Source organism: Phacochoerus africanus, chromosome 7 (genome assembly GCF_016906955.1).
Source record: "Phacochoerus africanus isolate WHEZ1 chromosome 7, ROS_Pafr_v1, whole genome shotgun sequence".
Classification (NCBI taxonomy): domain Eukaryota; kingdom Metazoa; phylum Chordata; class Mammalia; order Artiodactyla; family Suidae; genus Phacochoerus; species Phacochoerus africanus.
The window spans coordinates 20300306-20419865 of record NC_062550.1 but is presented as its reverse complement, the minus strand read 5'-3'; the positions used below and the strand labels follow the sequence as shown (position 1 = coordinate 20419865).

At 47.4% G+C, this 119560-nt stretch overlaps 5 protein-coding genes across 7 annotated transcripts; all 5 read left to right on the top strand.

Moving 5' to 3' along the window:
- Positions 1 to 9512: 9512 nt before the first annotated feature.
- Positions 9513 to 15485, top strand: LOC125130853 (keratin, type II cytoskeletal 1-like). Its single transcript, XM_047786699.1, has 9 exons — positions 9513 to 10161; positions 11512 to 11726; positions 12032 to 12092; positions 12530 to 12625; positions 12795 to 12959; positions 13091 to 13216; positions 13817 to 14037; positions 14528 to 14562; positions 14652 to 15485. Exons 1-9 carry the CDS (start codon positions 9580 to 9582, stop codon positions 15011 to 15013), a joined length of 1863 nt encoding a protein of 620 aa, XP_047642655.1. The 5' UTR covers positions 9513 to 9579; the 3' UTR covers positions 15014 to 15485.
- A 20280-nt stretch (positions 15486 to 35765) lies between these two features.
- Positions 35766 to 43849, top strand: KRT2 (keratin 2). Its single transcript, XM_047788442.1, has 9 exons — positions 35766 to 36418; positions 37698 to 37912; positions 38263 to 38323; positions 38985 to 39080; positions 39960 to 40124; positions 40415 to 40540; positions 41262 to 41482; positions 42863 to 42897; positions 42995 to 43849. The coding sequence occupies exons 1-9, from the start codon at positions 35816 to 35818 to the stop codon at positions 43396 to 43398; spliced, it is 1926 nt and encodes a 641-aa protein (XP_047644398.1). The 5' UTR covers positions 35766 to 35815; the 3' UTR covers positions 43399 to 43849.
- A 16574-nt stretch (positions 43850 to 60423) lies between these two features.
- Positions 60424 to 71632, top strand: LOC125131665 (keratin, type II cytoskeletal 73-like). Of its 2 annotated transcripts, none has more exons than XM_047788441.1 (9): positions 60424 to 60924; positions 62410 to 62624; positions 63472 to 63532; positions 64173 to 64268; positions 65005 to 65169; positions 67969 to 68094; positions 68457 to 68677; positions 69930 to 69964; positions 70752 to 71632. In XM_047788441.1, exons 1-9 carry the CDS (start codon positions 60478 to 60480, stop codon positions 71003 to 71005), a joined length of 1620 nt encoding a protein of 539 aa, XP_047644397.1. In that variant the 5' UTR covers positions 60424 to 60477; the 3' UTR covers positions 71006 to 71632. The 2 variants fall into 2 exon arrangements, with proteins under 2 accessions (XP_047644397.1, XP_047644396.1); XM_047788440.1 differs by having other exon boundaries at positions 60447 to 60924; positions 70749 to 71005.
- Positions 71633 to 78516: 6884 nt separating this feature from the next.
- LOC125131664 (keratin, type II cytoskeletal 72-like) lies at positions 78517 to 90732 on the top strand. Of its 2 annotated transcripts, XM_047788438.1 has the most exons (9): positions 78517 to 78980; positions 80744 to 80958; positions 83889 to 83949; positions 84305 to 84400; positions 85155 to 85319; positions 85868 to 85993; positions 88876 to 89096; positions 89719 to 89753; positions 90506 to 90732. In XM_047788438.1, exons 1-9 carry the CDS (start codon positions 78522 to 78524, stop codon positions 90694 to 90696), a joined length of 1569 nt encoding a protein of 522 aa, XP_047644394.1. In that variant the 5' UTR covers positions 78517 to 78521; the 3' UTR covers positions 90697 to 90732. The 2 variants fall into 2 exon arrangements, with proteins under 2 accessions (XP_047644394.1, XP_047644395.1); XM_047788439.1 differs by lacking the exon at positions 85868 to 85993 and having other exon boundaries at positions 78522 to 78980.
- A 12727-nt stretch (positions 90733 to 103459) lies between these two features.
- LOC125131662 (keratin, type II cytoskeletal 74-like) lies at positions 103460 to 112556 on the top strand. Its single transcript, XM_047788437.1, has 9 exons — positions 103460 to 103990; positions 104602 to 104816; positions 105259 to 105319; positions 106051 to 106146; positions 106626 to 106790; positions 108310 to 108435; positions 110119 to 110339; positions 110800 to 110834; positions 111361 to 112556. Exons 1-9 carry the CDS (start codon positions 103520 to 103522, stop codon positions 111564 to 111566), a joined length of 1596 nt encoding a protein of 531 aa, XP_047644393.1. The 5' UTR covers positions 103460 to 103519; the 3' UTR covers positions 111567 to 112556.
- Positions 112557 to 119560: the final 7004 nt, after the last annotated feature.

Here is a 119560-nt window from a genome sequence, read left to right as displayed (position 1 = left end):
GGTTTGGGATTGGCATAGGCACCCTGAGGTATGTGGAACGACTGGCCAGTGGGAACCTGCTGTATTGCATGGGGAACTCTACCCAATATTCTGTGATCATCTATGTGGGAAAAGAATCTGAAAGAGAATGGGTGTGAACTATGTCCATGTATAACTGAATCACTTTGTTGTACAGCAGAAATTATTACAAACTTATAAGTCAACCATACTTCAATAAACCTTTAAAAAATGAGATAAACTTTGCACACATAATCATACTTGCATACATAATATAATACTTAAAGTGGCTGATCATTCAAAATTCAGTTACACATTTGTTCAGGGAGAATTTATTTTCCTCCAGACTCTGGGAGCGTGATGCCAAATGAACACATTTCTGAATTTGAAGGCACTCACAACCCAAATGATATGTCATGGGCAGGGGGAAAGTTCAGAGGCACAGAAAATCAGAGTGGGGGGCCCCCAGGGACCTCCCAGCTGGATGGAAACAAGGCTATTTCAAGGCTACAGGCAGACCCACTGAGAAGGAGTAGCAGGGCCTCAGGAGGTGTAAATGCTAGGGCAGGAAAATTTGGTTCCAATGGGTTCTGGAAGGGCTGGGAAGTGGAGCAAGCTGGGGCAGGTGTGGGCAAGGAATCAGGGAAGGGCCCTCTAGGTAGGGGAACTCAAGCTCAGAGACTCAAAGATAAGAGCGGGTGGATGTGTGTGAATGAGAAGGGGCAGCCACACAGGAGCAACTGAGCTGGGGAGACAAGAGGCTGAGGTCCTTCACCCAGTGGGGTTCAGAGGCAAGGGTGTTTTAATTGATGCCCCTGAGGGTGGCAGAGATGCAGGAATTCAAGGATGGGGCACTTTAAGCCATCGCCTCATCCCATGTGATATTTTTGAGTCTGTGTAAAGGAATCACGTAAAAGATATGACCTACTTTCTCATTCCCTCAAGGAATACAGATGGAATTTGGATGTGGGGTTCATTCAAGCAGGACTGCAACTCATAATGATAAGATGTTCTGTTCCCACGCACAGCCCTGCCTTCTCTCTGAAAGGCGGCAGACCTGTGGGGGGACCAGCTGGGAAAGCAGACGGTGGGCAGAGGGGCCGCCTGCAAGAGGAGGAGAGAGGGAGCAGATCGATGCAATTTCTGCTCTTAAAATCAAAGACCAAGAGCACGAGGACCGGAACGGGAAGACAGAGCTCAACATCAGAGGGTATAAACACGATTTAAAATATTCATTCGTTCAATACCAGAGGGAATAGGGCGCAGTGGCCCCTGGGACAGGCAGGGGGACCAGCAAGAGTGTAGTGTGTAGAGCCTGCTTTGGCTCTTCGGTAGCCAGACCACGCCGAGGTTATTACTGAATAGGAGCCTATTCAGAGCACAGCGGCCAGGACTTGGTGGTGAGTCAGAAGCCCGGCCACTTGAGGAGTTATGGGAGGCTCTGGAGGAGAGAAGACCTTGGGGGAGACGTGAGAGCTAACTGCAAAGATGTGAAGAGCTTCTCCAGCAAACAGGGGTTTGCGCTGATCCAGATGGACCGGTGGGAATGCAGCAGATCTGGCTCAATAGAAGAGGCATCTTTCTATTGATCCTGATGTGGGAGAGGCTGCATGGAGATGGCACATTTTAAGCAGAGGTTGGCTAATCATCTGGCAGGAGGTTGAAAGAGGGAGTGAAAGATGGGTGGGGTTGTGTATATGGCAACATTTCATGTCTTTGCTGCCCTAAGAGTTCATGTGATGCAGCATGAGAAAACAGGAACTCTGCACTCCCCCCTCTTTTTTTTTGGTCTTTTTAGGGCCCCGCTTGTGGCATATGGAGGTTCCCAGGCTAGGGGTCCAATTGGAACTGTGGCCTCCGTCCTATACCACAGCCACAGCAACACCAGATCCTTAACCCACTGAGCAAAGCCAGGGATTGGACCCGCAACCTCATGGTTCCTAGTTGGATTCATTTCCGATGCGCCACGATGGGAACTCCCTGTACTCTCTTTTATATTTGGGAAAATTGAGGTCAGATGCCAAGGGAACATCACGTCATGGAGCGGCCAAGGGCCGACCCAAGTTTTCCGGCACTGCCAGACTATTCCAGGGTGTGAAACTGATTATCCCTGGGGTCATGCAGGTGCGTATGATGCTCTGAGGGAATCCAGACTGGCTCTGGGGAAGAAAAAAAAAAGACAAGGGCAAGGTCAGTCAGAGACCACCTTTCCCATCCTTCTTCTGGGCAGGAACTTGTATAGAAAACATGACCCTACCTTTTCTCTTCAGAAGCCTTGACCATCTTAATCACGGAAGCCTGGGGGACCAAGGGAGGGAACCGTGTGCCCGAATCCTAGGATGATGGGAACAGAGATTCCACAATGCAAGAGCATGAGAAATGAAGGCTAAGGGAAAAGGAGTGAGTGAAGGGGGGATCTTAGAGAATTTGCAATGTGATGTTCTGGGGCTGAGCCCTAAAAGACCCTGGAGGAGGTTTCCTGGTATAAATAACATTCCTGTTAGAGGCAATGAAAGATTCCATCAGGAGCAAATGCTGCTCATCCCTGTAAAAAAAAGTGGGGGGAGTGGTAAGATCCATAGCCCTTTACTACGTACAAAATCTCAGATGATCTCACTGGCTCTGGGAGAGGGCTGGGGAGACCATATGTGGTCCCTGGAAAGGACACTCCATCCCTGCTTCTGGTCCATGCTATTCTCGCAAGGCAGATACTTACAGGGAGAGCCCACCCACTAATTAGCAGAGGGATGGCCAGGAGGGAGCTGGGCGCTCAGGGCAGTGAGACTCCCAAGGAAAGTTTGCCAGCTGCCCCTCCCTCAGAGAGGCTGTGGCAGGGCGGGGAACACTTGGAATCTAAATTTAATCCCACTAGCTTCTCATCTCCATAGATTTTGATCTTGAGACATGGTGAACAGGAGGAGCAACCATGGCTCAATACAATTCTAACTCTGTCTGACCTTGGACAAGGTGTACCTTTCTGGGCTGGGAAGGTCTTGGGTGTAAGGAAGTCTCTCAAGAAGGTTGCCTCACCCTCAATTACCGGCCCTTTGGTCTAGGATGCTCTGCAAGTTATGAGCCAGCTACTCTGATGGTTTCTCCTTAAGCTCAGTGTAAACTCCCACCCATTTTTTGAATATGCTGCCCTGGTTTTATCAGCTTTCCGATTAGTCCAGGAAATTGCCTGTCTTCATATTGATCAAGGCTGTGTTGCAAGGCTGACCTGAGAACTTGGGATGTTGGGAGGTTCCCGAGCTTGAACTATTGGTCTTCAACATCCCAGTGAAGCACCTGTAAGCCTTCTTGTTGGGTGGGGGGCAGGGGGGCCCTCTGATTTCGAGGCCTGCCTTCCACGTCTGTCTCTGGGGATCACTTCCACCCTGCAGAGCAGGCACCCCAGAGTGGGAATAATTCCAAGACTAGTCAAATTGCCTTCAGCTCAGGGGCATTCAGCATTCCTTTCTGTAGTGATGGGCTTCCAATTACAGATGGATGGACCCCACCACTCCCTAAGGCTTCCTCTCAGAAGATGGCCTCATTTCAAGAACTTAAACTTCCTTTCCAAGTCTTTTCACTGTTTCCAGTGAAACAGGGGCCTGTTACAAAGCTTTTCTTGATTGTTATATCATCTTCTGGGTCCTTCCAAGTGCAAAGGTGAAAGAGAATCCCTCCTGCCCGTCTCCATCATTTACTACACTTCAGTTTCCCAAAAGGTAAATAGAGTCCCTATTTCAAAGACGAGGAAGTCAGACTCAGAGAGGGTAAGTGACCTGTCTAGGGTCACACAGCTAGAAATTTGCAGTCAGGAGTGGGACTCAGTTTGGCTGACTCCATGCCTCTAAGTAAGAACCTCCAGCACCTCTCTTCTCTCTCCCTCTCTCTCTCTTTTTTTTCTTTTAGGGCTGTACTTGCAGCATATAGAAATTCCCAGGCTAGGGGTCGAATTGGAGTTGCAGCTGCTGGTCTACACCACGACCACATAGGATTTGAGCTGCATCTGGGACCTACACCGCTCACAGCAATGCCATATCCTTAACCCACTGAGTGAGGCCAGGGATCAAACCTCTGTCTTCTTGGATACTAGTTGGGTTCGTTACAGCTGAGCCACAATGGGCACTCTCACCTCCCTTCTTTTATGTGCTCATCTTTGGCTTCCTCCTTCCTGGCCTCTACTCTGCTCCAGCATTGCTGATGAGTGACCCTGGGGCCTCCTTTGCTGCCTGTCTGGGAACAGGCTACCCCTAGCTCTGCATCTCTTCCTCCTGTATAAGAAGCCTCAGCCCCTCCTCTGCCAGCTGCCAGCTTTCGACATCGCACCCCGCCTCCCCATTGTCTGTGCTTCTCCTTTACACCTCCCAGGCTTCAGCTCTCTCCACTGTCCTGAAATTTGCTTCTCTCCCATGTCCCTGGTGGAGTCCCGCAGGGCTGGGTGGCTTGTCATTGCATGTCTCTCTTTGACTCTTTTCTCAGTCCCATCCCTCAAAAACCTCTCAAAATAACACCACACCTGCCCCTGCCTCTCCCCATAGTCTGCCTATGGCTGCCTCACCTCGGTGACCAGTTCTGGTGTGTATGTGAGGATCCTCAGCATTGGAGGTGTTGGGGCTCTCTGTTATCTGGCACTGATGGGGTCTCCCAGGGGCAGGAAACCCTGTGGGAGGCTGGGGAAAGAGGGAACCTGGGAGGGCACCGAAGGACAGAGGATTTAGTCTTACTTTCAGAAGGCTTACAGAGCAATTGAGAGACCAGCAAACACACACACACACACACACACACACACACACACACACACACACCTGCATGCACATGCACACACACAAGTGAGCCAATCAGTACATCAATATGCTCTTGAATCTGGAAGCAACTGAGCTTAGGAAAGACAACCAATGGAGCGGCTGATGGGATTAATCAAAGAGCACCTCCTGGAGGAGTGGGCCTGTCCACTGTCTGTTAGAGCAGAAGAGATGCAAGTATTTGCCTTCAGGGCCAAATGTTCAAGAATTGAGATCTTACATGCTTCAGAGCTTGACTATAAGTAGGAATGTAAAGAGAGTTGCCAGGGCAACTGGAAGGCCTTTCAGAGAAGAGTAGAAGCGGGCTTGGAAGATGGAGTGGAACAGAGAGAAATGGAAGAAGAGGATTTGATGGCCTGGGCAAAGTGTGCAAGTGGAAAGGTCAAGGTTGAGGCTTCAGGGGAAGGTGATCAGGAAAGCTGCAGGTGCCGCAGGTGGAGGAGCCCGACCTGCACCAAGGCAAGCATGTCCTTGAGTTTGATGAGCTGAGCTTGTCCGTTGCTACCTGGGGGACCTTGGGAATATATTTACAAGCCTCAGTTGTCTTTCCTTTAAAATGGGGCTGATGGCTACCCCCATGTGGGCTTTCTGTGATGTTGAAATGAACTGTAGCTCCTAACATGTGGTTGGTCCCTGCTGATGTTAGTGCCTCCTCCTGCTTTCATTTTGTCTTTATTTTCATGAATGCAGGGAACACAAATAAGCCAGGAATGATGGTGTGTGGCTAACATCTTTCTCCCACATTTGCTTTTTAATATCACCACACACCCACTACAGTCCTGGGGGCATCATAGGATGTGACAAACTTGCTTAGCAGGCAGCATTGCAGTTTCCAGTCCTGTCAGGTCTCAAAAGGAAGCAGTAGGAGTTCCCGTCGTGGCGCAGTGGTTAACGAATCCGACTGGGAACCATGAGGTTGCGGGTTCGGTCCCTGCCCTTGCTCAGTGGGTTAACGATCCGGCGTTGCCGTGAGCTGTGGTGTAGGTTGCAGACACGGCTCGGATCCTGCGTTGCTGTGGCTCTGGTGTAGGCTGGTGGCTACAGCTCCGATTCAACCCCTAGCCTGGGAACCTCCATATGCCGTGGGAGCGGCCCAAGAAATAGGAGAAAAAAAAAACAAAAAACAAAAAACAAAAGACAAAAAAAGTAAAATTAAAAAAAAAAGGAAGCAGTAGAAAGAGAATGGGAATGAGATTCAGAAATTGGAGGATTCCCAGGAACCCGACTGTATGTCTTGGAGAAATTTTTTGGCTTCTCTGGGTCTGCCTTCTCACTTCTTTGATAGGCAGGTTAGGAGGTGGCATCTTGGAGTCCATGTGGATGGGAAAATCCTGTGATTCTCTACCCACTTGTTTATAGGAACCAGTTCCACTTGCCCGTCTTTGAGCTTCTTTTCTAGTTTCAGGGGAAGAACCCTTCAAAACAAAATCAGGAATCCCAACTTCTGTTCCTAGATGTGTCTTTTCTGAGCTGGGGTGTCTAAGAAGGTTGCATAATCTCTCTGAACTTCAGTTTCCTATTTCATAAAGTGGGGTGAAAACAGTGTGACTGCCTAGTTCTGGGGGTCCTTGCGGGAATAGATTTTATGTCTGTGGTGAAATGTGCAAATATAAGCTGTTAGAGATCTTACGCCTTCTTGTTCCTTATAGTTTCTGTGTCTCTCTCTCTCCATGGTAGTTGCTAGAGTAAGTTTTGCAGCTCTGTAAATTGTCTGTTGATTGCCTGATCATGCATCTCTTTGATTTTTCTCTGTGTCCATTTTTCAGTTTGAGGAAGGAAGCACAGATCACTCCAGAGATTGGTTGTGGGCTGGCAGAAGTCAGAATGAACACACACACACACACACACACACACACACACACACACACACACACATGCATACCCCTCCAAACTGCTAGAAGGAATCAATTGTGCAGAGTGATGTGTCTCAAGAGAGAGTTTGCTGAACTGAAAGAATTTTGATTGCCTGTCAGAAGAGGCAATTAGGCAACAGTGATTACCATGCCAAGACCATCCCTGGTCCCATTGTTCCCAGTGAGGATTGAGATCTGCGTTACTCATTCCCTGAAAGATGGTTGGTTTAGCAGCCCAAGGATGTTAGTGTTAGAGTCCCAGACAACAGTGCCATGGAGATGAGGGGAGGGGAATCAGTGGAGAGGTGAGGGGCACTTTCTGGAGGAGACTGTAGGGCAAAAATTATGGGAGAAGAGGAGGGACAAGGCACAGTGGTGAGGAGCCATCTGGAGAGAATGTCCTGGTTCAGGACCACAGGGTGATGGGACCAGATGATCTTTATAAACGCCCTTCTCCTGCATAGCTTTTACTCCCCAGGGGAGCCCTCCCATGCAGGTCTATTACCACTCAGAGTAGCGTAGAGCCAGCCGAAGTCTGCACCTGTATTTCTGTATTTACACACAAGTGTTGAGGGGCACTCCAGGCTTCTGAGAAGTCCCAGAAGAAAATTCTGTGTGGGTTCAGGGTTTTCCAGATGCCAATGCCACTACTATTCAGTAGGGTGAAGTGCTGCTCTCCAAGAAGGCCCCTGGGGTTTCCTGGCCCATTGCAATGCATGCCAGGTCCCCTTAAGCCTGGACAGCAGCAAAATCTCCCTACTGAATTCTGTGCCTTGAGGTCTCCCACCTCCTTTTTTTTTTTTTTTGTCTTTTTGCCATTTCTCGGGCTGCTACCGTCTTATATGGAGGTTCCCAGGCTAGGGGTCGAATCGGAGCTGTAGCCACCAGCCTATGCCAGAGCCATAGCAACGTGAGATCCGAGCTGCATTTGCAGCCTACACCACAGCTCACGGCAACGCTGGATCCTTAACCCACTGAATGAGGCCAGGGATCGAACCCGCAACCTCATGGTTCCTAGTCGGACTTGTTAACCACTGAGCCACAATGGGAACTCTGAGGTCTCCCCTTCTCAGAGTGAATTGAAGAAATATTTTCCAAGCACTTGTATGTGCCTGGAGCCGTGAATTCAAAGGGGGTAAAATGGGCCTCCTGCCCTTGGAAGTCTCTGCAGGGGAACACTTCCCATGCTGCCTGGTTTTACCAAGCACGGGCGGTGCATCCCGAATTCAGGGGCTGGGCTGTCATGCAAACATCTTGTACACTACATCTCAGCATCCTCCATTCAAATCCCAGCCATGCCGCTTAGTACCTATGCAAATTCAGGCAGGCTGTCCAAACTCTGTGCCTCAGTTTCCTCATTTCAATTATTTATTTATGCCGTGCCTGCAGCGTGTGAAAGTTCCCAGGCCAGGGATCAAACCCGTGTCACAGCAGCGACTCGAGCCATTGCAGAGACAACACCAGATCCTTAATCGGCTGAGCCACAGGGAAACTCCTCCCCCCCCTCAGTTTCCTCATTGTAAAAATGGACAGCATAGTAGCATTTATCTCAAAATTTTTGTGAAAGTTCATACATATGAAATATGTAGACCAGTCCTTGGTACATGGTCAGGTTTTGTTACATTATTATTACCTCTTCTTATTTTAGTTTGCCATTATTATTATTTCTATTGCCATTACTATTGTCCAGAAACAACTTTAAATTCTCAGAGTGGCTTTCTAGACTCTCATCATTGTCCTCCCTTCCAAATCCACATCCATCTCTCCACATAGTCTAGTGTGAGGCTTGAATCACCTGTCAAGGGTCACTGCTGACCCTTTGCTTTACAAAAACATATGAAATAGCATGTGTCTGTTCATCTAACTGCTCCATGTACTTTTTTGATTGGTATTTGCCTACCATCCATTTGCACCAGTTTTCCATTGCTGGTGTTGCTTTCTCCTGCCCTGGTCAGTCTTTGAGGAGAAGGAAAACTCAGAAAACTTAGAGAAGAACAGGCTTCTCCCTTCTGGTTCTTCCAGAGCATCTACCCATCCATCATATTTGATGACAGCTTCATCTCTGAAATTAATGCAGCCCATTTATAAAGCTTACCTTTAATAAAAATAACTTCTTTTCATTTTTCACTTATTTTTTTTTGGTCTTTTTGCCATTTCTTGGGCCATTCCTGCGGCATATGGAGGTTCCCAGGCTAGGGGTCTAATCGGAGCTGTAGCCACCGGCCTATGCCAGAGCCTTAGCAACGCGAGATCCGAGCCGCATCTGTAACATACACCACAGCTCACGGCAACCCTGGATCCCTAACCCACTGCGCAAAGCCAGGAATCGAACTTGCAACCTCATGGTTCCTAGTCAGATTCACTAACCACTGAGCCACGATGGGAACTCCTCATTTTCACTTATTAAGGGTACAACTTGGTGAGCTCTGGAATTTGGAGGGCAGGGCCTAGAAATGGGCCAGAGAGCTCCTTCTGAGACTCAGGTGTGGGAAATTGCACCTGCTGGTTCTGAGAGTGTGTTTAGCAGCTTACAAAGGCAAGGCAGGAATGGGAACTTACATATCTTTGTGACAGGAGGTTATGAAATCCTACCAAGAAGCACCCGATGGCAGATGCGGGGTCCTGGTTTCCCAAGTCGCAAGCACTCCAAGAGAGATTTTTGTCTGATAACATGATTACCATACAAGCGATCTTGCACACGCAGCGATTTCAAGAGCCATCCTGGGAGCTAGGTGTGTAGTGTTTATTGTATTGTTGAGGCTCGTAAAAATCTTGTATGGCTGCAGGCAAGCCAAACCCCGGAGAGGCACTGCATCCCGCTGACTCGAGGACCAAGCCCAGCTGGCTACCTGTATATAAGGGGAAGCCTCTGTGCTCGGGTTAGAGGAGTGTTAGCTCCTTTCCTTTCTCGACATTGCTCCTTCTCTCTCTAAGTCAACATGAGTCGACACTTTAGCTCCAGGTCTGGGTACCGCTGTGGAGGAGGAGGAGGAAGAGGGGGCTTCAGCTCTGGCTCTGCTGGGCTGGTCAGCTACCAGCGCAGGTCGACCAGCAGCTCCATTCGCCGCAGTGGGGGAGGTGGTGGGAGGTTTACTAGTGGAGTATGTGGAGGGGGAGCTGGTGGTGGTTTTGGAAGTCGGAGTCTCATTAACCTTGGTGGCAGTAAAAGCATTTCCATAAGTGTGGCCGGAGGAGGTGGACGTGGTGGTTTTGGTAGTGGTTATGGCAGTATTTTTGGTGGTGGTGGCTTTGGGGGCGGTGGTTTTGGAGGTGGTGGCTTTGGGGGTGGTCTTGGTGGTGGCTTTGGCAGTGGTGGTTTTGGTGGAGGTGGTTTTGGCAGAGGTGGTTTTGGTGGAAATTTTGGGCCTGGATACCCTGGTGGCATACACGAAGTCATCGTCAACCAGAGCCTTCTGCAACCTCTCAATGTGGAAGTCGACCCTGAGATTCAAAAAATAAAGTCTCAAGAAAGGGAGCAAATCAAGTCCCTCAACAACCAATTCGCATCCTTCATCGACAAGGTGAGTCTATGTGCTCAGCACACTGGGAGAGCATCTTCTGGTCCATGTGGGACTGATGTTGCTAAGATGTGTTCGGGTTTGAGCCTCAAGTTTCTGTGTCTGGATGACTGAAAGGGGTAGTTTGTGGAACCGTCCTCTAGGAGATAGGTTAGAAGTATGCTTGTGAATGATGCTAACAAATAAACTCCCTCTTGGACAGAGAGGTCCGTAGTCTACAGAAATGTAGGTCTATTTGACATCAATTTGAAGGTTTTTTTTTTTTTATTTTCCCACTGTACAGCAAGGGGGTCAGGTTATCCTTACATGTATACATTACAATTACATTTTTCCCCCCAGCCTTTCTTCTGTTGCAACATGAGTATCTAGACAAAGTTCTCAATGCTATTCAGCAGGATCTCCTTGTAAATCTATTCTAAGTTGTGTCTGATAAGCCCAAGCTCCCGATCCCTCCCACTCCCTCCCCCTCCCATCAGGCAGCCACAAGTCTCTTCTCCAAGTCCATGATTTTCTTTTCTGAGGAGATGTTCTTAAATTCAGCTCCTGAGCAGAATTGGGCCTCATGTTGAATGAAGAAAATAGGAATGGGGCTAACTCAACCTTGAGGGTGCAAATAAGAACCTTGACAAGGTCTTCCTAACTATAACTAGGGAATTGAGTATAAAGAGAGAGCACGGTGGTACTGTAGCAAAAAGTATATAGGAAGTCCGTACCAAGCATCTTCTGGGGTCAGAAGGAGAACACTGAAGCCTGAGAATTTTACATTGGTCCTGGATCAGAGTGGAGAAATTTTTGTGCTGATATTTCCAAGTATCTGCTCTAGAAAAACACATAAACCATTAAAAAAATTTTTTTTGCCTAATGGTCAGTAATGTCAACACAATAGATTTGGAATTCAACTTTGGATTTTCCCCAACATGCTTTGAACTATGTATATGCTCAGGAAAAGCAAACAAAATTTTTTTATGGTAATCTACCTAAAAAAATAAAAGAAAGGCTGCTCTCTTAGGTATTGTGTATCTATTTCAAAGTGTAATTGCAGTTTTTCTCTATGTGCTTGACTATTTTGTATTTGGGTAGCTACTCCCTTCTACATTTCCAACTGAAACAGTACTGTAATAGCCATTCTCAGGGAAATTAAGGCTTCTCTGAATTCATAGTGAATTGGGTTTTGTTTTTAAGATGATGCTAGCTTGGTCATCTTTCTAGTTCTCTGTTTGTCATGGCCAGGAAAACAGGCATTGAAGTTCTTCTCCAAATGAGGCAGGGCCCTGCTGCATGGTAGCCCTTGGTACTCAGTGGCCATAGAACTCCATTTCTGTACCAGTGGGTAATGGGGTCTTGTGTTCTTAGGTGAGGTTCCTGGAGCAGCAGAACCAGGTGCTGCAAACAAAATGGGAGCTGCTGCAGCAGATAAACACCACCACTAGGACCCAAAACTTAGAACCCTACTTTGAGGCCTACATCAGCAGTCTTAGAGCAAGAGTGGACCAACTGAAGAGCGAACAATCTCAGATGGATTCAGAACTGAAGAACGTGCAAGACCTGGTGGAGGATTATCGGAAAAAGTAAGGAGGACTGGTTGGGTAACTCTTGATTTTCATCCCCAAATGGCAAGCTAAGACTATGAACTGGACGTAACAGTGTCTTTTCTTTGGGTAAAGGCAATTCAATTTGGCTTTTTCAGAAATCTTCATTTTCCCAGAAGCTGAGAAATAGTTGGGTGGTTTTATTGCCCAGAAGAAAGGGGTGGCAGAGGTGTCCTAGGCTGGTAATGACAGGCGATGACTGGCCATGCCAATTTTAGTCTAGAAAGCTAAACTTTAGACTTCCCATCCTCTGAATCTCCTCATCACTTCTGATTTCCTTGCAGGTATGAGGATGAGATCAACAAGCGGACCAATGCAGAGAATGAGTTTGTGAACATCAAGAAGGTGAGCAAGTTCCGTAGGATAGATATCACATCTGAAATAAACACTAGAAGAGGGTCTCCAATAAGCAGGCAGATATGGCATGGTGTTGGGAACCAGGGACTGGACCTGGGGAAAAGAGGAAGGATAGAGGAAGGAAGAGAGGAAGCCTCCCCCCATATTATCAGACCTAGACTCATCCAGACATTTGGTTTCTCCAGATCTCTCAACACCTCATGTGGTAATAGAGGAGGCAGTTCTTAGCAAGTTAAACAAGGTTGATTGTGATTATAATACAGAGGGGTGGGGCAACCACCACCGGGATATGCCTGGGGTATAAAGTGTGGTGGAGACATCCCTCACCCCCAAACATATCTTCTACTTGGAAAATCCCCTCATGGCTGGTGAGCGGGTCTTGTTCTGGAAAGAATACAACTTCTTGATGTCCGCTATTCCTCTAGGATGTGGATGCAGCTTATATCACCAAGGTGAATCTTCAGGCTACAGTGGACAACTTGCGTCAGGAAGTTGAATTCCTCACTGCACTCTACCAAGCAGTAAGTTCCCTAATTTAAACCAAGTTTGCCCCAGCAGAGAGACTTTAAGCCCAAACCCACTATCGCCCAGAAGAATAGAGATATATCTTCCATCTCCTGAAATCTCCCCCTCCTCCACATTATTTTTGTTTTAATGCTGTAAGAGTCACTGAACTACTATGCCTTGCAGGAGCTGGCTCAGATGCAGACTCATATCAGCGAAACCAATGTCATCCTCTCCATGGACAACAACCGCCACCTGGACCTGAACAGCATCATCGACGAAGTCAAAGCCCAATATGAAGAGATTGCCCAGAGGAGCAAGGCTGAGGCTGAGACCCTGTATCAGTCCAAGGTGAATAGGCTGGAGGCCTAGCCAGTTTTCCTGAAATGTATTGCCTTGCTATCTTGATTTTCTCTTACATGTGTGTGCATGAACCCTGGTGCACTCTGCCACATTTAATTTACTTGATCCATCATCTTTAGTATGAAGAGCTCCAGATCACTGCTGGCCAACATGGAGACAACTTGAAGAATTCAAAGATTGAGATTTCTGAGCTGAATCGGGTGATCCAAAGACTTAGATCTGATATCGACAATGTCAAGAAGCAGGTGCTTGTTTCTTCCTTCTATTGCTCAGCTCTACAGAAGTGTGTGTGTGTGTGTGTGTGTGTGTGTGTGTGTGTGCTCTGCTAATTGGAGCACTTGTTCCTAATTTTAAATCTTTCCATCCATACTAGGGTTATATATCATCCCTGGTTCCTTTTATGACTAAGTTGTTTTCTAGAATCTGGCCATCATGCTGGGTTCTCCAGAGAGAAATTTGTGAAAATGACCTAGTAGAGAAACAGATGTGATGGTCATGAGTGATCTAGCCCATGGCCAGCTCAAAGTGAGACTCAAGAGGTGGTGAGTGAAAGGAAAGGTAGCCAGGAGGTTTCAGAGTAGACATCTGGAAGAATCTCAAGTCTGTAAGGGGTGAAGGAGAATCAACTAGGGTTGAAATGTTGCTGCATCACCTTTATTTATGGAAGTTGACACAGTGATGTGCTACCCAGAGGCTAGTGAATGCATGAGATGATGTAAACCCTTGTGGTTCTGTTGGGCCCAGAACACTGGTCTCACTGGGGTAGAGAGATCAACCTGAGATGAAAAGGCCAAGGAGGGATTAGGTCATTAGAGAGTATCATGTGCTGGATTCTTCTCTCTCAGATCTCTGCAGTGCAGCAGTCTATCAGTGATGCAGAGCAGCGTGGTGAGAATGCCCTCAAAGACGCCCAGAACAAGCTGAATGAGCTGGAGGAGGCCCTGCAGAGGGCCAAGGAGGACCTGGCCCGCCTGCTGCGTGACTACCAGGAACTGATGAACACCAAACTGGCCCTGGACGTGGAGATTGCAACCTATAGGACCCTCCTGGAAGGAGAAGAAAGCAGGTGAGGAAGGAACTGTGGGCAGTTTGACCACTTTCTATATGCTTCCTCCCTTGGATGCTGACTGCACTTGAAACTGTAGTGGCGTGATTGCAACTTGTCCTGGGTACCCAGAAAGCAAAGGTACACCGTGCAGGAGGAAAGCCAGAGTTCCAAGCCTTTCTTTTTTGAGGGCTGAAGCATCCCTATGAAGCTTTTTGAGATAGAACAATTTATTCTTCTTCTGGGCTAGCTCAGAGTCATATGGATTAAAGTCAAGGACTTTGGAAGTGACCAGCATTAGTTGGAAGACTCTTATCTACTTTATATGGACAGTATACCCATGCTGAGAAAAATGACTGAGTTTGGGGGGCCAGAAAGGACTGGGTCAGATTTCAGATCAAGAGGATTGAAGGAGCCCCAGATGGGGAGACTCTTTGAGATGGCTGAGAGGGCCTGGGGAAGCAGTTTGTGAAGCTGGAGTCATGAGGATTTGCTTTTCTTTCTCCCACAGGATGTCTGGAGAGTGTGCCCCGAACGTGAGTGTGTGTAAGTACCAGCCAATTTCTCGGGGGCACTCGGGCTTGCTGGGCTGGAAAGGGAATTGGGGTTGATGATAACTGAGTCTTACCTTGCAGCTGTGAGCACCAGCCATACCAGTATCAGTGGAGGTAGTATCCGAGGAGGTGGTGGCTCTGGAGGCGGCAGCTACATCTCTGGAGGCGGCAGCTACAGCTCTGGAGGTGGCGGCGGCGGTGGCAGCTATAGCTCCAGAGGCGGCGGTGGCAGCTACAGCTCCGGAGGAGGCGGCGGCGGCGGCGGCGGCAGCAGCGGTGGCTATGGCTCCCGAGGCAGCAGTGGGGGCCATAGAGGAGGCTCTGGAAGCAGCTTCACGTCCTCTGGAGGCCGGGGATCCAGCTCTGGGGGCACCAAGACCTCTGGTGGCAGTTCCAGCATTAAGTTTGTTTCCACCAGCTATTCCCAAGGGGGGACCAGATAAAGAGATCCCCTCTCTCCCATTAGCTCTCCCTCTCCATCACTACCAAATATGCTTCTGATTGCCCCAGGCTTATTGGAGAAAAGAGCTCTGGTTAGTTACACTGGCCCATCCTTGTTCCCCAGCTCTTTCTTTTCTGCTCTGCTTCCCAAAGAAATTTTTAGGTCAGTGGCAATCTCAGTCTCCCATCTCTGACCCTGCTTTGTGCTTTGCCTGAGAAACAGCTCACCAATCATGGCCACACACATCACATTTCAAAGCACCTCCTTAAGTCAGCCAGAGGAGGGCTGGTCAGACCCACGGCTTCTTTGCCACGCATAGAGCATCAGCTATGGATAGCTTCTTATCCTAACCCTGACAACAAGCTCTGTGCTGCTTTGGTTTTGTACATAAGGCATAAGCCAGTTGTCTTTTGTGGAGAGGTCTTCAACTCCCTGTTTCCTTGTGTTGCTGCAATAAACTGCATTTGAAACTCTCTCTGATTCCTAATCTCCTTTGTTCACGGCACTGTCTACCTGGAGGGGTGCTCTGTGGGGGGAAGAAGAACTGGGAGCCCCATGGTGTGTGGGGGAGTTGGACACCTGCACATGAGCAAGGTGGGAGGAAGGTCAGGCAACATTTAACTTTAAACATCTAACTTTTAACTAGAACAAGCTCTTTCTATGGTGGAAGTGTCATGGAGAAATGGAAGAGACTGGGGTAAAAGGTTTTACTCAACTAAGAAGTCTTTCTTGGAAAGGACAGTGAACAAGCAGGTTGGGAAGGAGTCTGGCATTGAGAAGAGGGGAAAATATTACATGGAAAAGTAATTGTTCATGTGGAACAGCCAGTGATGAGAGGGGTGTGGGTAACATGGGGTCAGCAGCTATGACAGCCAGAATACAGGCATTGGCTTGGGGAGGTCAAGAACCAAGAGTGGTAACAGAGAGCTGGATATTCCTCTCCTCTCTTTTTCAGGCCACTATCCAAAGCTCTGCTAAATTTAAGAAGTTGTCTGTGGACATATAGCCCATATTTCTGAAGTGGTACAAAGGGATAGCATAGTGCCCAGAAACATGGATGTTTGGAATCAGATATTCTTGGTTTGGACCACTGCCATGTACTAGCTCTGTGATAATGTGAAGTTATAGATCTCTCTACATCTCACTTTTATTCTCCCTGAAATAGGGGTAATAATGCCTTCTTTGTGGAAATTATTGTGAGGACTGAATGAGATGATGAAGGAACATGGCTTGGCACACAATACGCCCTCAGTGAATGCCAGTTTTAAGGATAATGGTGGTGATAGTGATTACAATGATCGGGCTGTTGTAACATTGATTGCTCGTGTTCAGACGGCTCAGTAGCTGCTCGCTCTAAGGAACAACTGAACGTTAGTTTCCCAGAGATGCTATGACCCTGAAAAAGTCAGTCAGCTTCTATGAGCATAAGTTTTCTTAGCTTCCAATTAGGAAAAAATATTGTTAGCTCCAGTGAATGTCAGAGCTGAGGAGAGCAGAAAGGGCATAGATGTACACGAGTATCATTTCAGCACTCATCACTGAACTCTCTCTCTCTCCTCCCCAGACACCCCCTGACCAGAGCTGCTTTGTGTCTGACAGGTGTGGGGGTCTGGATGTCATTATGGTGGATAGAAAGAACAAGGGACTTAGATTCAGAAAACCTGGGCTTCATCCATTGTAGTATTTATGGGGCAGACAAAGGAAGATAATCCACAGCTCGTGGCTGTGTGGATCCTTGGACAAGTCACTTGACCATTCTGGGCCTGAGCTATCTTGCAGGTGAAATGGGGATAAGGACATTGGCCTCCAGACATGGAGAGGATGAAATATATAATGTGAAAGTGCTTTGTGAACTGTGAATGTGTTAAATAGAATTGAGATGAAATTAAAAGGGAGTCGCAGATGAGTAGAAGAAGGTGGCTGGCTGTCAGGGCTAGCAAGGAGGGAAGTAACTAGACATGGTCACTGTGGCTGAGTGACAGCTCTGTAGAGACAGAAAATTGATTTTGTTAGTGAACCCAAGTTGAATCTACTTCTGAGGCCTGATACTTACAGGTCAAACATATAAGAGATGGATATGTGAACTAGAATGTCTATGTATTAGCTTGTGGGAACCTACATTTTTAGTGACATCTTCTTATAAAGATATCTGGGAAACTGAATTAGTCACAGTGAGTAGGTTAGTGCTTCTGGATTTAGAACAATGGGGGTTGGATGGCCTTGAGAGAGATGCTTTACCTTCTTCCATGGGAGCGAAGACCTCTGAGGTCACCAGATACCATGCTGGGGACAGTGTTGAATGAACTGTGATATATTCTAAGACTCTGACACACATTTTCCAATATCTTTCTAGGTTACAAGTTTCTTTAGTTACATTTCAGGATTAGGAATACCCTTGTTCATCTTTTTGGACTTGGGTTTTCTTGATAAAGTCAGACATGAAACAGAGTCCTCTATAATTTATAATGACACTTCTCATAACTTGTCTTGTCACAGGACTATATGAAAACCCTGTGTTAGTATATAATGAAGAGCTAAAATAAGTATGATCAAGTGCCCAAATGCATTAGTACTAGAAAGACAGCAAAGGAAAATCTGAATTTTGTCGGTTCAACAGAAAGGTCTTGCACACATGCCACGTGTCAGCGACAAGACCAAACACTGGGGACACGCTGATGAATAAGACATGTGTCTTGCCCTCAAAGACTTGGGAGATGGGGAGTATGCTAACGTGTTATAATAATGCACATGACCGATGCAATGATAGAAACACGTGCAATTTATAGAAAGGGTACTTATGGAAGTAAGAGTGAGAAAAAGTGATGCCTGTAGGGTTTTAGAGGATAAATAGGAGTTTTTCAGGCAGACAAGGAAATTCAAGACAGACAAGAACATTTAAAGACATTTACGGCAGAAGGAATAATATGAGCAAAGAAATAGAAGGATGAAATTGCTTGAAGTAACCAATAATCTGAAGGAGCATGAAGTTAGTGACAAGAAATGAGGTGATGAGTTAGATCTAATAAAGGAGGGCCTTGTACTGATTCAGCAGAGTCTAGATTCTAGTTGGTGGGTCAGAAGTTCTCAGATGGGGTCATGGGACCAACTGACGTATTACAACCTACTATGTACTTGGCCGGTGGGTGGGAAAGGAGTTGCCTTACTATTAGTGAAATAAGAACTGAGCACAAGTCACCGTTTTTATTGTACTTTACTTGTGAATCTCCTAAGAAATCTAGTCTGTCTATGGGAGATCTGCTCATAACTGTAATTTTAAAATGGAATTTTATGGTTGAAATAGCTGCAACAGATGAGGAGGAATCAGTGAAATTTTTATGGGAGAGTTACATGATTGGATTGGTGTTTTAGAGAGATCATTCAGGCCAGATTGGAGGCACCCATATGGGAGGTAGAAAGTCTTTTTTTTTTTTTGCCTTTTCTATGGCCGCACCTGCGGCCTACGGAGATTCCCAGACCAGGGGTTCAATTGGAGCCGCAGCTGCTGGCCAGTGCCAGAGCCATAGCAACGTGGGATCCGAGCTTCATCTGTGACCCACACCACAGCCCACAGCAATGCCGAATCCTTAACCCACTTAGGGAGGCCAGGGATCGAACCCTCAACCTCATTTGTTAACCACTGAGCCGCGACAGGAACTCCAGAAAGTCTTGTTAGAAGATTATTACAAAGGTGCAAGCAAAAGTCAATTAAGTCTTGCACCCAGGTTCAAGTTCTTAGAGGTGGTAGAGTGGCCAGAAATGAGGATGAGGCTCAGCATTCCAGAGGAGTTAAGAGTCAGATCACTGGGACTTGGTGATGGATTGGATGTGGGCTGGGGAAGTGGGTGAGGCAAAGAGAGGCATGGAGGGTGGCTCCACATTCCTGGCTTGGGTAATAACAGAGAACATAGCAAGAAGACTGGTGGTCAGAAATGATGAGTCAGTCCTTTTGAGGTGCCTTCATTTTATCCATGTAATTATGGGGCCAGGGGTATAAACTGGAGTCATCAAAAATTGAAAGTTAGAGTAAACAAGCAGATAACTCAGGAAAGAGTAGAGAGAATTGCAGAGAACTCCCCATAGGGAAGTCAGAACTATACGGGGAAAATGTGCTTTAATGCAGAAAACTTGAAAGCCATGAGACTAGTCATAATTCTCCAGGGGCCAAGATACTGAGGTTCCCCAGATCTAATGATAACTTCTCAAAAATCTTAGACTTCAGCATTGCATCCTTGGGTAGGTCCAGTGTGGACTGGATGCTTGGTGCTTAGCCAGGTAGTAATAATCAGAAGGAGGGAAAACAACAGGTACAACTAAGTGATAAGAACTCTCCTATCTCGCATTACCAAGTTCACTTTCTCTGTCGAGACTGTAGATTCTCAGGTATCCTTCCAAAGGTATCTGTGCAAGATGCAAGCAAAAATGTACAGATGTGTTTATCCTCCTTTCTCAGATGTCCTGTGTTTCTTCAGCAAGATGAGCCTTTTGGAATCTGGCTGTGAGTTCTGTCCATATGCCACATCCTATGACCCAGTTTCAGCCCAGTTTTGCCCTTGCCTTAAGCTATCTGTGCACACCTCCTCTTCCAGGATCTGGATCCATGTGTCTTACTCCCAGTGTTTTAGCTAGAAGGATGGAATCCTTCCCTCTGCCCATGGGCTGATGGAGCCTTGGGACTCCCCTGGGTGTTCTTCCTTCATGAATGGTCACAATGTTGCAACTTTCAGTGCCAGTCCTGACTGGCCAAAACTTCTTTCTACAGTGGTGTGGCTCTTACACAGCGACCTCTCTGACAGACTCCTGAGATTCACCTAACTCTAGAGAAGAATGAACTTTCTGCCTTCTCTCCTCCTCACATACCAACTTTCTCCTCTCCCACAATCTCCTAAGGCAACCAACCAGCCCTCCTGGGAAAACAGCAGAATCCAGTCAACTCTTTCTGCAATCCTTGTTTCTCAGATCCTACTTCAGCTTAGCTCACTTCTGCCCTCCCTACTCCTTCCCTTGGGAGGAGGGTCTTCACTAGCTGTTCACTAGCCCTTGGAAGAGAGAATTCCAAAAAAATTTGACTTTGAACCAGAGCCCATGGTTTTGCAAGAAATTTTAGGAACCATACCTTCTCAGACCCATCTTCATTGCAATGGGGATCTGTTGATCTCTTAGAGGAACCATGAAGAAGTCTTATAGTTCCATGCCCTGTGGAAATCTTAACAGGAGCTTTATAGACATGGCTAAAATTTGTTTTGAAAAAGAACATTCTTTATTTTTCTTTTTAGGGAAGCACCATGGCATATGGAAGTTCCCAAGCTAGGGGTCAAATCAGAACCATGGCCTATGCCACAGCCACAGCCAAGACTAGATTTGGGCCGCATTTGCAACCTATGCCACAGTTTGTGGCAACGCTAGATCCTTAACCCACTGAGTGAGGCCTGGGATTAAACCTGCATCCTTATGGATACTAGTTGGGTTCTTAACCCCCTGAGCCACAATGGGAACTCCCAAGAATATTCTTTTTTTTATGCCAGTTATTCAAAATGTATCAGTCTCATTGCCCTCTGTCTTATAACAAAAATAAAGTAACCCCCTTTTATTGTCAGGGAAAGAAAAACATAGATGATATTTTTTAGAATCATGTACAAATTAAAACAAATCAACACAGTGCCTTAGTTGCAATATAAAGGAGACACAAAATGAAAAAACCTGGTAATAATATCTATTTCACTTGGCATATCTCAGGCAGAACTCTATTCGAAAACATAAGGAAGCATCAGATGTTTGCACCAAGAGGTAGAATCACCCTGTGTTCAACCAGCTAAAAGTTCGGGCTGTGGCGGGTGTGCTATATTGACAACATACACACCATGAGCAACTTTGCCTTTGACAACACAATTTTCCAAAAGGGTAAAAACTCCCATGCCCTTCCTAATGAGAGGAAAATACAGCCTTCTCTTCATGTACACACTAGTAGCTTTCCTCAAGAACTCAGTATATCTGCAAACTGAGCAAAGCTATTTTGCTTGTGTATGTCATATGTGATGGGTTCTGGGCTGAACCATTATACATGGTAGGGCAATCAAAAGTTGATCAGGAGTGCTGGCATAATCTGGGCTGTGCTCACTGAATGTCGTTAACAAATCTCCTAAATCACAGTGACAAGTAAACATTGTCTCCACAGATTTCCTAATGATCTCTAGGGCAGCACTGCTGCTTTAGGACATTTTTGTGGCTGGGGACATTTTTAGATATCCAGGGAAGAATATGAAGAACATTATTTTCAACTGTACAATTTTCCTTCTGTGTGTGTGTGTGGGCAAGCATTGGGGGAGGGGTTGTGGAAAGTCCCTATCTCCATCTCAGATTATATTATATGGACTACCGAACAGTGAACAGGTTTTGTTAATTTCTGCTTCATTTGACACTAAGGAAATTTTTTCTCTTGAGAGAGAGAGAGAGAGAGAGAAAGAGAGAGAGGAATCAAGAACAGACAAGCACATTTCAAGAGGCAGCCAGGAAGAAGAGTCAAGTGTGAGCAGAATGTCCACAAATTGAGGAGCTACTAGTTGAGAAGAGCCAGACATATGGTCAAGGTTTGGGCAGGCGGAAGGATGAGGAGGACACTACAGCCTCTTCCCTTGTGTAGAGGGCATGGCTAACAGGCTGACGATAGTTGGAGTCCAAAGAAGTTGCTTCCTGGAACTGCATTTAGCTGAAGGCTTGTGCCAGAGGAAAGATGCTCACGAGATGTTTGGTGGTGCCAGAAACTTTGGTTGTTCCTTGGGAGGCTGGGTACCTACACTGCCCTGGGAGGCTCTGTGTCACTGTGTTCGCCCCTCCCATGTCTGCTGCAGGGAAGGTGGCACTCCCCGTCAAGCCATTATCAGAAAAATGGCGCCGTCTTAGTCAACTTGTGACCTTCCCAGGTTTACCTCGGGTGATCCCACCCCTCCTTGGTGCCCACGCCCCGTTTCCAATCTGTCAATAGAATCTGTTAGTTCTTTCAGTGTCGAGTGTCCTCTGCTGGTACAAAGACTCCTTTACACATAGTGATGGGACCTGTACTGGTTACTGCAAGGCAGCAATTCCCAGAGGCAGTGAAAGCAAAGAGTATGTAATTTAAAAAATTTTTTTTTATTATAGTTGGTTTACAGTGTTCTGTCAATTTTGTACTGTACAGCATGTTGACCCGGTTACACATACATGTATAGATTCATCAGAAGTGATTAGACATCCAACTCAAGAGCAAAAAGGCCAACAACCCAATTGAAAAATGAGTATGTAATTTGAATAATTCAGAAAACTTCTTAGGAATAATATGAGAACAAAAAGAAAAGAAAAAGGATTTTTCTTGATTCTGTTCTGTTGGTTATAAAGACTAAGGAAAGAGCTGAATCCTTTTTGGTAGGGAGCTCTCTGGTAGTGGGAGAAAGGTCTCCCCATGGGTGTTGAGTTCAGTCCTGAGCATCTGGAAAGTTCAAAAAAGCTAGTGTGAACTCAGGAGCAAGAACAGGGGCAGAGAAGATACTTGAAAGGAGGTAAAATGTGACTGAGGGTGTGTATGAATGTCAGTTTCACTGAAGATGGACCACACCATTCTTGTAAAGAACAATGGAAGGGGCTGCCCTGTGAGCAGATGAGTTAGTCTCCTTTGCAGATACTTGAGGAGACTGGCCTTTCCTGAGGCACGGGTGCTTCAGAGTCAAACCCTGGATGGAACCACTTCCCGTCTTGAGAACCCATGGCTTCTTTCCCCATCATCTTCCCAAAGTCTCCATATTCCTCCTCTCTTTTCATTCCTCACATTTCATATTCAACTTTCAAAATATTTCGATCAATTTTTTTTTTCTTTTCGGGGCTGCACCTGTGGCATATGGAAGTTCCCAGGCTAGGGGTGAAATTGCAGCTGCCGGCCTACATCACAGCCACAGCAATGCCAGATCAGAACTGCATTTACGACCTACACCACAGCTCATGGTAACACCTGATCCTTAACCCACTGAGTGAGGCCAGGGATCGAACCTGCAACCTCATAGATGGTAGTCAGTTTCCTAACCCACTGAGCCATGACGGGAACTCCTGACCAATTGTTTAAAAAGGCATAACAGTTTAATCTTGGTCTGAGCTGATCTGATAGGTAATTTGGAGAATATTTTCATTTGTTCAGTTAAGAAAACACTGGAATTCAGTCCTTGAGCCTGGGTTTGTTTGATGCAGGGTGTGCATGCGATGAGGACACAGGGGAGTCCATTCTTGCCACTCCTCTAAGGTATAGGTCTTTAATTAACCTCAGTTGTTTGGAAGATGTGAAAGGGTATGGCAGGGGCGGGGGCCCGTCCCTGGCTTCGCTTTCTGAATCCTACAACCTATACATCCCTACTCTTGTCACTCCTACTCTGTACGCAATGGGGTTGTTGACTAGTCCCTTTGGTTCTCAGCCTTAATTTTCTCCTGTTGTCAGCACAGTTGATTTCCTTTTGTCCTACACCTGGTAGAGTTGGAAGAACATTCTGGGCAAGTGGAGAACATAGTGCTCTATCTCTGTGTCCCTAAAGGAAGCCAGAGAGGATCCCGTCATTGAAACCACCCCTTATCAACAGGTCAACATCTGCGTGTCTGTACTCAGGCTGTGCTAACTGTGAAGGTGTGTTTGGGATTAGAGAAACCCGGCTGGTCTCCAGGGGAGTGCCTCATTTTTTCAACTGCCTTCCCCTGAGTCATCTTCTCTCTTGGCTTTATAATGCATAAACAAGTTTCTAGGGTGAGGACACCAGGCATGGTGGTGTGTCTGGAGTCTCGTGCCACCCCACTGGCACTCGTGACCTGCCACGTGCCACCAGGGAAAGGTTGCACCTTGCAGGACCAGGAGGAAGAAATGCAATGCATCCCAGGGCAATAATAGCCAGCTTGTGGTGATGGAGGCTCTGATGGAGTAAGGGTTGGATTATCTTGCCCTTGGACCCAACCTCTTGGCTCCTTTCCTGGCCACCCACAGCGGTGTGAATAGAGGGAGCAGTTGGTTTGATGCCTTTCCTGCAGGGGGGGGAAGTCTTGCAATGAAAGACTTAGCCTGGGAAGGACACTCCTATTTACTTCCCATTTTCCATCATTGTGGGTAGTTGAGCGTTGATGGTGTTATTTATTAAGCTCCCGCTGTTGGCCTACCTGGGGAACTTTCCTGGCTCTGAAATCCCTTGCTGTATGGGTCTGTGTGGCAGAGCGGTAGGGTTCTTGCCCTGCCACCCTTTAGACATGTGACCTTGACGAGTCACTGAACTAAGTTTCTTCCTCTTAAAGGAAGGGATCAGTCAGGTGGTCTCTGACATATTTATGAGCCGGTAAGAATACAGGGACTAGAATGGGATAGAGAGCCTTTCAGAGGGGCGGAGAAGTCTCATTAAAGCTCTGTGTTGGGGAGTTCCCATCGTGGTGCTGCAGAAATGAATCTGACTAGGAACCATGCTGTTGTAGGTTTGATCCTTGGCCTTGCTCAGTGGGTTAAGGATCCAGCGTTGCCGTGAGCTGTGGTGTAGGTGGAAGACGTGGCTTAGATTCTGCGTTGCTGTGGCTCTGGCGTAGGCTGGCAGCTACAGCTCTGATTGGACCCCTGGCCTGGTAACCTCCATATGCCACGGGTGCGGCCCTAGAAAGACAAAAGACAGAAAAAAAAAAAGCTCTGTGTTGGGAGCAGGGAGCAGGCATAATAGGGTACAGTGGGCAGAAGTGGGGCTCACAGAAGGCTATATAACCTGAAGATGCTGGTACCAGCCCTAGACCTGCCACTTGACTCATCTGGTGACCTCAGGCAGGTCTTTGCACTATCATAGAGGCTCCATTTGCTCATATGTGAACTGAGTGTATTAGTGTTTGCCCTACTTGTTTTTAGGAGATGGTCCAAGATGAAATGACACCTGTGAGGGCGCTCTGAAGTGTAACATGCTCTGAAGTATAACAACAATACCTGTTGTTCTTTGAGAAGGTGCTGGAGTGAGTGTGGGGTGTGAGCAGAGGCATGGCTGGGGACCTGGGAAAGGATGGAGACAAGGTGGAGTCCTGACCCTCAGTCTTCTCTGTGGCTTCATTCTTGCAGGTCTTGAAGCATTCAAGAGTCCCCTTTTAAATGAAATACTCATTCATGGGGGAAGGCTCCCACCCTGGATCCATTACCACTAGCTCTGCAATGAGTGGCTGGTTTTTACCTGAGCAGGGCTGAGCTGACTGCCAGCTGGGACCTGGGCTCCGTGAGGGATGAGACCTTCAAGGAGTAGGGGGGCGTGTGAGCCTCAATTAGAGCTGCATGGTCAGGTGGCAAGATGCAGCTTAAAAAGTGGTGCCATTTTTACTTTATCACCACACTGTTGGAATTTCCAGATATTTCCTGCCACTACTACAGACAGTGGGAAAGTAGAAACCTTTGCTTTCTGCTAGAAATTGCATTAAGTGCTGCATGTATTATTTCATTTATTTTATTTCAATATTTTATCCTAATTATTTTCTTTCTTTTTGTTCTTTTAATTAAAGTATAGTTGATTTACAGTGTTGTGTCAATTTCTGCTGTACAGCATAGTGACCCAGTCATATAAATACATATGTATAATATGTATATACACATTTTTTTTTGTCTTTCATCTTCTTTTTTTTTTTTGTCTTTATAGGGCCACACCTGTGGCACATGGAGGTTCCCAGGCTAGGGGTCGAATTGGAGCTGTTGCTTCTGGCCTATGCCACAGCTCACAGCAACGCAGAATCCGAGCGGTGCCTGCGACCTACACCACAGCTCACAGCAATGCCGGAACCTTAACCCACCGAGCAAGGCCAGGGATTGAACCCAAAACCTCATGATTCCTAGTTGGATTTGTTTCCACTGTGCCACAGCAGGAACTCCTACATAATCTTTTTCTTGTACTGTCTTCCATCATGTTTTTATCCCAGGAGATTAGATATAGTTCCCTGTGCTATACAAAGGACCTCATTGTTTATCCATTCTAAATGTAATAGTTTGCACTTACTAACTCCAAACTCCCTCCCCCCCCAATTATTTTATTTATTTTTTTATCAACTCTCTGAGGTAAATAAGTACTATCATTCCCACTTTGCAGATGAGGAAATAGAGTTCACGAATGGGTAGGTAACCCTTCTAAGGTCAAGAAGATAACAGGTGGCAGCGCTGGGATTCATTTCAGGTGTGTGACACAAATCCTTGTCCTTATCCAGCAAGTGCCACCTGCAAGTGTCCTTTATCAACAGGGCTTTTCTCCTCCTAATCAGAGACTCTCTCGAATTCTTCTCTCTGAGGATGCTGTGGTCACTTCTTATGCTGGGACAGAAGTCAAGGACAAGACCTAAGAGACAGAAGGGAGCCCCACAGGCCAGTGTCTGGAAGCCTGTGTTTCTATTACCCAGCTGGAGTGAGGCAGTTCAGCCTTGGTGCAGCCGCAGGAGCTCCCTGCACATACCTTTCCCTGCCAGGACCTCACAGAGGAGGACAAGGAGCCCGGCCTGCTCAGTCCTCTGAGGACCCCTGATCTGCTAGGCACTGAGGAGGCTGGTCCCCCCATCGCCAGGCAGAGAGCTCAGTGCTGCTGCTAAAATGCCCGTGAGGACGCCTCACCTGGCGTCTCCCAGCCTCACCACTAGGATAACTCAGATCCTCCTCCTCCATTGCCCCACTTTATTCCTTCCCCCAGCTCTCAGGGGAAGCTGGTGGAGACCACTCCCCCCCGGGGGATGATAGTTGTCCGAGTTTTAGGGCAAAGGCAGACTCTGCTTTTCCAGGCTCATCTAAGCTGCCAACCCTGTTGAAAGTGATGTTCTCCAAGTTGCTGTCTAAGAAGCCGCTGCCCCTAGAAGGACCAGGACTCCAGAGCTACATCAGTTCCCAGGAGACTGGGATTCTAGGAATTTCCCACAGGAATAAGGATTTGGAAGGTGCAGAATAATCCTGTGGATCCACTGAAGCTCAATCTCCCAGCTGCGGGTCTGGGAAGAAGGGATGTGCAAGTGGGAAATAGAGGGGGAGGGTGGCTGGTGAGGGAGAAAGCAAACCCTGAGCATGTGGGTGCTGTGCAGACGGCCTGGTGTGTCCTGCAACCACACTGAGATCAGCAGCGGGACAGGCTGCTCTCTCTCCCTGCTTCATTACCAGCTCCACTCCACTCCCTGCAGGGGGCTTCACCCACTGAGTCACACCTATCCTAGTGTCTGCCCCAGGGCCCTCCAGCCCTTGGGACACTCTCAAGCTCCCAGCTTTCCCACAACAGCCAAGATTGTGGTACCCCCTCCCTACCCCCTGTCCTGTCCCCACCAGGGAGGCTGGTGATGCTGGTACAGGGCAGGTGACAACTTCCCAACTGGCATCTTCACATTATTCCTCATGCCCCCACCCCCTACCCAAGCAGGGCTCCTGGGTGTGAGCACCTCGCTCGCTACCTCTCTGTCAAGTCACACCTGGGCTCAGTGCCCAGCCCTGTGAGCCTCTGTGCCCAAAGAGAGAAACAGGAGGGCCTCTGAAACTTGTTCTTACTGAGCCCTTGGCAATTCCCTGACGTCTCCTGCAGCGATGCACCGAGAGAGCTGCAAGCTGAGTTCACACTTTGTACAGAGGGGCAAGATGCTGAGAGTTATTGCCATCCTTTCTAGCTGGTGACATACAGACTTCCCGGGACCACCCCTCTTTCTCACATTCCACCTGATAGTCTATCATACTCTGTTCCCCTCCCCGCCTAGCCCCCACCTACAACAGCCCTCCCCTCCTCTGCACTCCCTGTCCAGCAGCCCCACCCTGGTGGGTGCAGGTAGAAGCCCCAAGCATCCTGATGTGGCAAAGACCTCTTCCCTGGGTCCCCACATGTAGCTGGGAAGCAGTGGCCTGAGTGAGATGAGTCAGTGGCATGGAGAGGCAATGCTGTGTGCCGAAGCCAGTTCTGGGAGCCGGGGTCTGGGGCAGGTATCAAGAAACAAGGAAGTGAGATCAATTCAGGACAGTGATGTGGAGATATTTGGGTCATGGGCTCTGGTGAGAATCTGGAAGAGCTGTGCTCTGTCTCCCCAGTGAAACCATACACCTCTGGGCAAGCAGCCAATTTTGCAAGAACTATCTGGAGCCCAGGGTGCACTCTTTATGGACAGTTCCAAGGACTCCCGTTTAAGGACTCAGTTTGAGAGTTTGTGGGTAGAGACCCAAAGACAGCTTGAGCCTGAGAAAGGGGTGTAAGAAAGCAGGTGGATAAGGGGAAACAAAAGCTCAGGTGTGACAGTGAGGGGGCACAGGGGTAGGGGTGGGGAACAGGCTCCCCAGTGGGTGGATCAGAAAGAGCTTTCTAGTGAAGGGGATTCTTACTTGAGAGGGAGAAGGGGAGCTGATCTGGACCCTCTGGTGTATGGAGAGATGTAGGGGACGCTGGGGTGGACAAAACGACATGTGTCCCGGGTTCAAGCCTTACAGTAAACCCTCCCAAGCCTCCATTCCACTGTCTGATAATTTGCATCTCAGGAGACTGATAGCAGGTTGAAGATGAGACCAGGAATGTGCAAAAAAAACCTCATCAAGGACAAAGTGCTGAGCAAGTGGGAGATACTTGAGGTCCTGCCAAGGAGGCCCAACAAGGCAACAAACTACTCCTGTCCCCTCCAAGGGTCAATAACTCCAGATGCCATGTCTACTGCCCAAGAGGAAGGGGGTCCTGAGGGAGACCTGCTTGGCCAACGCTGACACTGGTCTCTGTCGTCCCTGGACATGAGGGCTTGTGCTTGCTTAGTGTCTGCACAGAATTTTGGCAACCATCTGCTTCCATGGTTACCCAGACAACCCTTCTGCAACATTCCCATCTCAAAATTCTGACACGTTCACCTGTCTGTCTTACCAGAGAAGCATTATTTCTGCTTCATAGTGAATGGCGTGGACTTAAACCTACAGGGAGATGTGCAGAGACTGTCCTGGTCCTCTGAGGATGTCCAGCTCTGGAGATGATGGAGATAGTGCACATCCCTCCCCCATTTCTGTCCCAGGGATGCAGATGCGAACTTATCAGGGTGTTTAGACAAATGCCAGAAACAACAGAGGTGTTCCTACCCAAGGCAAGAGAGAGATCCTGGAGATTTTACATCCCAGGGACTCCAAATCACAGGCAGACTTTCCTCAAAAATTTTAAGAAGTTTTATGGCTAATGGAATCCCAGAAGAAGAGGTGAAGTTCTCTGCCTGTTCCCAGGTGTGCTGAGCTCCGACACCAAAAAGAGAGAAAGAATAAAAGGAGAAGCAACAGACCTGGGTTTGTCTTTCGCTGTCACATTCAATATTAAGAGTTGGTGAAATGCTATTTCTTTCTTTTTTAACCTAGCAATAGTGGCTTTTTTAAAAAATTGAAGTATAGTTGCTATATAATATTATACAAATTACAGGTATAATATTATACAAATTGGTGAAATGCCATTTCTTTCTTTTTTTAACCCATCAATAGTGGCTTTTTTAAAAAATTGAAGTATAGTTGCTGTATAATATTATACAAATTACAGGTGTACAATATAGCGATTCACATTTTTTTTTCTTTTTTGCATGGGTCACACAGCATATGGAGGTTCCCAGGCTATGGGTCGAATTGGAGCTACAGCTGCCAGCCCACACTACCGCCACAGCAACTGGGGATCCAAGCCACATCTGAGACTTACACCACAGCTCACAGCAATGCCAGACCCTTAACCCACTGGGAGGGGGTTATGTTATTAACACTGAGCCACAAGGGAAGCGCCTCACAATTTTTAAAGGTTATATTTATAGTTATTATAAATTATTGGCACTATCCCCCATGTTATACATTATATCCCTATAGCTTATAGCTTATTTTATACTTAATAGTTTGTATGGTGAAGTGCTATTTTAAAGAGAGAACTTTTATCAATCCATTCTGTTTCTAGGCATCTTTGACAAACAGACATACAAACTCTAGAGGAACTTAGAGTTGGGGAATTGAGGTAAATGTATTGTGCCTTTCAGATCCTAATTGCCCAAACCTTCAGAGGATTCTCCATTCCTACCAGATGCCCAAACTGTCCTTTGTTAGGTGAAGACACACCTGGTCGCCCTCTCCCTCCTCTCTGGCTTCCCTCTGTTTTGCTGAGGCCGTTTTCTCCCTTGACCTTGGTGAGAAAATAATTGAAAGCAGGGTGTGGGTTTTGAAATAACTGAAAGCAGGGTTAACAGGTAAAGTCAAGGCTTTACCTGTTAACATCTGTTTGAAGCACAAACTGGCTTCTGCACTGGAGGGGCCCTTAGGGATCTCTAGCCCTGCACGTTCATTTTACAGATGAGACAACCCAGGCTCAGAAAGGCTGAGGTCTGCTCCTAGGCCCTGGAGTCAGCTGGTTGCAGCTTCTCTGAGCCCTCATCTGGTGTTCTTCCCATTTCTGTTGGTTTCCAGACCCCTCAGTCCACAGGTAAGGAGAGGTGCCATGCCAAAGTCACATGGTTAGCTTCTGGCCGAGGGACTCAACTGTTACAACTAAATGGCTCTTCCCAATTTATCACACAACTTCCCTTATAAAAGGACTGCTAAATAGAGACAAATAACATTGCTTTGAATACCTGATGGGCTATAAAGTGTTCCTGTGTCTCATAAAAATATAATTTGCGTCATGAATTTAATATATCTCACATGAGTGACTATACTAGCTCTTTAAACATTCTCTGCTTAATTAGCAATGATTACAGTTGGCATTTTTTATAATTTAAAAGGCTTTTAAAGAAGAGTTTGTTTCTAGGCACACTAATATAATGTGAACTCTTTGACCAGATTTTGATTTTAAAAGAAAAAAGCTATAAAGGACTTAATTAGGATAAGTGGAGAATTTTGAATGTAGACCGTATATCAGAAAATGATGTATTATTGTTAAATTTCCTGAGTGTGGTTATTGTGTTGTGCCTATAGAGAAAAATGTCCCATTCTTCCAGTTATGTGAGGAAAAATTTGGAGGTAAATTCCATGTTACTCTTAAATGTTTCAACAGTAAAAAATATATTAATACTTATATAAATAGAGAGCTAAAGCAAAGGTTGCAAGGCAATATGGATGTTGATTTACTGTTCTGGTGGGTACGATGTAGGCTTGACAATTCCTCAAAATAAAGTGTTGGGAAAAAAAGAAAAGTTTGGAAAACTGATTTTTTCTTATGTGAAAAAAAGCTGTCCAGAGAGTTTTGAACAGTTATCGTCTTCTTTTTCTTGATAAAAATTCCTGTAGCAAGAATAACATCTAGAGCCAAGCCCTCTGGCCATTCCTTTCAAAATGAGGCATCCCAGTGCCCACAATTCTGAAGGCATCTTGAAGAACCTTGCTGCTTAGACTGAAGAGCAGGAGTCTCCTGAATTTGGTTGTTTATAGTTCTGTTTCTTTCATGCTTTTCTCTTTCTCTTTCTAATTTATTTTTTAGGGGCAGGGTGTTTTTCCTGCCTCCTCCAACCATTATCCCCAGGCAACCCAATGCAGGAAGGCTTGAAAGAGATAAAAGAGAGGGAAAGCTTTAAGTGATGAGAAAGGGAGAGATGGGGGCTGAGGGTGGGAGGAACGGTGTGTGCTGAAAACATCTAATGAAACCCCCAGGGGACGCCTGGCACAGGTCGCTGCTGAGGAAACGGCAAGTGCCCAGGTAGAGGTGCTCCAGGTGAACTGTAGCTGCGATTGGCAGCAGTGCAATAAAGGATTAGTAGGAAGGCTCCCCAGGAATGAAGAGTTGCGTAAGAAGGAGGGAGATTTAATCAGGGGAAAACTGGGGAAATTTCTGAACTGCAGGGAAGCAGCGAGTGGTATAATTATGATGACTCTATTTTTCTGAAATCTCCAGGTTGGGATGGAATAGCTGATGGCTGTCTTGTCCTTCCATTATTGTGGTGACTACATGGGTAACGAGCAAGAGTAAGAACACGGGTGCCAGAGCAGGGGGAGAACTTGGTCTGGGCAATGGCTAGGCTGGAGCCAGGGCTGGCCCTTGGAATGACATGAATTTTTCATGAAGACCCTTTTTTGGCTCTTTCTGGGTGAATGATGATGTGTTGCAGGTGAGAACACACAGGCACACGTCAGAGTGATATGGGTAACTAGATGGCATATTAGCCCCCCAGGCGCATGGCCAGTGACTTGTAGGCAGCCGTGACAGGAGCTGAGTTCACTGTGGGTTGATCCCATGGAAAACAAAGTTGGAATGTATAACTTCCCATTGTCTGGTCAGATAGCTGGGAACTGGAAAATTTTCAATTAGAGGACTGTATGGGACATTGTGAAGCCATAGCAGTGGGGAAGGAAGTGATATTCTTCCTTGGGGAAGTCCAGGGATGCAGCTCATTGCCACACAAGGACTGTGATGGGGCCATAGGAGAGAGACACAGGAGGCTAAGGAGGATGGGGCAGGGGAGATTAATTCCCACTGGGAGAATCTTGCTTTACCATCCAAACCAAGTTCCCGTTGGCTAAACAATTCACACCCACTTTGCTTAACACTGGGGTTTGCTTTTTCTGCTCCACTGGCCAAGGGATGTGCTTTTCCTTTCTGGTCTCACCCGCAGCATATGGATGTTCCCTGTTAAGGAATCGAATCCAGGCCACATCTGTGGCAACACCAGATCCTTAACCCACTGGACCAGGCTGGGAACTCCAAGGGAGCTTTCGCAAAACTAAAGGGAGAATCATTTAGGGGTCTGGGCTTGCTGGAAGCCTGTTGAAAGGAGAATTAAAGAGCAGGAGGAAGGATTTTATCCCACAGAATCCTTGTTATGTTCTCAGAGATAGCAAAGCTTAAAACCCTTTTCACCAACAGGTCAATGTCCTTGTGGGACATTAGGTGTCTAGGAGGAATGTTCCCATTTTATAGATGAGGAAATTGAGGGCCCAGTGGAAGTCAGACACAAAATCACAGCCAGCATCAAGAGTCTTTACTCCCATTTCACTCTCTTAAAGAATGCAGAACATGTTATCTAGAAGTGCACATCTTAGGTTATATAAAAGGTAAAATAAAAAATATGGAAATAATATATGTTATACAATATCCAGTTTGCTCTAATTCTACCCTCTACATCTCAAGAGACGAGGAGGATGCTTCCTCTTCAAACTCGACTTTCAAAACGTGGCAAATGGGTGTAGAGAGGGAAGGTGCCCAGCAGTGAGGATGGGAGGGAGAGTCGGTGTGAAAGCAGAGTTACAGAGCAGTAAAACATGCAGACTGTGTGTCTGGCACAAGCCTGGGGTGTGGTGGATGCTCAACAAATGTTTGTTCCTTTCCTCCATGGAGGGATTAAGACCCGCCTCCCACAAACTGGCATGGCCTGGGCACAGTCATGGTGGACAATCAGGGCATTGTTCAGATACCCACAGATAACATTTGACATCAGATTGAGGCTCACTCTAAAGCTTTTTGCTTTATGATTTATTTGCATGGTTATGATTATAGAAGCCAGATTGGGGAAAAAAATCGAGGAGACATATGCATTTGCTTCCTTCAGCATTCTCTTATTGCCAATCAAATATCCTGAATCACTACCTCCTGTTTTTCTCCCTCATCCCCATCTTGCAGTTGACACAGAATGGGGGAGGGTGTGTGAATGGTCAATAGCATGTGTTGAGGTTCAGCTATTAACTAGGAGCTGAGCTTAGCACATGTGTTTATCTTGTTCTGTTTTTACAACAGCCACATCCTTCTTTTTTTTTCTTTTTAAAATTAAATTTATTTTTTAATTATGGTATAGTTGATTTACAGTGTTGAGTCCATTTCTGCTGTACAGCATAGTGACCCAGTCATATATATATATATATATATATATATATATATATATATGACCCAGTCATATATATATATATATACATATATATATATATATATTCTCACATCCTTCTTTTTACTCACTTTTATAGATGAGGAAACAAAGACTCAAAGAGGATTATGAATTATCCAAGGTTGTTTAAAGTACAAGGAAACTGGGACTTAAGCTCAAAGCTTATTTTATTTTATTTTAACATTCTTTTATGCTAACTCTGTCCTAGGATTTGAGGAATCCTGGTTCTGTGACTTGTGATATCTGGATGGAGGGTGTGGTCATAGCCTTCAGAAGGGAGAAGAAGATGCCAATGGTGAAAGGAAAAGGAGATATCTTTGCTTCACCCCAAACAATTAGGAGACCTAACGTTTGTATCGTGTGTCAGGGTTTTTAAAACACTGTGTATGAACTTCACATTTTATAGATAAGAATATAGAGCCTCAGAGTTTATTATTTATTTATTTTTTATTAAATATATTTGATTTCCAATGTTGTGCCAATTTCTGCTGTACAGCAAACTGACCCAGTCATACACACACACACACACACGTACACACACACATATATATGTATATTCTTTTTCTCATGTTATCTTCCATCATGTTCTATCACAAGAGATTGGATATAGTTCCCTGTGCTATATAGTAGGACCTCATTGTTTATCCATTCTAAACGGAATAGTTTGCATCTACTAACCCCAAATTCAGAGCCTCAGTGTTTAATTCAAAGTCATAGAGCCAGTAAATGGCAAAACTGGGACTCAAACTCAGGAGTCTGATGTTAAGTTCACTTCTACTACTGTGCACTGCCTCTCCCATGTATTTGGCCACACAGACCAAGGGAGGACAGTGGCCGAGTTTAGGAATGGATGCTCTGTATACCTGATGACTCAAAGCAGCTTCTGATGTTCATCCACCTCTGGCTGTCATTGAGGAGCCCAACTTTCTAATTGCTTTGCGTGCTCACTGGGCAATGCGTGATTACTGACTGGCCCAATGTACTCTAGGACCTTAGAGTTTTGATTACAACTTTTTATTGTGTACCTGGAGTAAGGCAGACCTAGGAACAGAGGAACTTTCCTTAAGCCCCTCATCAGCCTATGGGTTTTTAGGTAGAAAAATCACAGCATTGATGGTTATAAAGACTTCTGGTTACAGGAAAGAAAATTCTCCTCTCCTCAGTGACTGGCTACTCTGCATATTCTTGACGTGGCATGGGAAGGAAAGAAGAGTCAGGACGTTTTGCAAGCTGACAATTCTATTGAAATATCCCAGGTCAGCTACTTTCTGTGAGAGGATGTATATTTCCCCACATCACATTTGTGCTCTGCATGATCGCTTGTTGAAACAGCCTTGTGGGGGATGGGGAGATGTGCTTGGGCTGTGGGATGGAAATCCTATGAAATCAGATTGTTATGATCATTATACAACTACAGATGTAATAAGTTCATTTGAGTAATAAAAAAAATGAAAAAAAATACAAAAAAAGAGAAACTTCCTTGTGCAGGAGGAAAAGCAAGGGGGAACTTCAAGGCTGGTACTGAGGGGCTCCAGCAGTCTCTAAACTTGTCATCTCTTTCATCAGCTGAGCTGGGTGGCAAGTCTCCACAGGCCCAAGTGGTAGCTGGCCTTCCTTGGGTTGGTCCAGAGCAGAGAGCAGCATTCTGTAGAAGGTCCCTTTTCAGATTGAGAAACCCACAGCCTGATCTCTTCTGATGATTTTACAAAAATGGAATTGCATGACAGATGTCCAGATAAACAAAAGTTTGCAATCAAAGCAAATTCTGGGATGGAGCTGATTAGTAGATTTTTAATGGCTATTAGTTTGATAATCACACACCAGGAATAGCTTCCAGGCAGACCAAACCCATGCATAAATGGGCCCACACCCAGGCACACCAACACCTAGTGGCGGGTATAAAAGGGGACCCTGACAGTCTTCCAACAGCAGAATCGAGTCTCCTGCTTGAACTCTTCTCAGTGACCTTCACTTTTCCTTTCTGGGCAAAGGCATCATGAGTTGTCAGCTCTCCTGCAAATCTCGAGGAGGAGGAGGAGGAGGAAGATTCCGGGGCTTCAGCAGTGGCTCAGCTGTGGTCTCTGGAGGGAGCCGGGGATCAACCACCAGCTTCCCCTGCTTGAGCCGCCATGGCGGTGGTGGAAGGGGCTTTGGTGGATGCGGCTTTGGCAGTCGGAGTCTTGTTGGCCTCGGAGGGACCAAGAGCATCTCCATTAGTGTGGCTGGAGGAGGTGGAAGCTTTGGCTCCAGTGGAGGATTTGGTAGCAGAGGAAGTGGCTTTGGAGGTGGCAGCGGCTTTGGAGGTGGCAGCGGCTTTGGAGGTGGCAGCGGCTTTGGAGGTGGCGGTTTTGGTGGAGGCGGCTTTGGTGGAGGCCGCTTTGGAGGTGGTGGTGGTTTGGGAGGTTTTGGAAGTTTGGGGGGGCTTGGTGGCTTCGGGCCTGGAGGATACCCTGGGGGCGGCATCCATGAAGTGTCTGTCAATCAGAGCCTACTGCAGCCTCTCAACGTGAAAATTGACCCTGAGATACAGAATGTGAAGTCTCAGGAGCGGGAGCAGATCAAAATTCTCAACAACAAATTTGCCTGCTTCATCGACAAGGTGAGTCACGAGAAGCTGGCTCCTGCTGATGCTCAGGATGTCCTACTTCCAGGGCTAATTGAAAGGCAAATGATAGAGATTTATTTCCCGGGGGAGCCATAGGTGCGGTTATACTGGCCTGAGTAATTGGCAATATCCATATGGGAAAGATACTGGCTTTGTGGGCTACTTCTTTCTTCACAGGCTGCACTTAGGAATTATTTGTGCCTTTGGCTTTATTGTTTCAGCATAAACAAAAAATACTTATGGAAAAGTCTTAAGATCATAGAAAACGTGATACAGACAAGAAATGAACTGACTAGTTCATGCCATTGTGACGTCAGGTTTTGGAAGGGGTTAGTAAGACATCTGAGATCATACTTCCTTCCCTAGAAGTTATAACTCTATTAAATTCTGGGAAGCTTGGGAGTTCCCGTCATGGCTCAGTGGTTAATGAATCTGACTAGGAACCACGAGGTTGCAGGTTTGATCCCAGGCCACGCTCAGTGTGTTAAGGATCTGGCATTGCTGTGAGCTGTGGTGTAGGTCTCAGGTCACAGACATGGCTTGGTTCTGGCATTGCTGTGGCTGTGGCGTAGGCCGGCGGCTACACCTCCGATTAGACCCCTAGCCTGGGAACCTCCATATGCCGCGGGTGCGACCCGAGAAAAGACAAAAAGACAAAAAGAAAAAAAAATTCTGGGAAGCTGAGCCTGAAATATCTACTTGGGGATGAATGAAATTCTTGCCCTCGAGAGAGGTGTTCTCATTTTTGTGACCCATAAAGACTTTATTGATGTCACTTTGGAGTATGGTAGGCTTTTCTTCTATTTCAAGGCAGAAGAAATTGTCTAAGGAATTTACAAGGCTCTTAAAAAAAACCAGACTGAGGAGCCCTGCCCTCCAGAGTTTTCACACTCATCACCCTTAGGAGCAATGCCAGTGAATGTCTGTTTTTGGTTTTCCCTGAGAAAGTATGGGGCCTTTTCTGAGAATTCAACTAGGACCAGGGAGGGAGATGGCCTCAGTCTTGGGAGAAGCTGCAAACAAAATAAAGGGTAGTGAAGTGGGGAAGAGTTCTCTGCGTGGAGAGTGCCAGACGTAATGTTAGGAGCCATCAGAACTTTCCAGGCATGGAGGCAGGAATGCAAAAGCTCTCCTGGCATGTTCTGACATCCAGCTGGTGAAGACAAAGCCGAGTAGTTTTCTCTGTCTCTCGAAGCAGGACCAGAGTTGACTCGAAACCTGCTGGTGGGAAGGACAACCCAGAGCTCATATGCTTTCTTTCTGGCCCCTGAAGGTGCGGTTCCTGGAACAGCAGAACCAGGTGCTGAAGACCAAATGGGAGCTGCTACAACAAATTGATGTCAGAACCTGTACCATCAACCTGGAGCCCCTCTTTCAGGAGTATATCTCCAGACTGCAGAATCAAGTGAACATACTTTGTGCAGAAAAAACATCACAGGATACAGAGCTGAACAACCAGCAGGATCTTGTTGAAGAATTTAGGAAGAAGTAGGTGGTAGAGAAAACACTATGTGGCGATGAATGTTGACCTGAGCCATCCAATCATTGACTCATAAAGCCACTCATCTCCCAATTGCATTTGTGGTTATAAAGGGGAGTGCATCGGTATCTTTGCTGATTTTTTTCTTGTAAGATATTTAGAGCTTTAGAGATCATGCTTTTGACCTGTTCGAGGGTTAATTTATAGAAAACATCCTCACCTGGGCTATCATTGGTTAGATGTAGACAAAAATGTTTGATATTCCCAGAGAATGGAGTATTTGGGTGATTCCATTAGGAAAAGGGAAAAGGAAACAAATGAGAACTAATTTAACAGCTGTGTCCCTGGGTCCCCACAGGTATGAGGATGAAATCAACAAGCGGACAGCTGCCGAGAATGATTTTGTGACACTTAAAAAGGTGAGAGAAATAAAGAAATAAAGGCGTCTCTGTAGTTCAAGCTTCTGGAGATGTTCTGTAAATTTGCTAGAACGTTTCCCATCAATAACTACCCAACGCCTATATTGGATCATGAAAGATGCAAACACAGAAAGCACTTGATTCTAAAGGGCTGAGAAAGGAATGGGACTTCCTTAGAATACCTGCTTAAAGATACTTGGGTGGAGTGGACAAAGGCTTGAGCCAGAAGGCAAAAGTGTGGGTTCTCAGCCTGGTTCCTGCAGAGGCTTTGGTGCAAAATCCAGAGAAAGTCACAAGAGATGGGATAGACAGGCAGGAGAGGAGAGATGAGGATTGCTAAAAGCCACAGAGGCCATTATACTCCTCAGCGGAAACACATAGCATCTCAAGCAAGAGGGAGAGAATGGTCGAAAAACTTGGTCCATCAGAACTCTGACTGTCTTGGGATAGTGTGAGCAGTGACGTGGGAATGGACTACCCAGCAGGGGTGCTCTGTGGACCCCAAATGTGGTCCTATGGGGACGTGGCTCATCTGAGGTGTCTAGGATTTTGGAGAGCAGCTAACAGGGACTGGGTGGAGGAGCAGCATCCATACAGGAAGTGCTGCAAAGTCTGGGGGGAGGGGCATGAGCTTCACCAGAGCCCTTGATTTTCCCTGCAGGATGTGGACAACGCCTACATAAATAAGGCAGACCTGCAAGCCAAGGTGGATGTACTGAGCCAGGAACTTGCGTTCCTGAAAATCCTCTTTGATGCGGTAAGGAGGCTGCTCTTGGATGGATCCTTGCTTCCCACCCTTCCCCCCAAAGGCCGTCCTTCCCCATTGGGGGAGAAAATGGTGTGGGTGGAGTTCATGGATGGCTGACTTCAACTTGCCATCACTACAGGCTACTGGAGGCCTCTATGGCATAGGTCTTGGAGGAGAGGAAATTTCTCTTCTGGTGTCACAGGAAGAAAAACTCCATCAGGACAACTTCCCCTCAGTATAGCTCATCTTAGGAAGAGACCTGCTCTGTTCCCATCCCTATGTCCAAAGTACTTTGAGGTCAAAATGTAATATACTTTCTCCTTCTCTGCCCAAGTGCACACATATGACTTCTGCAACAGGAAGTCAATTTAAAGCATTTGCTGGGGGTTCCCTACATGGCTCAGTGGTAACAAACCCGACTAGTATCCATGAGGATGTGGGTTCAATCCCTGGACTCGCTCAGTGGGTTAAGGATCTGGCATTGCTGTGAGCTGTGGTGTAGGTCGCAGACATGACTCGGATCTGGTGTTGCTGTGGCTGTGGCATAGGCTGGCAGCTGCAGCTCTGATTTGACCCCTAGCCTGGGAACGTCCATGTGCTATGGGTGGGGTCCTAAAAGAAAAAAAAGTATTTGCCATCTACTGGCTTCTTTTTGGGGGCACTTATCAAATGGCATAAAGGATGAAGGCATTAAGAGGCTCAGAAATGCAGACCCCTGCCCATAATTCTCAGCACAACTTGGCAGCGCCCCAGGAAAGGTGACCATATGGCTTTAAATTCCACCCAGCGCATGCTTAGTCTGAGAGTCTGTATTTCCCTAATGCTGGGGAAGGGAATCCCTCCTCGGTGCCTCTGGCTGTGACCTCTGCCACACCTCTTGTGTTGCAGGAGCTGTCCCAGATGCAACAGAATGTCACCGAAACCAATGTCATCCTGTCCATGGACAACAGCCGCAACCTGGACCTGAATGACATCATCTCTGAGGTCCAGAGCCAGTATGAAGAGATTGCCCATAGGAGCAAGGCTGAGGCGGAGGCTCTGTATCATAGCAAGGTGAGTACTGGTGGGCAGGGTGGCCAGAGTCCCTTCTAACAAGAACGTGTACAGTGAGGTTATTGTCTAGTGGAAATCAGGCATCATTCCCAAGAAAGAATGTCCACAGTGCCCCAAATGTCCCAGGTGAGACTGACACTGAGTCCTTTTAGGGGTGTGAGGTGGTCCCCCACCTCCCAAGGAGGCAGACGTGGCATCCAGCTTGGTTGACCCTGTCTGAACAGTATCAGACTTTCTTGGCTCATGCCAAGTGTTCTCCCAGCTGCAACTGCCCCCTTCTTCCTGTACAGTATGAGGAGCTCCAGATCACGGCCGGGAAGCACGGAGACAGCCTGAAGGAGGTGAAAATGGAGATCTGTGAGCTGAACCGCATGATCCAGAGGCTACAAGCGGAGATCTCCCAAGTGCGGAAGCAGGTGTGTCTTGGCCCTGAGGATGGCTGCAGTTCCCCGGTCTGAGCGCAGCTCCAGTGGGGTGGGAGGTATCGTCTAGAGGGGTGTGTGTGTGTGTGTGTGTGTATGTGTGTGTGTGTGTGTGTGTGAGAGAGAGAGAGAGAGAGAGAGAGAGAGAGAGAGAAAGAGGAGAAACAGAGAAATTTGAATGTAGCCTATGTACATTCCAAATGCCTCAAGCTTAACATAGTTAAGATTTATAGCACTTTTTAGAGTGGTCTAAGAAACATGCTCAGGTAGGGATTAGTGCAGTGGAAGAATTGTGTTAACTTTTAGATTGCTTACATGGGTGAAATGGCACAATAACATATGAAACTGCCCTGGATCCTAGGCATAGCATCCCATTTGTACTGGTTTGTACTCAGCCCAAGCCCTAAGCACCAGCTGGCTGTGTGATGCAGGGGTAGCGAGTGTTGCAGGGAGGTGGCCTGGCCCTGGGTTGTGAGGATCAAGAGTCATTACCGAGAAAGTGTAAGGGTCCAGGTGAAGGTGACTTGGGAAGACAGTGGCTCAGAGGCAGCAGCAAGTCTTAGCAAGCTGTTTACTTGCATTAACTCCCAGGGGACCCAGTGCTTCCAGGACCAGGGATTCTGGCTTCCTACATCCCACACATCCCTGCTCTGTCCCTCTCCCCCTCTGCCAGGAAGAGTCCACTGGCTATACCAACAGAAACCTTTTCTCCTAGTGTAAGAATGTGCAAGACTCCATAGCAGATGCTGAGCAGAGGGGAGAAAATGCCCTCAAAGATGCCCAAAACAAGCTGAAGGAGCTGGAGGAAGCTCTGCAGAAGGCCAAAGAGAACCTGGCCTGCCTGCTGCGTGACTACCAGGAGCTGATGAACGTCAAGCTGGCCTTGGATGTGGAGATTGCCACCTACCGCAAGCTGCTGGAGGGCGAGGAGTGCAGGTGAGGGGCCCCAAGGAGATAGAGGGTACCCTGTTCCACCCTCACCTCCCCTGGAGCCAGGGCTGGGGATGAAGGTAGGGACAGAGGGGAGGGACAGGGCCTTCTGATGGCTGAGAGCTAACATCACGGTGTTCCACAAGTGGAGATTCAGGGCTCAAAGCAACACTGTAGAGCTGCAGGCTTATCAGTATGGAATGACTAAACAGGCAGATTAAATTAAATTTATTTTATTTTATTTTATTTTTTGTCTTTTTAGGGCCGAACCGGAGGCATGTGGTGGTTCCCAGTGTAGGGGTCGAATCAGAGCTGCAGCCGCTGGCCTATGCTACAGCCACAGCAACACCAGATCTGAGCTGTGTCTGCGAACTACACCAAAGTTCAGGGCAACGCCAGATCCTTAACCCACTGAGTGAGGCCAGGGATCGAACTTGCATCCTTGTGGATACTAGCCAGATTCGTTTCCGCTGAGCCAAGATGGGAACTCCAAGGCAGGTTAAATTTTAAATAAAATTAAGCAATAAGTTAGTCTTGGTCTTTTCTAAAGGAGGAAACAAATGCTGTGAACACAGACTAAACCTAGACAGACACATTGGTCCCTGGGTATTCAGGGAGTGTGGCCTCTTCTCCCTCTGCCTGGTGATCCAGAACGGGGACGTCATGGGTTGGAAGGCACTGCCTGGCTGGGGCACACACACCTGGAGCAGGTGCCAGGTCTAGCTCCGGGCAGGTTTTTGGAGTGACAAACTGGAGACTTGCTAACCTCTCAAAGGGAGCCTTCCCTTCCTCCATGGTCTGAAAACTTTGTCAGTGTCCTCAGCATCCGTGGTGATTACTCTGGCCGAAGCACCTAGAAAGGGAAAGCGACCTGGGCCACTGGCAATCTAGTATGACAGACAGGAAGCAGGCTGCTGCTGCTGGGAAACTGTCTGTGAGGCCGGCTTCCTCTCCCCAAGTTGCAAGAGGAAGCAGGGGGGGAGGGCAGGGTGGGAGGATGGTGTAGGGAGGCTGTATGGAGCCACAGATCTCTCTGAATTGTACCTTCGCAGAGTAGCCTCATTTCAAAATTTCTGGCATAGCTTCGATTCTGCATATCAGACTCTCCAAGATGGAATTAAATTTAAAAAATGGGTTGCAGAGTCAGAAATGAATTTACTTTCAACCCATGTTATCAGAGCAAGAAGCTGAGATATACTGAGATGTATGGAAACGGGGCCTGCCCCCAGATCTGTGATTTGGTGGCCAGGGAGAAAGTGGGCTGTGGGAGGTGCTGGTGGCTGATTTCCAGGCTGATCTGCATGTTTGTAGGTGGAAGCTGTAAAACAATACGTGCATAGCCTCTAAGTGCTCTGCCAAGAGTTATTCTCCCTCTCTCTCTGACAGGATGTCTGGAGACCTCAGCAGCAACGTGACCGTGTGTAAGTTGGGGGTGTGGTCCAGTCCTGGGGGACAGGGCTTGGGTAGAGGTGGGTAAGGGAGGCCCCCAGGTAACACCAGCTCCCTCTCTCTCTGCAGCTGTGACAAGCAGCACCATTTCTTCCAACGTGGCATCCAGGGCTGGCTTTGGGGGCCATGGTTCTGGAGGTAAATGGTCCAGTTCTGGAGGAGGATACAGCTCTGGAAGCAGCAGTTACAGCTCTGGAGGCAGAGGATCCAGCTCCAGAGGTGGTGGTGGAGGGAGCTATGGCTCTGGAGGAAGCTTCAAAGGAGGCTCAGGCTCTGGAGGAGGCTATAGTTCTGGAGGTGGCTACAGTTCTGGAGGCGGCTCTAGAGGAGGCGCTGGTTTTGGAGGGGGATGTGGCTCTGGAGGTGGCTCCAAGTCAGGTTCCGGCTCTGGAGGGGGAGGTTCTTGCTCTGACAGGGGTGCTTCTGGCTCAGGAGAAGGTTGCGGTTCCAGCGTGACCTTCTCTTTTAGATAAAGATGGAGTCCCACCTTTGACTCTCTCACTCCAGAATGCAGAAGCCTGTCTCTATATATCTAATCGACAGCAAATCAAACCTTGTCATCCACCTCTGATGGCATTTTTTTTTTTTTGGGAGAAGGGATGCCCACATACAGTTTTTGAAATATTTTCTCTCCAAACCAATTAGCTGGAGCCAGTGGCCCCCTGTGCCCTGGGGGAAGAATCTGCCTTGTCTAGGTTTGTGCTTCCAGCCACATCCCCATCCCTCGCCCCTTCTTGCATTGCCCATTCGCTGGTCCTTTTCCCAAGGAGTATTCTGTCGAGGACCCCATTTCAAAGCCTGTGCCTTTCCCATGGCGGTGCCTCCAGGGAAAGATGTTTCTTTGTATATAGCCCTCTTGCTGGCTCTGCATCAAAAGTGCTGTGGTCTTGGTGTTGGCCCAATAAACTTCATTTGCAATTCAAAGCATGTGATGTGTGTTTAATGTCAAGCCTTGGCAGAACCGGGTAGCCAGGAGCTGTTACTCATTGCTATCTAACTTAAGATACCAGAGAATGGAGAGCTTTGGGAATTCTAAAAAGGAGGCTTCCTGGAGGAGGAACAGTGTGGCATGGAGAAGCCAAGGGTGTTTTCTTCTGGAAGTCTTTAAGAGTAGAGACAAGGAGGGGCTAGCTCTTGAGTCAAGGGATGGGTGTGGTACTTGGAAAGTATTTGCCAGACCTGGGGATTGTGATACTGTGAGGAGGTCAACTGGGGGATTTGTGGAAAATTCTCTTTCCCAGAAAGAGCTCCTCTTCTTAAGTGTTTTTCCACAGACGGCTCCTCGCTCCCCTCCCTTTCTGACAACAGCTCAGATCTGAGATGTTCTCACTTCGTCTCAGGGTGAACCAGGGTGAGTCCCCTGAGTTCCTGTCCAGGCTGTCAGCAGCTCTGAGCTGCCCTGGAAGCCTCTTCCCTCCCCCTCACCACACTCAACCCTGTCAACTCCAATGAGAGTCCTTAGATACTTCGCCTCCTCCAGGAAGCCCTCCTGAATGGAAAGCTCATACTGCTTCTACTTGCTAGGATGTGGGGAAGGCCTTGCCCAGGATTTGGGAGACTTCAATGCTGATCTTCATTTTGAGGGGAATTGTGGAACACTGGACTAGTCTTTTCTCCTCCCAAGGCTTGATTTCTGCACCAGCTAAAGGAGATGGAATGAGAACATCTCTGCATATCCTTCCAGCTCTGATGGGAAGAGCCCTATCTGTGCTGCCAGGTTGGCCAGGCTCCTTTGTGAAGCCTCCCAGCAGAATGGAAGATCTGGGGCACAGGGAAAGAGGCTTAAAAGGCACTGTGTGTGGATGAGAGTGAGCACCTGAAGCTCTGTGTATTTCCATGCAATTTCATTTTAGCTCCGTGATTGTCTGTTGGACAGAGTGACTGTGGGCAAGGTACTACAACTATCTATTTGGGGCATGACATCACTCAGAACAGACTGCATCCTGCAGGGAGCTTGCAGTTCAGTTAGGGGACCAATGAGAAATTTACAAACAGCTATTAAGACAAGGCAGCCTGTAAATAAGATCACTTATATCTGGAACCTAATATACAGCACAAATGAAACTTTCCACAGAAAAGAAAATCATGGACTTGGAGAATAGGCTTATGGTTGCCTAGGGGGAGGGGAAGGGGTTGGGATGGATTAGGAGCTTGGGGTTAATAGATGCAAACTATTGCTTTTGGAATGGATTAGCGATGAGATCCTGCTGTGTAGCACTGAGAACAATGTCTAGTCACTTATGATGGAGCATGATAATGGGAGAAAAAAGAATGTATACATGTATGTGTAACAGGCTTACCATGCTGTACAGTAGAAAAAAAATTGTATTGGGGAAATAAAAATTAAAAAAAAATTCACTGAGGGAAAAAAAAAAAGATCTACCCTGGGAGTAGAGGTGGTGCATTAAAGTCATCTGGGGCGATCATTCAAAATGCACATTCCTGGTTCCAGTATCTCCCTCTGCCTCAAATTTTCACTACAGAAAATTAGAGTGGAGCCTGGACATATACAACTTAAATAAGCTTCTAGGTGATTCTGATGCTGGTGATGCAGAGATCATGCATCATACAGCATGCAGGAAGGCTAAAGGAGAAGACTCTCTTGTGGGTTGAGTCCTTGACAACTTAAAGTTTAGAAGGCACTCAATAAAATGTTGATGATCAAATGAAAGAATGTGTGACTTTTGGGCAAGCATGTTTCTGAGCAAGTCTGAGTCTTGATTTACTCAATCATAAAGGAGTGACAATAGTACCTCCCTTACAGGGTTTCTGGGAATGTTACATACAATAATAAATGATAAATATTTTTATATAGGACCTGCACCATCATATGCATGTAGCACTATAGGCCACTTCTTATTATTACCATTACCACAGTTATAGATTGTACTGGGGGATGGGGGAAGGCTTCATGGATGAGATCATTGGACATCCAGGCACTAAAGTCTTTGTGGGATTAACTAAGAAATAATAACAAAAATTTTATATAAACTTTTCCAAATGATAGAAGAGGAAGAGACACTTCTCATCTTGTTTTATGAGGCCAACATTGTCCTGATACCAAAATCAGACAAAGACATTATAAGAAAAAACTAAAGACCAAATCCTTCATAAATATAGATTCAACATTCTCAACAAAATATGAGCAAATTGAATCTACAAAAAGGATAATATATCATGCCTAGATGAGATATCTCTTAGAAGTGAAAGTCTGGTTCAACACTTGTTGAATCAATTAGTGTATTCACCCTATTGGCATATTATAGAAGAAAAAAAATAGGATCACCACAACAGGTGCGAAATTTTTTTTGACAAACTTCAATATTCACATGTGTAAAAAATGCTCAACAAACTAGAGTGGAAGGGAACTTCCTAGCCTGATAAAGGACATCTACGAAAACCTACAGCTAACATACTTAATGATAAAAGTCTTAATACCTTTCCCTTAAGATTGGAAATAGGCAAGGATATCAACTGGTACTACTCCTATTTGGCACCATACTAGAATTCCTTGATCTTGTGGTGTCCACTGACTTGAGTGTTTCACAGTGTATATACCTGTTCTGGCCCTATCCCCACCTTTTATTTTCTTTGGAAGTTTGGAGACAGGTTCCTGGGTCAAAATAAGTTCTTTTTCTTTTCTTTTGTCCATACATTCAAAGTTGGGGCCCCACAGGAAATCCTTCTCATGCAACATCAGTGGATCTCAGGGAGTCAGTCACCCTCTCTCCTGCCTCACCCTGCACTCCCTTGTAGCACCCTTAATCCACGCTGGTCCCTTTTACTCCAGTCCTAAAGTGTGGGCATGCACACCCACTTCTCTATGATCACCATCAATTCTCCATCATCCACGTTCAAGGGAATCAGGCATTATCCCAGGAAACCGGCACATAAAGTTTATCAAGAACCTATTCTGATTTGATATTCTAAAGCCCTGTCTGACCCATTCTGGGGTCATCAAGCCTCCCACAGATTCACAGATGCTGAGTGCCCACCCAAGGGGGAGGAGAAGAGAAGATTTACAGGGATATAGAGCATGCCAGCATGCTCTATTTCCCCTCCCCTGGGAAAGCCAATGTTTTCATCCACCTGGAGATAACATGCCCTGAATTCATGGGCCTCCCCTTCTCCCAGATAAAAATGTAAGGGAAGCAAATATGTCTTAGGACCACACTCCAGGTGGAGTCCAGTTTGAAATAAATGTCCAGTGTGACCTACTGGGCTAGAAGAGGTATAAATAGATCTCTGGGCTCCCACTGTCTATGGAGAAGATCTTGTATTCAAGGTTTCCTTCTATTTGTTTATTTATTTTGGCCCTGCCTGCAGCCTGTGGAAATTCCAGGGCTAGGGATCAAATCCATGCCACAGCAGTGACGCCAGATCCTTAACCCACCTCACCATGAGGGAACTCTCCGAGCTTTCCTTTGAAAGAGTCACCTACTTCTACCTTCATAGCCTCGCCACCTCGACCTTCTCCATCCCCACCACACTTTCCCTTTGCTTTTCCTTTTTTCTTTTTAGGGCCACACAGCTGCATATGGAGGTTCCCAGGCTAGGCATAGAATCAGAGCTATAGCTGCCGGCCTATACCACAGCCACAGCAACGCCAGATCCCTGCCGAGGCTGTGACCTACACCACAGCTCATGTTAACGCTGGGTCCTTAACCCACTGAGTGAGGCCAAGGGCCGAAGCTGCATCCTCATGGATGCTAGTCAGATTCCTTACCACTGAGCCTCAATGGGAACTCCCAAATGTGTGCTTTGTGCTTTCCTATCTTTCTTTTCTTTTATTTTTTCTTCTCTTTTTTCCTTCTCTTTCTTTCTTTCTTTCTCTTTCTCTCTCTTTCTTTCTTTCTTTCTTTCTTTCTTTCTTTCTTTCTTTCTTTCTTTCTTTCTTTCTTTCTTTCTTTCTTTCTTTCCTTCCTTCCTTCCTTCCTTCCCTTCCTTCTTTTTCTTTCTTTCATCTCTCTGTCTTTCTTTCATTCTTCTTCTCCTTCTCTTTTTTCTCCTCCTCCTTCATCTTTTTGGCTTTTTCCCACCACACTTTTCAATAAACTTAATGGGAGATTCATTCTGTCTGGGAATTTTATGCACTAACCAGATGGGCCCTGAGTATTTTCACCTCTAGTCACTGCCCGGCAGCACACACATACCCACATACACACATGGTCCCCCTCTGCTCTCTCCCCGCTCACTTACCTGGCTCAACAGAAGGGCATGTTATTTCTATTTAGCTTTGGAAGGTGGTCGAAAATGACCCTTACTTTCCCTCTTTATTGGGAGAACTCAGCTTTCACTTTTAAAATAATTAATGTCAGGCCCTCTAGCTTTGCTTGGCACTCAAGCTGGTGTCATTAATCACCTAATTAAGGGGTAATACCATTATTGTTATGAGGATTATTATCAGGCAAAGGGCCAGAGGGTGTGGAGTGGGAGCAGCAGCCTGGAGGATCAGGTCATGAGAGCAACTCTGTTTCTTTTTCTCCTGATTTGCCCCCAAAGCAGTTCTCAGTCCAGTGCCCCAGGGAGTCCAATGATGTTGGATCTGGATGGGGTCTCATCAGTTCCCTGTCGCTCTGTGGCATTTAGAGGAGAGAAGATGGCCAGGGAGAAGGTAGGCATGGTGCTTGGTTTGAGCAAACCCCAGTACCCTGGGTAGGCAGTATTCATTTGACAGTCATTTATTAAGCACTTTCCATGTGCTAGACTCTGTTCTTGACACTGGTGCAAAAAGGTGGCCAAGACCTTTGTCTACTGTGAAGGCAGCCAAGCAAACATGATCAGAGTACAGTGGTGTCTCCAGCAAGTGCATGTCAGGAGCAAGGGCTCAGGGTAGGAGCCTGAGGGAGACTTCCTTGAAAACTAGCCCTGGAAGCTGGAAGCTGAAAGGTGAGGTCCAGTTAGCCAGGGGAAGGGGCATGTTTTACATAGAGGTGCTATAGCCCCTGTGGCCAGAGCCAAGCACAGGTAAGAGGTCAATAAATACAGGCTGATAAATGAAAAGGGAGTTGACAGGTGCTTGGCTCTTTGGGTTCTTTTAAGGAAGTGAGGTCTGATGGAGCTTGGAGAGAAGAGGTAGGAGAGGTGGGTGGGGCCAGATCACAAGATGAGAGGCTTACTGGGTAGATTGACCAACTTCTTCTATTTTCCTGGGACATTCCTGGTTTTAAAACTGAACGTCATATGTCCTGAGAACCTACTCAGTCCCAGGCAAACTGAGATGGTTGGTTGTCCTGCTGCTGCATTATCTCAAAAGATTTGAACTCCATCTGGCAGTTTAAGCAGTGGGGGTAATACAGGAACAAGAGTGTTCATGCAGCAGAGTGTGCCCGAGCCTCCAGTATCCTTTTTCCACTTCTGCTGTAGAAACAGAAATTGAAGATGAGCACCTGCCCACCCACCCACCCACCTAAAAGACAGCATTTCCAAGCCTCCTTTGCAAATAATTGTGGCTGTGAAATTAAGTTCTGGACAATGGAAGATAAACTGAAATCACATCATGCTCCCAATTGTATCTTTAAAAGGCAGAGCCCCTGAAAGTGGGTGCAGGCTCTGAAAAAACAAAAAAATGTGAGGAACTATAAGCAACTCTTCAACCTCATGCCCTGCCCCAGACCTTTGGAATAAGAATCCTGGAGTTGAGGAAATGGAATCTTTAAAAAGATTTTAGACTGTAGTGATTAAGCGCATGGGTTCTACCATGGACTGCCTGGCTTTCATTCCTTCCTCCCAGCTGTGTGACTTTATCCAAGTGACTTAACCTTTCTGTGCCTCAGTTTCCGTATCGATACAATGTGTATGTTAATCCTGTCTCCTGGAGAGTGTTATTTTGCGAATTAATGTGCTGGTAACAGTATCTGGCACATAATAAGTGCTCGATAAAACATTTCCATTATCACAAGGGTCCCTCATTTTATGCTGTCCTTATACAGACACATCCATTTCATTCATGTGATTTCCCCCTCCCTTCCTCCCCCACACAAACACTTTACCCCTGGAAACCACCGATCTGTTCTCCATTTCTGTAATTCAGGGATGTTGTATAAATAGAATCATACAGTATGGAACCATCTTTTATTCACCATCACTCTCTGAAGATTCATCCAGGTAGTTGCATGTATCAATTGTTCGTTGCTTCTCATTGCTGAGGAGTACTCTGTGGTATGGACATACCAGTTTGTCACCCACTGAAGAGCATTTGGGTTGTTTGAATTTTGGGGCTCTATGGATAAAACTACTATAAATATTTGTGTATAGGTTTTTATGTGAAGATGAGAATTTATTCTCTTGGATAAATGCCCTGGTGTGTAATTTCTAGGATGTATGGTAGCTGAATATTTAGTTATTTATTTATTTTTTATTATAATGATTTTTATTTTTTCCATTATAGCTGGTTTACAGTGTTCTGTCAATTTTCTACTGTACAGCGTGGTGACCCAGTTACACATACATGTATAGATTCATCACAAGTGATTAGACATAGTTCCTAGCGCTATACAGCAGGATCTCATTCCAAACACAATAGTCTGCATCTATTAAGCCCAGACTCCCAGACCATCCCACTCCCTCCCCCTTCCCCTTGGCAACCACAAATCTGTTCTCCAGATCCATGATTTTCTTATTTGTGGAAAGGTTCATTTGTGCAATATATTAGATTCCAGATATGTGATATCATATGGTATTTATCTTTCTCTTTCTGACTTACTTCACTCAGTATGAGAGTCTCTAGTTCCATCCATGTTGCTGCAAATGACATTACTTCATTCTTTTTTATGGTTGAGTAGTATTCCACTGTATATATACCACATCTTCCTAATCCAATCATCTGCAGATGGACATTTGGGTTGTTTCCATGTCTTGGCTGCATGTGAACAGTGCTGCAATGTACATTCGGGTGCATGTGTCTTTTTTAAGGAAACTTTTGTCCGGATATATGCTCAAGAGTGGGATTGCTGGGTCATATGGTAGTTCTATGTATAGTTTTCTAAGGTACCTCCATACTGTTTTCCATAGTGGTTGTATCAGCTTACATTCCCACCAACAGTGCAGGAGGGTTCCCTTTTCTCCACACCCCCTCTAGCATTTGTTATTTGTGGACTTATTAATGATGGCCATTCTGACTGGTGTGAGGTGGTACCTCACAGTAGTTTTGATTTGCATTTCTCTAATAATCAGTGGTGTTGAGAATATTTTCATGTGCTTGTTGGCCATCTGTATATCTTTTTTGGAGAAATGTCTATTCAAGTCTTTTGCCCATTTTTCCATTGGGTTGTTGGCTTTTTTGCTGTTGAGTTGAATGAGTTGCTTGTATATTTTAGAGATTAAGCACTTGTCAGTTGCATCATTTGACACTATTTTCTCCCATTCTGTAAGTTGTCTTTTTGTTTTCTTTTTGTTTTCCTTTGCTGTGCAAAATCTTGTTAGTTTGATTAGGTCCCATTGGTTTATTTTTGCTTTTATTTCTGTTGCTTTGGGAGACAGACCTGAGAAAACATTTGTAAGGTTGATGTCAGAGAATGTTTTGCCTATGTTCTCTTCCAGGAGTTTGATGGTATCTTGTCTTATATTTAAGCCTTTAAGCCATTTTGAGTTTATTTTTATGCATAGTATGAGGGTGTGTTCTAGTTTCATTGATTTGCATGCAACTGTCTGGGTTTCCCAGCAATACTTTCTGAAAATACTGTCTTTTTCCCATTTTATATTCTTGCCTTCTTTGTCAAAGATTAATTGACCATAGGTGTCTGGATTTATTTCTGGATTTTCCGTTCTGTTCCCTTGGTCTGTATGTCTGTTTTGGTATCAGTACCACACTGTCTTGATGACTGTGGCTTTGTAATATTGCCGGAAGTCTGGGAGAGTTATGCTCCTTCTTGGTTTTTGTTCCTCAGAAAATTGCTTTGGCAATTCTGGGTCTTTTGTTGTTCCATATAAAATTTTGGATTATTTGTTCAAGTTCTATGAAAAATGTCATGGGTAATTTGATAGGGATTGCACTGAATCTGTAGATCACTTCAGGTGATATGGCCATTTTTACAGTATTAATTTTTCTGGCCTAGGAGCATTGGATATCTTTTCATTTCTTTGTATCTTCTTTGATTTCCTTGATTAATGTTTTATAGTTCTCAGCATATGTCTTTCACTTCCTTGGTCAGGTTTATTCCCAGATATTTGATTTTTTTGGGGTGCAATTTTAAAAGGTGTTGTATTTTTGTACTTATTTTCTAATATTTCATTGTTAGTATACAGAAATGTGATTGATTTCTGAATGTTAATCTTATATCCTGCTACTTTGCTGAATTTGTTGATCAGTTCAAGTAATTTTTGGACTGAGTCCTTGGGGTTTTCTATATACAGTATCATGTCAGCTGCATACAGTGACAGTTTTACCTCTTCTCTTCCTATTTGGATGCCTTTTATTTCTTTTGTTTATCTGATTGCAATAGCTGGGACTTCTAATACTATGTTGAATAACAGTGGTGAGAGTGGTCATCCTGTCTTGTTCCAGATTTTAGTGGGAATATTCAGGTTTCAAAAAATTGCCAAGCTGTTTCCCAGAGCAGCAGTACCATTTTGCATTCCCACTAGCAATGCATGAGTGATCCAGTTTTGCCAAATCATTGCCAGCCTTCGGTTTTGTCACTAAGTTTTATTCTAGCCATTCTGATAGATGTGTGGTGATATATCGTTGTGCTTTAAATTTACATTTCCTTTAGGACAAATAATGCTGAAACACTTTTCAAGTGCTTAGTTGCCATCTGTGTATCTTAATGAAATGTCTTTCATCTCTTTTGCTCATTTTTAAAATAAGGTTGCTCATTCTTTTGTGGTTGAGTTTTGAAGATTCATTGTATATTCTAGATACTAATCCTTTGCCGGACAAGGGCTTTGCAAATCATTTCTTCCAGTTTCTAGCTTGTCTTTCTTCTTCTTCTTCTCCTTCTCCTTCTCCTTTTTTTTTTGGTCTTTTTGTCTTTTCTGGGGCTGCGCCCACAGCATATGGAGGTTCCCAGGCTAGGGATCTAATCAGAGCTATAACCACTGGCCTACCCCAGAGCCACAGTAACATCAGATCCGAGCCATGTCTGTGACCTACACTGCAGCTCACGGCAATGCCAGGTCCTCAACCCACTGAGCAAGGCCTGGGATCTAACCCGCAACCTCATGGTTCCTAGTCAGATACGTTAACCACTGAGCCACGACAAGAACTCCCTCTTTTTACCTTCTTAACAGGATCTTTTGCAGAGCAAATTTTAAATTTTGGTGAAGTTTCTACTTATTTTCCTTTTTATGGATCCCGCTTAATCAAAGAACCCTTTTAGGTTTATATTTTAGGTCTGTGATCCATTATGAGTTAATTTTTATATGAAGTGTGATATTTAGGTTGAGGGTTTTGTGTGCTTGATTGCTTTTTGGCTTAGGGATATGCAGTTGCTCCTTTGTTGGAAAGACTGTCTTTGCTCCATTGTGTTACTTTTGACCCTGTGTCAAAAATTGGTGGGCATGGAGTTCCCATTGTGGCTCAGTAGAAAAAAACCTGTCTAGTATCCATAAGGACTTGGGTTCGATTCCTGGCCTCACTCAGTGGGTTGAGGATCCAGTGCTGCTGTTGTATAGGTCACAGACACGGCTCAGATCCTGTGTTGCTGTGGCTGTGGTGTAGGCTGGCAGCTATAGTTCTGATTTGACTCCTAGACTGGGAACTTCCATATGCATGGGTATGGCCCTAAAAAGCAGAAAAAACAAAACAAAACAAAACCTGGGGGTCCATTTATCTATTTTTTTTCATGTGTTGCTTGTGCTTTTGATATCTGTTATGGGTTGAATTTTGTCCTCTAAAAAAGATATGTGGAAGTCTTAACACCCAATACTTCCCAAATGTGACCTTATTTGGAAATAATGTTTTTAAAAAATTTTCCTTGAGACTTCTTTTTTGACCCATGGATTATTTAGAAGTATATTGTTTAGTTTCCAAGTGTTTGGAGAAATCCTATTTTTTTTTTAAATAAAAAATTTTTTTGACTTTCAGTTGTATTTATTGTGGTCAGAGAATACACTCTGTTTGATTTAAATTCTCAATTGCTAAGGTTATAGCCTATCTTGATATATGTTCTCTGAACACTAAAGTGTACATATTCTGCTTTTGAGGGGTACAGTATTTAAAAGGTTTTTAAATTAGAGTATAGTTGATTTACAGTGTTGTATCAGTTCCTGCTGTATTGCATAGTGACCCACTCATATATATATATATATATGTGTATGTGTGTATATATATATGTGTATATGTATGTATGTATATATATAAATATACACATTATTTTTCTCATACAGTGTTTTATAAATGTCACCTAGGTCTGTTGGTTGATAGTGTTGGTGAGTTATTTTATATTCTTGATCATTTCCTCCCTACTTGTTCATTAATTGTTGAGAGGGGAACATTGAAATCTCTAACTTTAAAAATGCTTTTTTAAATCTATTTCTTCTTTCAGTTCTCTCAGTTTTTGCTTCAAATATTTTTGCAGCTATTTTATTTGAAGCATATACATTAGGATGTCTATGTCTTTTTTTTTCTTCTTCTATTTAGGGTGGCACCTACAGCATATGGAAGTTCCCAGGCTAGAAGTCGAATTGGAGCTGCAGTGGCCGGCCTGTTCCACCACCACAGCAATGTCAGTTCTGAGTTGCATCTGTAACCCATGCCACAGCTTGCAGCAATGCTGGATCCTTAACCCACTGAGTGAGGCCAGGGATTGAACCTGCATCTTACAGACACTATGTCTGGTTCTTAACTCGCTGAACCACAATGGGAGCTCCAGGATTTCTATGTCTTTTTGATGGATTGGGCCTTTTATATTATATAATGTTTCTTCTTGTGTTATAATATTCTTTGCTCTGAAGTTTATTTTATATGATGTCAATATAGCCACTCCTATTATGATATTTTCATGATGCATCATTTCCCATTCTTTTACATTCACCTTGCATATATCATTATATATTTGAGGTAAGTTTTTTGCAGACAGCACATAGTTGGCTCATGTTTTTAAACCCACTCTATTTCTGTTTTTTAACTGGTGTAGTTAGACTATTCATATTTAATGTCATTATTGATATCCTAAATCTTACATTTATCATTTATTTTGTATTTTCTATTTGTTCTCTCTTTTCCATTTTCCCTTCCCTGACTTCCTGTAGGTTACTTGAACATTCCTGAGAACAAATTTTGATTTATATATAATGCTTTTGAGTAAATGCCTTTATACAACATTTTTATTGGTTGCATTATATTATATATATATCACTTATGACAGTCTATTGCTTGCCATCATTTTACCAGTTCAAGTAAAGAAACTTTAACTCTCTTTGTATCCATTTACATTCTCTCATTTATAATATAATTTCTTAAATATTTTCCCTGAATACATTTGGAACTACTCAGATAGTGTCATAATTTTTGCTTCAATAAATAGACATAATTTAAAAAAATCAAGAGAAGGAAGTCTATTGTATTTACTCATATTTTTTATTGCCATGTTCTTTCCTCCTTCCTGGTATTCCAAGTTTTCTTCTTTTATGATTTTCTTGATGTGTAGAGAACTCCCTTTATTAATTCTTTTAAGGTAGCTTTGCTGGCAACAAGTTCCATTAGCTTTCCTTCATCTAAGAATGTTTTGATTTCCCCTTCATTCCTAAAAGATATTTTTTTCTGGGTATAGGAAACTTCACTGACAGTTCTTGCTTTCAGCATTTGAAAAATATGGTGCCGCTCCCTCCTAGCCTCCATGGTTTCTGATGAGCCTGCTCTCCTTGTAGTTTTCCTTACAGGTAAAGTGTTGTTTCTCTTTTGCCACTTTCATGATTTTTCTTGTCCTTAGTTTTCATATTCTGGCTATGTTTTGGTGTGGATTTTTTTTATTTATCTTGTTTGAATTTGCTGAGCTTCATAAATCTATAGGTTTATGACTTTTGCCAAATTTGAGAAATTGTAATCCTACTTCTTGAAGTGCTTTTCCAGCCAGTCCTCCTTTTTTTTTTTCTCTCCGGAAACTCCAATAGTACAAATATTTTATTATAGTCCCACAGGTCCCTAAAGCTCAGTTAATTTCCTTCTTTCTTCCTTCTGGCCTTTCTTTCTTTCCTTCCTTCCTTCCTTCTCTCTCTTTCCTTCCTTCCTTCCTTCCTTCCTTCCTTCCTTCCTTCCTTCCTTCCTTCCTTCCTTCCTTCCTTCTCTCTCTCTCTCCTTCCCTCCTTCCTTCCTTCTTTCTTTTTCTTCAGTCCATTGTTTTCTCTGGGTGTTCAGGTAGGGTAATTTCTGTTGTTCTGTCTTCCGGTTTTCCAGTTCACAGATTGTCTCCTTGACATTTTATTCTGCTGTTAAGCTCATTCTTTGAGTTTTCTATTTTGGTTATTGTATTTATCAATTCTAAAACTTCTTGGTTCTTATTGATATCTTTTATTTCTTTGTTGAGATTTCTATTTTTTCATCTGTTTGGCATGTTCTTAATTGTTATTGAAGCATTTTTATGATGACTTTAAAATCTTTGTCAACAATTCTCTTTGTTACCTCAGTGTTGGCATCTATTGAGTATCTTTTTCTCATTCAGTTTGAGATCATCCTTGTTCTTGATATGACAAGAGAATTCTAATCAAAACTTGGGGCATCTTGGATCTTATTTTAGCTACCTTCTTGTGACATTGCCCTAGCAAGGGAAAGGCGTGGGTGTCACCCTTTCATTGCCAGGTTGGGGGGTGAAGTCTAGGCTCCCCACCCAGTGTCTACTGACACTGGATGGATCTGAGACTTATTCCTATCTGGTTGAAAGTCCCAGATCCTACCTTGGCATTCACTGACATAATTAAGTTTCCTGGAGAAGGAGGCAGTTGGGGTGCCTTATAGCCTGATGGGTACAGACTCTAGGATTCTTGCTGTGCTTTAGCTGGAGTGGCGGTGGTGGTGATGAGGTGGCTGCATTGTTTTCTGTGCTGTCTGATTGGTGTAGAGTGATAATATCTATACATTTTCTGTCTTGCTTGGGTGCCCCATTCCTGGAGCTTTGGATAGAGAGGTTAGACTTTTGTTAGGGCTTTAAGAGAAATCTGTGCCCTTTTCTTCTAGGTTGCCACTTTCTTCTGCTCCAAGTCTGGAATACAGGAAACACATAGAAAACCCAGAGGACTCACCACTGTATCATTCCTTGGCTCCTAAGGGCCCTAAGGATGTATCTTCTATCTTTAAGAGTCTTTCTATATTTATTTTATATATAACGTCCAGGTTTCTAGTTGTAGTAAGTAGAAGAATGGTGTTCACACAATTTTTCCTGCTGGAATAGTGTCAGAAAAAAGTGTATCTACTCCATCTTCCTGGATGAGAAACACTAATGATTTAATTGCACATGGGGGTGATGGGGGAGGGTTTTCCACCTCCTTTGTGCTGACTCATCAGAAATACCTGCCCTAGAGGCCTGGGCAAAGGCCAGCGGCAGCATTGCCCTGCTGTGAGAAGTGGGGATGACTTAGTAATTGGGTAAAGATCAGATAAGGATTCAGCTGGCATTTAGCTTAGCTTACCTGGTGAGGACAGTGGCAGGATTTGAGATGTAAGGGGCTCACTATTTGAAAACCTACTTAGTGTCCATAGACAGATGAAGGATTAAGACAATGTGGTACATATAAACAATGGAGTATTACTCAGCCATAAAAAGACACAGTGCCATTAAAAGGCACTGTGTGTGGATGAGTGTGAGCACTATTCACAATAGCCAAGACATGGAAACAACCTAAATGTCCATCAACAGATGGATGGATTAAGAAGACGTGGTATATATGTACAATGGAATACTACTCAGCCATAAAAAAGAACAAAATAATGCCATTTGCAGCAACATGGATGGAGCTAGAGACTCCCATACTGAGTGAAGTAAGCCAGAAAGAAAAAGACAAATACTATATGATATCACTTATTTGTGGAATCTAAAATGTGAAACAAATGATCCTAGCTAAAACAAATAAACAAACAAACAAAAAACAGAAGGAGAGCATGACCAAGAAGATCAGACTTGGGGTTATAGGGGGCTGGGGGTAAGGGGAGAGAGTGGGAGAGATGGGCATTTTGGGGGTTTGGGGAGATGCAAATGTTGTGTCTTGAATGGATAGGCAATGGGATCCTACTGTACAGCACAGGGAAATGTGTGTGATTGGGTCACTTTGTTGCACAACAGAACTTGGTGAAACATTGTAAATCAACTACTCTTTACTTTTTTAATAATAAAAAAAGAAAAAATAAAGTGATGAAGGAGGAAAAATGAATAAATAAATAACTAAGTTTTTTAAAAAAGAGAAAACCTACTTAGGATATATTTACAGACAGGTGCTAAGGATCCTGTTCTTAGGAGGAATGATTTGAAGGGTCATCAAAGAGACTTTTTGCCTCCTCCATGACCTCCTGAGAATCCTTTACCCCTGGTTCTGGACAGCAAGTAAAGAGGACTAGAGGGAGGATGGGATCTGGGTCTTCTCCTCAGGAGACTTTGTGGCTGTTTGGGAGGATTGGCACACACCTGGAGTACAGGTAGAGACATGGAATTAGAGCAGGCAATCAGTACAGTTTGGGGAGGCTGGCCAGAGAGGAGTGGCTAGACTGGGATGATCAGAGAAGGTTTGAGCTGCCTCTGCAGCTTCCCAAGGAATAAAGGCCAGGACTGGGGAGGGGAATCAAAGGCCTTGTAGGAGGAAGGGCTGGCTTCTTATCAACACTCACACACTGCAACTGCAGAGTTGGCGTTCTGAGTGTAAACACTTGCTTTCAACCCTTAGGGAGTGAGCTCAAGTCTCATGACAGCAGTTTGTTGCTTTGCTGAGACATGGGTCTGAATCACTTTCATTCTGATGATGATGTGGGTGGGGAAAGGAGCCTATTAGGGAGTGATCCTGACTGGGACTCTCAGCATCCTTGTCACAGTACAGCCTTGCTTCACTCGTTGTGTCTTATGAAGAAACTGCAAAGGGACGAAACTTTGCATCTAGTGAAAAAAGACTGAAAAGATTAACCGGTACCGTTGTTGGAAATGAAACTGAGGTCATCTAAGAAAAGGATTATTCTTAGAAAATTGATGTTTTGAATTAAAAAAGAAGAGCAGGTTGAATTTGGCTGTTGGTTGATACAACAGAAGTAGAAGCATCATACTGTTATAATACAGAATGTAGAATAAGGCCATAATCTCTGCACAGCAATGGAAAAGGGGGACTGGTAAACTCTTCATTCAAGTGCTTGGCTAGTGAAATGATTGCATTTTTATGAAGGAAATTTTATACTGTGAATGCATCTGAGACTTGGGAATTGTGAAACTCCTGGGTCACATACCTTGATAATGTAAGGGTCTACTAAAATTTTAGTGTCTGCCTCCCCATCTAGAATTATGAATTAGGCTTTTGTATTATTAATTTATGAACCCAAACCCTAGTATAGGACCTGTGACAGGGTCAGCCCTCCGCAGAAGTGTGTTAAATGAACAGAGGGATGAATGAACAAGTACATGAATGGTTATCTGTCTGGCTGGGCAAACAAATAAGATCTGTAAAGCTCTGAATGTGGGGTCAGAAGACCAGCCAAAGAAATCCTCAAGGCTGGGGACTTCCTTTTTTTGGGTGTTTACATCCTCTGGGACTCATTATATGAAAGGCACATGAAATGTTTGCTGTCCTCAACTACCTGGGCCTTTGTTTTACCATTTGTGAAAGGTGGATCCTCACAGCTTCTCTCAGGGTCAAGTGGATTAAGTGAGCTTCTATGTGTGAGGAGCTATTTTAAGCACTGCACCAGCATCAGTCATTGTGAGTGGTGATAATGCCATTATTTCAAGGTCAAGGGTGGGGGAGATGGGAGGGTACAGGGACACAGTCGGTGTGTGCAGGAGAAGATGTCCAGTGCAGCATGGCTGGCACAGATAAACAGGAGGGCACAGCAGGGCCTACAGCCAGAGGGTTGGGTCTGGATTCCTAGTGAGCTCTTCTCCCAGGGCCCTGGTTGGCCATGAGAACTGTCCAGAGGAACCCTGGGAAGCCACGCCATGGAGTCCCTTCCTAACCACATAAAACAAGCTCAGCCAGGGTCCCTGAAGCAGCCATCTGATGCTGTTACAGTCTTGAGATCTCTCACGGATGATGCTGCCAATTAAAGGTCTCCCTTCTACACCCCCGCAGTCTGATCCCCAACCACATGCCCTGGGGAAGGGTAATTGAGGCTGTGACAAACCTCCCAGCCGAGATCTTTCTAGGGATGGTTTGGTCAGCCTAATTATCCTATGTTAATTAGATAAGACTCAAATTACAGGACCAAGGCTTGTAGGCCCAACACTTGGGGGATTTTCAAGTTATTCACCCGGTATCTCTGATTTTGCTGGAAGAAAATGATTTCTTGCTCCCAGGCAACTAAGCCCACAAATTAGGGCAGTGGCCCCCTCCTGAGCCCTATAAAAGTGGAGTCAGAGACAGCGGCTGATGAGCCACATCTCAGCTCACCAGAGTTAGCATCTCATTCCATCCCTGGCTTCCCCAGCATGAGTCGCCAATTCACCTACAAGTCAGGAGCTGCCTCCAAGGTGGGCTTCAGCAGCTATTCAGCTGTGCTCTCAGGGGGAAGCTCATCCTCCTATCGAGCAGGGGGCAAACCGTTCAGCGGGGACTTCGGAAGCCGGAGCCTGTATAACCTGGGGGGCACCCGGAGCATCTCTTTCAACATGGCCAGTAGCAGTGGGTGGGCAGGGAACTACGGGTTAAGCCGAGGCCGAACCAGTGGCTTTGCTGGCAGCATGTTTGGCAGCACGGCCCTGGGGCCCGTGCGTCCACCTGTGTCCCCTACAGGGGGCATCCACCAGGTCACCATCAACAAGAGCCTCCTGGTCCCCCTCAACGTGGAGCTGGACCCTGAGATCCAGAAAGTTCGTGCCCAGGAGCGGGAGCAGATCAAGGCACTGAACAACAAGTTTGCCTCCTTCATCGACAAGGTGGGACTTTCTGGAGAAAGCCAAGGCATGGGTCAGCCTAGAATATCTAGAAAGCCATAAGGGCCTGCTCTTCCTCTCATGGGATCCAGACCAGCTCAAACTCTGGTCGAAAGACAGACTCGTAGCCTATAATACACCCCAAACTGGAAGGCAAGGCAGATGGGGGTGAGTGCACTAGATCAGTGGTTCTCAAAAGTGGTCCCTAAACAAGCACCATCAGCATCACATGGCGTTTGTTAGACATGCATGTTCTCAGGCTCCACCTCATACCTATTGAATCACAAACTCTGGGAGTAGGACCCAGAACCCATGTTTTAACAAGCCCACAGGTGATGCTGATGAGTTTGAGAACTACTGTGGAACAAAGGGGTGGGATGGTTTAGGAAGTAGTGATTTCCTGAGCTTAGGGGAGCAAAGGAAGCTCACCATGGGTGACAATGAGCACCAGTAGTAGTTTGCTGGAAGGAGATGGGGAAAGGCAACCGGGGGAGAGGGAGCAGTCACATGCAGCATGATAGGACTTTTCTGGGGAAAGGAGGGACCTTGGGTTTGTGCAGTGTTTGTTGAATGGGGGGAGAGGGGCTGGCATGCTGTGAAGAGTGCAAGAACTTGGAGGTGACCAAGTAGGTGATGTGGAACCCCCAGAGAGTTTTTCTTTTTCTTTTTTGCTTTTTAGGGTTGCACCCATGGCATATGGTTGTTCTCAGGCTAGGGATTCAATTGGAGCTGCAGCTGCCACCCTAAACCACAGACACAGCAATGCAGAATCCAAGTCACATCTGACCTATGCCATAGCTCATGGCAATTCCAGATCCTTAATCCACTGAGCGAGGCCAGGGATCGAACCTGCATCCTCATGGGTAGTAGCCGGGTTCATAAGCCACTGAGCCACGATGGGAACTCCCACCAGTTTTGAGCAAGGGAATAGTACGATATTCATAGGCTGAAACTTGAGTAGCCTGGTTCTCTCTCTGGGGAAATTTTGGGAGAGCACAGCCAGACAGACATGAAAGCAACATAGGAGGGCCCAAGACCCCAGATCAGCTGGGCACCTGCCTCTGACTGGGCTGGGAGAGGCTGTGACCAAGGAGATGGAGGGTGGTGGAGCACAGGCCAGGCCACTAGGCCTGGAGTAGAGGTCCCCAAGAGCATGAAGGTCAGTATGGGCTAGCTTACCTGTCTAAGGACTTCCCCTAGAGAGGCAGCCCAGGCTGAACTTGACACTGGTCCAGGCAAGTTAGGACAAGTGCAGAAGAGAAAGATCTTGACTAGATGGAAAGGAAAGTGGTGAGGCCCCTCTTGATGTTAGTGGCTGCTCCTTGAAGGAGAACCTCAGTCAAACAAAGGGCCTGGGTGGGGAGAGGTGTGAGTGCCTTTTTTTCTGAGAGATGAGGCTATTTAATGTATGAGAGCACAGCTACTGTCCAGGGAAGGAAACCCTACCACCTCTCGCCATTGGTCGAATGTCTTTTGACTGGGTTCCAGGTGCGGTTCCTGGAGCAGCAGAACCAGGTGCTGGAGACCAAGTGGGAGCTGCTGCAGCAGCTGGACCTGAACAACTGTAAGAACAACCTGGAGCCCATCCTCGAGGGCTACATCAGCACCCTGCAGAAGCAGCTGGAGGTGCTGTCCGGGGACAGGGTGAGGCTGGACTCAGAGCTGAGGAGCACGCGGGACGTGGTGGAGGACTACAAGAAGAGGTGAGCAGGACCCTGCACCCGGGCTCACTGCCTCCTGGGATGGGGCTTTCCCTGCAGGCACCAGCCTCAGGGGTGCTGAGCTCAAGTGAGAGTGGCCCATCCTGAGCAGTTCTGCCTGGCCAGGCCAGATGAGTGCCATCTCTGGGTGATCATGAGGGCTGGGTGGTGAACAGCTAGTCTCCCAGGCAGTGGCAGGGCTGTCTTGGCAGCTGGCTACCTCCTCAGCCCCCTCCCTCCTGCTCCCACTCAAAAGACCCCAAGGGTGCACACCCCACTGGGGTCCTGAGCTCACTCAGTTCGCCTTCAAGTTCCAAGGAGACCTCCCCCCTCCCGATCCCTGGCAGGGCAGGAAGCTGGCATTTCTGTTGAGGTTCCTCTCACTCCTGTCAGGTCCTGGACGTCTGGGCCATGCTCCTCCCTCCTGTCCCAGGGGAGAGTCTGGCCACCTTCTTGGGACTCATGCTTGGGGATAGGGTGGAGTTATTAGTAAGGGTGTCAGGTGGAGGGGGGGGGTGACAAGAATCATGGCTGTGAGGGGCTACAGTGTGTTCCTGGGATTTGGACGCTGAGTGGAAGGAGGAAGAACCTCTTCAGTCTCAAGACTTCACAGGAAATCTTGACCCGAACCATCCAGGCACCTGGCTCTGGAGGGGGTTGCTTCAGACCCTGCCCACAATGCTGGCCAGAGACCTAGAGAATTGGACAGATTTGCAAAGATGTAGAATAATATCTGTTAAAAGATATATAATATGGGCGTCTCTTATCTCCGTTCATGATGAGAACACACATACACACACAAACACACACTCATGTACACACTTTTCTCATGGTGATGCTTTTTCTGCAGGTATGAAGAGCAAATAAATAAGCGCACGAGTGCCGAGAATGAATTTGTGGTGCTTAAGAAGGTGAGGAGAGAGTGTCACCTAGTCTCCCACAGAGTGGAATTGGGGGGGGGGTGAACCAGAGGGGAGACCGGGATCTGTGCCCTCTGTGGAAAGGCCTGGAGCCCAAGTGCCAGAAGGAGAAGATGGGGGGATGTGCAGCTTGGGGACACCTTGGGACACCTTGATGTTTATCTAGCACACATCGTTTTGTCCTTGCCCGTGTTCTGTATGAATGGGCAGGAATACAGATATGGACAGTCACTCCCAGGCCATGTCCATGGTGGCTTGGGGGAAAGCACATGCTTTGAGAGAAGCTGCAGGTCCACCTTCCCTGGCTGCCTGTCTTTGGCTACCCTTGGCTCTGACTGCTCTATGACTGACCATATGGGATATGGGACCTCACCCATGCCCCCTTTCAGACAGAGAGGTAGTAAAAAAATTCCATCTGTGGATGGGGCATAAGGAGTTTCAGAGACACAAGGATCTTGGCTCAAGGTCTCACACTGAGTCCTGGGTGGGGGTCAGGTTCTTGCCCCCTGGGTCATGACTTCATTCCCTGGGGCATTTAGCTGCAGTAGTTGGTGTTGGGGCACCAACTCCTGGGGGAGCCCTGTCTGGGCTCTAAGAAAGGCCACATCATGAGGTCTCTGGATTCCCTTAGGATGTGGATGCAGCTTACATGAGCAAGGTGGAGCTGCAAGCCAAGGTAGATGCCCTGGACGGAGAAATCAAGTTGTTCAAGTGCCTGTACGAGGGGGTAAGGCTCCCCTAACCACCTTTACCCCTGATTTGTCTTCTAGAAGGACAGACATATGAATAAACGAGCAGCCGCTTAATCATCAGGAACTTTAAGAGCCTGGGGAATGTCTAGCATTTGGATGCTGGGAGCTTTATAGATCAAAGCAAGAGTGACATCTATCTTGGTGTCCCCAAATGATGTGTGTCATCATTTGTCCTGCTCTCACATCCTTCAGAAAGCCATGGATCCTTAAGGGGTTCTCACTGACCTTCAGCCAATTTAAATATTCTCATTTCTGCCTATCTTCTCTCTGCTGCTTGGGGTACTTCCTCGAGTCTTAGGCGTGAAAGCCCTAGAGATGGAGGTGGAAAGTTCTCACATCCTTTCTACTACCTCTGTAACCATCTGATTTCAAGCTTAAGTTTGTTGGCCAAGCATCCATGGGCTCCTGTGTCCTTCTGCTTCTGGTGTGGTGGCAAAGCTGTTTCCGCTTCATCTTCTGCACTCTTGACCTGTCTCAGGTATCAGACACAGGGACTGTTTTCTTCTCAGGCTGCTTCAAACCCATTCAACAGTTTTTAGATGTGGTGTTGGAACCTCTAGGCTGGTAAACTCCATTCTTGGAAGTTTTGGGGACTATAGCTTACTTCTATTGGGGAGGGTCTGGGGGGTTCCCCTGCTAGGGCAGGCTCATCACCTTGGCACCTTCTGCTGCTCACAAAAGGCATTTCACGTTTCTTTGTTTCCACTGCAGGAGATTGCTCAGATCCAGTCCCACATCAGTGACACATCTGTCATCCTCTCCATGGACAATAATCGGAGCCTGGACCTGGACAGCATCATTGCGGAGGTCCAAGCCCAGTACGAGGAGATCGCCCTCAAGAGCAAAGCCGAGGCCGAGGCCCTGTACCAGACCAAGGTGAGGCTGTACACCTCCCCAGAGTCACGTGTTTTGGGCCTCTGGTCCAGTTCCACCTCTCAGCATGGCCGACATGCTTGCTTGGAGCACAGCATTGCCCTGGGCACTGGGGGAAGCCCAAGAGAAGGAGAGGAAGCTCTGTCCTTTGGAACCATGAAGCTATCAGAGGACACATGCAGCTGAGTGCAAATGAATGTGTCAGAATCATCAATGCTGGGAAGACAGAGGTTAGGGAACTAGGACACAATGTCTTTGGAGGTAAAGAGTTTTGAGCTGAGTCTGGGAAGGAGGAAAACATAGGTAGTTAGCACCTCAACTCCCTCATTAATTACAGTAAATTAGGGGGTCTCTTGGGTGTGATCTGAGATCAGGTAACTCCTACTTTCTCATTCAAGTCCAGCTCCAAAGAGAAAGGGGGAGTTTGAGTCCCTTAGATCTTAACTCCTCTAATGGGTTGTGGGTGGGAAAATTAGTCTTTAGATAATTTGGTTTCTTCCATCAAGGTGGCTACTTCCTAATTGTCCTTGCTGTTTTTCAGGCTCCTTCTCAAGGGAAATCCACCCTCTTGAGACCTTATCTTGTCCCTCCCTATGCCTCCTTGCTACCCTAGGGACAGAAAAATTTGGCCTACAGGGCTGGGAGGAAGGAAAGCTTTCAAGGCCTAGGAGAGAACTCAGTCCAGGACCTCTTAATGAAGGTTCAAACTGAAGTCCCCAGTTCAAAATCCTTCAATGTTATTGCTACAAGCTGGGGTCAGGGATGGCCGTGTGGTCTAACCCCTTTGGAATGTCAGTGACTAGTTCTTAATCCCATGTTCCTTCTAGAAGAATTAGGCAGGTCTGCACAGACATGATTTGAGGATTGTTTGCTGCTTGAGGGTATTCACACCTGCCCCTCTTCAGTTAGGGGCAAGTACTCACATAGTCTGAGAAATAGTATCAAGATGGCTTATTATTATTACCATTATTATTCACCTTTTGAAGAGTTTATGTAGCTTGTCAAGTCATTTATCTGGTAAGTGATGGAGCTGGATCTGAATATATATGACTGTTGCTTCCATGGTGTTAAATGGAAAGTAAGGTGGTGGCTCTGGTTGAGAAGTGTTTATGATAAGGGTTGGAGGTGGGATGGGAGCTGAATGGCAAGAGTTTGCTCTCTCATATGCCTCAGGAGGAGACAGACTAGTATCAGAACAGGGGAGTTGGGAGTTCCCATTGTGGCTCGGAGGGCTAAGAACCCAGCTAGTATCCATGAGGATGTGGGTTTGATCCCTGGCCTCACTCAGTGGGTTAAGGATCTGGCATTGCCATGAACTGTGGTGTAGGTTGCAGACTCGGCTCAGATCTGGTGTTGCTGAGGCTATGGTGTAGTCCAGCAGCTGCAGTCTGATTCTACCCCTAGCCTGGGAACTTCCATATGCTGGGGGTGTGGCCCTAAAATGAAAAAAAAATAACTGGGGAGTTCATTTCTCTTTCTTGTGTCAGTGGGTAGAGAAAGCTGCATCCTGCAGAGAAGCAGAAGGCCATCTGAACTGGAATAGGATTTATTGTCCCCAGATTAGCACCGAAGAGAAAACACAAGAACACAGTGAGAAGCCTCCCCCCCGCCCCGCCACCGACACCTTACGGGGGCTTGGCACCTTTAAGAAGAACCCTGAATCTAGGGCTATGCTGGGGCCAGAGAAGATGACTTTTATCTCAGTGGAAAGGCCAAGCACCCAGAGACAGACAGGCAGTGCACAGCCACCAGAGTTCTGAATGTCACATGTCTTTTGGTATTCCCTTTAAGCCAAATTCTGGGGTAGAAATGGAGTACTCTGTTGACTACTCAATGGATAACATCAAAGGCAAAAATAATCCCAAACTAGTAGTATATGACCCAAAATTTATGACTAGTAGTATTGGGGTATAGCCAAATCTACCCCAGCCATACACACAGGTGTGCACATGCATGTGCACGCACACACACGCACACACCATATGCCTCTAGGCCCAGCAAGATTTCCAGTATCCTGGGGCCCAATTGAACTATGAAGGGGAGGAAGTCAGAGAAAATAGAGATGGGCAGCTCATCAGCTCCCTCTTTGGTTCATTCATTCATTCATTCATTCATCAGACCTCTTTTCTAGGCATACCCTGTGCTAGATACTGGGAATTCAGAAATAAAATGAAAGGTCCCATCATCCCATCATTCAGAACCTGATGGGAAAGGCATAGAGATGTGTGATCACAGTACAGTGTGATAAGTGGTGTGCCAGGGGCTATGGGCACAGAACTACACCCAACCAGGGGATCAGGGAAGGCTTCCTGGAGGAGGAAGAGTTTTCCAGCTGGAGGGAGAAGTTCATGCACAGACTCAGAGACTTGAGAGCACATGGGCCAATTATGGAACCTGGAAGTGTTGGGTACAGGTGGAGAGCCACATAGTTGATGCGCAGGGTTAGTGAGAAATGAGTCTGGAGAGCCTGGTGGATGCCCAATCTCAAAGCACCTTGGTGCCAAGCTAAAAGTTAGAACTGGGCCTTGACTTTGAAAAGCTATGGGCAGAGGAGTTTCATAATTGCAGTTGTGTTGTGCTCTGGTGTGGACAACATGGGACTTTCAACTGTCCTCATGGCCACATCTAATCATCAGTGAGATCAACTGTGCTTAAGGTGAATAAATCAGTCCAATGAGCAGATGGTTGAGTGGGAGGCTGGTGAAGTTGGGACCCCTGCTCACCTCTGCCATACTCCCCAGGCAAAAAGGCACAGTCTGCCAGGCTGAGCTTGGGTCCCTGCTTTGGCCCCTCTCCCCTTAGTTCCAAGAGCTCCAGCTGGCAGCCGGCCAGCATGGGGATGACCTCAAACACACCAAGAACGAGATCTCAGAGCTGACCCGGCTCATCCAAAGGCTGCGCTCGGAGATCGAGAGTGTGAAGAAGCAGGTGAAGAGGGTTTGGGGTTTCCTGGCTCATCCCCAAGGGAGGGGTGAACTTTCAATCACATACTCCCTCATTCTCCTTCTCCTTCTCTGGGTCCTCCATCTCAGAACCCCCTCCTCAAAAGGAACCCCTGCTCTGATCCCCTACACTTAGCACTCACCTGAATTTTGCAACAATTGAAAGGGTCTTTTCAGAAAGAGAAGGGGCTGAGAATAAAAAGCTCCTAGTCCCAGGGTAACAGGACTCCTTGGCCATGTATGCGGCTTTGCTCTAGGAAGTGGGGCAGGATAGAGAGCACTTGGGGAACTGAATAAGGCCCAGGGTGCCTTAGAACTCAAGGAGAGATGCTACCTCCTGGCCCTCAGTGCTCCAATCTGGAGACGGCCATTGCTGATGCTGAGCAGCGGGGAGACAACGCCCTGAAGGATGCCCGGGCCAAGCTGGACGAGCTGGAGGTTGCCCTGCACCAGGCCAAGGAGGAGCTGGCCCGGATGCTGCGCGAGTACCAGGAGCTCATGAGCACAAAGCTGGCCCTGGACATCGAGATCGCCACCTACCGCAAGCTGCTGGAGGGCGAGGAGTGCCGGTGGGTGATGCGAAGGGTTTTAGAATGTTAGGGTGGGAAGGACTTTGGGCATCTTTTGGCTTGGTTTCCCAGGTGTGTGGGGCAGGCTACTGGAGGAGCTGGACATACTTTTTAGGTCACCTACAAACACAGCCTTAAACAGCATCCATCGGATAATAAATAAGATGGTGAGTTCCTTCATGGTTCTCCTTCTAGTCTTCAGACTACGACAGGGAGACAGTCTCAGCATGGTGCTGTTGTGTGTCTATCATCACCCTGACACTTGTAAATATACTTATTAGTAAAGAGATCATAGATCGCAGGTTCAGAGTCTCTGGGAAGACAGCGATATCTAGCCAAAAAATTTAAAAAAAAATTGTTTTATTGGAGAGCACATTGTGGCTCAGTGGGTAAAGAACCCGACTAGTATCCATGAGGACGCAGGTTCGATCCCTGGCCTCAGTCAGTGGGTTAAGGATCTGGCGTTGTCACATGCTGCAGCATAGGTCGCAGATATGGCTCAGATCTGGCCTTGCTGTGGCTGTGGCATAGGCCGGCACTGCAGCTCCAGTTCAACTCAAAGTCTGGGAACTTCCATGTGCTACTGGTGTGCCCCTAAAAATATAAAAAAAGTTGTATGTTTTCTTTTCATTATATTTATTTTTACTTCTACTGTTTTGTTCTTTTTTGGTCCAGCAATTCTGGTTTTCTATTTACCCTGGTGATATAAAGAGAAATGTGGTTTTGTTATAAAGGGCGGAGTCCATGAAAAATACTAAATATACAGCAGTAGGAGTTGTACATGGTCATAGCAACAGCAGGAAGGGTGGTACATGAAGCACTGACATTTGAAAAACTCGGTTCTAATCCAGCACCATTTTTATAAAGGAGATCCAGAGAGAAGTTATTGGTCCTAAAATCATTCGTTAGTTTCATAGTGGCAACTCCCGATGCCAGTATTTCCACACATGTGTTTGCTCAGGCAGTAGCCTCATAGAAATAAAGTGGGCCAAAGAGAAGCACAACAGCAGGGCCCTCCCCCAGGAGGTGGTGTTGCTACTGGGGGCTCCCGGGTTGCAAGTTTGAAAGGGGTAAGAGCAGAATGAGGAGGGAGAGAGAGGTGCTGAAGGTCAAACAGGTGCAGTCAATGCCATCTGGCCAGCTGGAGGGCTTGTGGAGGCTGAGTTTAGTCCAGCTGATGGTTTTAGGCTGGGGTGTGGGTAACTCCGATGCCACGTGATGGAGACTTATCTGCGCCTGTCTCCCCGTGCAGGATGTCTGGAGAATACACCAATTCTGTGAGCATAGGTGAGTATGTCATGCCCCTGAAGGAATATTTTTAGTCCATTAATGAACACTAAATAAGTGGTCCCCTACCACTGGGACCCCCATGGAACAGCCTGGGTTCTCTCCGCCTGGTGGACCACCATTGTCCTAAATGTTTTTTTGCTCCCTGCTGCCTCTTCCTCTGTGGAGTCAGCTCCTCATCACATCCTGACATTTCACACTGGCCCCTCCCCAAAAAGCTCACCCACGCTGGGATGAGACGCTCAGCCCCACCCTCCTTCTGCCACCCCCTCCACTCCGGCTTTCCTGCATGACAAGTGAACAGGGAGGGGGCACTTCCTCACTCATAGAGACCCGGGCACAGACTCGCCATGCACAACCAGTTTCAATGCTGCTCCACAGGGTTCAGTCTGGTCTCCTGAGATAAGCTGGCAAGAACTCTCCTGAATCAAGTCATCAGGAGCTTCTTTGAAAAAAATTAAGAATGTTTTAAGTTAAATGCAAGACTTGATGGTTTACATGATGCTTGGGCATCAGCTGTTCTTTGGGAGAAGCCCTTGATACTCCTGTTTGTTCAAACAATGAGATGGCTCTGGGTTTGTGGGTCCTTTGGGATCTGGGCTATTTCTCCTGGTGCTAGAGCAGCTCAGGAATTGAACATGTGTCACTAAACTCAAGTCCACGGTTGCTGTGGAGGGTTTGTTTAAGAGTGAGACATTTAAACTAGTTGGGGCAGGGAGGTTGGAGGGGACTTTGGGTCAGCCCTGTCCTGGGATTTACCGTCCCCCCACCCTGTCCCCCACAGCAGTCATCAGCAGCTCCACAGCTGGGACCGTAGGCTCAGGAGCCAGCTTTGGGTTCAGCGGCACCGGCACCTATGGCTACCGACCCAGCTCCGTTGGTAGGGGCTACAGCATCCTGTCTGGGAGCTGTGTCACTGGCAGCGGGAACTGCAGCCCCCAAGGAGAGTCCAAAACTAGGCTGGGAAGTGCAAGTAAGTGCAACTTCCCACCTGGGAAGATCCCAGCTGTGAGCTCACCCACCAAGAAAACCACACGATAACGTGAAGGACAGCGGTTTGGACGCCTTGCTCTGGTTTCTCCTGGACTCTCCGCTCCAAGAAATTCTTCTGTCGCGTTGTCATCATCTCCTTTTTGCTTTGCTTTGCCACTGACATCTCCTTTCTTGTAACTCTGTGCCTTGGTCTTTCTTAAGAATCAAGGGTTCTAGCACACCCTTCTGCCTTCACACCAAGAGAAGGATATGCCTCTTAACCCAGGCTCACCTTCCTGAAGCACTGCCAAGGAGAAAGACCTGGCCTTTCCTCTGGCCTGCGCGCCCCCTTCAAAGGAAGGTTTTCTCTCTAGAAATCCCAGTCCTCCTGCTGTCCCCGCCATGCCATGGCCCAGGTAGTTATTTGGCCCAGGTAGTGTGCTCCATGGGTACATGAGATGACAGGTCCACTGACAGACCTGCAAGGACTGTCTCTTGTTAAAGCAACACCAGCTCTGGGGAAACACCAGGTTATTGATTGTCCCTTGTGTAGTGACTGCAGACTCTATAGCTGAGAGTACCTCTGACGGCTGGTCCCATCGATGAAAGGATTTGTGCTCGCAGCATGTGAGTTCTTGTCCTCCTTCAGGCCTTTCTTCCTACTTCCCTATCTCACCAATAAACTTCTACAACTCACGCAGGCCCAGGTTGCTTCTGTCCCCTAAGGGAATCTCATCTTAGGCCATGTCTCTTCTGTATGTAGAGGTCAATGACCTGGAACCCATGGCATCCCAGGCCCAGTGCCTTCCACAGAGCCCCTAAGAATCCTTTGATGGGACCCCATCATCACCTCCACTGGATTCTGTGTATTTATCTCTGTTTGCCATCCCCAGCCGACGAACCAAGTCATGCTTTTCTCAGGCCAATGCTCCAGTGGTTGAAAAATCTTTAGGAACATTCAGATTATCAACAGAGAGAGGAAGTCAACACTTATTAGTTTTGCGATGATATTTAAAGCTGGCCAAGAGGCCACAGAAGGCCAGTTCCAAAAAGCCTCGGACTCAAATTATAGCTGTTCCTTGTTCTCTGGGAAAAAGCCAAAGGAAGAGTCTGTTTCAAGAAATGACCCATGTTCTCTCGGTCCTTGGAGAAGTTTCACTGCGTTGATCGTGGATGTGAATGTGTATATACATGTGTATGAGTCATGTTTAAGCACGGTGCCATGTCTGTTTTACTCCACTCTGCTTCCAAAACACCTGTGCTCAGAGATTTCTCATAGGTCCCCAGGCCATGACCATGCTAGCAGGATGCGACAGGAGGTGAATAGCAAGTGAGAGGCCTGCACACATTCAAACTGGGGCTCACAGGTGCATTTGAACAGGGTCAGTGGGTCCAGACAGGATCTTAGAGTAAATTCCGTCTCTGCAGCTAAGTGGTGATCATGAGTGAAGCTCTCAACCCTTTTGAGCCTCATTTCTGTAGCTATAAGATAAGCCTACAGAATCAACCCCCAGAAGGTTGTTAGGCTAAAACGAGGCTAAAATGAGACAAAGATGTTCCTGGTACAAAGTTCATGCTTAATAAATGTAAGTGGAGGGAGTTCCCGTCATGGCTCAGTGGTTAACGAATCCGACTAGGAACCATGAGGTTGCGGGTTCAATCCCTAGCTTTGTTCAGTGGGTTAAGGATCTGGCATTGCCATGAGCTGTGGTGTAGGTCGCAGACGCGGCTTGGATCCCACGTTGCTGTGGCTCTGGCTTACACCAGCGGCTACAACTCTGATTAGACCCCTAGCCTTGGAACCTCCATATGCCGTGGAAAGTGGCCCTAGAAGAGGCAAAAAGACAAAAAAAAAATGTAAGTGGAAACAAAAATCTTGTTCTTAATCTTTGTGGTTCAAAAACTAAATTAGTTCATCGAAAGAGGTGTTAGCTGCTGGCAAAGCAATTCAGAAAATCTGAACTTTAAAGAAACCATCTTATAAATTATATGCAGTTTATTTATGGCCCGATGGAGAACTGGCTGGCGGAATAATTAGCCTCAGGTAAGACACCCTTGGGTCCAGTAAAGAAACTATTCAAGGAATATTTAGTTATCTATCATGTGCCTGACATGAGTTAGTGTTGGGGATACAGTGAAACGTAAATGGGTCCATGCTGTTAATGGAGACATAACCATGAAAAAACGTAACCGTATCACAGGTGAGACAGTGGCAACACAAGAAATCACAGACGTAGTGGCAGAAGAGAGTGGGCCAGGCTGGAGTGCTGTCACTCACTGTGTGACTTAGGCAAGCTACTTCTGCTCTACGAGCCTCAGTTTCCTCATTTGTGAAAAGGGCTTAATAATAGCAGTTTCCTCATAAAGATGTCCTGAGAATTACATTTGATGAACAAATGTAGGAGAGTGATTTAATTTAGTGACTGGCACATAGCACGTCCTAAATAAATGGTCGCCATTAAACCACTGTTACCATCATCGCTCTTAGTATTGCTAAGATAGACTATTCTTACCAAGAAGCTGAAGTGTGAGGGGAAGCAGAGAAGGTCTAATAGCGATCGAAGGTTATTTGTTGAATAGGAACAAAGGATGAAGAGTAATGGCTATTAAGAGAGATTTCTACCATCCAACTTCCATGCTTGGCTTCAGATCATTAACCCAGACTGCCTCCATGCAAACCCTGAAATCTCAATGGCTTACTTAACTTAACCCCAAAGAGGTTTATTTTCCACTCCCAGTCCAAGGCAGGTTGGAGCCGCTCTCCTATGTGGTTCTCCCAGTGGATGTCTCAGGAACCTAGGCTCTTGTGTCTTGTAGCTCTGCCATTTGGAACGCACAGTCTCCAAGGTTTCTGGGACAGGATAAAAGAGAGATGGAGGAGACACGTGGGCTGCTAACTGCCTTATCCTAGAAACAACACGCTTCAATGCCACTCACACTTAATTGGCCAACATGGCCCCAAGCCCCAACTAAGTCCCAAAGGAAGCCGGGAAAGGAGCTGAGGGCACTTGGTAAGCACTGATGGTCTCTGGCACAGGCTTCCTCAGTGTGGGGACTGACACCAGTCATTGCCAGCATTCTCTCTGCCCTTGAGCAGTGCTGGTGATGCTGGTACATGACCTCCAGCCCAGGCAAACAACTTCCTTTTGGTTTTGACAATGTAACCTGGCATCATGCCATAAATGAGAATAGGCTGCATATTATATTCATTATTCCTAAATCTCCGTCATGTTTTCAAGGAGATATTTTAAGTCTATTCAGATTTGGGAAATTTACTTAATGGTGAAATACGGATAACTTATTCATCTCTTAAAGCAGATTCCCTGAAAACCTGGTTCCTATATTTGGTCAAAAAGAGGGCTTGATGGTCAAGAAAAGATTTTGAAAACACTGAGGTGTTTTGTTTTGTTTTTAACAAAACAGTACTTTATCTCTGATACTAGAGTCAGCCTTCTTCTTTCTTCTCTAGACTTTTTTTTTTTCTGCTTTTTAGGGCCTCACCCACGGCATATGGAAGTTCCTAGGCTAGGGGTATAATCAGAGCTACAGCTGCCAGCCTACACCACAGCCACAGCAACGCTGGATCCTTAACCCACTGAGCGAGGCCGGGGATCAAACCCGCATCCTTATGGATTCTAGTTGGATTCGTTTTCACTGAGCCACGATGGAACTCCTAGATTTTTTTTTTAATTCACTTAGTGAGGAGGGGAAGGCAATAAAAAGATGAGGGGTGAGAGGCACAAACTATGGATGTAAGATAAGCTAAAGAATATATTGCACGACACTGGAATTATAGCCAATATTTTTTGTAACAACTGTTAAGTGGAAAGAAATCTTTAAAAAACTCACTTATAAACAAACTGCATGCTCATATTGGAACATTCAAAAATACTGAAAAGGAGGAGTTCCCGTCGTGGCTCAGTGGTTAACGAATCCGACTAGGAACCATGAGGTTGCGGGTTTGATCCCTGGCCTTGCTCAGTGGGTTAAGGATCCAGCGTTGCCGTGACCTGTGGTGCAGGTTGCAGATGCAGCTTGGATCCCAGGTTGCTGTGGCTCTGGCATAGGCTGGCAGCTACAACTCCAATTTGACCCCTAGCCTTGGAACCTCCATATTCCTCGGGAGCGGCCCCAGAAAAAGCAAAAAGACAAAAAAAAATACTAAAAAGGAGAAAAAAAATTATTCAAAATTCCACTTTACAGTCACCGTGTGTGGAAAGCACTGAGTTTTATATCACTCTTTGGTGTAGTAGTAGCAATAGCAGTAGCAGTAAGCATATTAGTGGATCTAAAAAATCCTGCAATAAGATGCCTGCCTAAATTTTTTTTTTAACCCCAACATGATATTCATCCCAACATTTTTTTGCTACAAGGTACCTATTAATTTCCTCAGAACTAGTGTTCTGGGGCAAAAGAGACCCAATTTAATCACATTTGCAAATCCTCACTTAAAGAATTTCACTGTCTTACATTGCTGACCTATGGTTTCAAAGGGAGCAGTTTCTGTCGCTGTCCCCCAGAACTAATGGCATAGGTACTCTCTAGGGCCTATGGTCACACACTGAGCTGCTGTCAGGGGCAGGTGTACCCACCCCAGGCCTCAGCCACCTTTTGATCTGCTCACATCCCCACATATTTGATGTCTCTGAAACCTGGATGTGTCACTATTGCCTCTTCATAACCTCTAGGATAAGCCCAGAGTTTATAGAATTCCGGATTCATCCATCCAGTCAGTCCCTCATTGGAAGATAAGAAAAGGTCATCTCAGGAGTTCCCATAGTGGCTCAGTGGTTAACAAACCCGACTAGTAACCATGAGGTTGCGGGTTTGATCCCTGGTCTTGCTCAGTGGGTTAAGGATCCGGTTGGTGTTGCCATGAACTGTGGCATAGGTCGCAGACGTGGCTTGGATCCCGTGTTGCTGTGGCTGGGGTGTGGCATAGGCTGGCAACTGTAGCTCTGACTGGACCCCTAGCCTGGGAACCTCCATATGCCATGATGCAGCCCTAAAAAGACAAAAGACGAAAAAAGAAAGAAAGAAAGAAAGAAAGAAAGAAAGAAAGAAAGAAAGAAAGAAAGAAAGAAAGAAAGAAGCCCATCTCACCTGTTCTCTTACCTGTTCCTGCTAGTAGGATAGCCAGCACCTAACCCTGGACAGAAGTGGCTTGGTCCCCAAAGGATGAATGTCTCAACTTCTTGGAAAGTTTCCAGAAAAAAAGGAGACTTCAACTGGGAACTATGTCTAGTCACTTATGATGGAGCGTGATAATGTAAGAAAAAAGAATGTATACATGTATGTGTAATTGGGTCATCATGTTGTATAGTAGAAAATTGACAGAACACTGTAAACCAGCTATAATGGAAAAAAATAAAAATCATTATATATATATATATATAAATTCAATGGAAACATTTGAAAAAAAGGAGACTTCAGAGGCTCCTTTTGAAAGCCAATTCTATGTATGTTTCTCCTGTTTCAATTTAAATCCATTTCTTACTTTTCTATTCTCAGTGGCCAGAATTAATCAATTCTTTCTTGTGCTTATGGGGAAAAAAACTGGCTCAAATTGCGGGGTGGAAGGAGAAATCTCATGAAATAATGGAAAATACAATCTTGAGTTTCTTGAAGGGCCTGCTGGTCCCCCAGCCACACTGACACTGGCCCTCCTCTCTCCAGGGAGAAGGGACTGTAGCACCTCCTCTTAGGCAGCACAGACGGCCCACCCTCTTCCCCTCCCAGGACACCCAGAGTTCTTTATCTGTTCATCTGTGGCCGGCGCCATCTCCATCACTCACCAATGCCCCCGCAGCCTTGTTCCCTGTGGGGTAAACACCTTGGCTGTTATTATGCTCTGCAATTGGTTCAGTGGAGGCTGTGTCAGTCATTTAACTCCAGGTACCATCTGGCCACCCCATTAGGGCCTCAAGGCAAGTCCAGGCTCCATAGTATGGCAGAGGACACAGCATGAGCCTTGTCCTGAGCTCCAGTCTGTTTCATATTCATCCTAAATGTCCCTGGTGCCAAGGCCCTGAGGAATGGGGGAGAGAAGGGTTAATTCAGAGGGCTCTGTCAATCTGATGGAGGAATGGGACCCATGCCAAGGACTCAGGCTGACTGAGATACAAGAGTGATGCAATGGAACCCCACCTGGATGCCAGGGTTGCTGGAAGGGCTGTTCCTAAGGAAGAGATGAATTGATGGTAACTTAAGTTGGAGAGAATGAAATAGGTTAGAAGATATTCCTGAGCTTATATGGAATCGCATTCTAGAATCTAGTTTTTAATTTCAGATTGGGGGAGTCTTCCTTGGCTTTTCTTGACCTGTTCCTGATATTCCATCCCATTTTGATCCGGAATCAGAGAGGCCAGGGCAGCCAATGTCCTGACCAGAGGTTCCTTGTTTGGATGAATGACCCTCTTCTGCTATTAAAGACAAAACAGGCATTCCTGCTGTGGCACAGGGGAAATGAATCTGACTGGCATCCATGAGGACTTGGCTCCATCCCTGGCTTTGCTCAGTGGGTCAGGGATCCGGCATTGCTGTGAGCTGTGGTGTAGGTCGCAGACATGGCTCTGATCTGGTGTTGCTGTGGCTCTGGCGTAGGCCGGCAGTTACAGCTCGGGTTGGATCCCTAGCCTGGGAACTTCCATATGCCGTGGTGTGGCCCTAAAAAGCAAAGAAAACAAAAAAAAAACCACCAAAAAAAAACCCCCCCCAAACAAAACATAAACCCAAACCAAATAAAACATAAAACCCAAGACCAAAACAAAACCAAGACCCAAACCTCAGGAAAGACCATCTTCCTAAAGCTTCTCTGTGCCATCTCCCCAGGCCACCTTCTTCCCTCTATCCCAGTATCATCCAAACTCTTGTTCCAGAAATGCTTTTCTGGAGGAAGCTTTTAGCTCTGGCCCCAAAGCACCCACCAGCACTTGTGACCAGAGTTCTCACTGGCCTTATCTGTCACTGAGTCTGGTCTCCCAGACAGAGAAATCCCTGCAAATGGGCCAGAAGTCTCTACTCTGGGAACTTCCTTCCAAGACTTTGCACAGAACCAGCTGCATCCAGAGGCCTGGGGAAGCAGCACGGGACAGGCTAACGATGAATATTCTTGACCTTCTGAAGCAGCACCAGCTTGAACATCTGCCCCCCATCTCTCCCCACCAGCTCCCCCCCACCCACTTTCCTCTCCCTCTCCCCTGCCCCACCCATCCAGAAAGGCCAGACCTACTGAAAGCTTCCACTGGAGATCTCGGCAGTGATAATCCCCGGAATTGCAGGCCATCGAAGGGAGATAAGGCAGCCAAATTACTATAATGCGGGAGGTTCTGGGCCATTTTATAGGGGATTCATGGGGAGTTCAGGGTGGAAGAGACAAAAATCTGAGAGGAGATGGTAATTTCCTAACCTAAGAAGAGCCAAGAGTCTCCATATAGCCTTAAAGATGTTTCCGGCCTACAAATTAGGCTGACTCCAACCGGCCCAGAGCTCCGGCTATTTAAGGAGTGAGCGCGGACGGAAAGCCCAGCCGCTCAGCGTCCCTCGCCTGGTCCCTCGCAGCCCAGCAGCCCGCGACCTCCCAGCCATGAGCCGCCAGCTGCACCTCTACTCTGGACGGGAGCGCCTGGCCTTCAGCGGCTGCTCGGCAGTCATCTCAGGCCGGGTCAGCAGCTGCTGCACCTCGTTTCGGGCTGGCGTCAAAGGCAAGGCCACCTTTGGCAGCAGGAGCCTTGTTAACCCTGGGGCCAGCCGGCGCCTGGCCCTGAGCACCGCCTCCAGGCGGGGGGGCTCTGCGCTGGGTCCCTGTGCAGCCACAGGCGGTGGCCGCCTGGGCGGCTTCGTGGGCACCGTTTTCGCCAGTGCAGGGCTGGGGCTCGCGTGTCCCTCCGTGTGCCCGCCCAGCGGCATCCCGCAGGTCACCGTCAACAAGAGCCTCCTGGCCCCCCTCAACGTGGAGCTGGACCCCGAGTTCCAGAAGGTGCGCGCGCAGGAGCGGGAGCAGATCAAGGCGCTGAACAATAAATTCGCTTCCTTCATCGACAAGGTGGGTCCTGGAACATCTGCCAGCCTCTGCATCGATGAGCAGTGTACACGGGGGTCTTGCTCCCATACTGTGCTGTGGGAACTTGGGGGAGTTAGTTACCCTTTCTGAGCTTCCCTTTCCTCTTCTGTAAAATGAGCGCAAGCATAGCTTTAACATCACAGGGTTGTAAAGAAGATAATTCCGATGCTTCTAAGCTACTTAGAACTGTGCTGGGCACACACTCCCCGGAAAGAGCACTTCATTCCTTCTTTGCAGGAAAAGACCCTGGGAAAGGAGGGCTATGTCAGGGGCAAGGGCTGTGTAGAATGGTCCTTCTGAGGGTTCTTGACATCAGAAAGATGGGGGCACACCTTGAGGACACGTGGTGTCATAGGACAGGATGCTTGGTGGATGGGAAAGGTGGGACGGTAGGAAGTAGGATAAGGGTGTAAGCCAGGAAGGATTCTAGAGGAGGTGAGAGGAAAGGGCCAGAACATTGAAGGGTGAGGCTGAGGGGAGAGGATCTGGAAGGTAGGCATGTCACATTATGAATGTGTGGTGTGGAGGTGAGTGTGTCTGTGCCCAGAAATTGGGGTAACGGGGAAGATGGCTCTGGAGATTCATAGGCAGTGACCCCAGTGAATGGGAGGAGACCAAGAATGGGCTTCTTGGGAGTTCCCATCATGGCTCAGTGGTTAAGAACCTGACTAGTATCCAAGAGGACATGGGTTCGATCCCTGGCCTTGCTCAGTGGATTAAGGATCCAGCATTGCCGTGAGCTGTGGTATAGGGAGCAGACAAGGCTTGGATCCTGTGGGTGCTGTGGCCGTGGTGTAGTCCAGCAGCTGCAGCTCTGATTGGATCCCTTGCCCGAGAACCTCCATATACCACGGGTGTGGCCCTTAAAAAAAAAAAAAGAGAGAAAAGAAAAGAATGGGCTTCTCTTATTTTTGCCTGGGCCAGAAGGTCTAGCTAGATACCATGCTAGTAATAGCCACCATTCCTCAGTGCCTGCTGCTGCCCCAAGTGGTCATCACTGGTCAACACATGGCCCATGAGTCCACGATCATCCTGCCTTGCAGATGAGGAAACTATGGCAGAGGGAGGCTAAGAAATGTGCCCAGGTTAATAGAACAGGTGACAGTAGCCCATGTCTCTTACCACTATGCTTGGGAAGAGGAAGTGAGGCGGTTGGAGGAGAGAGGGCAGGGGAGGAAGAAACAGCTAAAGGGATTGGTGAGAAGAGGAATGCTGGTGAGTAGGAGAGGGCTTGAAGTTATTTAGCACAAAAAAGTGAAGGGTTCAGTCAAGAGTGAAGAAAACTTGTAAAAATGTGATAATCAATCTGCTTTGAAAACCAAAGAAACAAACCCAGAGCAATTTAGCCTCCATGTAAGAAAGACCCATCAGAATGACTTTCCAGTCGTCATTCCCCAATCACTGTTCTCCTTGCTTCTCATTTCTTCTCACTCTGAAAACACCAGCATTTATAGGAAAAGGAGCTGCTTTGTTCACATAAGTCATGGAGGTGGACAACAGGATTGCTTAAGCCCATTTCCTGACTTCATTTAGTTTGGATCTAATTTCTTATCTTACAGACAAGATGGCATGTCACCTCACCTGGCTGAATCCACTCTCTGATGAACCTTGCTCTTTCCTGCCTCCCCCCGCCCCCCGCCCCATTCCAGGATGATGGCATCTGATATCTAGGGCCCTGTCCCCACTCTTTAGAGGCAACAGCATTGGGTGTGGGATTTGGGGCTCTAACCACCTTTGGGTTCCAGGTGCAGTTTCTGGAGCAGCAGAACCAGGTGCTGGAGACCAAGTGGGAGCTGCTGCAGCAGCTGGACCTGAACAACTATAAGAACAACCTGGAGCCCATCCTTAAGGGCTACATCAGCACCCTGCAGAAGCAGATGGAGACACTGTCCGGGGACAGGGTAAGGCTGGACTCAGAGCTGAGGAGCGTGCGAGACGTGGTGGAGGACTACAAGAAGAGGTGAGTGGGAGGCAGAGAAATGCCCCTGGAGAGTCTCGATTGCAGATGAGGTTGTGATTTGGAGCCAGAATTTTTGCCTTCTTGGATCCTTTGGTGATATCATTGCTATTTCCTTTCCCATAAGGGAGGGAGAGATATGGAAACAGGATGAGACTCAGGAAGATAAAAGAGGTACCCAAAATGGTGCTCCAAGTTGCCTAGGAAATGATGTGCTCAATTTCTAACACTGGAAATGGAGAATTGGAAAGAAGAGAATTGTCTCAAAACCAGAGGAACAACCAGTTGGCTTTAAAGCTCCTCCTGAGTAAGGTTTTCAGTGGGAGTTTCTAGGACATGTGACATCCTTCCAATCCCAAAGCATTTATTTATTTATTTATTTATTTATTTATTTATGGGCCGCCCATGGCATATGGAGTTCCTGGGCCCCAGATCAGATTCCCCAGCTGTAGTTGCGACCTACACTGTAGCTGTGGCAATGTTGGATCCTTTTAACCCAGTGTGCCGGCCTGTGTCAAACCTGTGTTTTGTCACTGCAGAGACGCCATTGATCCCTTTGCACCGCAGCGGAAACTCTGCAAAAATTAGTTTTGTTTTTTATTTTTTAACTGACAAGGCATCTCTGTGCTACTGATTCCCACCATTAAAGAGAATGATTGAATGATTGAGGATGTACATGGAACCAGAGATCATTTCTCCCTCGAGTTGAACCAATGAGGCGAGAGTGATGCATTTAGGCTCTAATATTTTGGTGGTTTGCTTCCAGGTGCCAGGAGTTCTGGGGATAGATGACTTCTTCCATGAGGGGGTAGAAATGGTCAGAATTGAGCACTTTCTCCTGGTCCACGTTCAGTCTGCCTGTCCATCCCTATTCTGAAGTTTCCCCAAAGCAGGACTCCGGCCTGAACACAGCATGGAGACCCTGAGGGAGGGAGTGACCGGGCCCCCACCTTCTGAAAGCATACATACAGATTGTGGGGACAGGCTTAAAGAACTCCTCCAGAGAGCCCTTGCTTTTAACATGTGTACACACTCAAACACAATTTCCAAGCTTTAGCTCATTCAATTTATAGAAAGCATCTGCCATCTAGCTTAATTGGAAAATCCAACTTTTGTTGTCAAACCAGAGAAATAAGGGTTGCATCCTATCAGAAAAATCTGGCCTCATTTCCAAATTCAAATAAAAATATAAACATGCACTTAAAACATGGGAACTATTTAATTAATTTTTTTTTCCTAGGGCTGCACCCGAGGTATGTGAAAGATCCCATGCTATGCTATGGTTGAATTGGAGCTACGGTGGCCGGCCTATGCCATAGCCACAGCAACGCTGGATCTGAGCTGCGTCTGCAACCTATACCATAGCTCACAGCAATGCCAGATACTTAACCCATTGAGTGAAGCCAGAGATCAAACCCGAAACCTCATGGTTCCTAGTTGGATTCATTTCCACTGCGCTACAGTGGGAACGCCCCTAATTAATTAATTAATTAATTATTACCTTTTTTTTATGGCCACACCTGTGGCATATGGAAGTTCACAGACTAGGGGTTGAATTGGAGCTGCAGCTGCCAGCCTACACCACAGCCACAGCAATGCCTGACCAGAGCCACATCTGTGACCTATGCCATAGCTTGCAGTAAGGCTGGATCCTTAATGCACTGATGGAGGCCAGGGATTGAACCTGTGTCCTCATGGATCCTAGTTGGGTTAGTTACCACTGAGCCAAATGGGAACTCCAAATGTCATTAGTTTTGATAGCCATCACGATCAAACTTTTTATAAGTATTTTATGAAATAGAAAGATGTAAACTGCTAAAAGTTCTGCAACTAGCATATACTTTTGTTTCTGTTAATTGGATGATTCTAATATGATAATGTATACTGTGAGATAAAGATTGACCACAGTAGAAAATACGATTTTATAGTATAATTAGAGAAAAAGAAGTTTTAATTATCTTTTAAATAGCACACATGGTATCTGAGATAAATCATATTAATTCTTTTCTGTATTTTATCCAATGTAACTCAAAAAACTTGACAGTCTCAGAAAATGTTCCAGTCACATTTTATGAGGCTGATATGGTACCTACTGTGCTAACGAGATACTACTAGTCACATCTTAAATAACCCATTTCACTAACCTGTACTACTTCAGCCATTCAACAAAGGATGCTTTTTTTTCCCCCCTTGGCAGCCAGTGACATGCCTTAGGAAGGAGTAAAAAACTGAAAAGGATTGCTTGTATTAAAGTATATGACAAAAACCCCTTTCTAGCATGAATTATGTCTTTCCAATGCTCTATTTTGTTTGGTCTCACAAATGTTCTGTAATGTGTTCTTTGACAATAAGAGATGAAATGGTGAGGTCTTAAAGGAAATAATCAATACTCTTACCTCCGCAAGCTAAATACATGTGTACAAAGAACATCCACTCCCATCCAAACACCATATTTCCAAGACCCTGCCTCACCTGGAATAGAAATCTGTATAAGAAACATGCATAACACACAGCTGCAAGGGGAATGTGGTTGGTTTGGTGGTTGGGAGGCTTTGCCCCCTGAGCTGCAGTATGTACTAAGGTGCCAGCTGGCAGAGGGGGTGTGTCTTTCTGTTGTCACAGGGGAGGAGTACTTGTGAAAGGGAGGTGGAACAGCAGAACCTGCATGACGCCTCCATCCCAGGTGCATTGCCAGGCAGATACATTTTAGGGTAGCCTATGGATGAAAGAGCTGGCCATCGATTCCTTTAAGCTTGTCCTTGTCTCATCCCCTTTAGGAAGGCTCTGCGTGCCCTGGGGGTACATGAAGCCCAGGTTGTAGACCATGGCTCTGCAGCTCTTGGCACAGAGGTGGTCACTAACTGCTCCTCAAGCATATGCAGAAATGAATTATGCCAGTGGCGATGCTGTCTCCTTTCTCTTGTCCCATGTAGGTATGAGGTGGAGATTAACAGACGCACAGCTGCTGAGAATGAGTTTGTGGAGCTCAAGAAGGTGAGAGGAGGGCAGGGAGGGTTGGAGGAAGCCTGAAGGCTCCCTGAGCACCTGGCACAGTGATGTGTGTAGGCTGAAGGAAGGGCCTTTATGGGCCTCTTAGTCCCTTGTGCAGGAGTGGCTGGGATTCTGATTTCCCTCTCCTCTCTCCAAGTCCCTTGCTTGGGAAGCAGAACTTGCCAGCTTAAATTCCGGGCATTTGCTGCACTTCTAGTGTATTGGTTAGTTTTCTTCAAGGGATTGGGTTTCCCTGTGAAGTGTGGGGTCGTGGGAATGGAGAGAATAAAGAACCTGGGGCTCCTTGTGGCAGGAGGGAGGGTGGGAGAGGCAGCTGGCCCCTCTCTGTCTCCCCCAGGATGTGGACACTGCCTACATGAACAAGGTTGAGCTCCAGGCCAAGGTGGACTCCTTGACAGACGAGATCAAGTTCTTCAAGTACCTGTACGAAGGGGTGAGGGCTTTCTGGCCTCTCATGTATGGTCTGCTCCTCTTAGAAGTGGTTTCTGGTCCTTGGCCTGGATAGTTGTTGCATGGACCAAAGTTTGGCAGAGAGGCCTTTTGACTTAGTGCAGCTGACATTTGCTGAGGCCCTACCATGTGCTGGGCAGTCAGAGAGGCTTTGAGGAGACCATGATGGAGAAGAAAAGACTGCTGTTCTCCAGGAAGCCAGTATCTGGTACAGAAAACAGCATGTAGGTGAGCTTTGGGAGAGCAGAGGAAGGAACGGTGAATTCTGCTGGAGCTGTCAGGGAAGGTTGCTGGAGAGAGATGAGGATACTGGAAAGGGCATGATGCTCCAGCCTGAAGGAGCAGGACTGGGAGAGATCCAGGGGCCTGAGCTGTGCTAAAGCACGAAGGGCCCCGAGAGGCATGAGGGGCTCTCAGCGACTCTGTAGAGGAAGCTGAGTGCCGTGGAAGGAGTTCAGACTGATTCCGAGGGTGAAAGGTGGCCACTGGTGCAGAGAGAGTGGAATAGGGTGGGAGCAGTCCTGTGTGCACGATAGAGAGAGCAGTCTACAAGGGGACTGAAAGCTCCATGCATCTAACACCCACAAGCTCCGGCACATCGAGGCTCTGCTGAAGACAGAGTGTGAACCCCAGGAAGGGCAGGAAAGGGCAGTGGGGGTGTTGCTGGAGAGGATCAAGAGAAGTTCCCACCTCACAGGGACCCTTTAACTGGCTCCACTCTGTGAACTGTCCCCCAGGAGATCGCTCAGATCCAGTCCCACATCAGCGACACGTCCGTCATCCTATCCATGGACAATAACCGGGACCTGGACCTGGACAGCATCATCGCTGAGGTCCGTGCCCAGTATGAGGACATCTCCCTGAAGAGCAAGGCCGAGGCTGAGGCGCTGTACCAGAGCAAGGTGAGCTGACTGCCAAGTGTGCCAGGGCCCAGTGACCCCAGCTGTCACCCTGTCATCATCTGTGTGTGTGCCTGTGTATTGGGGCTGGGCAGAGAGTTCCTTCACTGGGCCTTGTAGAAGGGAATTCCCATGGTCCAAAGATCAACCCTAGTCTTGGCATGTGCTGGGGACATATACGGGCTGGGCCCTTCCCCTGTCATTACTCATGCTAACAGCTGAAGCCTCACCAGCCATAGCCCCAATAAGATGCTGACTCAATTTCTGTGAATGCTCCACATATCTCAGCTTTTCTTCTGCTTCCAACTTTGTTGAAGCACGGATAGGAAACTCAAACTTGATCAAGGCCCTCACGTTTGAGAATCTGAAATCCTGCTGAACTGGGGCAAGGCCTTCCAGTCCAGGAGGAAAGAGTTGTCTCCTCCCCCCTCCCTCCCTTGTGCCCACCCTTCTTGGATAATGAGAAGGGCATGTGGTCCCCCCTCTGAACACCCTGAAGGGAAGAATTCTCAGTTGTCCTGTGCTCCTTGTCTCTTGTCCCCCAACCGCAGATCCAGGAGCTGCAGGTCACGGCAGGCCAGCATGGGGATGACCTCAAACTCACCAAGGCAGAGATTTCAGATCTCAACCGGCTGATCCAGAGGATCTGCGCGGAGATAGGAAGTGTGAAGAAGCAGGTGGGTTCTAGGAAATGAGTCAGCTAATAGCACCCATTGGTATGGGATCATTTATAGATAAAGGGTAAGACAAGATCCCTCCTTCCAGAGTTTACAGTTCATGAGAGAACAGTTGGAACCCATATGGAAGGATGAAGCACCCCCCTTCACTGGGCATCATGCCCTGTAAGCACTTCCCAGGGGCTCTGTGGACCAAGGGAGGCTTCCTGCAGGAGGTGGGATTATAGTGGGAGGAATGAGGGAAAGAGTCTGGTGAGGGAACCAGCAGGACTAGTGGATGTGAGATAGACATGTTCATGGCCTGTGTGCTGGCCAAAGCGGCACCCACCCTAAGCAGAAGGCCCTCAGTGGGTGGGGTGCTTGGGAGCAGGACACCCCTGAGTAGGAAAGGGTGGACTCAGGGTGGTCTTCAAAGCTGGGCAGTGGAGTTTAGACTCAGTGCAGTAGGTGAAGGTGTTTTAAAATTTCACATGATAAATCCATGCTGGAGGAAGGAGATTGGGCAGTGGAGTTTAGAAAAGAGTGGGAGGAGTTCCCATTGTGGCTCAGCGGGTTAAGAATCCAACCAGTATCCATGAGGATGCAGGCTCGACCCTCGGCCTTGCTCAGTGGGTTAGGGATCCGGCATTGCTGTGGTGTAGGTTGAAGATGCGGCTTGGATCTGGCATCGCTGTGACTGTGGGGTAGGCCAGCAGCTGCAGCTCCAATTTGACCTCTAGCCTGGGCACGTCCACATGCCCTAAAAAGAAAAAAGTTAGAAAAGAGCAGGAAAGGAGGACTTCTTCACCCTGGACATGGCCCAGGGCTCAGCTCTGTGTTTGCCTTCCCCTGTGCTTGGGCTGTGTGCTCCCCATAGGAGCATATTGTTAGCGTCACACTTGTGATTTTGAAGCAAGCAAACCCCTGAGTTTCCAAGAGTTTGTGGAGGCTGGCATAAGGTTTAAGGTCTCAGCTTCCTGGGCAGGTCAAGTCCCCCATCTCCTTGCCCTCCCCTGTCCTGCGCCTGCGCACACGCACGCACATCTTCTTGGTGCAGTAGGCTCATGGCAGTGGAAAGAAAAAAAAAGCAGATTCATTAGGAACTTACAATGTTTTTTATTTAATCAAGTTCTGCATAAATGAAAGACAGGTACCCAGGAGTTCCCTTCATGGCTCTGCGATTAATGAACCTGACTAGGATCCATGAGGATGTGGGTTCGATCCCTGGCCTTGCTCAGTGGGTTAAGGATCTGGCATTGCCGTGAGCTGTGGTGTAGGTCACAGATGCAGCTCAGATCCCACATTGCTGTGGCTGTGGTGGTGGCCGGCAGCTGCAGCTCCAGTTCAACCCCAGGTATCCAATTATGATATTTATCTGATAAAATGCAATGTGCTCATAGTTGCGAGAGCTTATTACCAGAAAGTGACTTTTTGTGGTGAGGATGCTACGGAGCTTTGGACGTCAGGGAGCTGTCCTCCAGGGGGAGCTGGTGGTGGTCACTCTCCATGTTTGATCCCCCGGGTGGCTTCCTCTTGGGGACCCTCAGCCCAGGTACTTTCCTGTTGCTCTGGCCTCTCCACCTAAGAAGCCCACAATTTCACATACAAACTCTGCATTTGGTGGCCCCAGAATCCAGTGCTAATTGTTTCAAAGGATGCCAGCATTTCATGTCTTCTCAACTCACGTCACTTTTACAAGACCCAAACTTCTGGAGTGCCTCGGCTTTGTCTGCTCAGTCAGTGAAGAGGACAGTTTGATTGAATTCAAGTTGTAGAGTTTATTGCCATCCTCCTAAATAATTAGACTTCCGTGGTCCCAAAGATGGCACATGTTTTTCCTCGGTTGGGCAGCTGGGTCTTAGGTGTTTCCGCTGTGGCTACAAACCACTTTCCCAAAACACTGTGGGTGCCTTCATGGCTGTGGGTCAGCTGCACAGCAGTCACAAATTCCCTCTGATTGCTTATCCATTCCATGCTGCACAGTAGAAAATTGACAGAACACTGTAAACCAGTTGTAATGAAAAAAACAAAAAACAAAAAACAAAAAAACCCCGCATTATATATATTAAAAACAACAACAAAACCCAAAAATTCCATCTGGCCTTGGGATCAGCTGTTTTCCTTGGGGATGAAGCAAATTTGATTCCAGAGGAAGGGGACACACCAGAAAAAGAAGCCAGGCACTTATTTCCCACCAAAGCCACAGCGCAGTGTCTGGAACACACACCCGAGACTAACAAGCTCCAGCAGCACCTCGCCCCTGCCCCTGCCCGAGCTTTCCCGGCAGATGCAGCGCTGAGCCCCACCTGCAGTTTGCTGCTGCAAGTAACACCTAGAATGGATGTTTGTAAACTTGTAAAACCTGTCAGTTATGCAAAAGTATTATTTAGGGCTGGTGCCGCATAGCATGATGCTCTGTGGAATTTGGAAGGGCAGATACTTAGTGAGGTAGGTTTATTGGACAGACATTTTATTAATAGGAGCTTTGTTGGTCTCCAATTATTTTTCCCCATAATTTACAGTATCTTCCAACCTTTGCACTGCAGGGCAGAATTAAGGCCAGTGACCCTGAGACTTTTCAGGGTTGGCCTTAGACTCTTACAGCTACTGTTACAGACCAAGAAGGAGAGCTGGAGTCATGTGTCCAGGTGGACACCTTCTCAGTGCCTTTCCCTTCCCCTCCCCCAAGGTGAGGACACTCCAGCTTCACATGCCATGGCATGATCCAGGGTACCTGGAGTTGTAGGAGGGACAGATTAACCTCTAAGTGATGCTCAAAGATGGGGAAACCAGGAAGACCTCAAAGCATTTACTATCAGCCAGGACCAGATGAGGAGAGGTCATTTGAGCAGGATTTCAGAACTGCACTCTGACCCAAAACACTGAATCTATTTGCTCCTCAGTGCTCCAACCTAGAGACAGCCATCACTGATGCCGAGCAACGGGGCGACTGCACCCTGAAGGACGCCCAGGCCAAGCTGGATGAGTTGGAGGGTGCCCTGCACCAGGCCAAGGAGGAGCTGGCCCGAATGCTGCGGGAGTACCAGGAGCTCATGAGCACAAAGCTGGCCCTGGACGTGGAGATCGCCACCTACCGCAAGCTGCTAGAGGGCGAGGAGTGCAGGTGAGGGAGGATATGTTTTGCCTGGAACATTATCTCTCTGCTTTAGTATGAAGGCTGAAGGTAAACAGTTTGGTTTTGGTCAGATCCTACTGAGATAAAACCTTAAAAAGAATGGTCTTGACATGGTACAGTAGGAAAGACTAAAGTTAGACAGCAAGAAGGACTGGACTGTAAACATCCCGAAGAGATGATGGGGAGGAATTATAGAAACTGAGAGCATCCCTGGTCCTTTATGATGCATTTTTAAGAGGAGGAGGGGGAAGATGGCTTCCAAGAGTCAGCTAAGTTCAAGGTTGCTCTGCCAAAGCCTGAGGTCTAGAGATGTCAGCTCACTCCTCTTAAATTCCTAAGACCAATGGGATAACTAGCTGGATGCAGAGGCACAATTATCCCATACATCAGGTAATACCAAAGCCATTTTGATGGAGAGCTAATTTCTTGCAGTAGATCTTCATTCTCTGTTTCTCGAGAGATCCCACTGGTATGTTTGGGAAGAAGGGAGGCCGGGATGGGGTGGAAGGTGGCATGTCTGAGAGGAGAGGCTGATTCACAGAGGTGACTCCCTGGATCAGTGGGTGATGGATTATGGAGGGTTTATCTGCTTTTTTTTCTCCATCTTCAGGATGTATGGGGACTATCCAAATTCCATGAGCATCTGTAAGTATCTGCAGGATCTGGTTCTTCCCTTGGTTACCTACCGAAAGTCTAAGTCCCTCTACTTCCATGCCACTAAAGAGAAGTCAGAATAAGAGTGAGTTCAAGGGAGACTTGGGGGTTCACAGAGGGAACTGACTTTAGTAACCAAAGAGGAAAATAATAATAATAATATCATGAAATACAAAATTATAACTTATAGAAAGGTCAAATGATACTTGACAATATTGTACAATGCAAAAGTCTATTCTGAGAATGGTACTTAATGGCCACATTCCGTTTCTTTGGAGGCCAGTCCATAATAAAGGCAGTAAGAGGGACTGAGGGGAGCCTGAATAGATGAATGATGAAAAAAGCAGAAATGACCTCCTCTAGATTTAAAAGCTAGAGAGAGTGAAGGGCGGTGCTCTATTGTGGGATATTCCAAGCAACCCCTTCCTTTAGCATCAGCATCAGAAGGTCTCTGTAAAGGGGCTTTCTTCATCTGGTCCTACTCAGAAGGAAACTCACTGATAGCGTCTGCTGATGCTTACAATCCAGTATTGATAGGTTGACATAGACTAATTAGGAGAAGACTAAATACCTGGGGCCAAGAAAATGAAAACTGATCAGTGCTAATGAAAATCTTAGTAAACTAAAAATACCACAGCAAAGAATGTGTCTCCACGGGAAGCCACCCCAGGGGAGAGAACTAAGGGAGTGGTTGGGATGTCCCAGGAGGCTGACTGGGCTGGGTTTCCTTTCACCTATTGCAGCTGTCATCAGCAACACCATCGCCAGGGCAGGAGGGGCTGGCTTCAGCGTGGGCTTTGGCGCCTCCAGCACTTACAGCTATAAACCTTCAGCGGTAGATGTTAAAACCAAAGGCAGCTGTGGCAGCAAGTTCAAGGATCTCCCTGCTAAAACCTCAGGCAGCAGACGTGCAACCAAAAAGGCCTTGAGATGAAGGGCAGGTGAAGCTGGCTCTGTGAGCAGAAAGCTTTAGACCCCCCCATGCATCTCCCCACCCCCTCCCCCCCAACCCCATCTACCACCCTCATCTCCTCCCTCAGGGCCCCTTCCAAAGTCAGGAATACCTCCTCTGTAACCACAATCCCAGTCCCATTCCCACTTCCTCTTGTCCTCTGCAGGCAATGTACAGATGCAAGAAGTACAGCCATGGCCTCTCTCAGTGACCTCCTCCTCAGCCACCTTTCCCTGGGCCACTGCCCTGAATACAGATAACACACATACCCAGGATGCTTCCCCGTGGCCGGGCAAGTCCCTCTGTCCTTCACAGCCAAGGGTGTCTCATTGTCCTATGATTGGGGTCATACCCCGGCCTCTGCTTCTCTTGCAATAAATGATCAATACCATTTGATTCTGAGCATCAATTCCATTGCCTGGAATGTTGGCATCTGAGTCACCCTGTCCAACTTTTCTTGGTCCGGTTCTTGCTTCCCTCTGGGTTCCTGGCCTGATGTGGATCTTTGCTGTCCAGTCCTGGCCAGGTGGGCATTCAGTGAGAGCTGCTCCTTGTAAACAACTGAGATTTGCTCCTGATGTGCCTCTGGATGGCTTGGGGCTTCCCGTGCACTGGGGCACCTACTCCACATAATGGCACTATCACTCCCTTGATAAAGAGACTCAGGTCACTGTGATCAAGGAGCCAAATGACACCAGGACTGTCAGGTGTTCCAGCTTCAGCAGGGCTTCTCACTCTGCTTCTCAAAGTACCTACAGTGTCCTCCCCACAACTGCCTCTTGTTGCCAGAGTCACTCCTTCCTTCTTCCTTTCCTCCTCACTCCCCTCCCAACCCATCCCAATCCTGCTCCCTCACACCTTCTTTCCTCTTCTTCTATCCAATTCTTTTCCACCCTAAAATTTGAGGCCTGCATGTCCACCTGCTTATGGATGCATCTGTGTCTACTATGTCTACATAGCAGAGGCTCTCTGGACCAGGCTTTGGGGAGTCAGGCGTTGTCAGGCCCTGGGAGTGCCGGAGTCAACCAATGGGCACACAGAGTCTGTCCCCAGACTCTGCTCCCAGTCTGTGGGGAGAATAACAATAAGCGACTAACAAAGACACACAGGATATGCTGTCAGCTAGTAATGACTTCTGTGAGGAAATATTAAACGAAGTAGGAAGGGTGCTCTCTTTAAAAAGTAAAAAATTTATTGAAGTATAGTTGATTTACAATGTGTTACTTTCTGCTGTATAGTGGAGTGACTCAGTTATATATATACATGCATATATATATAATTTTTCATATTCTTTTCCAACGTGGCTTATCACAGGATTCTGAATATAATTTCCTGTTCTATATGCTAGGGCCTTGATGTTTATCCATTCTCTCTATATAATAGTTGCCTCTGCTAACCCCAAACTCCCAATCATTCCCTCTCCCGCCCCCCTCCGTTTGGTGATCACAAATCTGTTCCCTCTGTCTGTGAGTCTGTTTTTGTTTCCTAGGTATGTTGAGATGTGTCTTTTTTTTTTTTTTGTCTTTTTAGCACCACACCTGTGGCATATGTAAGTTCCCAGGCTAGGGATTGAATTGGAACTATAGCAGCCAGCCATAGCCACAGGCACAGCAATACCAGATCCAAGCCATGTCTGCCTTACACCTCAGCTCACAGCAATGCTAGATCCTTAACCTACTGAGTGAGACCTGCAGTAGATGGGATGGAACCTGCATCCTTATGGTTACTAGTTGGGTTCATTACCACTGAGCCACGATGGGAATTCTTGTGTCGTATTTTAGATTCCACATAAATGATATCAAATGGTATTTGTCTTTCTCTTTCTGACCTACTTCACTTAGTATGATAATCTTTAGGTCCATCTATGTTGCTGCAAATGGCATTATTTCCTTCTTTTTAATGGCTGAGTAATATTCCGTTGTATATATGTACCACATCAAGAAGGGTGCTCTTTGAAGCAAGTGTGTGTTTCTGTAAGAGTGTTTGTTTTCCCAGAAGCTGATAGCATGGTTGCCTTGAGCAAGGTACTGAGAGCAGAGGCTTCAGGGCGAGGCCATTTTCCAAGGATGAACCTCATTTAAGGGTGACATTCAAGGGGCCCGTGACCCCCTCTCTGCCCTATCATTCCCTAGTCTCACACTCCAGTCTTTTTCCCCACAGGCCTGGACTCTTCACACCTCAGGACCTTGGCCTTTCAATCCTAGGTGTCCATGCCCCATTTCCTGGAAGCATGTTCATCCTTCATGGCCTGGCTGAAATGCCACCTTTCATGGGCATGTGTGTTCTCATCCCTCTGGGTGGACTCCATCAAGTCATCACGCATTAAATGAGAAGGAACATTAGAGCTGGTGGCCCAACAACTTCCCCATCCCCCCACTTTATAGGTGAGCAAATGGAGGCCCGGATGGCTGAGTGCTCTGCCCATGTTCACATTGCTGGTGAGCAGCAGGGTGGGGACCGGGGGCCTTTACAGCCGCAGCACTCTTCCTGAACCCATATTACACGTGGTGCTTTATTTTCCTGGTGTTGTGTTAGCTATGTATTGTCTTTCCTCTCCCCCCAACCCCTCACAGCCCATGTTCTTTTCCAGGGCTGCCAGTCTGGCTCACGGTCAGCACTCAGTATAATGTTTGCCACATGAATGCATGGCTTAGTGTCAGCCACCTTCGCGGGGGAGAAAGAGCACATGGAACAGACATGTGTCCTGATGAATTAGCATGCAAATGCTGAAACACATTTGTGTTAATAAATTCATATTTTGCATATATCTGTATGTATGCAGTTTATATAATTTATCAAGCAAGCTGGGACACTTTAATTCTGAACATATGCTAAACTGGATTTGCAGACAGCAGGCGTAAGCTAGGGCTGTGTCAGGCACATGCCTGCCTAGGTCTAGCGTCCTGGCTGAGTGTCACATGTCTGGCTTCAAAGTCTGGCTCTTCTAAAAGCTAGTTGCGACCAGATACAAGATTCTGCTCTTGCAAAATAGGATCAGTACAAACTGGCCTTTACCGAGTGTTTCTATATGCCAGGTACTGTTCTCTGGGCTTTATGTCTGGCGATGATGAATTCTCCTAACAACCCGATAGGTACTGCTGTTACAAGATATGATTATAATAATGCAAATCTCACTCATGAGGATGTGGAGGCTCAGAGAGGTGAAATAACCCACACAACGTCACACTGTAAATGGCAGACTCTGTGTTCCCAGGCACGATGCCTCCTTACCTGTGAAAGTTCTCACCGTGGAGGAGAGTTGAAAATATGAACAGAGATCATGGAAGTAATACAGTGCCTGAAGTACCGTTTGCAGCCAAGAGATATTAGTTGTTATTCTAATAATTTCTATTAATGCATGTTCATGGGGCCTTTAGTGTTTTCCAGCTGTGCACTGGTTTATGAGAAGTCACTCTGCTGCAAGACTGTGTCCAGAGACTTGGCTCAGATGGGCTAAGTGCGGAGTCAGGGTGGTCATTGAGTCTCTTCACTGATACGCCTTTGTTCCCATTCAATCACCAAGGGCTGACTTCCAGGCTGAAAGAGTAACTCCTTGGTGCCTGTATTTTGTGCCTACAGTGCCCTCTGGCATCAGCTCCAGGTATTGCACCTTCCATTCCTGTGCCTTTGGAGGAAACCCTTCCCTAAAAGGGAGAGGGTGTGGGAAGATCCTGGACAAACTCTGTGTGCGCCCGTGGAGCTGCCAGCTGGAGGAGATGCTGTTTGGCTCCCTGGCGTGCCCAGGCTGGCCCCAGCCTCCGTGTTGCCCAGGCTCTGGCTTCTGTCTCCCCTCCCTCTCCTCTCAGGATAGAGGGTTGTGTGTGGTGGTGATGGTGTTGCCACTGCCTAAAACTCCTCACCTTAGTTTATATAAATTCGGACCTTCGGAGGGTTCTTCCTTGACAGGCACCTGAGAATATTAGTGCTGATCCAGAGGTCCTCGGAGTGAGAGCCCTCGCCCTCGACAATACTGTCCCTGCACTGGGTGCAAGCAAGCTCTTGTCCTGGCTGCAAGGGGGGACAAGCGCACTCTCTCTCATGCAGCAGATGATCCAGGCATATAGGCACTGGCAAGACACAGCCAATGGGCTACAGAGGAAGGAAGGCATCAGAGCTGAACACAAATAATCTGGGAAGGCTTCCGGGGAAGGTGAAAGGGACATGACTTGTTGGAGACTGGAAGTGTCTTAAGGACCCTTAAGGTTACACTTGGCAGCTGTTCTGAGGTTTAAGCTGCCCTTTGCCAGCTGCCTCCAAATTCCCGTCCAGAGCCTCCACCACTTTTGCCACCTTGGGACCATCCCTCAGCCCTGATACTCACATTTGGCAAGTGCTTCATGGACCAGCAGAGATGGGTCTCTCTTCTGAAGACCAATTTCCATCGCTCCATCCATCCCCCCAACCCTTGGCATGCATCCACATACAGCCAGTGTAGATTTGGTCCCCCTTAGGGGCTTACCACCTGAACCTCTCCTTCTTACTGCCAATCCATCCATCCCCAGGGGAGCTCTCAGGGAGTCCAGATCCTTCCTGCTGGAACTCCAGATGCAGTACCAAGTTCCAGATTCAAGCTGCTCCCAGCCCAGCAGACTTGAAAGAACCACAGCTTGGCAGATCCAGGCTAGAGGGGACCTTTGTGTAAGGAAGTCACCCATTCACTGGACACACACTTTTGCAGTCGGCCAGTTGAGAATTTGTTTCTTTTGCCACTTATAATTATGACTTGGGCATCTCAGTTTCCCTGGGAAGGTGGGAAATGAGATTATTTATCTTGCAGGACTAGTGTGAGGATGAAATGAATTTAAAGGTACTCAGCAAGCCCTCAACCAATGATCACTCCTGTCTACACCTGAGGCATGACAGTCAGGCTAGCTCCTAGCTCGATTCTGATCCCAGTCTGGCAGCTCTTCCTCCTTTTCCTTGGCCCTCCCACCCTACATCCATTTCCAGAAGGTTCTCTCCCATGGCTGCTGGTCCCTCACAGCCTTCTCCTTGGCTCTCTGTTAGGAAATGCAGCCCCTGACCCTTTCCCCACGCTGCCCCTCTGTTCCCTCCCCCTGTCTAGGAGCCCGGGTGCCCTGGTCCCCTGTGCTCACTGACTCACACGGCAGACGCCTTGCATCCTGGTGGCCGTCACTCTCCCCCACTCTCTGACCTGCAGCTCTTTTCACAACCAGCCTCCTGAACCCATAGCTGAGTGTCATACCTTGTAGCCCAGACATAACATCCCCCTTAATTCAGTGCGGGGCCTGTGACATGGGGGACATGGGGACTTGGTCTCGAGGCCTCCTTCTCTACAAGGGGAAGTGGACAGAACTCTTTGAAAGGGCTGGGTTGTGGTCTCAGCCCCAGATGGAGGACCCCAGCCTCAGGTGCCAGTGTCGGGTGACAGCTCAGCCCCTACCTGCCTGAGCCCCTAAGTCGGTGGAGGGCTTGCAGCCTGGGGGTGGTGCTTAGGCCCCTCTGCACAGCAGTGAGGAGCTTCCCTGAAGCCAGTAGCTAGCTTAGCCTTTCTTCCTGGCTGGTGCTGGAAGGAAAGCCTTCTGAGGACACAAGGATAAGCAGAGGGGTCTGGCCAAGCCCCTGCCTCCAGCCTCAGGCCTCCTCCTCCTCCCTCCCTATGCTTTGGCTCCTCCTCTCAGGACCAACCCCTCTCTCCCCACCACCCAGTCTCTTCAAACTCCCTTTTTGTAAAACACTGGAGTATTTCTTATATGTCTTTCTGCACATCCTACTTCTAGATTTTTTTTTCCCTCCTGGTCCCTGCCTTGCCTGTGGTCATCCAGGCCTCTTAGCACTTCTGCCCTAAACACTGCCTGGGTGTTCCTCCCCTTTTCTTGTCACTCCCCTAACTCCTGTCCCTAAGACCCCCGGGGTTCAGAACATGACAGGGCATGGGGGATGGCCATTCCTTCCGCCACCTGAAGTAGGTGCCCGGAAGCCCCAGCCCATCACTCTGGCTTCTCCCCAGGGGACAGGGTGGGGGAGGGGTGGGGCAGGCCACACCCTCCTGTTTGGACCAGGGTGTGCGATGCTCCGATGGAAGATAGAGGGCTTGTCATTAGCGATGACTGGCTTAATTACAGCCTGCCTCTCAGTCTGCTTGATTGCTTTGGAAATGGGCAAAGGAAGAGGCGGATCAGGCATCAGACTTCACAGCCACGATCAAAAGATTAAGGCATTACCCCCAGTCTCCCCGCTCTCTTTCCAAAAAAGGATTCATGCGATAAAGGAGTCCGGGGGTCAGAAAATACCTTGCAAGCTTCTTCCAGAGACGGCTGAGGGTGTGTGTGTGGGGGGGTCTGAAGTGAGGAGATAGATGAAATAAGAGAGGAGTTGGGGCCCGGAGGTGTTTTGAAAAGAGCAAATGGAAGCGAATGTGTCCTTCCCAGAGCAAGACAGCCCTTGTCTCCACATACCTCTGTGCATTGGAGCTGCGGGGAGCACCAGTGATGACTAGGCAGGGGCTGGGGGTGGAGTTGTAAAGAGTCCAGAGGGCTTTTCTTTTTAAAAAGAGGAGAGAGAGAACTAGAGTGCTTGAAGGGCTAAGGGATCTGTCCAGTCATAAAAGCTTTAGGAGCCAGAGTAGGAGGAGGAAGAAAGAATTTAGAATGAGGGGCTGGAGTTCCTGCTGTGGCTCAGTGGATAAGGACCTGATGCAGTGTCCATGAGAAGGAGGGTTCAATCCCTGGCCTTGCTCAGTGGACTAAGCATCCAGCGTTGCAGGGAGCTGTGATATATAGGTTGCAGGCTTGGATGTGGCGTTGCCGTGGCTGTGGCATAGATCGGCAGCTGCGGCTCCCATTCAACTCCTGACTGGGAAACTTCCATACATTGCTGCAGGTTGCAGATGCAGTCATTAAAAAAAAAGAAGAGAAAAGGAAGAAAAAAAAAAAAAGAACGAGGAGCTTAGGGAGGCACATCCAACAGGTGCTGGTGCTGAAGGCAAAGGTACCCAGGCCAGGAATCTTTGTGAAAGCTAGTCCACAGATCCCTGAACCAGAGGGAAGAGGACTGGGGTGGGGGTGGGGGAGGCTTCTCAGGAAACAGAACCCAGAGGAGCCAGAGGTGGGAGGCAGGAGACCACTACTTTCCTCCAGGGCCTCAGAGAGGAAAAGACCCAGGGGACAGGAAGACAGAGATCAGGCCTGGAGCAATGGGTGAGAGCTCAGGGGGGAGCCAGGAGACCCTGACCCCATTCCCCACAGGAGCAGGGAAGGACCTGGCCAGTGGCACCAACTCACCTGCATAACATGAGTTTGTCCTTGATATTCAGGCAGGCACCCAGGGCTTCCTTGAGGGCTGTGTGGGTCGTGTTCAGTGCTAGGGCTCAGAGTGGGGGTGAGTGGGGGCTGAAATCCAGCTCTGCAGCCCAGAGAAAGGCTGCATCTGCGCAGAAGAAGAGACGGCTTTTCCCAACTGGCACAGAGGACCCACAACCACTTGGCTAAAGTTCTCTGATATTTCTGTCTTGAAGAGGGAAGGCTGGGCATGGCCCGCCTGAGTAGGACCACAGCAGAGAGAGGGAAGGAGATGCAGATGTTGAAGGGAGGGCATGGGGAAGGCCCCAGACTCAGAAATGGTGTTTGCGGTGAGAGGCCGCCGAGGGTTCGTCGAAGGTTCCTCGAGACCAGGGGTGTTAAGGGAACCAGTGCCAGGGTTCAGGTCACTGAACATCCTCCGCTAAGTGTGGATAAATAAAGGGTCACGACACAAACATCAGAGAACTTTAGCCTTCTACACTAAAGTGGCATCAAGAAGTGGGAATTTTGACCATGCTGAATGCCTATCTGTGTTTTTGCTCAATACAGCGCCTTATCACATAGCAGGACTTGATCAATGAGAATGGAATGGAATTGAAATTGACAGCAACCATCTACCTGTCTTCTTAATAAGCTGAGGAATTCATGCTAATACATGTGTGTTGGGGGTGGGGGGCCAGGGACCAGGAGGGATGGAGAGAAAGGAATTGGTTGAGCATTGAAGTTTCACAGACTTGGAGAGATATAACTTCAGTGATGCCCGCCAACTACTGGAGAGCTTGGTACTCTCTACTCTGCAACATGGTGGGTGATGGTAAGATGATCAACGGTCCAGATTTTCCAGAACCGTTCAGGTTGTAGCATCATGTAAGTCCCATATCCTGCTTAGAAAACCTCCCAATCCTGGGCAAACCTGGACAGTAGGTACCCCTACAAAATGGTCCTTAGCTGCTCCAGTCACTTCGCCTGGGGTGTTTACCCTCATCTACTGTGCCCAGAGTTGCTCCTTTCCCATTTCACAAACACAGAACTTTCTGTTTTACTCCCTGTACATACTCTCCCCTCTCCGTGCCCCCAGCCCTGTATCTAGGGCCCCAGATTGCAACAGTGAGCTGGGCCCAAGCTTGCAGGTGCCTCTCTCATCTGCTGTTGGGCTTGATACTCTAGGACTCAGGGAAGCTCATGTCAGGAAGATGAAGAGTGTTGGGAGGGGGTGTGGAGAGAGAGGAAGGAAAGCAGATAAACTCTTTTGCTTGAGCTAACTAACTCTGAATGAGGGTGGAAAAGCAGGCTCCTTTCAAACTGGTTCAGACAGGCCGAGAGTATCAGGTTTCTGCACGGAGCTCATTTTCAAATGAGAGAACTCAGTTTCAGGTCCTTTGCATTCTAGGGGGCTGTGGTTTGCCCCCAAGTCTCATTACCCTTCAAGCTTCCTTCAAGAATCCTTCAAGCTTCAAGCTACCTCTTCTCTCCCTTAATTACTGTGTACAGAATGCTGGCTCCCTTCAGTGTGACTGGGAATAGTCAAAAGGCCAATGGACAAGAGAAAAAAGAGGCTTTGCTATCCATTCTCAAACCAAGCAGATGTGCCTTGGTTATGTTCATTTGGGATTATTCACGACACTGCTTTCTATTTACCTCCAGTGTGGTATTCTCTGTAGAGCGGGACTCTTCTTTTTTTCTAGTTTTTATTTTTAAAAATCAATTAATTAATTAATTTTTGCTTTTTAGGGCCACTCCTGTGGCATATGGATGTTCCTGGGCTAGGGCATGGAATTGGAGCAACAGCTGTTGGCCTACACCACAGCTCACAGCAATGCTGGATCCTTGACCCACTGAGCGAGACGAGGGATCAAACTCGCATCCTCATGGATATGAGTTGCATTTGTTTCTGCTGCGCCACAACTGGGAACTCCTAGAGCAGGATTCTTAACCTCCAGGAAGACCCTTAGCCAAGATGGTGGGAGAACTCGGTGCACATGGGCTCATGCCCCTCAGGAATCCTGGGGTCCCCTCCTCCTCCAAAGTTCTCCTCATGCAAGACAGAGCCTGTTCTTGAACCCAAAGCACAAGCTTTGTGAAGTTGCTTCCCCTGAAGACCCTCACATGATTCACACTTTCTTCAGGGATTAGGGAACTGTCTTGGCCTGTTCCATCATCTTTCTCCCATCGTCCTGTGCTCCCCAAGTCCCACCAAGTCCAACCTTCCCCCATGGCCCACCTGGGCTATTCACTTGTCTGGGGGATGCATCTGTCCACTCTGGCCCACCTTCCCCTTCCCAACCCCCACTTCAGAAAACCCAATGTAACAGCGTGTCCTAGTCACTTATTTTAAAATGTGGAGTTAAACTATAGCAATAACAATGGCAAGACAACTTTCACGTGCTTATATTTTGTCTCCTGTTCATTGTCAATTTCTTAGAAGGCAGGTGAGTGTCTTAGAGGTTTCTCTCTGGATGTCTAACATAGAGCAAGTCACACAGGGGTGCTCAGTTTTCTACTTATTGAATGAGCCAATCTCTTCAGGCCTTGGGACACTCATTTTGGCCAGTGAACTCAAAGACTGGGGTGCGAAGTGTGATGACTAATTAAAAGGTAGCCAGCAATGTGATGATTGGAACTGTCAGAGATCCTACCGTGCTGGCCAAAGGCAATTTCCTGCAATTACATTTCCTAGGAGGGGCGCCTGTGTTTGGCCATGGTCACAACTCTGTCATAAGGGAACTCCCTGTGCCTCCTCCTCTTCCTTCTGTGTCACAACCACCATCAACACCACAGCCAACACCATCATCATCATCCCTAGACTCTTACTGACCAGCCCCCAAGACAGGGCCAGGCTCACGGAGGCATGCACTGAGTGCTTGTGGAATGAATACGAAGGGCACCGGAACCCCTAGCCCTGGACCCGGCTCTCCCCAGCCTGGCACTTCCGAGCACAGATGGGCTCAGTTCATTCTGCAGCCTTTCCCCAGGCACCTGAAACTCTGTTCTTTATTTACTCTAAGTCTTCTCCAGCCTTGAAGATCCAGCCTTCTTCCTTTCCTGTAAATGCTCTTGTGTTGAGTTTCCTGGTAAGAGGTCCAGCTCACTTAGCAGATTGGAGCTCACACTTAGCCATGCAGCAGAGGGGCAGACTTGGCCCAGGAGCCTCAGAGCCCCAGAAACATGTTAATTTACCTTTTGGAGCCCCTCAGTGAAGGCCCAGCTACTGAGGATTCTAGAATAAAATAGCCCTGGGTGGACATGAGTCTTTTCCTCCCTCTACCCATCCCAACTTTGGCTGGCTTTCTGTCTAAGCCCCAGAGTGATGCCTCATCTAGAGCAGCTACCTTACCTAAGCCCCCTCACCCCGCCTCATTCAGGGACAACCTTCCTTTCTCCTCTTGTCATCAGATTGTCTCAACAACACAGAGAAACTCAAGTACGAGGGAGTCAGACCTACGGCTGCCACATATGACTCCCACATCAGAAAGTCTTTGTGTCTATGGCTCCAGCTCTCACCTCCATCACGTCATGGCATGGTGATGGTGCGGAATGTGGACTTTGAAGCCAGACACACAGAAATTCTCAGTGCTGACTTGCTAGCTGAGTGAACTTGGGCAAGCTCCTCAAAGTCCCTAAGCCTCAGGTTCTTTAACTACAAAGTGAAGTTAGTAACGTGAAGGTATAAGCACAGGGAAGGCTGCTCAATATTCTACAATAACCTATATGGGAAAAGAATCTGAAAAAGAATTGATGTGTATATATACATATAACTGAATCACTTTGCTGTACAGCAGAAATTAATACAACATTGTAAATCAACTACACATCAATAAAATTTAAAGAAATTAGAGACTTCAAAAGAGAAAGAAAGAAATCCTTACAGTACTTGGCACGATGCCTGCTCACGTGATGTGGGCAATCAACATTGCTGCCACCATTGCTACCATTACTGCAAGTGATACTTCAAGCACCCCGCCTCCATGTCTGGCAGCATCTAGCCCCACCAGCCCTACCAAGAGCGCCATTGGGGGTATAAGCTGACCTTCTGCAGGCCCCAAGAACTCCAATGAAAATTAGCTCCTCCTCCCTAGCATGCCTCTGATCCTTTGTTTTTTTCCTGAGCTTTGTCCTAGGGTTAAGTTCTTTGTGTAGATTCCTCTCTCTGGTCTTCCAGGCTCCTTGGGGGCTAGGACCAGATATTCGTCACCCCCGGCCAAGGGGTTTACATCATTTGTTGACATTCATTCAATAACATTTGCAATCTGGCTTAGAAAACCACAATTGCACCCTCCCATGACTTCGTGCTAGGACCTGGCAGGAAGGCTGGGAGATGGGGATCCTGGAGAAGCTTCCACTGCTGCCTCGGGGGCTATGCAGGGAACACCGTGATAGGAAAGCCTTCCAGGCCTAGGCTCAGCCTCCCTGCCCAGCTCATGGCCCTCCCTCGCCCCCCTCTCCAGCACCAAAACTGTTGTCCACTAACATTGGCCAATCCAAATGGGTCAAGGCTCCCAAATTTAGCTACTAAAAGTGGTCAGGGTCGGAGCTACCAGATGCCCGTTTTTGAAATAATTTTCAAAATATCACCGCCGCCCCCCCCCCAAGGACTCCCTGAGCTATAAAGGGTGGGTATCACCCAACCTTGGTCACTGGGCTTGAAGTGTTTCCCAAGGGAGCTCTGCAGGAGGCATTCTCCCCACGGGAGTCAGTTTCCCAGCTCCTGAGGCTGCTCACGGCCTGACCTCACATGGGCAGATCACTTTGTCCAGGAGAAAAAAAAAAAAAAAGCTACAGAGACTGCTGGCTGCCTGAAAAGTTTCTCTCTGTTGAAAAGGCAATGTCTAGGTGACCATCACCCAGTCCCTGCCTGGTACAGAGAGCTCCAGAGAGTCCTCTGCTGGAGAGCATGCAGACTCAAAGTTGTCATTTCCACTCCTTCCTCAGCCCATTGCTAGAGAGCTCTGGTCCTCATAGCGACCCAGAGAATGAGCCCTGGAATTTCCTTCCCGTCTGTAGATCTTTGAGGACACCCATCAGGTCCTTTCTGAGTTTCCTCTTCCCTGATGCCATCACCCCAGCTCCTTGAGGAGACCAGATAATAGGAGATGGATTCTCTGGGGAGGAAGCCTGGGGCTTTCCGATGAGCCTTCTCTGGACAAAATGGGGCATTTCACCTGCTCCCTGCTGAGAGATAAGCAAGAAAGAGGCAGCCCTAGAAAAATAAAGTTAGGAGATCTCTGAAGGGGATAACGCTCCAGGTCCCTAATTAGGAGCACAGATTAACGCCTGATTAGACCACTCCGGTCTGCTAGGGCAGCATATTCCACTCGCTATCAGAAGCACTTTGTTGCTGCAAAGGGCTTGGAGATCTCTGTTCTACAAATCCCCCATGGCCTGGGGCCCTTCGGCAAGAAGAAAGGAGATAGTGGAGAGACACCCATTTCCGGTGACAAGGGATGGACAGGATAAAAGGAGGCAGCACTCCTGTGCCTCGTCGAGTGCTCTCCATCCATTGGTGACTACTTTCCTCTAGCTCTGTCAACTCCATCTTTGCCACCATGAGCCGGCAACTGAACATCAAGTCTGGTGGTGACAAGGGTGGCTTCAGTGGGCACTCGGCAGTGGTGCTGAGGAAGGCATTGGGTAGTGCAGCTTCTTACCGTGCAGCTGGCAAAGGAGCTGGGGCTGGATTTGGCAGCCGAAGCCTCCACACCCTTGGAAGGAATCAGTGTGTGTGCCTCAACGTGGCCAGCAGCAGTGTTTGGACTGGAGGTCACAGCTTTGGGCTTGGCTCTGGGTATGGAGGGGGCCGGGCCAGTGGCTTTGCTGGCAGCATGTTTGGCAGCATGGCCCTAGGGCCCATGTGCCCATCCATGTGCCCACCTGGGGGCATCCACCAGGTCACTGTCAACAAGAGCCTCCTGGCCCCCCTCAATGTGGAGCTGGACCCCGAGATCCAGAAGGTGCGCACCCAGGAGTGGGAGCAGATCAAGGCACTGAACAACAAGTTTGCCTCCTTCATCGACAAGGTGGGTCCCCCAGGAGGATGAGACAGTCCAGTGAGATGTGAGGGATTCCTTGCTGCCTGGGTGTGCATGGGGCTTTGTGGATGGAAGGCATGCTGCTGGACAGCAGGATGTCATAGCAGGGAGAAGAAACCTGTGAGCTGGGTAGTGTGGAGGGTTAAAGGAATGTATTGCTTCCTTGGGAGATTTTACAGAGAAGGGTGGGAAATTGGGTAAAGAGTGGCCCTACCTTGAGAAAGAAGTGATGGGATTCTGGAGGACAGCTAGATGTATCTTCAGCTCTTTAAAGAAGATGAAGAATTGATAGAATCAGCACTATTTGGAGGGAAGGGCTTCTGGTACAAAAGAAACACATAGCTGAGACAGAGAAAGGGCAGCTCCTGAGAACTGGGTCTGGCAACAGAAAAATGCTATAGACTCTCCTTCTTTGGTGAGTTTTCAGTGATGGGTTTTGTCCAAAAGGCTATGGAATGAGCACTTGTAAAGAGTCTAGTTTGCATGGAATTCCAAGAGTGGAGAGTCAGGACTGGAGCCAAATGACTTTAGAAAAGTTTATGTAACCTGGGGAGTCAATAGTGCTCATCCAGACACGAGAGCATCCATTATGGTTTCAGGTGAGGTTCCTGGAGCAGCAGAACCAGGTGCTGGAGACCAAATGGCAGCTGCTGCAGCAGCTGGACCTGGACAACTGTAAGAAAAACCTGGAGCCCATCCTTGAGGGCTACATCAGCACCCTGCAGAAGCAGCTGGAGGCTCTGTCTGGGGACAGGATGAGGCTGGACTCGGAGCTGAAAAGCATGCAGGACCTGGTGGAGGACTACAAGAAGAGGTGAGTGAGCCCAGCCAAGGTCATGGATCTTGTTTCCAGAGGCTCCTGGGCTCACCCAATATCTGTGCCACTTTTTTAGGAGTTCGGAGAGCAAGCACCAAGGTCAAGGGCTCATACCTCTCCTCTGGTTGTGGGGGATGGACTTCTCTGTTTGGTGAGAACTTCCTGCCTGCACGATAGGAAGGAGTTCCTAATGCTTATTGATCCACTGATTGGTTTGGTGGCTGGTTTGGGGCACCTGGATGTTTTCCTAGGATCCAGAGGGTGGAAAGTAAATGCGGCAACTCAGGGACATAGAACTGCCGCCAGCAGCCCCTGCAGTGTTCACCTCCAGGAGATCCTGTGGGCACTCTGCATCCTGAGCACTTACCTGGCCAGTTGGAGGAAGAGGTCCTTGGCTGAGAGCCTTGAGGCCTCTGATCTCTTCTTCCTATGTCCCCAGGTATGAGGTGGAGATTAATCGGCGCACAGCAGCTGAGAACGAGTTTGTGGTGCTCAAGAAGGTGAGGGAGAGGGCGTTCCTATCTCGGCGCGGTGGGTTCAGAATCTGATAGAAGCAGCTCAGGTTGCTGCAGTGGTGCAGGTTTGATCCTTGACTTGGTGCAGTGGGTTAAAAGATCTGGCATTGTCACAGCTGTGGCTCAGATTCAGTTCTTCACCTGGGAACTTCCATGTGCTATGTGTATGACCATAAAATGAAATAAAGGAAAAGAAAGGAAAAGAAAGGAAAAGAAAAGAAAGTGAGGGAGAGAAGAGCCTATGGATTCTGGTTTCTCTCACACCCGCTTTGTAGCCCAGTCTACTCAGGACTGCAGCCCCAGCCTTCTGGAGAGCAGTTGGTGCCTGAATAGGGATGGAGTCACATTGTGGCCTCTGGCAAATTGGAGAGGCGGGCCTCCCACCCAATCAATGGACAGACAGACTGAAGAGAATTCTGATCTGGAAATTGGGACGCTCTGGTTCAGCTTGGTCCTCCTGTGTGACTTGAGGAAATGGACTCCACCTCTCTGGGCTTTGTTTCCTCCAGGTGTAGCAGAGGATGAGCAGGCCCCCATCTCCCTTCCCTACTCCCAAAGATGCAGTGAATCTGAGAGAAAAGCAATAGTGAGGGATTTTTATTCATCAATATGCTTCCCTCGGTGGACAAAAAAAGGAAATCAGATGGCTTTGGAATCAGGGACAAGTGATGGGATGAAGGTTGTATTGACTAATGGCTCTGGGTGCCTCTTGGCAGGATGCAGATGCAGCCTACACGGTCAAGGTGGAGCTCCAGGCCAAAGTGGACTCTCTGGACAAAGATATCAAGTTCCTTAAGTGCCTGTATAATGCGGTGAGGACACTCCTCCCTCTCCCCAACTGCACTTCTTTCCAGCTGAGGGCTTCACCTGGCTCTTCCAGGGAGATATTAATAGGAGGGATTTAGGATGAACAGATGAAGGATGTTTTGATGGACTAGGAGACCATGAAAGTGTAGGTTCCTGGTCCCCAGAATTAATACACACAGGAGACAATCTCACTGGGTCCATGATAATGACCTTGTCTGCAGGCAGGTAAAAATGACTCCATGAGGTTCTACTAAAGCACAGATTCTTGATCCTGTCACCTGTAGGAAATGCCTCCCATGACCTGCTGCCCCCGTGGGGTGCATCCTGCCATGCGAACCTCTTCCTCAGCTCCAACAGGCAGATCTTCAGCAGGCACTTCTTCCCTCTACTTTGGCCCATTCTGCGAGGGACCAGAGGCCCAGAAGACTGTTGGGCAGGGGAGGGAGATGGGGAACACTGATTCTGTCCTCACCTCCCAACTCAGGAGATAGCCCAGATCCAAACTCATGCCAGCGAGACCTCCGTCATCCTGTCCATGGACAACAACCGGGACCTGGACCTGGACAGCATCATCGCTGAGGTCCGCGCCCAGTATGAGGACATTGCCCTGAAGAGCAAGGCCGAGGCTGAGGCGCTGTATCAGAGCAAGGTGAGCCCTGGGTGGGTCTCTGTCCTCCACCAGCCCTCCCGTCCGGGAATTCTCCACCAGTGAATGTGAGAGATTCCTTAGGATATGTGTTGATGGAAAGAAGGGTTATAACCAATGTTTTAGTGACATTCTACTCAAAGAGAATTCTTGGCAGAGACTATGATCAAAGATAAATCAGAAAACTGGTCTCTCCAACAGAGAGAGACAGGTAATCCTCTGATGGAGGAGGAAATGAGGTGTTCCTGTGATAAAACAGGGATTGGCTAGGTCACCATGAGGCAGAAGGAGAGTAGCAAATATGGGGGAGAGTAGATATTGGGACCTGGAGAGGAGCAGGGAGTGAAGAGGATGCCTTGAGCTTTCTTCTGATCATCATGGGATGACTTCCAAGAGGAAGAAGTGGGATTCTAGGAGCCTTCTAGGGGAGAGGAGTTACCCCTTTAAGTGAAACACTTCTGGGCTGTCACTGAATACCTGGGCTCTCTCTGGGGCTTCACACTTGCTCTGCTTTGGCACTTCTTTCATGGTCATTAAATTCCACCAACATCAAGGATCACAGGCTCCTTGGTTAATGTCCATGGCTATGTCATCCCCTCTTCTCTGGAGGGCTGACCAAGGGAGAGGGGAAGAATCTGAACTACAAGCCCTGAGCCAACAACCCAGCATCCCTAGGGTACATGTGGCCCCTGGCACTGGGTTTCTACTTGTCACTAAGAAAGGGCTGCAGGAGAATCTAAGTTTCATGGGAGCAGAGACCTCACCTACCCTGTTCACTGTTGAATCCCCAGTACCTGAAACAGAACCTGGCCTTTAAAAGATGCCTCTAAACAGAGGTGCTAAATCAGTGGAGGGGATCGGAACACTTGTATCTCAGAAGTACTTAATAAATGCAAACTGCATCTTCCCTTTATCCACCCCAGGAAAGACTAGGCAGGAAGATGAGAATGGTGGGTAAGCCCAGCAAATAGGTTCTGCTTAGAGAAACAGGTGGTCTTTTTTTTTCTTTCATTTTTGCCTTTTATTTTATTAAAAAATTTATAGTTGATTTACAGTGTTCTGTCAATTTCTGCTGTACAGCAGTGACCCAGTTATACATACATATATATTTACATTCTTTTTCTTACATTCTCCTCCATCATCTTTTTCTTATACTATCTTCCATCATTTTCTATCCCAAGAGATTAGAGTTCCCCGTGCTATACAGTAGCATTGCTTATCCATTCTCAGTGTAATAGTTTGCATCTACTAATCCCAAACTCCCTGTCCCTCCTACTCCCGCCCCCTCCCCCTTGACAACCACAGATCTGTTCTCCATGTCTGTGAGTCTGTTTCTGAAACTTGTGGACTCGTTGGTCAGAATCAGCACCAAACATCTGGAAGGATGACCAGGTCCCCCTCTATCACCTCCTGCTCCAGCATCAGGGTGTTTGCTCAGGACCCTTCCCCTACCTTGGGTGGTGGGGTGTGTGTGGAGGGGAAGTCCTGTCCCATCACCAACATCCTATCTCTGGAAAACCAGATTCAGGAACTGCAGCTGGCGGCTGGCCAGCATGGAGATGACCTCAAACACACCAGGAACGAGATATCGGAACTGAATCGGCTCATCCAGAGGATCCGGTGTGAGATTGCGAATGTAAAGAAGCAGGTGGGCAGCAACACCACAGAGAATACTGAGGCTCAGTTTCACCCCCTGGGATGGAGAAACTGGAGCCCATCCTCGAGCAAAGAGTAGATCTGCCCCACCTGGCTCAGGAGGTCCTCCCGCCCCGGTCCATCCATGTCCCTCTTCCCCCATGCTGTCTGGCACCCTTGCTCTCAGAGCTGGCACCCCGCTCAGAACTGGAGGAGCCCCCGAGCTTATTTCATCTGACTCTCACAGTTCAGATCAGGAAATTGGGCTGGAGAGGGAAAAGGACTTGCCCAGGGTCCTTGGCTGGTTATTAACGGAGTCAGGATTAGAATTCAGGTTTCCAGGAGTTTCCACTGTGGCTCAACAGATTAAGGACCCGAGCTTGTCTCTGTGAGGATGTGGGTTTGATCCCTGGCCTCTCTCAGTGAGTTAAGTATTCAGTGCTGCTGTGAGCTGTGGTGTGGGTCACAGACGTGGCTTGGATCCCATGGTGCTGTGGCTGTGGTGTAGGCCTGGCAGCTGCAGCTCCAATTCAACCCCTAGCATGGAATCTACTAGATGCCACAGGTGTGACCATAAAAGAAAAAAAAAGAGAATTCTTTATTTTTTCCATCTTTCTCAAACTTTTTTCTGTGTGCAACAAACCTGCCCCACGTCCCCTTCATGTGACGGGTGTGTCGGATGTGCCTTCGTGGCCATGTTAAGTTCCTGCCCTCAGGGCAGGGGCTGGTCCTGGTGTTGAGTGAGGATGACAGCAGATGAAGCTGTTCTGGGTCCCCTGCTGCTGTACCATTGCCTTTTCATCTGGGGGGATCCTGTCTTACCTGAAAACAGCAAACCTTAAACAGCATGTCAGTGGGGAGATGATTTAAGGGGGGAGGGAACCCTTCCTGTGTCCTCCCCCTGGGGAACCAGCTCGACTCTGCCAGCAATAGACTTGCTGAACTGAAAGAGCAGAGACCCAGCTTCTCCCGCTCCCCCACCATGCTCACAACAAGGTGACGTGGGGAATGTGGGGTCAGCTTTCTGACTCTATGTATGGCTGATTCACAGACTCTGTGAAGACCGGTCCTTTTTCTGTTAGGACTTGTCACCACAGTGCTGCTAGATGATCATCAGAGCCCAGGGGCTCTGCCTGAGGTCATGGGTATAATTTCAGGCCCTTAACCTCCTGCTCTAAGGGAAGGCTCCTTACCCATTCAGGCCAGACTTGGGGAGCATTTAGACGGACCTCCCCTTCAGAGTGCGGAATAGCCCAGAGACACTCACTTTTGGTGCCAGTAGGAGGTGTCCCCTCTGAGAGATGTCTTGCAGGCAGGAATAGGATCACAGTGGTGCTCTGGCAGGCTGTCTGGTCCTTGGGGGCATCCTGGCTGGTTCTTAGCGTGATTCTCCAGGACCTGGCAGACTTAGAACCTACAGCCATTGGTGGCCCACACCCCAGCTGCTAGACAGCTTGCAAGCACCCAAGTTCCTCCTTGTGGTCCCAAAATGCAACCGTTCCGAGAGATTTTCACAAGGCCTTTAAATATCTATTTGCAATAGAAAATAGAGGAGACCCAGAAGCTGGTGTTGGCTCTGTAGATATTACTCACCATCACTTTGGGCCTCATCTATAAAGTGAGGGTTCAGAAGCTCACCTACAAGATCTAACAATTAGTTTGTGTTCTGATGCTCTCCCTGCTCTTTACTTTTCAGTGCTCCAACCTGGAGACAGCCATTGCCGACGCCGAGCAGCGGGGGGAAAATGCCCTGAAGGATGCCCGGGCCAAGCTGGACGAACTGGAGGGTGCCCTACACCAGGCCAAGGAGGAGCTGGCCCGGATGCTGCGGGAGTACCAGGAGCTCATGAGCCTGAAGCTGGCCTTGGACATGGAGATCGCCACCTACCGCAAGCTGCTGGAGGGCGAGGAGTGCCGGTGAGCGAAGGAAGGGGAACGTCAGTACCAAGGAGAAGGGGCTTTGGGGGGCTCCCTTCTGGGCCAAGGGGCCATTTGGGAGGTAAAAGATGAAAGATGGCAGTGCTGGCGACATGAGCACGGAAGGGGACTGTTGGACCGCTGAGCCCAGTTGCAGCTTCCCTGCAAAAGGAGATTAGATGCGAACTATGAAGCACCAGAGGTCTAGTGGGGCATGAAAAGAACCAGTGGAGTCAGACAGACCCAGGTTTGATCCCTCATTTTGCTGTATACCGGCTGTCTGGTCCCTGTCTCTGCATCTCCATCTTCTCACCTGTAAAATGGGGATTATAATTACCATCCCATGGGTTGCGTAAGGATGAACTCAGAGGAAACACATCAAAAAGCAAACCCATCAAGATTTAGTGGAATCCAGACACCCCCCTGAGGCTTTATCTTTCTCTCACTTTCTGAATTACAGGATGTCTGGTGAGAACCCCACTTCTGTGAGCATCTGTGAGTATTTCTGAGAGAGGGGTTGGATTGGGACTCTGGCTAGAAGGGAGAGGTAGGCTAGATAGGGCTAGATCTGGCCCATCTGGCTAAATGGGGATTCTGGCTAGATAGGATAAAGTGATGCCATCTCCACTCTTTGTCTCCCACTGTCCAGGAGCCTCTGGTAGTGTCAGGTACTGCATGTTCTCTGGCTTCAGAGGAAGCTTATTTGCCTTTTGTCCCGGGGAAACAGTGACCGAGGTCATGGCCACCCCATTTCCTTCCTGTCTCTCTCCTGGGCATCACCGTCTTAAGGGAGGGTGGAGAATACAGACTTGGGAGTCAAGTGGTCCTAGACTCTCCAGGAGGCCAGGCACTGTGTCTCTCCTGGGTGGTCCTCGCCTCGCACAGAGCCTGCCCTATAACTGGGTCTTGACCCATCTTTGTGGTGTGTCTTGACAGCTGAGGGCTGCTGTGGGGTGAAGGGAGTGGCTGACTGACTGACACGTCCGACCTCCTTCCCCTGTCCTTGGCCCTTCCTCCTCAGCTGTCATCAGCAGCAGCGCAAGTGGCTATGGCTACCACCCCGGCTCCTCGGCGAGCAGCGACCCTGGGGCCAGCACCGTGGCCAGCAGCTCCGGCAGCATCCGAAGTGGGCAGACCAGGGCCAAAGTGACACAAGCGGGAGACCCCAAGGACTCCCAAAGCAAGAGTGCCCCAGTTAGCGGCCCAGCCAGGAAAGCCACCCGGTAAAGCCTCAGGGCCCCACTCACCTCAGCACCTGGGAGAAGAGATGCTCTTGCGGCCGCCTCATCCAGAAATGTCTGCCACACCCAACCCCTCCCTTGAGTCCTAGGACCGCCACGCTGTGGCTTGTCTCACTGTCAGGTTCCCACTGGTGCCATTAAAGTCCCATTTCCCCAGGTTCTGTGGGGACTTTGCGACTTCCTGTTTTCTCTGCTGCCTTCAGCTGGCAGGAAGCTTTGGGTCACAAGCTATAATTACCTCCTTGGCCCTGGGAAGCTGTGATCATTGCTAGAGAGAAAGGAGAGGAGCAGGGAGAGAAGGAGGGAGGGGGGAGGGAGGTGAGGGGGGATGGCATCAGTGGAGTCAGCAGTTGTTCAGAGCTTTACTTCCTTTGCCACATGGAGGGTGAACACAGGGGCATGCAACCAGGAGGTGATAGATGCTTATATATGTTAAGTACCAACTACATGCCAGGCTCCTTACTTCCACTGCCTCAAATTCTCACTCAATCCTGCAAGGCAGATGCAAGCAGCATCCTTGGGTCAGATGAGAAATTTCATCCTCCGGAGGGCTGCAGAATTTGCCTCTGTCACCCACTGAGTACCAGTGTCAGGAGTTGAGCCCAGACCTGGCTGCGTCCCAGGTCCATGTGCTTTCCATGGCATGTCACTGTGTCTTTAATAAAGGGAATGTGAAGTTCACTCTTCTTTTAATGAGGGACTTATGTTGCCTTTCTGTCGGAGGGTATGTGGTTTACCTTTGGGCTTCTCCCTGGGGTTATGTCTTGCAGTAGCTTCTGATTCTCAATTCCTGTTGCCAGGAGCTGTAGTCAATGTGGGGGGAGCTTACTCTGTCTCTGGTGGTGCCAACCAGCCCAGAAGTCCTGGTTCTTGCTGTAAATATTTCTGAGAATGGCAACACTTAGTCCTTCCTTTGCTTGAGGGAAGGACTCTGGATTTCTGCTGTATATTCAATAAACTGCTTTTGGTAATGTCAGAAGTGCACTCCTGTCAATGCATCCATCTCCTCAAATTGCCCATCCCCCGATGATGATGTGCCTCACCCCAAACACATGCACAAGCCTTTTGGGAGCCTGAAGTCTGCTCTAGAAGTGAATTCAGGCTGATGGGAAAAATGGACATATTTGCAAAGCCATGTACCTGTACAAATCATGGAAGGGCAGCCCATGGCTGCAGTGGGAAGAAGTGAGCAGACTGGAGAAGCTAAGCAAGGAAGGCTTCCTGGAGGAGGAGGAGAGTTTAATCAAATAACTAGAAAGATGGACTCATAGACTCCTGGAGAGAGAATTTAAATCACACCATCACAATAGGTTTTGTGTGCTTGTTGCAGTTGGGGTCGGGGTCAGGTGGGAGGTCTTAGATTTTGTGAAGTTGCTATGGAGTCAGATGGATTTCCAAGGCAGAATTCAGCCCTCTTATCAGCTTTCTGATCAGTCTCATGGTACAGGTATGACCGGAGATACTTCCCACTACAGTCCTCAGGGCAACAGAGGTGGGATCTTGTGAGAGCAAATCCTCTGGTCCCAAGCAGCCAACTCCATTGACTTCACTGTGCCTTTCATGCATTAAGGAGGCCTTTTCTGTGTCTGCCAGGATTCAACAAAACTTGGGAAGCACAATAGCCCAGGAGTCTGGTGGCCTTTCTGCCAAATACCTCTCTCTGATGTTATTGCTGTCATCACTATGGGTATTGGGAACAGTGCCCTGGGAGTCATGGGAGTTCTATTGCAGCCTGGCCACTAATATAAAGAACAGTTACAACCCAATAAGAAAAAGACAAAACAACCCAATTTATAAATGAACAAAGGAATTTAAAGGCCCTTTCTTCAAAGAAAGTATTCAAATGGCCAAGAAGCATAGGACAAGACCCTCAAAGTGATTACTCATCAGGGAAATGCAAATCCAAACCATTGAGTGGTACTACTCCACCCCAACCAGGATGACTGCAATAAAGTATAATGTAAAATAAAAAGTGTTGGCAAGGAGTGGAGAAATCGGAACTTGTGTAGGTGGCTGAAGGAGATGTAGAATAGTTCATCCATGGTGGAAACCAGTTGGGAAGTTCCTCCAAAAGTTAAACATAGAAATGTCATCTGATCAAGCAATTCCAACCCTAGGTCTATGTCCCAAAGAAGTGAAAACAAATACATGTATGTGCCTGGTCATAGCACCTCTGTTCATAACAACCAAAAGTGGAAACAGTTTGCTAGGGTATGAATGGGTGTCTCTCCAAAATTCATGTGTTAAAATCCTAACCCCTAGGAGTTCCCATCGTAGTGCAGCGGTAACGAATCCAACTAGGAACCATGAGGTTGCAGGTTTGATCCCTGGCTTCACTCAGTGGGTTAAGGATCCGGCATTGCCGTGAGCTGTGGTGTAGGACACAGACACGGCTTGGATCTGACATTGCTATGGCTGTGGTGTAGGCCAGCGGCTACAGCTCCGATTGTACCCTTAGCCTGGGAACCTCCATATGCCAAAGGTGTGGCTCTAAAAAGAAAAAAAAATATCCTAACTCCTAAAGATGACAGTATGAGGAGACGGGGCCTTGGGGGGCTTACACTAAGCTGGAGCCCTCATGAGTAGGATTAGTGGGGTTTTTAAAAATTATTTTAAGGTACTTGTTAGAGCAGCCTGAAAGGACTAAGACACAGCCCAAATGGCCATCAGTATCTGAATAGATAAAAATTGTGTTATATGCTTTACAATGGAATATTATTCAGCCATAAAAAAGAAGGATGTATATACTGCAGTGTGGATGAACCTGGAAAGCATTATGCTAAGTGAAAGTAGCCAGACCCCAATAGTCACGTATTGTATGATTCCATTCATATGAACTATCCAGAATACTAGCACACAGGAGAGAAGAAAAAACATTCAGCTAGAGCAGTGAGGTCCCGAGCAAGTTTTATTGACCAGATTGTTGCCGGGAGCACTGAGAAAGAACTCAGGTCCCCTGCTGTTTAGAGAGAGTTAAATTTTATAGGGTGGGGGTCGTGTGTTGAGTCACATAGTCATGGGATATTGGTTGGGGTCTGGTCCAGGTGGGAGTTTTATTTTATTTTTATTTATTTATTTTTTTGTCTTTTGTCTTTTTTAGGGCTGTGCCCATGGCATATGGAGGTTCCCAGGCTAGGGGTCAAATCGGAGATAGAGCCGCCAGCCTACACCACAGCTACAGCAACTCAGGATTTGAGTCACATCTGCGCGACCTACACCACAGCTCATGGCAATGCTGGCTCCTTGACCCACTGAGTAAGACCAGGGATTGAACCCTCATCCCTCATGGATAATAGTTGGGTTCATTAACCATTGAGCCACGATGGGAACTCCCCAGGTGGGAGTTTTAATTTTTACCTGGCCCAAGTTTAAACAGACAGAAATGTCCAATAATATTCTCAGGTGGTGGCAAGTACTGGTGGAAGTGGACCTGTAGTTCATGATGACACTTTTATGGCTGGTTTGTTGTTCAGAGTTTCCACCTAAGACAGAATAGGTAAATCATATAGGTTTGGTGATTGCAGGGACTGGGCTAGAGGGTATGGGGAGTGCCTCCTAGCTGGTACTTGGTTTCCATTTGGGGTGATGAAAATGCTTGGAACTAGATAGAGGTAGTGATTGTACAATGTTATGAATTTACTAAATTCCACTGAATTTCTCACTTTAAAATAATGGTTACTTTTATGTTATGTGAATTTCATCAAAATAAAAAAAAATAAAATTGTGAGGGGTAGCAGAAAAGAGGCCAGAGAAGCTGTGTCCCTGGATTTCGCTCCCAGCCTTTCCCACCTATTCTATGGCAAATAGCAACCTGAATATAGGCAGAGAGAGCAGTGGGGGCCAGTAGGATGATGGAGATAACTTCCCTCCATTTGATTGGCTGAGGGCATCTATCTCTGGTATGTGGCGCTTGCTCAGTAATTGGAGGATGAATCACTGATACAAAAGAGGACGGCAGTCACAGTGTCTGTGCCCTACCTCCTGAAACTCATTCACTCTTTCCTGCCCCGCCTCCCTGTGCCTTTCCCTCTGCTCTGACCTCTTCATTTTTTAGTCTTTGCAAACATTGTCCCTGGGTTCCAAGCTTGGTGTAGGATGAGGCTTTAACCGATTCATCTATGCTCATTGGTAGAGAAAGTCTCACTGAAACAGATGCTCTGGGAGTTCCCATTGTAGCTCAGTGGGTTAAGAACCTGACTAGTATACATGAGGATGCAGGTTCAATCCCTGGCCTTGCTCAGTGGGTTAAGGAACCTGTGTTGCTGTGGCTGTGATATAGGCCAGCAGCTCTGATTTGACCCCTAGCCTGGGAACTTCCATATGCTGCCAGTGAGGCTGTAAAAAGAAAAAGAAACAAAGAAACAGATGCTCTGAACTTAAGACATCACCTTGTCCATCCTTCTGCCCCTGGGAAGAGATGTTCTTTTGGGGCCAACGAATCAGACCCCTCCAGCTTTCACTGTTGAATTAATAAGTGAATTTGATTCCCTCAATCGGTTTCCAGCTAGGAGGCATGACATCCCCTATGGCTATTATAAAAAAAGAATATAATAAAAACAGGACAATCAGCTCTTGCTTGTGTGCCACTAACAAAGCAGTAAGGAGATGTGGAAGTCTGAAAGCAGTAAGTAATCTAAGAGGGGGCCTGTCATCAGGTGGGCTATCATCAGAAACCCAGATGCATATGCATAGACATGTGCTTATCAGCTCACAGGCTCAAGTCTACTGAAGATACTCAAGCTACTTAACAGTCGATATAATCAGGCATTAACCTATCACAGTGGGTGTCACTCACAGACAACAGTACCTTCTGGATGGACATCATTCTTCTCAAGCTCATGTCCATGACCACTGGCATGCAGATGTGCACCCCCATGCAGCCTCTGTCACATATGGAAGCACCTCTGTCAACTGGCAAGCAGTGCTTATAGTTCATGCCATGAGCCCAGAGCCCCAGGCCAAGGAGCAGAGAGCATTGCCCAGCCTTTGAGGGACTGGTTAGATCATTTTAGACTGGTAGGATGCTCACGGCATCTGGGCAGTAGGGTTGTGTGCAGAAAGGTGCAGTTGATCCAGAGAGGGCTCGTGGGAAGTTTTTTAGAGGAGTGTCTTGATTTGTCTTAAAGGATAGAATGAGCCTGCCCTAGTGGGCAGGAGGCTGGAAGAATGGCAATCATCTCATACACACACCCACCCAAGTCCTTCATTTACATTAGTTGTCTTCAAAAGAGCAAAGCCAAGCCGCCTGAGAAGGGAGGGGGGTCAGATCTGGTAGCTGGGGGGCCAGATCTGGTGGCTTGAGGGTCTGGGACAGGAAGAAATGTGTGGGAGGAGTCAGTGTCAGTGAGTTTCACCCTGTGCTTCAGGTGTCCAAGGGAACAGGAAATCGGGGCTGCGGTTGGCCATGTGCTCTGGAGTAGGGCAGGCACCTACACTGGACATTTGAACATGAGGAAGCCAGGAGAGTGTTCCACACTGGCTAAGAGAGCAGGTGGCAGCCAGGCTGCCTGGGTTGAACACTCACTCAGCTACTCACTAGCTGTGTAACCTCCAGTCAGTTACTTAACTTCCTTTTGCCTCAATATCTTCATCTGTAAAGTGGGGATAATAACAGTACCTGCCTCTCAGGGCTGCTGTGAGAATGAAATGAGTTAATAGATATGTAGTGCTTAGAGTAATGTCAGGAGAGCTTGCACTAGGTGTTAACTATGATTATCATCATCATCATCATCATTATTATTTACAAGGTACCTGCCATCCACCTTGGGGAGTAGGTGGAACAGGTGTTAGTACCCCCTTTTTAGAGATGTGGAAACAGAGGCTTAGGAAGTTGGGAGACCTGCCCACGGTCACACGGCAGGACCAGGACTTGTGTCCTGAGTCCCATGTCCACACACCTCACCAGAGGTTTGGGGTGGGGCTGAAGGAAGGAGATGGCCAGTGAAGCTCAAAGGTGATAGTTTCAGCTGCAGAGCTGAGCAAGGAGGGAGCGAGGGGGCCAGGCAGTCTTGGAAGACACCTCTCTGGCAGCCGAACGAGGGTAGAAACAGAGCTAAGTGCCTGGTAGGGCAGTCCTCCTCTGGCCTTTATATCCTAGCTCCTCTGGGGTGAGCTCATCTTTGGCCTTGCCAGCTAGCTGCACACCTCCTGAACAGCTGTCCTGCCCCCAGATGGGTGGCTCTGACAGTGGCCAAGTCCCCCAGGGACTTCGCTCCATCCAGGTGACGTGGGGCTGAGCACCCCGCCTGCCAGAAATTATAGGAGGATGGAGGGGGATTCACAAACAACATACTCATTTCTAGGGTCCATTTGCTGAGCAAGGTTGGCAGGATGATGCTGATGTCATCCAAATAGCCCAGCTCATTCTCCCTAATTTTGGAGACAATTATTTGCTCAGAGAACCATCTGCCCCTTTCTCAGGGTCTCCAGCCTGCCTGCCTCCACCACCCTTCCCACATAGCTGCTAGGTTCTGCTTCCTCAAATGTGTATTTCTCAGGCTCTAGCTCCAGAGCCCTCAATGGCTCTCTATTGCTCATCCTGTCATAGGCACAGCTTGGGACCTAAGCTCCTTCCACTCATGGCCACCCTTCCCTGATAATCACTCCAGCCTAGAGGGTCTTCTCCTCACAAATGCCCTTCCTCTTGCCAGCCTGCTTTACCACTCCCCTTGCCAGTCTACCCAAGGCTTTTCCCCTTAAAAGACTAGAATCCAAAATTCCTCCTCCAGGCAGCCCTGGGGGATTCAATGTCTCCAGGTCTTGCCTCTCCTCTACATTTCATTCCTTTTTTCTATAACCCAGCAAACACCCTCTTGGATTGTACTAGCTTTTTTTGCCCTTCTCTCTCTGAGCTCTTCTCTGGAGGCTTTCAGGAGCTCAGAACGCTGAGTGTGAGGGGCCGGTGTGTCCTGTCCAAGGCCATGGAATCACACAAAAGTGCTAAACTGATCATTGTCACAGAGGTGGAAACAAAAATACAAAGAAAGCTACAACTTCTCTGTGTAAATCGAACAAAATATTTTGGCCATGACACCAAGAGCCATACAAAAGTAGTTTATTTAGCAAGCAATTTAAATTTTTCCTGAACATTCAAACTAGATGTTCCTGGAAACTTAGGGGTTTGATTCTCTGATCTGACAACCTCCCGCCAGCAAGGTGAGTAAAACTGCAGCTCAGAGATAAGCTTCCGTGTCTGGCCAAGCATCGCTCAGAATATGATTCCCACCTAGAAAAGTGGGCGATCCCATACTGTGAAGGGAGTGAGAGGAAGGTGAAGCTGTGACATGGGACATGATAGATCACATCCTATGACCCCCACCAGCCTGAGAGCCCTCCCAAAACAGGGGGATCTGTCTCTTTCTGCCCCTAAATCTCCCCAGATCTCATTAAGCAGGGCCCTTGTAAGCTTGAGTGCAGCCCTCTGCTGGTTTTCTTTAGTCCCTTCCTTTTTTCCTCCAGCAAAAACACCAGTAAGCACCCCAGGAGCCCCACCTGGGCCCACCCTTCCTGTGGGTGGCCCAGAACGCCCCTCCCTTCTCTTCTATCATCATCCGCATCAACAACATTGAGTGTTTCATTCCTAACAGCCAGCATCTAATTAACTAATTTATGCTAAGGTGTTAATGACTTGCTCATAGCTTGATGAGATGCTTTTCCCAGGGATACCTGCATTTGGAGGGATCCAGGAACTAAGCTCTCTGAGGGCAGGATGCTTTGTATTGTGTCCTTCAGCACTGGGTAGGTGCTCAGTAAGGGTTTGATAAAGGGATTAAAACCAATACACTTAGTATTTTGAAAAATGCTTCCTACCAAGTCCTGTACATGGCAGGCTCTCATCTGACAGTGGCTATTAGTATTTCTAATGGCGAATTTTCCATTATCAGAGATGGTCTACATGGAGAGATTTCCTGAGTCTGAGACCTCTGGAAACGCCAGCTCCTCCTTGTCCCCCAACAGCAGATGACATTGTATGGGAATGTG

Bases quoted from the DNA above. Each gene is read 5' to 3' on its own strand.
- LOC125131662 (XM_047788437.1), top strand. From the start codon at position 103,520: ATGAGCCGGCAACTGAACATCAAGTCTGGTGGTGACAAGGGTGGCTTC. The intron at 106,147-106,625 runs GTGAGGACACTC...CTCCCAACTCAG, and splicing joins TTAAGTGCCTGTATAATGCG to GAGATAGCCCAGATCCAAAC. The intron at 106,791-108,309 runs GTGAGCCCTGGG...CTGGAAAACCAG, and splicing joins AGGCGCTGTATCAGAGCAAG to ATTCAGGAACTGCAGCTGGC.
- LOC125130853 (XM_047786699.1), top strand. From the start codon at position 9,580: ATGAGTCGACACTTTAGCTCCAGGTCTGGGTACCGCTGTGGAGGAGGA. The intron at 11,727-12,031 runs GTAAGGAGGACT...ATTTCCTTGCAG, and splicing joins GTGGAGGATTATCGGAAAAA to GTATGAGGATGAGATCAACA. The intron at 12,093-12,529 runs GTGAGCAAGTTC...CTATTCCTCTAG, and splicing joins AGTTTGTGAACATCAAGAAG to GATGTGGATGCAGCTTATAT.
- LOC125131665 (XM_047788440.1), top strand. From the start codon at position 60,478: ATGAGTCGCCAATTCACCTACAAGTCAGGAGCTGCCTCCAAGGTGGGC. The intron at 60,925-62,409 runs GTGGGACTTTCT...ACTGGGTTCCAG, and splicing joins TTGCCTCCTTCATCGACAAG to GTGCGGTTCCTGGAGCAGCA. The intron at 63,533-64,172 runs GTGAGGAGAGAG...GGATTCCCTTAG, and splicing joins AATTTGTGGTGCTTAAGAAG to GATGTGGATGCAGCTTACAT.
- LOC125131664 (XM_047788438.1), top strand. From the start codon at position 78,522: ATGAGCCGCCAGCTGCACCTCTACTCTGGACGGGAGCGCCTGGCCTTC. The intron at 78,981-80,743 runs GTGGGTCCTGGA...TTTGGGTTCCAG, and splicing joins TCGCTTCCTTCATCGACAAG to GTGCAGTTTCTGGAGCAGCA. The intron at 84,401-85,154 runs GTGAGGGCTTTC...ACTGTCCCCCAG, and splicing joins TCAAGTACCTGTACGAAGGG to GAGATCGCTCAGATCCAGTC.
- KRT2 (XM_047788442.1), top strand. From the start codon at position 35,816: ATGAGTTGTCAGCTCTCCTGCAAATCTCGAGGAGGAGGAGGAGGAGGA. The intron at 38,324-38,984 runs GTGAGAGAAATA...TTTTCCCTGCAG, and splicing joins ATTTTGTGACACTTAAAAAG to GATGTGGACAACGCCTACAT. The intron at 42,898-42,994 runs GTAAGTTGGGGG...CTCTCTCTGCAG, and splicing joins CAGCAGCAACGTGACCGTGT to CTGTGACAAGCAGCACCATT.